The sequence below is a fragment of the Pituophis catenifer genome, unplaced genomic scaffold (assembly GCF_029215685.1).
Source record: "Pituophis catenifer annectens isolate HBS135680 unplaced genomic scaffold, rPitCat1.0.hap2 SCAF_2, whole genome shotgun sequence".
Taxonomy (NCBI): domain Eukaryota; kingdom Metazoa; phylum Chordata; class Lepidosauria; order Squamata; family Colubridae; genus Pituophis; species Pituophis catenifer.
Genome location: NW_027256882.1, coordinates 238,548,656 through 238,684,529, shown reverse-complemented (window position 1 = coordinate 238,684,529; position 135,874 = coordinate 238,548,656). Strand labels below are relative to the sequence as shown.

The 135,874-nt window shown below is 39.5% G+C and overlaps 1 protein-coding gene across 3 annotated transcripts; it reads left to right on the top strand.

Moving 5' to 3' along the window:
* Positions 1 to 32,820: 32,820 nt before the first annotated feature.
* CDC42SE2 (CDC42 small effector 2) lies at positions 32,821 to 107,929 on the top strand. 3 transcript variants are annotated; one of them, XM_070935671.1, is made up of 5 exons: positions 32,827 to 33,239; positions 75,984 to 76,296; positions 100,734 to 100,835; positions 102,870 to 102,984; positions 105,672 to 105,750. In XM_070935671.1, the coding sequence occupies exons 2-4, from the start codon at positions 76,243 to 76,245 to the stop codon at positions 102,966 to 102,968; spliced, it is 255 nt and encodes an 84-aa protein (XP_070791772.1). In that variant the 5' UTR covers positions 32,827 to 33,239; positions 75,984 to 76,242; the 3' UTR covers positions 102,969 to 102,984; positions 105,672 to 105,750. The 3 variants fall into 3 exon arrangements, with proteins under 3 accessions (XP_070791774.1, XP_070791772.1, XP_070791773.1); XM_070935672.1 differs by lacking the exon at positions 32,827 to 33,239 and adding an exon at positions 64,649 to 64,708; XM_070935673.1 differs by lacking the exon at positions 102,870 to 102,984 and having other exon boundaries at positions 32,821 to 33,239; positions 105,672 to 107,929.
* Positions 107,930 to 135,874: the final 27,945 nt, after the last annotated feature.

The following is a 135,874-nucleotide window of genomic DNA, read 5'->3' as shown; positions in this document are numbered from 1 at the left end:
ACCAATGATCTCTAGTCCAGTCTGCAACAGTACATATGTTCTGGAGTTTTTGCTTCAAAACAGGCTGTTAACCAAATAAAACAGTGCTCTGGCATGAAAGCAAAATGAATGACATGAATGAGAATGAGAACACTAATGCTCAAGAGAACAGGAAAGAAAGACCAAAACAACGGATACAAAATAAAGCATGGTCATCATGTTCCTCTTTTTTTTCCCCAAAGGATGGTTGCCCGTCTCCTGCCCTTTCCTCCTACACTGCAGAATATGAGTAATTTGATGTAAACTTCCTTTCACTTGAAATTTGTAAGTGGAAAATAGTTTCTTGTGTTCTTCAGTTGTCTATTCCTCAACAGCAGACTTGGCAAGAAGTTTTACTAGAAATGAAGTATCACTCTTAATTCTCAGAACATTTTTTCTTTACATGCTTCTTTTCCACCGCAACATTTTAAGATATTCTGGACAAGATGTTCTCTGTGTCCCCATATTCCTGACTCCCTTTTGTCCACCACTTACTTTCTTTTCAGTTGCTTTTACAGTTCCACATTCTCTTTTCGTTTGCTCCTTACCAGACATAGGACTGCTCTCCCCATCCCATTTCTCGGCTAAATTCACACAACCATATAGTATTTTCATCAAGAGCAGGTACTATTAAGGTTGCCCCAAAGCTGATGAGGTATGGATATATAGAAATTTGCCAAAGGTCTACAATCAGTGGTGAAATGCACATACCTTCGCTATCGGTTTGGAAATGTGAATGCATGCACCTCTTCTGTACATGCATGCACAGAGAGTCAAAAACAGGACGTAATGACATCCCAATGGGTTGACGGAGCCTCCCACCGTTGGCGCTACCAGTTCGTGCGAGCCAGATAGATCCAGCCAGATTTCACTGCTGTCTACAGTGCTTCATGTATATCATGGCACTATTTTAAGTTTTGTTCATTCCATTACTTATGCTTCCATCCATTCTAAAGAAGATAGAAAGGACTTCAAGGCTACGTAATGTAAGATTAGAATTAGAAAAACCATTATATTTGCTTTGCTACGGTGGACTGTGACTTATTTTTTATTTATGTCCTGCCTTTATTTTGCACACTTCAAGGTGGCAAACATAATGCTTCCTTCTCCAAATTTCCTAGAACAACAACCCTATGATATAAGTTGGGATGGGAAAGTATGATTAGGTCAAAGATGTCTGATCATTATCAAAATATATAATTAGGATGAACTTTCTATTAGATCAGTTAATCAGCAATAGAATGTGAAACCATCTGCCACTATAACTTTATCTCCACCACAAAGTGATATATGCATGCCAGGGGTGGGTTCTACTTACCTTTACTACCGGTTCGCATCGTGCACACATGCGCTCTTCTGCGCATGTGCAGATCACTTCTGATGACGTCCGGGCTAGTGGGCAGAGCCTCCCGCCGGTTTTACTACCGGTTCTTACAAACCGGTCCGAACCGGGGGCAACCCACCACTGATTCATGCCTAGCTACTTCAACAACACCAAAGAATGTTTTCTGTGGCCAGCATTGAGAGCTAGCAAGAGAAGCCAGCCGGATTCAGATTTTACATTGTTGAAATAAAGTACTTATCCATACCATAATCTCACAGAATCAACATTGATAATGAAACCTGATTTTATTGATTAAAGCTACAAAAACTATGAATGGTCTATGGTTTTTTAGAGTGTATCAAGGTGTGTTGTTCACACTCAATGCATTTGGCATATTCACCAGTGTGTATGATATGTCATATCTACACCTATCTCATTATATTTACACCTATCTCATCATATCTACACCTATCTCTACATATATATGCATACTGTCATCTTTTTTTTCAAGATACTGGAAATCACAGTGAAGTAGATAAACCTTTTAAAAGCAAGAATTCTCTGAAAGGCATTATTTATTTGTTTGTTTGTTATTAAATTTATTTGTTGCCTATCTTAAGTATGAGCCTGCAATGTGCTGCAGCTGCAAAAAAAAAAAAAGAAACCAAAAACCAGTCCTAGGCTGCATCAATAAAAGAATAGCCTTTTAATTGCCTTCATTCGTGAATAGCATCAAGATCACAAGAAATGATAGTATCACCTTATACTACATTAATTAGGCCACAATTGAAATACTGTGTTCAATTCTGGTCATCACAATATAAAAAAGATGGAGGATTATTCTCCAATGTTTTTGAGGGCAGGACAAGAAGCAATGGGTGGAAGCTTGTTAAGAGAGATCCAACCTGGAACTAAGAAATTTCCTGGCTATAAGAACAACTAACCAATGGAACAGCCTACCACCTGGAGCTGTGGGTGCTCCATCACTGGAAGTTTCAAGAAAAGATTGGACGATCATTTGTCCAGGATGAAATAAGGCCTCCTGCTATGGGCAGGGAATTGGACTAGAAGATTTTCCAGCCCTATTATTCTATTCTATTCTATTCTATTCTATTCTATTCTATTCTATTCTATTCTATTCTATTCTATTCTATTCTATTCTAAAAAATAGTAGAATGTTTCCTGAGATAGACAGAAAGTGTAGCTTTAAGATGGGAAATGAGTATCTTTGTGTTTCAATGTGTTTCTGAGAGGAGCTTTGGCTGTTCCATTCTTCTTGGTATTTTATTTAATTAACATCAAATATCTCACATGGCATTTACATTTTGATCAGTTTTTAAGCTTTTCTTTGTTTTCCCAGCAATTATTTCATCAAATTTAAAGGTATCCCTAGAACTCAAAACTTTTAAGTTCTCTGATCTATTAAATACAAAAGTGTGGCCAAGCAAAAATATGTTGCGTATGTTCAATGTTTGGGACCAGGGTTATAGCTTGACATATTTTATGCCCAGATACTCCATTCTGACCAAGTACTCTGTTTTCTCTTTTCTTCCAACTAGTTTCCACCTGATTCCCACTGAGCACATTTATTTTTTAAAAATATTGGTGAATGGATAATCCACACACCCACCCAGGAGGTTTTCCAGAAGACCCTTTCAAGCCCATTCATGCAATCTTCTTGTGGGTGAGCTGTATGATACTTAAGAATCCATAAGTTCAGAGAACAAGTTTGTTGTTCTAATACAAAACTAGCCAATGTCTAGTTTGACAGAATACCAAGAGCATTCAGAGAGATAAATATATTTAAGTATTTACTTCCTGCATGCTGAGCAACGCCAGATTTTTTTCCTTTTGTAAATGAGACTGGCCTCTGGATTTCATAAGCTGTGATAGAGATCCTTCTATAAAGAGGAACAAATATTTAGTCAATATATTCTAATCACACTGGTCAGTCTTCAGTTAGAAGGTAACAAGTCAACTTGGGCAAGCCAAATTCTTGTTTTCTGAATAAGTATGTTTTTTTTTTCTTTTGACAGAGAGCTTTCTATCATGCCTTCAGGATGTAAACTACATAACCCCAGTTTGTATAATCTGTTATGCCATCTGACCTTTCCTCACTTTTCCCAAGGTTTGTATGAGGTGAAGCTGAATTCCAGCCAACTTGGCTGATATTGAGACTGATGAAAAACCAGCTCACAGAGAAAAACAACTAAAGGAAATGGAAGAGGTTATAATTGCTCCCTGTATCTAGAGAATGCATCCACCTTTTGATTCTCAGTTAATCGGGTTTGGATGAATAGTTGGCTTGCTCTTAGGCTAGATTAAAATGGATGAAACTGGAAAGAACAAAGCAAGCTTCTGATAAATAATAGTTCCTAAAAGAGCAGTTTCTTCAATCTAACATTGTGTGTGTGTGTGTGTATACCTAATAAACTTCTCCATGGCTCTCCATAACTTCAGTGAAGTTACTGAAATGTCCATTGACTTGTTTGATTAGAGAAAAGACAAAACTTATGTTTATTGATGATTGGAAACCCAATATGGATTCTGCATAAAATAGAATAAAAATAATCTTATGATTCATGGTTTTTATTATTAGATAGGATATATAATAGAAAGAAAGAAGAGAGACATGATATAACTTTGAAGAGAGAGGTCAATTTACTTCTATTGGAAGCCACTTCTTTATAACTTTTTTCTTTCATTTGTATTTTACTGCTATTCTTTTTCTTTTGGCACTTTTTCTTTTTTTTTTTCCTTTCATCTTTCCTGTTTTATTTTTCTGTATTTTAGTTCATATTAATCTTATTCTTCTGTTTAAATTAGTCTTATTCTTCTGTTTAAAGTTTTCAATAAAATTAGATATGTATATGAACATGTACATTCCTAAGGAATCATTAAATGACTACATCTAGTCTGACTGGTATAAGTTCCAGCTTGGACAGTGGTGTGCTACAGCAGTTCATACCAGCTTCTGAGGGAGCCAATTATTAAATTTTCAGGAATTCTGAGAGCTGGTTAAAAGCAAGGTAAAATGCCCAATTTGTTATAAAATGAATCAGATGAATCAATAAGATTGGAAATATTTCCTTTATTCAAACTGGGAATATTAGTAGAAATTTAAAAAGCTTAGTGTTGTTTTTGTTTAAAAGTGGCAAAGGTTTTTAAGCAAATTTTACTTGACCGTTGCTTTAATTCCCATGTATCTAAATATACATCTCATTTCTATTATTACTGTAACCATAAACTAAGGAAGAAATTAAGGAAAAAATGAAAGATTATAGTATCTGATCTCTAGGCAACCATTATATCCTGCTATGTTACTATGTTCAGAATTTAAGGTTGTGAGGTAGCAATAGAAAGGAAACATAGGAAGAAAGAAGATAGAAAAACAGAAATGTGTAAAAAGATATATTATCAAAAAAAGAGTCTTTTTTAATGAAATGTCATTTTGACCCTGAATTAAATGAGAATTCTTTGTGCAAATTTGAGTTCATACTTACTATTCATGTATAGTAAAATAATAAAACTGTGAATATGCGTGATGCAGAAGTTTGGATATTCTTCATGTCCATTCGTTATTATTTTACTATTTTATTATTATTTAGGCCCCAAAAGTTTGGCTTACAACCAGAAAGAGGAAGATTTTTCCACAAGTGTACACATTTGCTGACCTTTCTAACATCTCTGATTGTAATCCTTTTTCTCTCTACACTCAACAATCATGTGCTTTTCCTCCCAACAGCTGCCTGAACATTCATAGGTGAAGATAATTCACACTTAGAAAACTCAGGAAGACTAAAAAAAATAAATCTTTAAACACTTCCAACTAGAAGCTTTAACTGTGAAAAACACTATTAAGAAATAGAACTGTTGAGGCAATATCTCAAGGACCCCCCCAAAAATTCTGCAATACAGAAATAACAAATCATTACAAATGACCAAGTGATAAATTTAATAAACTCACACTGGAGTGATTGTCCATAATTCCATAATACAGTGTAGTTAACAAAACAACAATCTTCAAGAGAAAATTGTCAAAAAATATCTCATCACAAAAATCATGGCTTAAAAAGTGCAAAAGAAAACTCAAGAAACACATTTGAAACAGCACTTTGTACTGATGAAACAAAAACTGAACAATTTGGCCGCCACCTTTAAAAGATATATTGGTGGGGGGGGGTGAAGGATTTGTAAAAAAAAAAAAAAAAAACCTTGCCAACTGTTAAGTACAGGAGGAATCTGTTAGAGTTTGGGTTTGTGTGGCAGCAAATGGTACACGAAATATTGTATGTAGGAGGAAGGAAGAATGGATTTCATTAATTAACAACACATCCTAGTGGTTAATATTTGAAGAAACTGAAGCTGAAAAAAGGTTGACTATTTCAGCAAGATGACATTCTAAAACAAATTTTCAATCAGGCATAAAAGGAAAGAAAGGTAAATGTTCTGGAATAGCTGCTCAGTACTCCAACTTGAATATAACTGGAAATCTGTGAATTGGAATGGAAGCGTGAAGTGCATGCAGACAGACATAAGTATGTTTTTATTTACCTGGAAGAATTCTGAAAAGAACACTGGGGAAAAGTTCTAAAAGCGAAAATTTGGAAGTTATTTTGGAATGGGGGGGAGAAAAAAAGGGATGCTGTGGCTCAATGGCTAAGACGCTGAGCTTGTCGATCGAAAGGTCGACAGTTCAGCAGTTTAATCCCTAGTGCGCGTAACGGGATGAGCTCCTATTACTTATCCCAGCTTCTGCCAACCTAGCAGTTTGAAAGCACGTAAAAAATGTAAGTAGAAAAATAGGGACTACATTTGGTGGGAAGGTAACAGCGTTCTGTGTGTCTTTGGCATTTAGTCATGCCAGCCATATGACCACGAAGACATCTTTGGACAGCACTGGCTCTTCAGCTTTGAAACAGAGATGAGCACCGCCCCCTAGAGTCGGGAACGACTAGCACATATATGCGTGGGGGAACCTTTACCTTTTTATCCACTGTTTTCTTATCTTAATCTGTAAAATAACTGCACACGACTAGTAAATATGCTTTTAAATTTCCAGAAAGATATGGCTATTGTATCAGTTTCTTTCCCCTTATAGACTGAATGAAATACAACATTTGGCAAGAGGTAGCTCTTTTGTACAATATCTGTTAGACTCTGTGCAGAGTCATCTTATAGGACAGATGGGTGGCATACAAATTAAATAAGTAAACAAATAAAGAAAATATAGAAACACCCCAAAAATTTGGTGAGGGGCTAGCAGGATATAGAATTAAGCGAATTGGCCACCTAATTGGCCCTTATATTGGTACTATTAGGTGTATGAGCTCTTTTCTCCATCTTCCACTTCTTTTTCGCCTACTGAGTTACCTAGAAAGGTGATATAGTATTATACTGTATGAGTTGATCAGTAGTCTTTTTTCAATCAGGGAATGATTATATGTAGCTTGAAGGATCTAAGTCAGCAATACTTCTTTATTTGCATTAGCCCCTGACTAAAATGTTATCCATTTTTGCTCCAAAACTATCATAGCTGCCTATTTTCAAAGACCCAACAAGAGAGCTCTAGTCTTTCTCTATCTTAAAATACAATATCAGTGGGATAAAATTGGTATGTCTTTTCAAATCCTGCTATACTCCAAATCCAACTAATCAAAATAGCCAACATCATTCAGTAGAATGGGAATTGAAATCCAAAAATATTGAGAAGATTACAGATTGCCTGCTCCGAGATTAAGTACTGGACTGTATAGCGTACTGAAGGGGCCAATTTATATTGAAGCTAGACATCAAAGATATTTTTTTCTGAACAGCAAAGGATGGAGGAGGGCCACAATTAATCTATACCCTTTATTATAATGGTAAGGAAAATACAGTATGTACTTCAGTACTAAGAGACAAATGCTGGAAAGCTTCAGACACGTATCTAATTAGCTGATTAGTTTTGATTCCTTGAAACCAACAATGCTTGGTCAGCAATTGGCAGAAATGATTTAACCTCTATGTTTCTAGATGTGGATTTATTTTTCCTAAAGTAATTCTGAATGCATGCTTATTACTAAAACATATGAGTATACTGTTAAAGTGGCTTTGTATGATTATATGTGGCAGAGAAAGTATTTTTACATAATGACAAATTGTACTGAAGGATAAGGCATAACATAAGGACGCTATCCTCTTCAAAGTCCCTATAGTTCGGCTTTCCTCAGGTAGTCAACATCCTGATCAGGGGTGGGTTCTACTTACCTTTACTATCGGTTCGCAACGGGCTAGTGCGTGCGCGATCGCTTTGCTCACGCATACGCCTTGCTTCTGCGCATGCACAGAAGCTTCTGTGCATGCACAGATCGCTGATGATGACATCTGGGGTGGTGGGCAGGGCCTCCCGCCGGTTTTACTACCGGTTCTTGCGAACCGGTCCGAACTGGAGGCAACCCACCACTGATCCTGATGTGTTGAGCATTACTCAAAGAAATCCCAGTCATTACTCCTAACATATCTGGAGAGTACTTTATGGAGAAACATTATTTGACTCAGGGTCTGCGCTCTGAAACTTTTTTTCTTTTCATCTTTATGCTCAAACTAAAAATGATGAAAGAAAGATACAATTCCCTTTTGCTGACATGAATTTAGGGTCATCTGTGTTGGTGAGGGTCTATAAGTCTTTCTGTCCACTGATTACTTCTTGCATGCCATCTGGATGAAGCCATCTATCTAGACCCGTACCAGTCGGGCTTCAGGCAGGGGTACAGCACAGAAACGGCATTGGTCGCGTTGGTGGATGATCTCTGGAGGGCTCGGGACAGGGGTTGTTCCTCTGTCCTAGTCCTATTAGATCTCTCAGCGGCTTTTGATACCATCGACCATGGTATCATGCTGCAGCGGTTGAGGGGGTTAGGAATAGGGAGCACCGTTTTGTGGTGGTTCTCCTCCTTCCTCTCCGACCGCTCGCAGTTCGTGTTGGCAGGGGGGCAGAGGTCGACCTCGAGGCGTCTCGCATGGGGAGTGCCGCAAGGGTCAGTCCTCTCGCCCCTCCTGTTCAACATTTATGTGAAGCCGCTGGGTGAGATCATCCGTGGTTTTGAGGTGAAGTGCCATCTGTACGCTGATGATACTCAGCTGTACATCTCCACCCCAGACCACCCCAACGATGCCCTTGATGTGATGTCCCGCTGCCTGGAGGCCGTGCGGGTCTGGATGGGGAGGAACAGGCTCAGACTCAACCCCTCCAAGACCGAGTGGCTGTGGCTTCCGGCACCCCGATATAGTCAGCAGGTGCCATCGCTGACTATTGGGGGTGAATCTTTGCCCCCCATGGAGAGGGCTTGCAATCTGGGTGTCCTCCTGGATGCGCGGCTGTCTTTAGAAGAGCATATGACGGCCGTGGCCAGGGGGGCCTTTTATCAGGTTCGCCTGATTCGTCAGTTGCAGCCCTTTCTGGATTGGGACGCCCTGCGCACGGTCACTCATGCCCTTGTTACTTCCCGGTTGGACTATTGTAATGCTCTCTACATGGGGCTCCCCTTGAAGAGCACTCGGAGGCTCCAGCTGGTCCAGAATGCAGCCGCGCGGGTGGTTATGGGCGCAACCCGTTATGCCCATGTGACACCCCTCCTGCGCGAGCTGCACTGGCTCCCGGTGGTCTTCCGGGTGCGATTCAAGGTGTTGGTTACCACCTTTAAAGCGCTCCATGGCATAGGACCCGGGTACCTCCGAGACCGTCTTCTGCCACCAATAGCCTCCCACCGACCAGTTCGTTCCCACAGAGAGGGTCTCCTCAGGGTGCCATCTGCCAAGCTATGTCAGCTGGCGACGCCCAGGGGGAAGGCCTTCTCTGTGGGACCCCAGCCCTGTGGAACGAACTGCCCCCGGAAATTCGTAAGATCTCCGACCTCCGGGTGTTTCGCTGCGCATTGAAGACCCTGTTGTTCCGCCAGGCCGGACTATCAACACAATAGTTTTAAATTGGGGTATTTAAATTTATTGGGGTTTTAAATTTGAGCCACTTATTTAATTATTTTAAATTTTATATCATTGTTTTGTCTGTGTTTTTAAATAGGCTGTACACCACCCTGAGTCCTTCGGGAGAAGGGCGGTATAGAAATAAAATTATTATTATTATTATTATTATTATTATTATTATTATTATTATTATTATTATTATTATGCCTCCATGTCAATGGTGAAATTCAATTTTTTTTTACTACTGGTTCTGTGGGCGTGGCTTGGTGGGCATGGTGTGGCTTGATGGGCATGGCAGGGGAAGGATATTGCAAAATCTCCATTCCCTCCCCACTCCTGGGGGAAGGATATTGCACAATCTCCATTCGCACACCACTCTGGGGCCAGTCAGAGTTGGTATTTGCCAGTTCTCCGAACTACTCAAAATTTCTGCAACCGGTTCTCCAGAACCTGTCAGAACCTGCTGGATTTTACCCCTGCTCCATGTGGACTTTGAAAACAGAGGGGAAAAAACATTAATTGAAAGGGAAGTGATAGTGAGATCTGTCTACTGAATATGATTTTCCCTCTAAATGCTTTTTTCCTTCTTTTTCCATGATTTCCAAATATGAAGTTGGAATAAAATACTGAGCCCTACCAACTTGTTGTGTTTATAAACTGGAACTAACGGTCTGGTCTGTCTAACCAGAGAGGCAGTTTGGTGTACTGTAGTGGACATGCTGAGCTAGGAAGGAGGAATCTCTGAGTTCTAGGCCTCTTCTAGCCATGAAAGTCAGTTAGGTGACTTTGGGACAGTCACTCTCTCTCAGCCCAACCCCCCTTACAGATTATTGCTGTGGGGAGATAGGAAACACGAGTATGAAGTATGTTTGCTATCCTTGCCAGGTGTCCACTATTTGAGCGGACAATCCGCTTTTTTCACATTATGTTCACTATTTTTTTTCACAAAATAGTGGACATTTTTTTTATTCAAAAGCTTTATGATGAAGTGGTACGTAATCTAAAGCTGTACAGTCTAAGAGAATAAGGATAGGAGAATCGCTTTTTGTCTTTTTTTTCATAAGTTAGAATGAGACAAAGATCGAATATCCATTGAACTCGATTCTCCGAAAAAATTAATGATGAGATTAAAATAAAAATATATTATAAAATTATGTACAGTTCACATTTTTAAAAAGTATTGTTGCTTGTGTTGACTGACCTAAAATGGCGTTGAGTGATGAGAGTGACAGCGGCGACATTTCGAATTCTTTAAAACGAAAGAGAGGAGTGTGCAAATACACCACCCAGTAGCTACCGGGAAGCTACTTTTGCATGGATTACCAACAACAAAACCGACAGAACAAATACGACGGCCTACTGTAAATTGTATCAGAAATCGTACACAATTGAATATAATGGTATAAAAGCTGTCACACAGCATGCAAGCACAAAAAATCATTTAGATAAGGAGAAAATAGCTTCCAGCAACAAGCAAATCAATTCGTTTTTCATTGTTAAAGATTCCTCTTTCAGTGAGAAAGTGACTCTAGCTGAAATGGCTGAAAGTTACCATGGGATCAAACACCATATTTCTTTCCTGGCTCAAGATTGCGGTATTAAGTTAATGAAGCAAATTTTTGATGATTCAGAAATTGTAAAAAAGATATCTTGTGGAAGAACCAAATCATCAGCTATTGTCAATGAGGTTTTGTATCCTTTTTCTATTGAGTTGGTTCTGAATGATCTTAAAATTAGAATTCCATTTTCTCTCTCCACTGACGCATCAAACAAGGGAAATCGCAAAATGTATCCCGTTGTTGCACAATATTTTACTTGTGAAGAAGGACTGTGTGTGAAAATTTTAGACTTTTATGAGGATTCTTTCGAAGATTCTACATCAATAAAAAATCAGCTGTGTCGAGTTCTTAGTGATAACGAATTGGAAATAAATAATGTTTCAGCTTACTCAGCAGATAATGCATCGGTCAATTATGGAGTGAACAAATCTGTTTACCAAAAATTATTGCTGGAAAATTACAATATTGTAGCTACTCATTGCAATAATCACATTTTACACAACAGTGCAAAAAATGCATTAAAACAGTTATCTTTTGATATCAAAAATGTAGTGCTGAAGGTTTTTGCCGAATTTTCGAATTCTGCGAAGAAACGAGAAGAGTTGAAATCATTTTTTGAGTTTTGCGAGTCAGAATTCCATGAAGTTTTGTGCCATGTTCCAACACGTTGGTTAAGTTTCTTTAAAGCAGTCGAAAGACTTCTTTTTAACTGAATACCTCTAAAATTGTATTTTATTTCTCTTGGATCTGATGAGTGCCATAAGGTTATCTGGAACCTTATTTCAGATCAGGAAAATGAACTCGCAAAGGACGATGAACCAACAATTTCAGAATTGTATTTATATTTCATGCACTTCTTCGTGTCAATAATGTAAGACACCCTACTGAAGCTGGAAAGCAAGAAAATTCTTGCACGTGATCTTCACATTATCATGTGTAAGCTGTGTGATTCTTTGCAAAAAAAATATGATGAGCAGTTTTTTGGAATGAAAGTTTTATTTGCCTTACGTAAAAAATATTTGCCTGAGAATGCCGTGCAAAAGTTCAAAAAAGAAGTCATCAACGTGTATCAAAGAGCCATTGCGTACCTAGAAAAGTGGTATAATTTCACCGATTCAGTATATGAGATGCTAAGTTGTTTCAATCTAATTGATCGCAATAATCCTCCAACTTTAGAAGAAATGACGAACATCTGGTTATTATCACCATGGCGAGAAGAACTTCCACCCAACACTCTCTTCGATGAAATTTCTGCCTTAGAAGAAGTTTATGTTTATCTGCAGGGTGATTCATCCCTTGATAAGTGGACGTACTTTTTCAAGAAAGAGCCAGCTCCGAGTTTACTGAAACTGTTCCAGTATTGTGCATCAATTCCGGTATCAAATGCAAACGTTGAACAAATTTTCAGCGTCATAGGAAATTTGTGGACTGACGAACATAACCGACTGCCTGTACCATCAGTTCGAAGTGAACTTTGTATATTTTTTAATATTTCTCAACGTTGTACTGAAATTAAAGAATTATTCCTTAAACACAAAGAATTGATCAAAGCTGCGCAGTCAAATAAAAAATACACACGACAGCAAAGTAAAATGTAATTTAATATTTTACATATTATTATAATATATTTGATGTTTTGAATTTTAAGTAAAGTTTTGAAGTGATTATTTTAATACGTGTTAAAATGTTTGTAAGAAAATATATAATTTAATTGTAATTTTTTTTAATTTTTTTACTACTTAACTTCCCCCCCCCCACACCGCTTGTCCGCTATTTTTTGGAAGCAGACCTGGCAACCCTAATGTTTGCTGCCTTGAGATATATAAAAAGGTTGGATAAAAATCTAATAGTAATGTTGAGAGTAATCCCAAACCCATTTTCTACTCTTTAGGGCAGAAAGAGTGCATGGTAAGAAATTAGTTTTTTTCAACCAAAAAGGGAAGAATAGGGTCAAAAGCTGTCTCTACTCCAAAAATAGAGACATATGACGGAAGCTTCCTTTTTTAAGATTTTTGAGCAAATACCGGTAATTTTGCTGCTTGCAAAATTGCAAAAAAAAGAAGCAGCAAGTCGCAGTCCTTGAGTATCTTTTGTGTGATCAGACTTAATCTCTATTTTAAAAGGCTTGATTGTACAGATCTGTAAGAAAACTGTTGAAATAAGCACTGGCATGTCTGTGTTGGGTTTTTCCAGTCAGAAAGGGATAAGAACGCAATCCAAAGGTTCTGGCTGCGAGTGATCCAGGATTCAGATCAGGTAGTGGAGCCTAAAGTAAAATGACTATGGTATCTTTGTTGAAATCTGACATTGCATTCTGTCTCCCTAGATATATTGGAATCACAGCCATTCCTAGCCTGATTCCTCTTGTACCTATTGTAACACTTACTAGTTTAGATCCAAGGGCTGCCTTGGATAATTCTTTTGATCTAGCGTCTTGATAGATCTAATTTACTGCTTTGGTCTTGGGTGAGCATACAGTCTCACTTTTGTAAAATAGAGAAATTAAAGCATGTGATAAAAATATTAAAATTGGTGGAATCTTATGATGATTAAAATCAAATTGGGAATACCAGAAATGATTTTTTTATTGGTTAGATCCTTTTAATATTAATAAGTGTGATAATGTAATAATCCTGGCAGCTTTCTTCCTATCTACCATTAGAAATTGTATTTGGAAAGGTGAGAATCCTATCACTTTCTTTATGAGAATTCCACTTTTTTAATTTCTTAATATATAAACACATATGCTTGGAAGTCAAACTGGAAATTTCTTAAAGTTCAGTCCTCAGGTCCTCCTGTTAAATCTAGCCTATAATCATTTTTATTCTTGCTGTTCTTGGGACACTAAAAACATGCTGATAATACCATTGAATTAATCAGGCTTATTTTCAGCTAGCTCATAAGAAATTTCAGAAATGTCTTGCTGATTAACATGGATCCCTGCGTAGTAAGATCTATCACTCACTCTTCAAATTACAAGATAATAAATTCCTAATACCCCAGTACCTGTGGTTTCAGTTTACATGTGAATGTGCTTGCTTTATCATTTTGCAAAAGGCATTTTTCTCATACTTCTAAATCTTAGTTGCATATTGCTATGGTGTTGGAAAAAAGATAAACAGTTTAGAGAGCCTGCAGACAGGATACACGACTTTTAATGGAAGAGAGAAAGAGTATTGATGGCTAGGAGGTATGAGGTGATGATCACCACAAATGAAAAATGTCTGTCCATAAATTCTGCAGAGCTTCAGCATCACAAATAAACAAGTTACCTTTTCTACAATTTGAGGTACTCAGCCGATGAGCCAGAAATAAGTTGGATCAGCTGCCAAACAGAGACTGTGTGAAATCATGTAAATGTGGAATTCCTTTTGAAATGGTACAAAGACCCCGTGAGGAAGTGTCCTTTATTATTTTAGGAGTGCAAAAGGATTACATTGGCTTACTAAAAACTCCTCTGTCTTTTCAGGAAATACTAGACTCTACACAATTGTTGCAAAATGGTAACGCTCATGGCCCAGATGGTTTTTCAGTAGAATAGTATAAGACATTTGCAGGTTTGTTGTGTTTTATACTTTTGGAAGCATATAATGAATCTTTTAAGAGTGGTAAATTGCCATCATTTTATGAGGCACATATAAGAGTGATTTTAAAACCAGATAAAGATCCAAACTTTTGTGCTAGTTGTAGACTTACTGCATCAATTAATGTTAACTACTATAGATGTTAACTACTATACTATACTGGCTAGGTGGTTGCAGGGGATCTTCTCAGACATAATTTATTCTTCCCAATTGGGGTTTGTTAAAAATCATTAAGCATCAAACAATTTACAGTTATTAACTAATATATTCAATTTAGCCAAGAACAGAATGGATTCTGTAGTACAAGAATCTTTAGATGAAGAAACCCTTTTGATTTGATTTGGATCAAATTCCTAGAGCAAGTGATTATTAGATATGACTTTCGATTGAGATTTATTACTTGCAACTCTGTGCCAGAACTATAACAAATGATATGATTTCTGACTCTTGGATTACAATGTGGCATTCGGCAGGGCTGCCCACTTTCACCCTGGCTATTTAATTTCAACCTTGAACCTTGGCCACCATGGTAGGATAGACATTAAGACAATTACATTGGCATAATGTGAATATAAATTACTATCCATGCTGATATTTTGGCAATTCTAGATCAGCAACCTATCAAGCATCCTAATTTTATAAAAGCAGTACAGTATGTTGGAAAGCATTATTTGGATAAATCTTACCTTCTTCCCTTGTCTTCTAATATATTAATACAGTTAGGCAAAGAGTTGGCTGTTCCAACTGACTATATTGAATATCTGGAGCCTTATAAAAAAGAAAGGATTGCAAAAAGAGAGAATTAAAGGGATCAAAACTGGTGGAATATAAACAGTGACTCAGAATGCTTTTTTGTTAGATAAATGAAAATGATAGACTGCCACAGAAATCAATTTTAGCCCTTCCTGCACATGGCTGAGAGCTATCAAATAGCAGAATTTGCACTGACAATTTTGGTAAAAGACAGCCTAAATGGGTAAAAGAGACATCACAATCTGCTTCTGTTCCAATAGATTTTTTTAAAAATAGTATATACAAGTGCAGTAGTCTTAAATTTGAGTAGAATTATGGAGTAAAGTGGAGATGGAATTGCTCCACACATCTTTGCTCCACACATTTTTCAATTTAAATCACTTCCCCCAGGCCTATTATGTTGTTGTTTAAATCATGAAGGAAACACAGAAGTATGAGTACATTTATGCAATGTAGGTCATGTGTACTTAATTACTGTGTTATTTTAGCAAATCAACATGTTTGTTGTTGTTGCTTTCTTTTTCTTTTTTGCAAATTCAGTATATAAGAACTTTCTATATTTTGTGGAATTAAATTCATCTGGAAAAATTTCATGCAAAGAAAACTATCTGCCAGTTCCATTTCATTCAATTGTTTTTGTTGCAGTGAAGAAAAAAAAATCTATTTCAACATTTTGATGAGTTACACATGATAGCTAAAAGCAATCCACACTTATTCCAAGATTATACTTCAGTTCCTTAGCGAACCCCCCTATTTGGCAATATTGCATCCATGAAAGTGGGAAAACTCAAGGGTCATTGGGCAAGAATGATGGAACATTGACTTCCTGGTGTTATTGTGCTTCAGAAATTATGAAAAACAATCTTTTTTCTCTCCTTAAAACACAATCAATATGTGCATAAGTCTTCAGTGAAAATACAGCATCTTGAAGTTAATTATGAGTCTAAATGTTTTGTATAATGAAGATAACTATCTTAAATTTTAGGTATGATAGTCTTTACATTCAATAGGAGAGAGATACTCTTTATATCACTTGACAGCCAAATATGAGTTAAGCAGGAAGTATATGGAATGCATCCAAAAGCATGTTCATCAAAGTATCAGAAGATATCAGGAGAACAGAGAACTGAAATACTGCTAGAGGAGGAAACCTGAGCTCCACTCTAAAGTGACAAGTTATCACAAGTACAAGAGGGAAGAGGAATATTTTTCTGCTTAAATGAATTTCTCTTGGTTTTGCAGTGTAGCTGGCAGAAATATTACAACTCTCAGTCTCCAATTTTTGCCCGCTCAAATTCTATGACTCCACAGTGATGTCTTTATATTTCTTTCTATCTACTTACAAAGATCAACTACACTGGCAATTGAATCTTATATTGACCCCAGAGACTTAAGAACTGCAACTGCAAACATTACATTGACATTGACAGCATTGTTTTCCAATGAAAGGGAATAGCCAGAGATTCAAGAGAAACAGCCAAAATGGCTAATGCTTCACTAGCACATAGTAGATGAAGTAGATACTTTCCTGGCTCTAATGATAGGACTGTTCCTATCTGCATTTATTAACTGAAGGAACAAAGTCCAGCCCAACTTTACTACAATGTGTGCAGTTGAAGTGTAAAACTTTATATGATTATTTGAATCATGGCTGAAGTCCCTCCTTCAATTCTAGATGCCTCTATTAACAAACTACAGTAATGTACACTTAGCTTTTGTCATGCCAAGAAAAAGTTCTATAGTTTTATTTTCATCATCATGGAAGAACAGAAGGAGGAAGAAACAGCAGAATGAATATAAAAATTAACGTTATAAAGTTGTATGAAATATGAACAAGCTGGAAAAATTTAACCAAATTCCAATGTATTTCCATCATTTATGCAATCCATCTAAACTATACCTTTAAATGGTATAGCAAAGTATAGCCCTTTTTCCTTTAGGTACACACGAATGTTTAGATACTATGTTCCATGGGAGCACTGCATGCTAGAAAGAAGAATAGCTTATATGGTTGTAAAAACTGTTAGAAGCCATTTATTTGCAAACGTTTCACTGATGCACCCAGCTGCCAACTACTGGTAAACATAGAAAGAAATATAAAGTATACAATATATAGCAATATAATGCATAATGTTTACTTTATACAGTATGCTGTATAAAGCAATATCAAACAACCTTGGAAATTTTCAGATATGTGGACTTCAACTCCCAGAAATCCCCAATGTCCGGCTGCTCTAGGCGTTAAAGTCGGGGTGAAATTCAGCTGGTTCTATCCGGCTTGGGCGAACCGGTAGCAGTGGCTGCGGGAGGCTCCACCCACCTGCACAGATGTCATGATGTCGCTTTTTTATGACATTTTAAGCCTCTGCGCATGCGCAGAAGGCTTTGCGCATGTACAGACAACTGCGTGCACACATTTGTGAACCGGTAGGGAAGATAACCTCATCCCTGGTTGAAGTCCATATATCTTAAAGCTGCCAAGATTGAGAAACACTATAACATACAGTGTATAGCAAATATATTAAAGATAGCAAAGAGATAGGTAGGTAGGTAGGTAGGTAAGTAGGTAGGTAGGTAGGTAGGGATAGATAGGCAGGCAGGCAGGCAGGCAGGCAGATAGATAACCCTAATCAGCACACATACACAAAACCCTTTGCAACTAATGCTTCTTGGGTAAAGAAATATACAACTTCAAATCATTAGCAACATGTAGTCTTCCAAAAGAAAAGAATCAGTATCTTCCCATTTATTTCTCCTGATAACAAAACTGGCTGTAAATCAAATTTATATCAGGATTTGCTGGTTGCTTGGTGATGAAGTAAAAGGAACACAGTACAAAGTAAAAGAATTTTTAAAAATTAAACGGGTTGCCATGGTCACAATCAAATGTCATTGAGTTTGTTAATTTATTTCATATTTCATATAAAATATTTTTCCCCTTTGGTTACATTCAGAGCCAGCTGCATGTGAAAACATATTAAATATATATTAAAATATGATTCTTCTCATGAAAACATGAAATGAATGTGAATAAGGATGTAACTTTATATATGCTTAGCTGAAAGTAGGCCCTATTGAGCTCACTAGGACTTCTGAGAAGACACACATTGGATTGCACTATCCATTCAGAGTTTAACATCTGAATCTGCTCATGTCCATCTTTCACCATTAGGTTTTCCATCAACAAATATTTTCCATTATTTTGTAATTAGTTGTTGATAATTCTAGTTGTGGAACATTATAATGTATGCATGTGTTCAATAGGACATACATTGGCATACTGTAAGAAGATCACATTTATATCACAAGATTTATTACAACCACAATTGAGCGTAAAATGTATGTTGCTAAGCAAGACAGTTGTTAAGTGAATTTTTCCCCAAAACTCACCTCAAAGAAAAGTTATGACTTTTCTTGCCTAAGTTGCTAAGTGAATCACTGCAGTTGTTAAGTTAGTAACATGGTTGTTAAGTGAACCTGACTTCCCCATTGACTTTGCTTGTCATAAATACATGCCAGTTGCCAAGCGTCCAAACTTTGATTACTTGACAATGGGGATGCTAAGTCACTTTTTTCAGTGCCTTTGTAACTTCCAATGGTCATTAAACGAATGGCTGTAAATTGAGGACTATTTTTTCAATCAGAATAGAGCTGGAAGGGACCTTTGAGGTCTTCTAGTCCAACTCAAGCAGGAGATCCTATATTATTTCTGACAAATAACTATCCAGTCTCTTCTTAAAAAGCACCCACAACTTCTGACAATCTGCTCCACTGGTTAATTGTCTTCACTGTTATGAAGTTTCTCCTCAGTTCCGAGTTGCTTCTCTCCTCAATTACCAGTACTTTCCATCCGTTGTTTCTTGTCCTGCCCTCTTGTGCTTTAGTCCCCCTCTTCTTTGTGGCAGCCTCTCAAATACTGGAATACTGCTATCATGCCCCCTCTAGACCTTCTTTTCTCTAGACTAGCCAAACCCATATCCTGTAACCTTTCTTCATATGTTTTAGTCTCCAGGCCTTCAAACATCTTAGTTGGTCTTCTTTGCAGTTTTTCCAAAGTCTCAACATCTTTTTTGTAATGTGGTAACTAAAACTGGATGCAGTAGGTGTGACCTTACTAAGGCTTTGTAAATCTATACATTTATAAATTTACCTGTAATGGATTTCACATATACTCCATCAACCAATTCTTCCCTGTGTTCAGCCATTATATCACCATGCAATCATGGTTAAAGCACATATGTGTAAAAATTTATTTACTGATTAATGTATTGATTGATTAATGAAATTTGTATGGCTACCCACCTCATAGAAGTGACTCTGAACAGATACAATAATTAAATATATTTTACTCGCTTGGTAGAAATAATTCCAGAGAATTCCACAGTATTCCTTTTATGGTTATGATTATGTTTTTTGGAAAGATTGGTTAGCAGTTAAAAAAAAAGTCGCTTAAATCAGAAGAGTTCAAAATATCTGGCCAAGATAAAACAGACCTATTTGGGAACAGGCAAACCCTAGAACAGCGCATGCGCTGGCTGAGGAAGTCTGGTAGTGAAAGTCCATAAGTCGTAAAGTTGCCAAGGTTGGAGACCCCTGCCCTAGAAAACCTTGAACTGTTTCTGATTTGAAAAACATATTTCTGCAAATTGTCAATTTTTTTCTTCAGAATGATCCATTATCCAAATCAGAGGTGGGTTTCAGCAGGTTCTGACCAGTTCTGGAGAACCGGTAGCGGAAATTTTGAACAGTTGGTAGAACCGGTAAATACCACCTCTGACTGGCCCTGCCCCCATCTATTCTCTGCCTCCTGGGTCCCAGCTGATCGGGAGGAAATGGGGATTTTGCAGTAATCTTCCTCTGGAGTGGGGAGGGAATGGAGATTTTACAGTATCCTTCCCCTGCCACGCCCACCAAGCCATACCACACCCACCAAGCCACGCCCAGAGAACCGGTAGTAAAAAAATTTGAATCCCACCACTGATCCAAACAATACATTTTGCACACCTGTAGGTAGAAGCATTAGAAAATGTCTGTTGTAAAATGCAAATATGCTATCCTTTCATCTCTACAGCTTGCAAGAGAACTTTAAATTCAGGTGAAAACCTTTTTGTCATACTAACTGCTCAGAATTCTTAACAAACTACAGATCAAATGAACCCAAAATAACAGTGAGAAACACTAGCAATCATTTTTTTTTCCTGTTGTGTGATGTTATAGTTAAGAAATTTTTTGTTGCACCAAGATCTGTTGAAGCTCACAGAATAGTGCAATGATTGGATGATTTCTTCAAAACTTTCCTAATAGTCAACTGGTAGTGAGCACTGATTTGCTTTTAGCATCCCTTGTGTGTTCTCAGAATTGTGAAATCTGTAGAAACAAAGGTAAACGCAAGTCAGCTTTGAGTTACACTGTGAGGGATTCAGTAATGGAAATGAAGAATGTAGATAAAGTATCTGAAAGACCCCGTTTTTTGTCATGTTGGTGCAGCGGAACTTGAAACTATTGTATGGGTGTAAAAATAAGGCTTGAGCTATTTGCTTTTCATAATTTCTCCTTTGATATATGGGTTATTTAAAGATAGTATTGAAAAAAACAGAGGAGAGGAATAATCGGGGTTTATGGCAGTGGTGGAATTCAATTTTTTTTACCACCGGTTCTGTGGGCGTGGCATGGTGGGTGTGGTGTTGCTTGGTGGGCATGGCTTGGTGGGCATGGCAGGGGAAGGATACTGCAAAATCTCCATTCCCACCCCACTCCAGGGGAAGGATACTGCAAAATCCCCATTCCTTTCCCACTCCTGGGATATTGCAAAATCTCCATTCCCACCCCACTCTGGGGCCAGCAAGAGGTAGTTGTTATGTATTGATACTTTTGAGCGGGAGTTTCAAACCTGCCTATGTTTCTGATTGGCTGACAGTCCCTCCAGGATTGTATATAAGGAGGGCTGCAGCCTCTGAGTTTTGGCTGAAGTCTCACTGTATATTAAAGAGCTGTTGTCACTTGCTTGGTTGTGCCTCTCGTTATTCCCGAACCATTTCATTGGCGACGAAGGTGGGATCGAGAGCACAAGAAGCGAACCAGTGAGACACGAGCTTCAGCTAGGCGACGAGGCGAACTACAGGAGGCATACCAAACATGTCTGCCTACGTTCCGCCCAAGCCTTTTGATCCGACCCGCGAAAAATGGGTCTCGTACCTAACGAGGTTCGAATGCTCGCTCGAAGCCAGCGACATGCAAGGGCTCTCCGCTAATCGGAAGAGAGCCCTCTTCCTAAGCCACTGCGGACCCGACGTGTTCGAGATGGCAGAGTCACTGTGTGAGCCGACCCCAGTCCAGACCGTCTCCTGGGACACCCTGATGGCCACGCTCCGGGCTCACTATGCTCCCGTGCCCTCCAAGTTCGTGCAACGATACCAACTCAGACAGCGCATTCAGCGAGAGGGAGAACCGGTCAGCGCTTACATGGCCAGCCTGAGAAAAGCCGCAACCCATTGCGACTATAGAGACTTGGACGATGCGTTGCTTGAGCAACTGATCTGTGGCGTTCGGGACATTAGGCTGCAACGGCGCCTACTCGCCAAGCCTGATTTGATGCTTGCTGGAGCCTTAGACGAGGCCAGGGCTCATGAAGCCTCCACAAAAGCCGCAGAAACGCTGCAGCGTCCGCTGACCAGCAAAAACAACCCCAAGTCTGCCCCGGTGCACAGAGAAGACGCCGGATCCAGCTCGGAGTCCGAGTCGGATGAGGACGTCTTCCGAACAGAGCACCAGAGAAAAGACACAGGCAGCCCGCGGCGAAGCTGTCCCAGCTGTGGAGGGCACCATGACAGACTGTCCTGCAAATACAGGGAGGCGATTTGCAGGCGTTGCGAGAAAAAGGGGCACTTGGCGCGAGTCTGTAGAGCCATTCTGCCCAGAAAACACCAACCACGTGAGCGCTGCAGCCAACCAGAATCAACGTGCCAGAAACAGCCAACGAGAGAAGGCGGCGTGAAAAAACGGCGCGAATTTGAACCTCGAGATGGCTGCAGCATTCACATAGACCAGGCCAGCGCGGAAATCGAGGACAAAGTCAGCACGGTGGTCGAAATCAACGGCAAGCCATGCTCGATGGAGATCGACACCGGATCAGCTCTCTCCATAATGTCGTGGGCGACCCTAAAGACCCTCCTGCCGTCATTCCGGAAGGACCAGCTCTCCAAACAGAGACTGCGCATCCTAGACTACCAGGGGAACCGAGTCCTCCTCGAAGGCGTGGGCACGTTCCGAGTCACCTACGGAGACTACGAAAGAAACCTGCCACTGACCATCGTCACGAAGCAGCTTCCCAGCCTTCTCGGCATGGGGTGGTTCCGAGCCCTCGGCATGGGTTTCACTGGCGTCCACCAGATGCTCAAGTCATCGTTAAAAGACAGTCTCCTGACCGAGTTCCAGGACGTTTTCGGGGACACGTTGGGCAAGTATGTGGGGACCCCTATATCCCTTAATTTAGACCCCAACGTAGCCCAAATAAGACTCAAGGCCAGACGGGTGCCTTTCGCATTGAAACCGAAGATCGATGCGGAACTGGACAAATTAATTAAACAAGGGGTGTTGGTTCCCGTTGACCATGCAAAGTGGGAAACCCCTATAGTGACCCCAGTAAAGTCTGATGGATCAATTAGGATCTGCGCCGACTACAAGTGCACGATCAACAAGGCTTTGCAGCCGAGTGCCTATCCGGTGCCGATCGTGCATCATCTACTACACTCCCTGGGCCCCGGAAAATTTTTTGCCAAGTTAGACTTGGCTCAGGCCTATCAACAATTACCAGTTGATGATGCTACGGCAGAGGCGCAAACGATTGTAACTCATAGGGGTGCATTTAAATGCACCAGGCTCCAGTTTGGGGTGAGCGTCGCACCCGGCCTATTTCAAAGCACCATGGAGCGCCTTCTGCAAGGGCTCCCCGGAGTGGTGCCCTATTTCGATGACGTTCTAGTCAGCGCCCAGGACGAACGTCAGCTAGGGGACAGAGTAAGGAACGTCCTGTCCAGATTTAGGGAAGCGGGACTTAAACTAAAAAAGAACAAATGTATGATCGCTGTCCCCTCCGTTGAATTTTTGGGGTACAGGGTGGATGGCACAGGCATCCACCCTACCGAAAGCAAGGTGAGAGCTATTAGGAGCGCACCTGCCCCCAAGACCAAAGCAGAGCTCCAAGCCTTCCTTGGACTGCTCAATTTTTATTCAATGTTCCTGAAAGACAAAGCTACCGTCGCAGATCCCCTACACAAACTATTGGGGAAGAATGTACCATGGGTCTGGGGGAAACCACAAGCAGCCGCTTTTGAGGCAGTAAAGAAACTTCTATCGGAAGACAGTTTCCTAATACGATACAATGCAGCGCTACCGCTTGTATTAGTTTGTGACGCCTCCCCCGTAGGAGTTGGTGCCGTCCTGGGCCATAGACTGCCGAACGGCCTAGAGGCGCCCATTGCGTTTTACTCTCGCACCCTGTCAAGCGCAGAGTGGAACTATAGTCAGTTGGACAGAGAGGCTCTGGCTGCAATTGCGGGGGTTAAAAAGTTCCACGAATACCTCTATGGCCGGCAATTCGAACTTGTGACTGATCACCGGCCTTTGCTAGGACTTTTGGCAGGCGACAGACCCACCCCCGCTGCCCTTTCCCCACGTTTGACTAGATGGGCTATTTTTCTTTCGGCCTATTCATATCAACATGTGCATCGACCTGGACAAACCCTGGGTCACGCGGATGCCCTCAGCCGCTGCCCCCTGCCTGACTTACTGACCAATCCAACACCAGAGGCCTCCGTCCTTCTACTGGACTCAGTAACCTTGGGACCTATCTCCTCTGCCAAAGTGGCAAAAGCCTCAGCCAGGGACCCGATCATTCGCACTGTGATGGGGTGGGTGCTTAAAGGGTGGCCGGTCAAGGTGGAGGGGGGGGGACTACCAAGGGTTTGTAAACAAACGGAACGAACTGTTTACGCAAGGTGGTTGTTTGTTGTGGGGTGACAGGGTGGTGGTGCCAACAAAGCTACGATCTAGGGTGTTAGAACTGCTGCACGAAGGGCATCCGGGCATCGTCAGAATGAAGAGTTTAGCCCGCAGCTATGTATGGTGGCCTAACATGGACCAAGTTATCTCCGAGTGGGTGGGAAAGTGCAGACCCTGCCAGGAGTCTCGCCCCGATCCCCCGGTAGCACCCATCCGAGAGTGGGAGAAACCAAAAGGGCCATGGGGGAGAATCCATATCGATTTCGCTGGCCCCTTCCAAGGGCAAACGTTTTTAATAGTAGTAGATGCCTTTTCAAAATGGCTCGAAATAATTCTAATGCCCTCTACCACAGCCGAGGCAGTTATTAAAGCCTTTCGCAAACTATTCGCCACACATGGCCTACCGGATACTCTAGTATCTGACAACGGGTAACCCTGTTCGAGGGTTACTTGGCCGGACTGGGCATCCGCCATGCCCTATCGGCCCCATTCCACCCAGCTTCTAACGGATTGGCCGAACGTTTTGTAAGAACGGCCAAAGAGGCCCTATCTAGACTTGATAACGGGGACTGGCAGGCCAGGATAGACCAATTCTTAGCTGTTCAGCATGCCACACCATGCACAGCCACAGGGAGAAGCCCAGCCGAGCTCCTCATGGGCAGGAAGCTTCGGTGCGTGTTAGATAGGCTTCACCCCAACTATTCGCATGAAAATTTCAAGGGAGAGACCTCTGGACTTAGACAGTTTCAGGTTGGGTCCCCGGTGTTCGCTCGCAACTATGCCAGCGGACCTCTATGGGTTGCAGGAACCATAGTGGGCATAACAGGCCCGAAATCGTATACGGTAGATGTGGGGGTAGACAGACTCTGGAAACGCCACATAGACCAACTGAGAAAAAGGGTAGTCGGCGAAGCAAACATCAACTTAGACATCTCCGAGCCTAACTTTAACAACTTGCCCAACACAGCTAACTCAAGCCCGGGTTCGCGAGAATACTTAGCTGACAAGCCCTGGTTCCAGCGCTGCCCCAGCGAGTCGCCACTCCCAACTGGGGATAACCACGCCCCGGACAAAATCCAGGAGGTTCCATTGGCGGAGCCGGGAGAGACAAAAAGTCCCTCCGACCAGCTCGACGCCCCACCAAACACTGAACTGCGCAGGTCAACTAGGACGAGAACTCGGCCTGGGCACCTGCGAGATTTTGTGTGTACTTATGTAAATATTTAAATGTTAGTGCCTTCTGGGAAGGGAGGGGTGTTATGTATTGATACTTTTGAGCGGGAGTTTCAAACCTGCCTATGTTTCTGATTGGCTGACAGTCCCTCCAGGATTGTATATAAGGAGGGCTGCAGCCTCTGAGTTTTGGCTGAAGTCTCACTGTATATTAAAGAGCTGTTGTCACTTGCTTGGTTGTGCCTCTCGTTATTCCCGAACCATTTCAGTAGTATTTGTTGGTTCTCTGAACTACTCAAAATTTCTGTTACAGGTTCTCCAGAACCTGTCAGAACCTGCTGAATAGCACCCCTGGTTTATGGGACTGATGCAGAATGGGTTAGGCACATGTAGTCCAAGTCTCCTTTTGTGGGTTGCTTTTTTATATTTATAGTTTGCAGAAATAATATTTCCCTTTTCCCCAACCTTTCTGAAAACTGATGGCATGATTTGCTACTTTATAGAAGTGGAAAATAGATAAAAATTATTGTCCTATTGTCCTAAAGCAGGCTTCAGATAGTAGGGCTGTGCAAACTGTTTGAAGGTTTATGTCAAACATACTGTAAATCAGCTTTCCAAAAATTACAGGGCCTTCCCCCTCTTTCCTTTTAAATAGCAGAGTTTCTGCAAAGGCTCTTTCTGGCTAAGGGAGATGATGGAAAAAGTGCTTTGCATTGACTCAGAGAGGTAAGTAGTTCTGGTGAAACAAATTGTTATTATCCTGCACTAGCTCAGAAGATCATTATGAATAAAGAAAAGAGCAAACTCTCCAAATTCTAAAGAAAAGAAAAACAGGAAATTACTAATCCAACTATTACCTCCCTCATCTCAATGTTTCAAAATCACAGATATTTTTCATCTGCAGTCTCCAAATTGCCACCCTGTATACGGCAGTCCAGAGTTTTGTGCATTGTTTGTCAATTTGCTTGCACAGAAAGGAACCCATGCATTTTGCTAAGTGGAAATTACCAAATTAAAGAACTATCCGTAGATCAAAAATGACAGCAGTGTTTCAGACCTGAGTAATCAAAAAAGCAAGTGGCAGCCAAATCATTAAAGAATTGAATAACATTAGGGCCAATATTTATTTGCCAGTCAACTTCTAGCACTATACATCCATCAACTAAATGTAACTTTGATAAATTAACCAGATTAAAGTACAGCTCTAAGAGTTAAAAAAAAAATGTGGGCAGCCTTAATTGGCTGGTGTTTACACAAGCATCCCTGTGGCTGTGACTTTAGAATTTCCAGTTTTGGATGTGCCACCCTCAAAATGACAGAAACGAGGCTGACTTTTTTGGGAACTGGGGTTATAACAGGTTTTGGGAGACCGTAAAAGTGGTGTACAGGTGGCACGCAGAGTCATATCGGTGGGCATGCAAGCGTTGCCCTAGTTTAGCTTCCGGGCCCACCGGAAGACGGGAAACAGGCTGTTTTCGGCCTCCAGTGAGGTGGGGAAGGCCCATTTTTTGCTCTCCCCAGGCATCAGAAGCTTTCTAAGAGCCTGGGGAGGGCAAAAACAGCCTTCTCCACCTCACCAGAGACCCTCCGGAGGCCAGAAACGGCCCGTAGAAAGCCTCTGGAGCCTGGGGAGAGTGAAAAACCCCACCAGAAGTCAGTAAATGGGCTGTTTCTGGCCTCCAGAGGGCCTCCGGGGGGGAGGCCGTTTTTGCCTCTGGAGCCTGGGGAGGGCGAAAAAACGGGCCTGCTGGGCCCAGCATGCCATCACGTGCCAAAAGCGGGGGGAGCGCGGGGGGTCACGCGCACATGTGTGGGGAGGTGGGGCGCATTGAATTATGGGTGTGGGCACGCACGTGACCCCTCCACGCAACCTCCGCTTTTGGCACGCGACGGCAAAAAGGTTAGCCATCACTGCTATAGAAGTTCATTGATGTTCTATATTTCTATACGGGGAATGCATCAGGAAGCCACACTGAGTGATGCCACAATAATATCAGTGCAGCTCTCGCTCTTGCTCTCTTTCTCTCTCTCTCACACACACAATGCCCTCTCTCTTGAGGTTCCAAAAATCCCTTATAACCTGCCTTTGTTCCCAGGCCTGAGGTTAGTGTGTTGCAAGGTTGGGGAAGGGTTCTGGTGCTTTGTTTAAGCAATATTTTTAATGTGGGCTGTTTGTGTACATTTTTAGCTTTTTAGTATTACATTTTGTAATACACCCAGAAACTACTGGATTGGGTGGATATAATAAATTTATGGTAATTAAATAATAAAAATAAAATTGACATTGTAACTCAAACAGTGATGATAAATAACCCCAGGGGATGGGCTGTCGTAGATCCATGTATTTATCTTCAGAATATATAGATCCTATTCTTTAATCAATGTAATTTACAAATGTCACTTAATTCCTTAGTTCAAGATAATGCACTAACTCACAAAAAAAAAGGTTCTGGAGAAAGAGGGGAAACCAACTAAAGGACTAGTTCTTGATGTTAAGTTTGTTTCAAATGAATTTAATACACTAGTTTAGGCAAAGATGAGGAACTGCTGCTGGCTACTTCACAGTTGAGAAAAATTAAAAAATAAACGTAAATAAAATATTTTACATAATTAGTGTAGTTTCCAACCATAGCACCTGTGGGTACTTGGCATTTGTAAAGTTCCATATCCTACTTGATGATTTTTATATTATATTTTTAATAAAACATTAAATTGAAAGATAGCACCTCGCAAAGCATTCATTTTCATTTGCAAGAATGCCTAGGGATCCCAGAGGAACAAAAGTGTCCCATCTGTGCAGAAAAAAGGGCACAAAAAGTTAGTTGAGACATTAGGTGATGCTGAATGTATGACAAACAACCACTTTATATTGCATTCTAGCAATTGAGTATTTTATGACAAACCACCTTCTTCCTCATATCAAAGCCCCTCCCCTTTTTAATGTGTTTTCATTTTGCAGTTACCATCTTGACTTTTTGAGCCCCAACCTAATTGTTAAAGAAATTATTAATCCAGCAGTTTGTTTTTAGCAATTTAACAATTTAAAATTTATTTTAGAAATACATATAAAGTACATGACTATTTCTCCTACCTCTAATGCTTATCTCTATTTAGTCTTTTAATTCCAGTTTAGGAACGAAGCCTGAGGTTCTATTCGCGTGACAGATGGCCGACAGACCTAGGAGTGGATATTTGCCCCAATTCACTATGAGATGTAAGAGATCCTGTGGGTCGTATTAAAAGGTCAAGACCAGACCGCTACCACCGATATTGAAGTGACGCTTCATTATCCTCGGCGCAGCAGCACACACTCAGAATCATTAAGGCGGGCTGGGTAGGAAGCGTAGCCGAAGGCATTCGGGCATATAGGAGATTCAAGTGAATTACACTGCAGGCGGACGTGGAGAATTCAGATTGGCGACCGAAACATGAACCCACCTATTCTAAATATTTGTGCTCTGTGCGTATTTGTTCAAATGAGTTTGGATCATAAATGCTTCCTGTATGTTTGAAAGAAGGTGCTTGTCTACATATGTTATATTTTTCACATGTGATGATTCAGCAATTTTTATTTTCCTTCTAAAGAGGGTCAAACTGACACTCAAAATGTAGGTATTTGGAGGTATGGGGTTGTAATTTTAAAAAACTTCCCATTTTGGGGGTTGGCGCTTTGTGTTAAGCCATGATTTTCTTAATTGTTGAATAAACCACAGTTCTTTTTCATTCAGTACACCAAGAGTAAACTATGCATCATAGTTTGCAAACTTCAGAAGCCACGTTTTCCGAAAATGCTGTGGTTTACTGAAAGCTGACTACATTTGCACAATACAGTAAACTGAACAATAAACTCAACTAACCACATAGAATTCAAACAATGCATGGAGAAGCGAACTGGACAATTAATTCACAAAAATAATATCATAATCAAGTGTGTTGCTTAGGTTTACCTTTTAGGCCTACTAAAATGAGATAGGGTGATGTGTGAAATCACGTCTTAGCATGTATGAAATAGGCCATTCACATTTAGATATAATATTTGGGCATGGTGTGTTATGTGAAAATTACTGGGGATAGGATTAAACATGTGAACACAGTTAATTATGGCTTTCTGTGATATGTAAACCAGTTTTGGTATTATATGTGAAAATATTATATGTGAAATAGGGCAAAGAAAACAAAACTTATTACTCCCTCATTTTGGTCCATAATGTGTAATATATAAGCTATTTTATTCTGTTTATTTTAATATAGACATTGCCTTCTGTGAGGCCCACTTCTTCAAAATTCTGCCCCCTTTTGTCTTGGAAAAGAGCGATGTCATGTTTTGATATATGAAAAAAATCACTTCATTCTGACTATTATATCTCGACCTGTTTTTTGTATACATATCAATTAGCTAGAATAATACAACTTTCTAAGCTGTAAACTATAATCAAATTGTGCAGTTCCATGCCATAAAAACATCCTTTCTGTGGCCTTTGAAACTTCCTCTCATCATGATTGCTTCATACTGGCAGTAGAGTTCAGTTGCTCAAGAGGAGTTTGCACTCATTTGTGTATGAAAAGAGAAATTTGTCTGATTGGTTTGTGTAAAGGTTTGCAACAGGAATAGGTTTGCAACAGTGTCTGCAGAAAACTCTGCAAAGATTAATGAAGATCTGGATCCAATGGCATAACTCTAGAATGAAGGATGCATAGGTACAGAATAGGTCAGGAGTGTCAAACTCGCAGCCCGCAGGCCGGATGCGTAACACACTGGCCATGCCCACGCCCAGTTTAGTGAAGAGGAAAAAAAGTCACAATACGTTACGTGATGACGTTGTGACGACATGAGTTTGACACCCCTGGAATAGGGCGTACCTGGCTCAACAATAATAACTATAAGAGAGATCTAAGTGTCATGTTGGACCACCACTTAAGTATCAGTCAGCACTGTGCTACAGTTGCCAAAAAAGCCAACCCAATCAACAGAGGGATAACATCAAGAACACAAAAGTGGTAATACCGCTTTATACTGCATAATGAGTCCACACTTGGAATACTATGTGCAGTTCTGGTCACTGTGATACAAGAAAGATACTGAGATTCTAGAAAGTGTGTAGCGAAGAGCAACAAAGATAAGAGGTCTAGAAGCTATATTGTATGATAAACGATTGAGGGAGCTAATAATGTGTAGCCTATTGAAGATAAGGATTGGGGGAACGGGACATGATAACTGTCCTTCAGTACTTGAGGAACTGTCACAGAGGGGATTGTCTTATTCTCCAAAGCATCAGGGGACAAGACAAGAAGTAATGTGGAAGCTTGTTAATGAGAGATGTAAGCTAGAAGTACAAAGAAATTTCCTAAGAGTTGGAACAATTAATTTAATAGCTTGCCTCTCGAAATTGTGGGTGCTCCATCACTGGAGGTTTTCAAAAATAAACTGAGCAACCATTTGACCGGGATGGTATAAGGTCTCCTGCCTTAAGCATAAGGTTGGACTAGAAGACCAAGGTTCCTTCCAGTGTTGTGATTCTATGTTCTACTCTGTCCTCTCTTTTAGCAATCCATGCACTCCTTGTCTAAGAGATTGCTCAGCTGTCACTTCCGTTTGCTTTTTCTTCCAGGCACACACACACATCGAAACTACATGCTGATTCCCCTGGCAAGATGTAATTAGCTAGTGTTAGGCTTTACCTATTACAGTCTCATATTTTCTGTAAATAAATAATCCCTCAGTTCTAGTTACAAAACCTGCTTCACTAATTGTTGTTGAGGTCAGACTACACATTCGGTATTATAAACAAGTATGTATTGCTATTTGCATGAGATCATGCATGCTACATAATTTGCCCCCTCCCAAAACTCCTCTACAGAGACCCAGGATGGGTTGACTATGTACTGGGAAGAGAGTTCAGGAAGGGGAAGTAAAAAAGAGCCAGCCTAAAAGTAGAGAAGACAGTGGAATTTGAGGATAGTTGCACATTCCCAGACTCAATATACTGTTATCTTTTATATTTTTATATAAGCACTGGGATCTACCTGAAGGCTCCCAACCAGGGATGAAATCCAGCAGGTTCTGACAGGTTCTGGAGAACAGGTAGCAGAAATTTTGAGCAGTTTGGAGAACCGATAGTGGAAATTTTGAGTAGTTTGGAGAACCCGCAAATACCATCTCTGGCTGGCCCCAGAGTGGGGTGGAAATGGAGATTTTGCAATATCCTTCTCCCAGAAGTGGGGAGGGAATGGGTATTTTGCAGTATCCTTCCCCTGGAGTGGGGTGGGGATGGAGATTTTGCAGTATCCTTCCCCTGCCATGCCCACCAAGCCATGCCCACAGAACTGGTAATAAAAATTTTTGGATTTCATCACTGCCCCCAACCTCTTAGGAAGAACAGGATTAGACTAGACAATACTTGACATTATCGACCAGTTGTTTGGTGGCAGTTTCAGAGAAGGGACAGATAATGTTTGATTTGCATCACTGGAAAACCCTACATTTAATCATAATTAAAGAGTTGCTACTTTCCATAGCAAAACTGTCCTATACAAGGTCTACCCTTGTAAGCTTTGATTAGCATTCCTTGCCAGGATTCCCTCTTCGAACTACAATTCCCAGAATTCCTTTGGGAGAGGGGAAAACTATGACAACCATAAACCCATTGAAGTTTGTCAGGCAGACGTCATCTAACTTCCTCTGAGCTCGCTGTCATTGAACAGCTCTCCGCGTGCTGATTTACCCCGCGTGCCTCCGTCTCCTGAGACCACCACGGTTGATCGCGCGCACCAAGATTTTTTTCCCCCCCTTCTTGCTTTATAATACAGCAACTGTGGCAAAACGGGCTTCATTTGGTCGCAAGTGACGGCCGCGTTTCTTGGAGGCGGGTGGAAGGAGTAGTCTTTACAACTTCACTGCCGTCAAACGAACACGATAGGTTTAGCTTCTCGCATTGAAACTATCACTGCGCCCCGGGTCTCTTGCACCGAAGTCTAGTAGACGAAGCGTGGGAAAACGGGTTTATGACGGTCAAGCTCTCATTGGCCGAAAGGACCAGTCGTTTAAAAAGATTAAAACTTTTTAACATTGTACTGACGGATAGTGTTATACCTACTTTCTCTTTAAGCGTCCAAACAACCATTGTATAAACAGATAGATGAATGTTTCTTTGCAAACGTTCAGATCTTGTTTACTGGCTTGGCTTTTTCAAGCAAGCTGTCTCCCACGTCATCTGAAAGATACCGTAGTAGAGTGTGTGTGTGTGTGTGTGTCTATCTCTCTCTCTCTCCGTTTGTTAACTGGCTTTCTCCTCGCAACCCCAATGCTTGTTCCCTTCGCTTTTTGCCCCGCCTTCCTCATAAGGAAATCTAAAGTTAACCCTTTATTTGCACAACTCTGAAGCCGCCCTCTCCTACCGCATCCCGGAGCACTCGCTCTGTGGCACCGGTCGGACTAAGGAGGTTCCTCCGTCCTCCTGTCTGGCCTGAGCGCTCCAAGGAGAGCCAGCCAGCCAGCCAGCGCTACTTGCACCCATCCCTTCGCCGTGCTTTGTCCGGGATTCGCCGCCTTCTCTCGCAGCAGCCCGAGTCGAACCGGTGAAGGGCAGCGAAGCGGGAAACGGCGCTGCACCGCCAAAGCGACAGGAAGAAGCGGAGGGCGGTACGGCGGCGGAGTCGCCTCCCCTTACTCCCCGCGCCTGCCTTCCAAGCCTCGCGTAGAGACTCCTCGTAGAAGCCGCCTCTTCGCCATCCACCGGAGCCAGGAGGAAGACTCGCTCTTCCGAGCTGCAGAAGGCAGAGAAACTGCGAGGCGGCGCCGCCGGTGCCGACAGCAAAGCGGCGAAAGAGGAAGCGAGACAAAAGAGGGCGAGAGCGAGAGAGGAGGTGAGTGGCAGGCGGAGAGCGGGCTGGAAGCTCAGCTTTTCTGCGGCTCGGGCTTCACTGCTCCGTGAGGGGCGCGGGAAGGGGGCGGTGAGACCAGGTAAACGTGTTCTACTCTCCCCGATATCCCCGCCTCAGCTTGCAGCCCTCAAGAAGCCACTGATGGACGGGCGCACTCGCGGTCCTTCCAGCTAAAGGCGACCGGGGACAGCGCCGGGTGGTAAACGAAAGGGGGTGGCGGCGGCAGCGGCGGCGGCGTGGCTTTGAGGCTCGGCACGTGAAAACAGAAAGTGCTGTGAGGAGGAGGAGGAGGAGGAAGAAAACCAGCCCTGGCTGATCGCCGCATGATAAAGTGCGAAGGCCTTCCTGGATGTCTGTAATATGTAACTGCACCCGTGTGTGTATGTGTGTATATAACTTACGCCTCTAGGATCCACGCTGGGGCCGATTTATGTTTTCCCGTGTGTTTCAATTGATTTAATAAATGCGGGTATTTTTTTTTTTTTTTTTTTGCCCCGTGGCTCTGTTCTCCTTTTCAAAGGAAAAGGAGCGGCGCTGAATGAGAAATACGGTAGCCTGTCGCGAAAAAGCATCGAACCAGGGAAAACACTAGAAATAATAATAATTTTAAAAAGGGTTTGGTTGATGGAGATGAGGGATTGGGGGGGGGATGCACTGCTGCTCAACTAGCCAGCCATAGGGATGGAAGCAAGAGGAGGTGGGGAGGGGGGTGTCTCGCAGTGGCAAAGAAGAGGAAATATTTCCCTTTCTCTGCCATTTTTGCAGAAAGCAAAGCCTCATGAATAGGTGGTTAAAAATGTAAACCTTTGAACGTTTAACTAAGGACGAAGAGTGGCCTGTGTGGTTTCCTAATGATGAGTTCAAGGACTGAGAAGCTTTTCTCGTTGCTGTCCTACATTGTTATTCATCATCAGCATAGGAACTAAATTAAATATTTTGGCATTTTCATATGGATTTAAAGCAAGGGAGAACACAGGGCAGGCTTCTCCCCCGTTATATATGGGTACTGTGTGATGGCATCGATGCTCTTAATAGGGATTTCAGTCTGGTAAATTGGAAGAAAGTGAGAATCTTTGGATACTGTGATGTTTGTATTTGGTGGGAAGGTACATCCACCCTTCTTGATACTTTTCGGAGGATATTTTAAAAATTGCTTCTTCTGCCCTGGTGTAATAGCAGAGAGGAAAAGCTTAGCTAGATGGTGCTTTAACAGGTTGTTCAGCACAACAGTAGTATTTTTTGGCCTCAAGGACCAATGGTAGCTTTACTTTTTTTTCCCCCTCATGTTGTAAGAGAGGGTGCGGTACCTGCTCTGTAATGCCGCACTGCTAGCAGCAGATAGCAACCAAGGCTTCTATGCATGGACGGAATAATATTTCTGCCCTCTTTCAGAGTCTTATCAGAAGAACAGATAAATGTTGTTTTCGGCATAATACTTTAAATTTCCTAAGAATTTTTTTTTATAAACCTCTGCATGAAATTCAATGCTGAATTAGGCCATAATGTGCAATATGGTTTTTTTTGTTCAAGTATAATTTTTTATAATTGTTTTTCTGGTCAAGTTTAATCCTCTTCGGCCATCCATATTTGTAATAGTCTAGTACTTAAATACCTTTATCAGTGTTAAAATTTATTAAAACTAATAAACTTTAGTTTTACCGTATACTGCCTTTCTATGATAGGTTTTACCTAATACTGTTGATTTCATTGTGATATAGTCAATTTTAGTTTGCTAGAAAGTTTTGAGATTTATATGGCCCGTTTGCTAGAAGGTTTTGAGATTTATATGGTTTTAAATCAGTGTTCTCATTTAAAAATAAGCATATTTATGTCATGATAGAGAGACACTGCTGCAGGTCCGCCCTTGGCCATGGAAGCATGCTGAGTGACTATGGGTTAGTTTCTCTTTCTCAGTTCAACCTACCTTCTCCAGCATGGTTGTATGGAAAAATTGGAAGAATTGCCTTGAGTTTCTGAAGTAAAGTGGATTATAAATCCAATAAATAAATAAATAAATTTATTTATTTGTATTAAAGATAGTTAAACTCTTGTTCCATATCAAAGAATCATTTTTTTGCCTGACTGTATATAGTATGCATATCTCATATATAAATGCAATGTATTTGTCATCCAATTTCTAAGCAAAGACTGAGAATAAAATATCCCAATCAATATAATGGACAGAAAAATAAGCATGCACCATGCTGTGATATAGTCAACATTTCTTCCTAACTAAGTGCTCATAACTATTTAATCAATATATAATCAGTACTCAATAAATCCTGAAATCAATCATCCACATTTTTCCATAATTAAAAAATCCCTTCATTAAAATATACATTTACCATTTAGAAATAATTTGAGTTTAAAATACCACACCTGCTATTTGTTTTAACTAAAGCAATGACTGCATCTTATTTTGGGTGGATTACTCTAGTTTTATGTTGGAATATATCACAATGGAAGAAGGCAGTGGTGTTTTCATACTGCTCTCTTCACCCCCAAACATGAATATTTCTGTGAAATCACCATGAATTGAACTTGTGTCTTTACTGTTTTTACGGTAAAGATAACAGGACCTAATCTTCTCGTAATAAGAATAATGATGATTCTTCAAATTAATATTTTTCCAGGAGAGATAGAATGCTGGAGAATGCTAGATAAATTCTTAATATGGCCTAAGTCCTGAGGAAGAACATTGGAGATATAAAAGCCTTCTCTGTTAATTGCAATCCAACAAAGTTGCCTTTAAATGTTAATAATGCATTATACATTTGTTGGTAAATGGAGGTAGGGACATCCTCAGCTTTTTATGTTGTTGAGTCATTTCTCATTGTGTCCTCATTTTACCTTTTGGCCCTATGTTAGGCATATAATTCCTTGATGTGTCTATTGTTGGCAGTGTAAAAGTAACTCATGCTGTTTTTCAGGGATGCCATGTTCTGGTTTATCTCTAAGCCCAGCACAAGATCCCACATGGGTAGAACATTTATTCCCAACTTGGTAGCTTTGTTAGTATGGTTCTCCGGGTAGCTCAGCTAGTATATTAGAAATGCAAACATTAACCTTAATCTTGGTTTAATTTCAACTCAAAGGACATGATGTACTACCCCTACGTTTTCACTTTTGAGCCCTCTCACCTTTATTCTGATCTGTTCCATTGAAACCATTCATCTCAATAATATTTAATCTCTAACTGAGCTTTCTACATCTAGTATTACCACCATAAAGTCTTTACTTATGCCAGCTACTACACAATAAAAGTCATTTCTGTTTTTACTTCCTCTCTCTCTTCTAGCAGATTTTTTATTTGAACTGACTTCGCACCATTGTTTCTCTGCAAAATGCCATAATGGTACTATATATTAATAACCAAACTAGAATTTCATCATAGATTTGATTTACTAATATAGTTCTCATCTATGGAATGGCGATTGATACGTTAATGACCATTTCTTTATAAATGCCTCTACAAACGTTTATATTTTGTTTACATTTTTGTAATTGTAAACTAAGACACTTTTGCTAGCTTCAGTTTAATTTCCATGATTTACTAAGTTTGAACATTACTAATAGGGTTGATATTTTTCAGAACTTGCAGTATTTCTTGTACTTTTTTCCCCCTTTAATCTGTGTCTGCCTTTTTAAAAAACTTACATCGCCACTTCCTCTTTGCTAGAACATGCAAAGTTTAAGTGTTATAAATCTCAAATTGTGAAATACTTGCATATGAATTGTTCTATTAATAATCAGTTTAATAGAAATATTTTACTCTTTAAAAACATTTAAATAAATCATTACAAGACTGGGTTCATACAATACAGTTTTAAAGTGGTGTGCATATGCATATACAGATACACATACACCCATAGATACATGCAAAACATTTTATGCTTTAAAAATATCATTACCAATCTTTCAGTTTTATTCAGGAGTAAATTCTACTGTGCGTAGTTGTGCTTTACAAGGACTATAAGCAGTATAAGGATCAGAATTGCTCAAATGCCCCTCCCCCCAACTATTTTCTCTTGTGAGGTATGAAATCAAAAGTACTGTGTAGATCTTAAAGAACAATTGTTGATCCCTATATTATATTTTCCACATGTACTGCTACAACTAATGAAAAAATTCTGGGATTTCCAGATTTTCATTTTCAGTCTGAAACTCTGTAACCCTAAAGTGCAATGAGATTTACCAACAAACCTGTGGCTGGATATGAAATTCTGAAAAAGTAGTTTATAGACTGCTTTATTAGGACATACGTAAGCAAAGATGGTGTCTTGTCGTGACAGAAAGGCAGCAAAAGAGAATTTTCAGCATTTTGTTGTGATATTTTTACCTGGTAACAGGAGAAGAATAGCCCTTTGACCTCAGTCAGAGAGAGAGAGAAAAGTGGACTAAACAGTCAATAGAAAAACAGGAAGTAGATTCAAAATTATTTGTATGTGTGCTTGTAAATTGTTATGCCTTTTAGCTGCTAGTTTTTTAGCTAAATTATTTGGTAACAGGGCTGTGAACACAGTTTATGTGTTACAGCTACTTAACATTTTTAAAAATAAATGTCCTGTTAGGTCTAAGAATTCTATAATGAAAAACAGATTGTGGAGATCAGTCAATTAATCTCTGTCTTGTACATGAAAGTCTGATTGTGATAGAGATTACCAATTACTGTATTCTTTACATCATTTTTAAAGATGTGAGTTTTGCTCCCTCCCCCTTTTCATTATTTCCTTCTTGATTTGTTGTTAAAATGAATTCCCAATCATTTGGAAACTAAATCAGTAATATGACATCTTCATTTATTTATATTAGAATTTTAAACAAGATCTGTAATAACGTTTCAAGTAATTATGGCTTGCTTTTTAATAAAAGGATTTATGATTGGAAATGAGTTATGAAGTTGAAAGGTCATTAAGAAAGAAATAATGTTTCACTTCTGTATAAGTATTCTCAGTAATTATTTTTGGCAGCCTGATTTTTTTTAGATTTTTTTTTTCTTTCCACGATATAGTACTTATTCTGAATTTGTTTCAACTAATCACGTGACAATAAAGCAAAGTACCTTCTTGTTTGTTCTACTATGTCAATCAGCTTTCAGTTTTACCTTCAGCAAAGGTACTTTCATTCTGTCTAACAAAACCTTTAAAAACTTCTAAATTCTATTTGATGCTTCACCAGATTTGTATATCTGGACAACTTGTGAAAGAATCCAGAATGGATCGATATGGAAAGATAGGTGCATGCTAATCTATATCTAGCATCATATACTTTGCTCTTTAGCTTAAGCATAGTTTAAGAAGAATAAAACCAGATGGTTGCTGCCTACAGGGCTTGTAATCTTAAAAATATAATACAGGTAGTCCTCAATTTATGACCACAGTTGAGCCCAAAATTTATGTTCTTAAGTGAGACATTTGTTAAGTGAGTTTTGCCCCATTTTACAATATTTCTAGCTACAGTTGTTAAGCGAATCATTGCAGTTTTAAGTTAGTAACATGGGTTGTTAAGTGAATCTGGTTTCCCATTGACTTTATTTGTCAGAAGGTCACAAAAGCTGTTCACATGACCCCAGGGACACTGCAACCATCATAAATATGAACCATCCGAATTTTGATCATGTGACCATGGGGATGCTGCAACGGTCATAAGTGTGAAAAATGGCCATAAGTCACTTTTTCAGTGCTGTTTTAACTTTTGAATGGTCACTAAACGAACTGTTGTAAATCGAGGACTATCTGTAGATAAGGGACATCGAAAGAAGGGGAAGGGACAACCAAACAAGAAGAATAAAAAGGGAACTCATCCTTAATACTTCATGGTTCTTTACTAGAAAGGTATGATGGAAATGGCGCTGTACAGGAAGACTTTGGAGATACTGTCATCCCCAGGAACAGACTGTGCTCCTTTTTCATCACACAGTAGTTGATTGTAAAGAGACAAAGATGCTGAGCCAAACAAAACACCTGCAGCCAGCAAGATAATAACATTTCATTGTCTGCTGCTTCTCTTCCTCAGATGGCTTTTGGTTCTGATAGCCTCTGTGAGAAATGAATGGACGTGTTACTTTTGTTTGTAGAGTTGTAGGATGATTAGCAGTAGAAGGCAACTGCAACTAGTCTCTCTCTCAGTGGCAATATAAAGTCTTTAAACTGAGCCTTATTTCTGGTGACCATGTTTTTCACTGGCATCTTCTGGGGTTTTTTTTCCCTCTCCAGCTTTCAAAACTACCACTCTTGGATTTTCCAGTGGTCTTCCATCCATCCAAGTATTTACACAGGTACAACTTGCTTAGTTTTTTCCAAGGGTTAGCTAAGTACAGTACTTGTCTGGGATTTTTGCTGGGAAATTTGGTGTCATTTACAAATGGCAGGTATGTTCAAATGAACTGTAACTAGGGTACATCTAGAAGGAGACTCCTTTTGTCTTCAAGGCATGGCTGGGTAATTATCTTTTTTAAGGCAGTTGCTGCTGTATAAATTCTTGATAATCTACTGTGCTTCCAACATGATGAAACAGCATTTGTTGGTGCATTGTCTTATAATCGCAGGAGTGGAAGGAGTTTGAAAGGCTGAGTGTGATCCATTTGTGTTTATAGGTCAAAGTAGAAATATAATGCTCTGATTGAGGAAGAAGGGGGGGGTCTGATAAATTTATGTACAGGCAGTCCTTGACTTACGACCCCAATTGAGCCAAAAAAATATGTTGCAAAGTGAGAAATTTGTTAAGTGAGTTTTACTCCATTTTACAATTTTTCTTGCCACATTTGTTAAATGAATCACTGCAGTTGTTAAATTAGTAACACGGTTGTTAAATGAATCTGGCCCATTGACTTTGTTTGTCAGAAAGCTACAAAAGGGGATCATATGACCCCGGGACAGTGTGACTACTATGAGCCAGTTAGTCAAGCATCCAAATATAAATCACCTGACCATGGGGAGGCTGCAATGGTCATAAGTGTGAAAAAGGTTACAAAGTGCCATTGTAACTTTGAACGGTCACTAAATGAACTGTTGTAAGTAAAGGACTACCTGTATTATTATTATTCAGGACTTTAAATATCAAAAGGACTTTGTTGTTATTTAAGATTGTTTATCTTGAAAATTGGGCTTACGATGCTGTTAATATTAAAACAGAACAGTTATGAATTTCCAGTCTTCAAATGCCTTCTCCTGTCCGAGGTCAAAGATGAAAATTGAGGAAAAATGTTACAAAACTAGTTTTATAGCTTAACAGGTTATTTAACTTGCATGTTAAATGGCTACAGTGGAGCGTAAAAATTCAGAACAGTACAGAAACTGTGATCACGAAAACAGAAAGTTGTAAAATGCATTTTGAAAGAGAACTATACCATATTCTCATGACTTGCATGTGATTGGATAGCTTTTTCCATCTATGTGGCTTAAAACAGCTGCTACTTAGTTTGTTAAAGGTTCTGGTTTCATCTGCCTACAACTTTTCATCTTCCCACTAACCAATGAAGGAAACATAAGAGTTTTCTTGAAAGACAATGGTCAATAGATAAGGCTACTAAGTTCTGCCCAGGGGTGGGTTTCTACCAGTATTACCACCGGTATTACCACCAGTTCGCTTCATGCACGTGCAGTGTATTATGGAACAGCTGAGACGCGGCAGTCGGCTCTGCCGCGTCTTTCAGCTGGGCTAAAAACTTCAACTTGTTAAGGGGTGTCAAACTGTCCGCCCGCGGGCTGGATGCGTCACGTGCAGGCCACGCCCACCCCAGCTCCGCAAAGGGGAAAAACAGTCGTGAAATGTCACTTGACGGCAACATGACACGGCGAATTTGATACCCGTGAGCTGGGCTATCGTTCAAGGCACCCTTCTGCATTCCTACCTGCTAGGAGTACAGATAATCCTTGCCTTTCAACAGTTAATTTAGCAAAGGTTCAAAGACACTGAAAAAAATGACTTATGACCATTTCCCACACTTATGACCGTTGTAGCATCCCCATGCTCATGTGACCAAAATTCAGATGCTGGTCCATATTTATGACGGTTGCAATGTTCCAGGGTCATGTGATCCCCTTTTACGACTGTCTGACAAGCAAAGTCAATGGTAAAGCCAGATTCACTTAACAACCATCTATACTAACTTAACAACTACAGTAATTCACTTAAGAACTGTGGCAAGAAAGCTCGTAAAGTGGGGCAAAATTCACTTAACCGTCTCGCTTAGCAGCAGGAATTTTGGTCTCAATTGTGGCCATAAATTGAGGACTATCTATATGTGCACTCTAAGACTTCTGTATGATGGAATAATGTTTTTGACTTGACACTTTTTAGATTCAAAAGACAATAATACTCCACTAATTTGGGTTATGATCTTCTGCTAATTTCTTTTACATTTTTCTTCATCTCAGGAATAGAACACTGGCTTTTTCAATTTGTAGGTCAATAAGTTCTTCATATAGTGAATTAATGTGTTGGTGCTCAGACAGTCCCCTTTTTTTCCTATAAAACCCTAATTTACTGGCATTGGAGAGGAGGGTATTTAGCTTGCAGTTCAAGATCTGGCCAATTTTTTTCACTCAATCCTTTGTTTAGAATAACAGAGTTGGAAGGGACCTTGTAGGTCATCTAGTCCAACCACTCTCTTCTTTAAAGCTTCCAGTGATGAAGCACCCACAACCTCCGAAGCTGTTCCATTGGTTGATTGTTCTCACTGTCAGAAAATTTCTCATTTCTAGGTTAAAACTTTCCTTGATCAGTTTCCATCCATTGTTGAGAGAAGTTTATGGGATCCAGGAATCCAATATTCTTCTGCAGGATAACTATGAGATGGTCTTTGAGTCTTTTTCCACTGTTTGTCAAAACAATATCAGCTAATGTGCTTGCTTCTATACCTAAAACACTTCTTTGCCTTCAGGTACAATAGCCCTAATAACCTGTAGTATGGATTGATATCAGGAAGAGAAGATCATAACTTAACTCCGTGATGGTGAACCTATGGCATGCGTGCCAGAGGTGGTACGCAAGCGCCTCTCTGATGGCACGCGAGCCATTGTCCCAGTTCAGTTGCACATGTGTGCGCGCCTCCCGCCGGCCAGCTGGTCTTCGGGTCTCTGCCGCGCATGCACACAGTGGTGGGGTGTGTGCGGGGGGCACGTGCATGCGGGGGGCATGTGCGGGGGGAGTGCGCATTGTATTTTAGGGGTTCGCGCACGTGCATGCATGCTTTCAGCACTCGGCCTAGAAAAGGTTAGCCATCCCTGACTTAACTACAGAAGTTTCAGAAGAGAGTTGCTATATAGATGCTCCATGTTTCGAATGTGGGAACAGTAGTGATATATAAAACAGAACAGTTATATATTAAAAGGGAATTGATATGAGATGGCTTTGCTCCTTATTAATTTTGAGCCAATTATTATTGGCTGGTGGTTTTTTTGTACAAGTTCTGTATACATTTTACAATTAGTGTTTTATCAAATAGGTCATTTTTGGATTCTTTCTCTGCTGATTTGATTCAGTCTACCCATGTTTATTTACTACTTTTTCTATCTCTGTGCATCTAATGAAACAAGCTCTTGTCCTACAAAAATTCTGTCCGCGCTAAACTGAGTAGCCTCTATGGTACACTGGTATTTATAGCTCTGTTGTTGACCACTGGCTTCCATGAACTAATGTTATTTTTCTGGAGGGATACCTCACTTAGAATTACCACTTAGTACTTGTACTGAATGTTATGGTATGTATCTTCACAATAGAGTAATTGCAATAGTACTTTAAGACACAAGTAGGCAAAATATTTAATTCTCTGCAGCTATTTTACAGCAGAACAATAACTTACTTGTTTAAAACAGGATTCAAAAACAGCAAGTCATTTGTTTGCCGAATAACTGAAGGTCACACATGGATTCTAAACATACTAAAGCATTATATGTTTACCATTTAAAAATATTTTTTCTTGGAGGATAAATTTATTTTCTCTCAAGCTTCACCCCAGATTCAGTTTCTGTAGCAAACTAAATCCATAAAGCTAAAATCTTCAGAAAGAAAGTAGGCGGTGATATATATGTGACATAAGTTAACATTCTAATGAATCCATTTTAATATGTGTATACGGTGATTTAGATATATATTAAATGAGATAATAAAACATATTCCCAGATATCCATTAATATTTTAGATACTGTTGTAGTAGAGAAATGTTGTCATGGGGCCATTGGGTTTTAAAAGTTTGAGCTTGGAACTTTTTAGTAGAGTTGTACCAAGCTTTCAGAAGAGTCTAGTGCCCCTCCTGAGAGTTTTAAGGCAGTCATGCCTTTCAAAATGCTGCCCATGTGCATCTGTTGGAAGAAATGTTCATCTGGGTTCAGTTTCAAGTGGGAAGAAAGACACTGGAAACATGGAGACTGCCTGGAAAGATGGTTTAATGGTGGACAGGACCAATAGTTTGAGGTCCTGGGCAAAAAGAGCACATGGGTGAGATAGGGAGAGAGATTTATACCCTCTCTTGGGCCCCGCCTTGGAGCTTCCTGTTCCTGTGTAAGAAATGTACTCTGATTGGTTGTCAGACACCCATGGGGCCATGCAGGGGTAACTTTGTAGGTTGCAGGTTGCAGGTTGTCTTGAGTCCCAGGCCTGGTTGAATCTTGCTGGGTGATGATGTAATGCAGGGGCTTAAGGCTTAATGGCTTTGTCCTGGTTTGGATCTTGAGTGAGGGCTAATCCTATCATGTCCTGAGGGCCATGTCTTTTGTTTTGTAGATAAGCTGGCCCAGCCTTTGTCTTGTAGATAGGTTGGCACCAAAATATCAGCTGCGGGGGCAGGGAGCTGAGGCTCTGAGTTTGTCTTTAGAAACATGTTTCTCCTTTAGGGAAAATATAATATTCTGCCTTTTTAATATTTCCTAGAATATTTCATTTTCCTAGGAGAGGGGCGGATGCTAACTTCCTACATATCCATAGGCTCTTTGTTTCACCAGCAGTCCCAGTAAAGGAACTCTCTACAAAGGACCCAAGAAGGCTCCTTAAGCAGCAACATTTAGCTTTCTGAAGGACATTATAGCCTCGTGGCTTTGAACAGGAGCTCTTCACAGGATAATTCATCGGATGTTCTGCACATCTGTCCTTAATATTGTCCTTAATATTTACTCTAATAAAAGCTACTTTGTTCATAATGTCACTGATAGTGCTACACCAATAACTAGAATATCAATTTATTGTAGAACTTTCTGTTGTACAGATAGTCCTCGAGTTACAACCACAATTGAGCTCAAAAGTTATGTCGCTAAGGGGAACATTTGTGGACTTTTGCCCCATTTTACAACCTTTCTTGCCACTGTTGTTAAGTGAACCACTGTAGTTGTTAAGTTAGCAACAAGGTTAAGTGAATCTGGCTTCTCCATTGACTTTGCTTGTCAGAAGGTGACAAAAGCTGATCACATGACCCCAGGATATCGCTTGTCAGACGGTCGGAAAAGAGGATCACATGACCCCAAGACACTGTAACCATCATAAATATGAACCAGTTGCCAAGCGACTGAATTTTGATCATGTGACTATGGAGATGCTGCAACAGTTATGTCACTTTTTTCAGTGCTGTCGTAACTTTCAGTGGTAGGTTGCCCCTGGTTCGGACCGGTTCACAGGAACTGGTACTAAAACCAGCAGGAGGCCCCGCCCAACAATGACCAATGTTGTCATTGTCGTTCTGCGCATACACAGAAGCAAGGTGAGCGAAGCGAGCGTGCGCACGCAATCCCGCTGCGAACCAGTAGTAAAGGTAACTACTGGTAGTTAAGGTTACCCCTGGTAACTTTGTATGGTCACTAAACAAACTTGTAACTCGAGAACTATCTGTATTTGTGACAAAGAAGACAGCATTTGATCCATAAGCCTTCATTTTCTACTGATAATGTCAGTACTATTTATCAGAATATTAGTCTTATCCCCTAATTTGATTTCTATATCCTGAGTGTTAAATTCTATTCTATTGTTTTCAGGATGTTTCTCTAATCTATCTAGATTATTTTTATTTTATTTCTGGCAGAGTGTTAAATGTCTCACCCAATCATTATCATCTTCAGATTTCCTAAGCATTGCCTCTACCTCATATATAACTAATTGATAAAAATGTTGATGAGTAGAACTCCAGGACTGAACCTGAACCTTTTATGTTACTCCCACTGTTACCCCATTTCTGTTTGATGAGAAATCATTGATAAACACTTGTTGAATATAATTTGCAAGCTATCTGTAAGCAGACTATCCTCAGCTTCTACACGGTTTAGGAAAGATGCATTTAGTTAGAGGTGCAGGCATGTGCCAGTTTCATATCAATGTGTACTTTGATTTCTTTGAAAATGAAATGCTGTACAACTCTACTTAACGTACCTACCAAGTTGTCATTTCATCCAGCCTATAATTAAATTTCTTAAGAGCCAGAACGTTATGGACTACTTTGCCAAATGCTTTGCTTAAATCAAGACATATTTATTGAATTTCCATAATTCACTAAAGAAGTATGAGATAAGTCTGGAAAGGTTGAAAAATGCCTGCTGGTTTCTGATAATTGTTCCCAATTTATTTAATCTCTTTACAGTATAACCTGCTTTACAATCTTTCTAGATATCAGTATCAAAATGACTCATCTGAATTTCCTGAGACCCTTTTTTCCCTATGATTGGAAATTATGGACATTCGTTTCCTGTTCATCTGATAGTTCACCAGGTCTCCAGATTTTTTAAAAAATGATGAATATAAGTCTAGCCACGACATCATCAAATTCATTAGGGTGCAGTTCATCTAGAACCAGATATTTAAATTTGTCCAAAGGTAATCAATATTTATTTATAGATATTCATCATATTTCTGTCATTGTTAAATTTCAAGACTTCCTTTTTATTCTGGTCTTCATATTGGCTTTTTATTAATTTTATTAAAGCTTATAAATTAATTTTATTAAAGCTTATAAATACAAAGATAAAACAGTGAATACAAATTAAAGAAAATAGAAACAGAAAAGAAAAAAAAAAGTGAAAGGTACCCTGTTTCCCCCAAAATAAGACATCCACTGATAATAAGCTCAATTTGAGCGCATGGCAATAAGGCCAAGCACTTATTTCAGGGTTCAAAAAAATATAAGATAGGGTCTTATTTTCAGGGAAACACGGTAGAAAAAATGAAGAAAAAAAAAAAAAGATACATGAGATGACTTCCTCCATCCCCCAGGAGAAGTATGAACAATTTAGATAACATTTCACCAAAACTTCAATTTAAAAATTGCTTCTTCCCTTATCTCATCCCTTAGCAATAATCAAATTGCAAAAACACATCATTCAGACCTAATCATCTAAAAGTTCACTAAGAACTACCCCCAAATATTAACATAATTTAATCTTAATTTTAAAAAATCAATTTTATAATCTAAATTTACCACTTTTTCTAAAAAAAAAAAAATAGACCAAAAGAATGTCTTTCTCGCCTTCATAATGACTTAATTGAATCCATACCTTTCTGTTTGAGGAGATTGAGCCAAATAAGACTGAATTAACTATATCTTAAGTATACTTAATGGACAACTAATCTGATTTTGTAGTGTTTTGTCATTAGTAGATTCTATAATGCTTTCATGGCTGAGTTTGAATTACTAAATGTGAAAGTGTGTAACTTCCACAAAAACTTGTGCTTGTGCTTTCTCATCTTTCTTTGGAAGACAGAGAAACAATAAAAGAAAATTGAGCCCTATTTTTGCATATGTTAACTTGTCACATGTTAACTGCGAAATGTGTTTTAAAAACAACTTAGTTCAGTCTTTAAAAAAAGTCCCGAATAGCTTAATTGGAATATATGAACATATTTTTATTGTTATTTTAGAATCTCAAAGAAGATCTTACTTATTTCCAGGCCCTTTTTATTTGTACTTACTTGTTAAATTCATGCCTGTCCTACACCCAGACATTTAAGATAAGATATTCACTACTCAACAGTCCTATGATTGAGAAAGAGGATTGGCCAAATTACCATTTGATGAGTTTCTGTGATTTAGCTTGAAATTGGTCCTATGCCTTTCTGATCATAATCCAAGCACCTGACTTTCCTTAATTTCATTTTCTGAAATAGGCAGATAAAACTCAAAATATTTTGTAATCCATTTTTTTAACACTGTCATTTTCAGAGTTATTTGGATCTCTATCTGAAAAGCTCTCCTAATTATGTACCTGTGTCGAAAACATCTGTTGGTTCTTGTCTGCAGCATTTCTCCTTTAATAAATCCCCACTCCAAAAGCATATAACCCATTATCTGAGCTCCTTTTCTTTCCCTCCCCTGTGAGGAGTACAAGTCACTATGGGCAGCCTTATCTATGCTTTGCAGATTACAGGTTCTAGAGGTAAGTGCTCTGTTGTGCAATGAAAGCATGTGTAAGTGCTTGATTTATTAAATAACACACAATCCCCTTGCTGAGTGATGAGACTGCTCAGCTAACATTTGCAGTGTTTGCCAAAACTTTTTCAAACTGACATTTAAAAGTTAGAAACTTTTATGGTATCAGCTTCTCTAGGAGAGCTCCATAAAAGAGCTGAGTATCCATAAAATGTTCGCCCCAGCTAGTCTTCCAGTCTGAACATGTACAGAATCTGTGATACAGTCTGCACGAAAGAGATTATTTTGGCCAGCAGTATTTAATTTATTCAAGCATGGTGTTTCACATGAATAGTATCAGACTATTCTTTTACTGGTTATGGTCTTTCCTGATAATCCCTGTACAATGATTTGATGCTTATGTCCAAGGCCAGTCAAAGATTTTTTGCTATGTTCTGCCTGAAGTGCGCAGCGGTCCTTCGTAGTGTTACAGGGCATGCTTGAATAAAGATCGCATGTCATATATGAGCACACATTTTGAGATTTCAATTCTAGTTAGTATCATTGCAAGGCTTCTCAAGCGAACCTTAGACTCCTAAATTAATTGCCATGCAAGCAATTTTTTTTTTTTTTTTGCACATTTGGCCCCACCAGTTGTGTAGGAAGGCATGCTATACAATTTTCAGTGGGCACTGGGTGGGATGCAGATTATATTTTTATTATTGTAAAGACATGATCATTGAGACAATATTCAAGAACTTAGTTTGGATCTCATTGGTTTCTTTAATATAGTCTAACCCTGGATTTTTAAAACATAGTTTATTAAATAAGCCACAGTGACTGAATTTACACAATACCGAAATATAATCCCTGAATAAAATGCCGCAATATCTGGGTGCCTTGTTCTTCTATTATATTAAACCATTATATGGTTAATTTTATTTGGGAGTGTATAGAGCAGCATTCCCTAACCTTTCTGGCTTGGCAGACCAGCGGAAGTGGTGTGGGAGGAGAGGGGATAATTTCACGCATGTGTCTACACCACTTTTACAAATGCAGCTTCTTACATGCGCATGCATGCCACTTCCACAGCCCAGTTTTCCAGTGCGCTGCTCCCACAATCCATAGATGGGTTCTATTCCACTTGTCCTGACAGTTAGAGTGAAAAAAAAAAAAATTTCTCCTTCGTGCTATGACCACACCCACCTTTCCCAAGAACCTCCAGTCTTTTTTTTCACTCTGTCCCTGGCAGGACTGCAGTGTTTCCTCGTGCTATTTCTAATTGCGGTGATTAGTTGCTTTTAGGTGATTTCTTTTATTTTTGATTGATTTTGTGATCGGTTTGAGAGCAGAAGATCTCTGGCCGCTGCGGAGGCGCGCGTGGCGGCTCTGGGGCTCCAGGCCGCCTCACGCCTCTCTCGTTCCATCGGATCGCAGCTTTCGGCACTCTGACTCTACGGGGCGGAGCCGAAGGGCCTAATTAGCCGCCGGTGCCGAGGGGAGGCAGCTGGTGAGCTGGCTTGCCTTTCCGCACCTTACCTTAAGCTCTCAATTTAGCGGGCGGCTCCGGAGCGACTGCACGGGATCGAGCAGGCTCCGACGTTTTCCCCTCCGCTGATCACCTGCTGGGCGCAGTTTCCGTCTCGAGCGGCTTCACAGCTGCCGTTAAGACCGCCATTCCGCAGCTTGGAATCCACGACAGCCCTTGCCGCCCAGCAGTTGCGGTCGCCATTTTGTAATCGCGGCGACCGCCATTTTCCTCCGGCACGTTCGCTACTCCATAGCTCGCCTACAATAATTCATCAGGGAGGCGGCTGAGAGCTTTTCAGCGGAGAGGGGAGGCCCGCCTATCAGGACTTGACTGCTCACCAGATAAGTCATCTTCGCCTTTTGGCGTTTTGGCGGGTTGTGGCCTCTTTGAAGTGGCCGTGGAATAGAAAGGGGGTGAGGCGAGTTCCCTGTTCACTTGGCGGGACAGCGCCATCTGGAGGCATTATCCAAGGTGCCCGGTAGCACTTATAATAATTATGGCTGACACACCCCTGTCATCAGACTCAGAGACTGAGGTCAGCCCGCCTATGCCTTCCACCTCTCACAGGCAGAAGACCGGCAAGGGGACAGTTTCAGCTGGCCATTCCTCATCTCAAGCCAGGTCTTCTGCGGCCCAAGATAAGGACGCTTTGCGGCGCCACAGGGCATTGGAAAAACAATACGATAAGGCTAGGAGGGCTAGCCAAGCCTCAACGGTGTTGGGTGACCAGACCTCCCTGCAAAGGTCGGCTAGTCCGGGCATCAACACGCAAGATCAGCCTTCCGCGCCTCCCCAGTCTCAGTTGCGGGGCGTTCAGGCTACTAAAGCTATGCCGTGGGGCCTAACCAGGGGGGTCTCCATGTCCTTGCCGGACGTGTCATCAATCGGTGGAGCGACATCTGCATACCCGCTTCACCGCCAGCCAGAGGCAACCTTCACGCCCACAGCTGCTGGCATGCGTACAACCGACGGCAGTCTGATGGGGAATCAAATTGACCTCCAGTCATTTTTCTCGTCGGCCCTGTCATCGCTATGGGCTGCGAGTATGCAACAAGGGATTGTCCCTCCCCAGCAACAACTTCCCGTCCCGCCACCACCTCCCCCTGCGAGGGCCCAGGCATTTCACAAAGACAGTGTCTCTCCATCCGAATCTGAACAGGAGGAGGAGCTGCCTGAAGATGTGGAATTGTCCGAGGACGAGGACCTCCCCCCGGATACCCCGGCTTTCACTGGACTTTTTAAGCCGTCGATGTTTAAATCTCTACTGCACAAAGCCCGTTTAGCCACTAAATTTGAGCAAACATCATCGTCCGCTTCCGAGTCCCAGGCTGCAGCGGGTCCTCATGACGCACTTTTTCGCATTTCTACTCCAAACAAGGATTTCATCCCTTGCCCTCAGTTGTTTACGGAGGTCGTTCGTTCTCCGTGGGTCCAGCCTGGCTCCCTAACAGCGCCCAGTAACCAGGACAAAAAGCTGTTTTGTGCGGCACCCGAACTGGAGGCTCTTCTGGAGTTGCCGACTATAGATACCCCGGTAGCAAGCCTTTCGTCTTCCTCGGCTGTTTCTACAGACCCTTTAGATAGCCTCAAGTCGGAGGATCGCAAGACTGAACTATCCTTTCGGAAAGCTCACCAGGCGGCCGCCTGGGCAATTAAAACCGCCACAGCGACGTCGTTTTTTAACAGGGCGACTCTGATCTGGCTAAGACAGCTTCAAGAGCGTCTGCCTCCGGAAGAAACCAGGTGGCACCAAGATATCAATAAAATAGTGGCGGCCGTCGAATATTCTGCGGACGCTTCCTTGTCTTCGGCGAAATTCGCCTCCCGTATGATGGCCTCGACGGTTACATCACGCCGCTTGTTTTGGCTCCGCAACTGGAAAGCGGAGGCCAAGGCAAAGTGGAAACTGGCGGCTGCCCCTTATGAAAGTGCCAAGCTGTTCGGGACATCTTTGGATCCGCTGTTAATAGAGGATAAGGACAAGAGAAAAGTCCTCCCTTCTTCCTTTCGGCGTCCTGAACGCCGGTACGCCCTGTACCCCCAACGACAGCCCTTTCGGGCATATTCGGGATCAGGGGGATCTTCTTCTCAACGTTTCTCATCCTTTGGAGGGGACAGATACCCGGATCGACAGCAGTCCAGAGATCGGGGGAGGTACCAGCCCCCAGCTAGGAAACCTGGCCGAGGATCCGGGTACAAGCCTTTTCGCAGAGGCAAGTGACGCCCTGACACCCGCCCCCATCGGCGGTCGACTCCAGCGGTTTTATCGTCAATGGGAGGCGTCAACTGCGGACAATTGGGTGCTCCGAACCATTGCCCACGGACTGCGGATAGAATTCACCGGACAACCTCCACATCGTTTCCTGCGTTGTCCAATTCCATCTTCTCCGGTCAGGAGGGCGCTGATGGAAGAAGAGATCCAACATTTACTGTCCATCAGGGCCATAGAACCGGTCCCAGCGGAGCACCAGGGGCTCGGCTTCTACTCAGGTCTGTTTTTGGTCCCCAAAACATCGGGGGGCTGGAGGGGCATACTCAATCTGAAAACCTTGAACCTGTCGGTGCTCTATCGAAGGTTCAAGATGCACTCCCTCCGCTCAATCCTTGGCTGCGTCAGACAAGGGGACTTCCTACAGTCCGTGGACCTCCGGGAGGCGTACCTTCATGTCCCGGTGCATCCCGCCCACCGTCGCTTCCTCCGATTCGAATATTCGGGCTGCCACTACCAGTATTGTGCAATGCCCTTTGGGCTTTCCTCTGCCCCCAGGACGTTCACAAAATTGGTAGCGGTGGTGGCGGCCTCCCTACGAACCGTCCCTGTTCGAGTCTTGTGTTACCTGGACGACATCCTGGTTCTGTCCAGTTCAGCTACAGCGGCCCGCAACGACATTACCTGTGTGATCGATACCTTCCAACGACATGGGTTCACCATCAACGTTGCAAAGAGTCATCTCGTCCCGTCCACGCGTATCTTACACCTTGGGGCGGTGATAGACTCGGCTGTTGGGCAAGTTGCCTTATCTCCCGACAGAATCAAAAGTATCCGGGAGTCCATCAATCAAAGCTTGAGCCAACGCCGAGTTCCCCTGATCTCGCTGTCACAGATTTTGGGGAAGATGGTGTCGGCTTTCGACATTGTACCGTGGGCACGAAGCCATTATCGCCCCCTGCAGTGGTACCTCCTCCCCTTTCAGAGGTCGGGGCGCAGCACATCGGCCCGCAAGGTGGTTTTGCCACCAAAGATTCGGCTCTCCCTGAGGTGGTGGATCTCTCCAGCGGTCACTCGAGGCTCCTACTTCCTAGAGCCAGATCGACTGGTCCTTACCTCGGACGCCAGTCTCCAGGGTTGGGGCGCCCATCTCTTACACCTAGTGACACAGGGCCAGTGGTCTCCGACGGAGAGACAGAAGAACATCAACCTGTTGGAGCTCCGGGCGATTCGGCTGGCTCTCCTACAATTCCAGTCCACGCTCGAAGGCGCCCACGTGCTGATCCTAACAGACAACGTATCCGCCAAAGCGCATGTCAACCGACAGGGGGGTACGAGATCGAAGGCGCTCATGGTCGAGTCGGAAAGATTGTTCCAGTGGGCAGAACGTCACCTGTCCTCCATCAGAGCGGACCACATATCGGGGGTGGACAATGTACAGGCGGACTGGCTCAGCAGGGAGCGGATAGACCCTGCCGAATGGCAGTTGCACCCCCACCTGTTCCTAGAGCTCACCGCGCGATTCGGAACACCGGTCGTAGATCTGTTCGCCTCCCACCTGAACTCCCACCTCCCACGCTTCTTTTCCAGGTATCCGCACCCGAGAGCGGAGGACTGCGACGCCCTCAGATGCCCGTGGCCGGAGGGCCTTCTGTATGCGTTTCCACCAATACCTCTGATCTCCAGAGTAATCCGAAAACTGTTAGCCGAAAACGCAGAGCTCCTTCTGGTGGCGCCCAACTGGCCTCGGAGACAGTGGTACGCGGATCTGGTGGCCCTGTCGGCTTCCCCCGCGTGGGTGATTCCTCCTCATCGGCTCTCTCTGTGCCAGGGTGCCATCCGTCATCCGGACCCTCAGTGGCTCAAGTTGACCGTCTGGCACTTGAGAGGGCCATCATGAGGAGAGATTGTCTATCAGATGAGGTGATCGGAGTCATTCAGGCATCTCGCCGACCATCGACATCCAGAATTTATCAGGCAACTTGGAAAGCGTTCTGCATTTGGTGTGGCGAGCGGCACTTGGATCCGGCGTCAGCGGATGTTCCTTCAATCCTGGAATTTCTTCAAGCTGGCCTGAAGAAGGGTCTCGCACCTTCCACACTGCGCAGACAGACCGCCGCATTATCTACTGTGCTCACTTGTGCGCCCTATCCGACGTTGGCCCATCACCCTCGAGTTAAGAGTTTCTTGCATGGGGCTTCTAATATTTCTCCTCCCATAGTGCACCGATTTCCTTCCTGGGACCTTCCCTTTGTATTACAGACACTTGTGGAGCCACCGTTTGAACCGCTGGACTCCATTTCTCTTAAACATCTATCTTTTAAGGTGGCATTCCTACTCGCCATTACATCTGCGAGGCGGGTGTCAGAGTTGGCAGCTTTGTCAATACGGAAGGACCTTTGTATCTTCCACAGCAACACAGTCGTCTTGAGGTTGGATCCAACCTTTACACCCAAGGTGAACTCTCTGTTTCACCGGTCTCAAGAACTGGTGTTACCGGATTTTTGCCCATCACCTCGGCATCGTCAAGAGCGGCGCTGGCATCGTCTGGACGTTAGACGGGCTCTGAAGCACTATATTCGTCGCACTGCCTCCTTCCGTCGTACGGAGGCCATGTTGGTGTCGTTTCACCCGACTTCTATGGGGTTGAAGGTCTCGGCCCCTACAGTGGGGCGTTGGATTAAAGCCTGTATCTCCATGTCTTATGAGATCAAGGCCAAGCCTGTACCTGGCAAGATCCTACCACACTCTACTCGCAGTGCTGCCGCAACAGCTGCTTGGTCTTCCCAGGCTTCAGTACTGGATATTTGCAGAGCGGCCACGTGGACATCTGCATCACCCTTTATTAGACATTATAAGATCGATACGTATGCCTCGGCGGAGGCCTCTTTTGGCCGCAGGGTGTTGCAAAATGTGGTGTCTGACCCGGGACACGGGAGCAGTAAGCCTCCCGCCCAGGGACCGTGAACTTGGGTATATCCCATCTATGGATTGTGGGAGCAGCGCACTGGAAAACGGACGTTGTCTGGTCTGAACGTCCATTTTCTGGGCGCTGCGACCACAATCCATCCCCACCCTTTTTGTTGGGGCTTCCTGCTCATTTGTTGGATTTGACTTTGATCGTTGTCCGAGTTGTTGTTTCTTACTGTTCATGGTCTGGTTCCAGTGTCCTCGTGACAAAAAAGACTGGAGGTTCTTGGGAAAGGTGGGTGTGGTCATAGCACGAAGGAGAAATTTTTTTTTTTTTTTCACTCTAACTGTCAGGACAAGTGGAATAGAACCCATCTATGGATTGTGGTCGCAGCGCCCAGAAAATGGACGTTCAGACCAGACAACGTCCGTTTCCGAACAGGTGTGGTCCAGCAATGGGCCACGGACTAGGAATTGGGGATCCCTGGTATAGAGGTTTAAATCATGGTTTATGTAAACTTGATCTGTGAACCATTGGTTATTCAAACCATGACATAACCACAACCTAACCATGTGTTTGCAGGTTTTGGAAACCAGAATGGAAATATGTTATATGTATTTGATATTTTTTTTCTTGATTTTTCTTAAACTGCTCCTTTTACAATATTTATTATAGAGCTCAATCACAGTTGTAATAATTAGCATAGACTACTGTGTCTCATTGGAAGTTCCTTTTCCCCTTTCTTTAAAATTTTTCTGTGTAGCAAATGATGATATTAGCATATTACCGCAACTTTTTGAGGAATCGTCTGACATTCTGCATAGGCACTGTATTCTTTGTGCTGCTAAGTAATGTTAAAATAATGTTCAGATTCTTTTAGTTTATCTAACAGAAAGTTAGATAAACTTTATCTAAACTATCTAACTGAAAGTTAGGAAGTGTGTCTTTTTGCTAATCCTGGAGCGTAACATCCTTAATAACATATTGAATTGTCCATATATCATTATTTATCTTTCTCATTCGGATTACTTTGAATGAAATATTGTGAACGTATCTAACTTTTGCATAATGCAAAGGTGTTGGGTGTTTTATCAACTATGATTCATCTGTGGCTCGGAATGTGACCGCTTCTTGGTAGTTTATTGTACTTTAGCTTTTGAAAGAATAAGCCAGTATTACAGTTTGATCAGTGTTCAAGAAGGTAGATCTCATTGGGACATGACAACATAGGTTGCCTGGTCAGGATAGTGGCTTCAAATAGGTTTGATAGCTGGACAGAAATATATATATATATATATATATATATATATATATATATATATATATGGATGGATTGATGGATGTAAAGATAACACAGCTTGCATTATATGTGTATGTCTATAAGAATATGTGTGTTTAAATAATTGCCATAGGAGGCCTCAGTCATATGTGAAATATTAAGACCGATACAGTCTTTTTCTCACAAATCCAATTTCTGATATTCCCTATCTGCTAAAGACAAAATCCTGAAAGGGAAGCTGCTCACAACACAGCCTGTAATCTCCTTTCCTTCATATTTAAATATTAATATCACTGTGATTCAAATTATGATAAAATCTTATGACAGAACATAAATCATTAATAGTGAATTACTGTAGTTAATAATAGTTAACAGTGAATATAACATGATTAATATTAATTATATAATTACATTAATGACTGAGCATGCTGTTGCTTTACTATAAGGCCAGATAATCCACTGCTGTGTCCCAGTGGTTCTATTAGTGCTAAAAATAAACCAGTTAATTTACTTAAATATTACTGGCTAATACATCAGATGTAAATACCAGAAGGTGCCATATTTGCTAATGATTTGATTTTATCCATTTATTTCCAGTATTTCTATCCTGTGTTTCATCTGGAAAGGCTAAACCAATAATTACAGGTAGTCCTCGATTTAGAACAGTTCATTTAGTGAACCGTTCAAAGTTACAACAGCACTGAAAAAAAGTGACTTATGACCGTTTTTCACACTTATGACCATTGTAGCATCCTCATGGTCATGTGGTCAAAATTCAGAGGGTTGGCAACTGACTCATATTTATGTCGGCTGCAGTGTCCTGGGGGGTCATGTGATCCCCTTTTGCGACCTTCTGACAAGCAATGTCAACGGGGAAGCCAGACTCACTTACCAATCATATTACTAAGCTATCAATTGCAGTGATTCACTTAACAACTGTGGCAAGAAAGCTTGTAAAATGGGACAAACAAACTTTGGGCTCAATTGTGGTCATAAACTGAGGACTATGGCCCTATACAACCCTCATATTTAAAATCTAAAAAGGCAAGACATAATGAAAAATGAGGTTGGGAATGAAAAGGAAAACAAAAATCAGGCCCGACTTATTGATGTTACACAGTTTTCATTGTAATTTGATATACCCTGTTTCCCCCAAAATAAGACATCCCCTGATAATAAGCCCAATCGGGCTTTTGAGCGCATGGCAATAAGGCCAAGCGCTTATTTCAGGGTTCAAAAAAATATAAGACAGGGTCTTATTTTCAGGGAAACACAGTAATACAACTGAAATGCTATGATACTGTTGGCTACTCTTGGTTTCTTTTCATGGCCAGTGAGAGCAAAGCAACTCATGGAGTAGAACAGAACAATATCACTGTCTCAGATGATATGGCTCACTTTTCTCCCCTTCACCTCTTGTCATACTACAGACTGATAATATGGCTACTGAATAATCTACTGAAGGCCTATTTCATAAGCATATCCTTATGAAATAGGCCTATTTTATCAGCAGGATTTATGGTAACTTGATTTTTCTCTTACTCTGGTGCAGTCTGGTGGAATAGCTGCTGAACTTTCTTTCTCAGTAAACTAGTAGTCTTATACCATAAACATACTAATTTTATTTCCTAAATCAAATCATTATCAGTAAGCAAGCACAGAGAGAAGATGAAAAAGCCCACCTTTTCACCACTTTGATCTCTATTATTGGCTTGAAAGATACTTAATCTGAAGAGATTTGTGAAGCAACAAAATTACTAAATCATGTAGGATTCTTTTGCAATTTCTATCAGGCAGAGTAATTAGATAATAGGTCTTAATCAATTCTCCATGAAATATTTGGATTGGATTGGAATACAAATATTGGAATAGCCAATGTCAAGAAAAGTGTAATTCTTAGAGCTGGTAAATGTTTTTGTTCAGTTACACAGGTTCACAGAAGTATGCCCCAGAGTTAATTAGTTTTGTATCACTTCTTAAATTTTCAGTTTTTCAGAATTAGTCTTATTGCTTATAATAATTATTAGTCTTTTACTCTGTTCTGTAATTTGCTCTATTGAGAAAGAGAGCAAATTGTTTTGTGGTTTTGAATGTGTGTAATAAAAGTAAAATTAAATGGGTGTGTAATTACATTTTATTTAGAATGGTTACAATGACCAAGAAGTGGATAAGAAATAGGAAAAGTCCACTGCAGCCACCTGAGTCTGATTCAGCAGCTAACAAACAGCTTCAGTTAGCTTGCAAGATGCTAGCCTGAGAGAGTATTAATCCTAGTACAGATAGTCCTCAAATTATGATTACAATGGATCTTGGAATCTTGATTGTAAGTTGTTGCTGTCATGGCACAAAATGTGACACGACTTGATTTTATGATCATCTTTACAATGATTGTAAAGTAGATCATTGTGGCCATTAAGCGAATCCAATGGGCATTTTTTTTGGCATTCTGCTAGAAAGCAGCAAAAAAAATTGCAAATCATGGACACATGATTGCAGAATTCTACAACTCGTCATAAATGTAATCGCCCAAAATGCCATTACGTGACTGGGGAAGTAGGATAGCAGTCATAACTTCAAGGAGTGGTCATAAGTTTGTCATATCTTCATTAAGTGACCGGTTGTAAGTTGAGGACTATCTGTATGCAGTTTGTTCTGTAAAATTCATTGTGGATTATTCACTCAATTTTATTTTCAAGATGCTAATAAGGGCAACGACTGACCACCAAACGATAGCTGTACCACTCTCCCACTGTGGATCTTCTATGAATAATGATGTGCAAGGATCTTACTGGAGTCAGTCGTCCTCTGTATATAAAAATTTTGCATATTGCATTCCTACATTGAAAATGAACAATGTAAACTAGGTATTTATTCAGTGGCTTGTTGTGATGTTAGTCATCTTTTAACAAAACATCTAATTATTTCATTAGAACCTAAGAAGATAAAATTATACCCCGCCTTCATTTTTTTGTTTTCCATATAAATTCACTAAACATGCTAGTTGACATTATTTAAGTTTCCTTGACTATTTTGACATCTGTCTGTACATTTGTCACTCAAGCCCTAGTTATCTCCCATATGGACTACTGTAATGCTCTCTACATGGGGCTCCCCTTGAAAAGCACCCGGAGGCTCCAACTGGTCCAGAACGTAGCCGCACGGGTGATTATGGGCGCAGCTCGTTACGCCCATGTAACACCTCTCCTATGCGAGCTGCACTGGCTCTCGGTGGTCTTCCGGGTGCGATTCAAGGTGTTAGTTATCACCTTTAAAGCGGTCCATGGCTTAGGACCTGGGTACCTACGAGACCGTCTTTGGCCACCAATAGCCTCCCACCGATCAGTTCGTTCTCACAGGGAGGGACTACTCAGGGTACCGTCAGTCAAATTATGTCGACTGGCGACTCCCAGGGGGAGGGCCTTCTCTGTGGGGGCTCCAACCCTTTGGAATGAACTGCCCCCGGAGATACGGAATATCCCTGATCTCCATGCTTTCTGCCGTGCCCTCAAGACCCTGATGTTCCAACAGGCAGGGCTAAACATACAAACATGTGAATGATTTTTTAAATGTTATCTAATTCTGGGTTTTATTTAATTGACCAAACTAAGTAATAATTTTAATTAGCAATTTTATGATGTTTGTGTGTCTATATTTTTCTTGACTGTACACCGCCTTGAGTCCTATGGGAGAAAGGCGGTATAGAAATATAATAAATAAATAAATAAATAAATTTGGCATTTCTCTTTCCAAATATGGTCCCATTTTTCTAAGTAGCATATTAAACATAACTTTAGGTGAGAATTAGGTTGAGTATTTTGCACATTCTCTTTTTAATACAGATTTATTCACCCATCTTTTCCAACCACAGTTTTGGTTGTACATCTTTGTTGATTACAACCATTAGCACATTAATTGCCTCTTCAGCAGTTCTAAGGAGGATAGCAGTTTGCCATCTGTGCTTGATATTTTCCCGTTTGATCCCTGAATCCAACTTATTAGACAAATTTGTCACTCTCAACATCCATTAGTAGCTTCCTGAGGTGCTTCTTTCGATATTGCTAAGTGTTTTATATTCCTGTCCTTTCTAAAGAGGCACGATCAATGTTGCTTGTTCTGAAGTTATTACAGGTAGCCCTTGCTTACTGACCATTCATTTAGCAACCTTTCAAGGTTGTTACAATGCTTAAAAAGAACTTTATGGCCCCTTTATAACCAATTAACAATATTTGCAGCATTCCTCCGTCACGTGATTGTCATTATAGTCAGTATATCTCCTGTACCTGACCTGTGATATTTTTCTTTTTTTCCCTTCTTGCAGAACAAATATATTGAAGAAGGAATTGCAAGATAGTAAACTATTTGCTATTCTTGAAAGAAGCGAGATCATGCTGGCAACCTGGGGCAGCCAGGGATTGAGAACCACAGGCATGCTACACAAACAGCTGACAGTATTCTTTTGAAATCTCATTCTCTTCAATCTCTTCCCTCTGTGGGGTGAAGGGTAGGAGGAAAGCAAGCAATTTCTGTAGGCATCTCTCCTTTGCCTAACCTTTTCCCCCCAACAGAGCAGAGAGATTGAGGAGAAAGAGATTTAAAGAGAACAAACTGTTTGGTCTTAGCAATGCGATTATACCAACAGCTGGGAAGGTTAATTGAGAGCTTATAACATCATGTTATACAGCTAGCTTCTTTCCCATAGTGAATGTACTTTACAGCTACTTTGAGTACTTCATTCTTTATATGTATATTTGGCTAATCCATTCATTTTCACTTTCCCATTTTCATAATATTTAAATATAAATAAGTATTTGTTCACAAATATATTTGTATATTTTAAAATATACTTTAAAATACTTTTAAATGAAACATTTAAAAATATAAATTCTTTTTTTATATTATAAATTACATGAGCAATTTAGTTTGATAAATGAATAAAAAATGGAAGAATCTAGGCTATGTAGTTTTTAGTCTAGAGAAGACTAGATTATAAAGATCTGCCCAGAAGACAATGTGACATATACCTAAGGAGGAATCAATTGAGCTTTAAAAGTACCTGAAGATAAAGTAGATTATTATATTATTGGGGGTTGGGGAAACGTTATTTTATTTATTTAAAAGACTTGTATGACAGCCCATCTCAGAACCCATCTTTTATATGAGAGACCTTGATAACTGGTGTAGAATATATTTTAAATAAATAAAATAAAAATAATCATTGTATTTCCCTTTGAATGTAAATATTAATAGTTTTTATGGTAATGCTCCACTTTAAAATTAGGTGGAAAATCCTTTGTTTTTGAACTTCCTTTTGTCTGTAAAATATGAGAATGTTTTTCTTCACAAAATATTGAAGTCATTGGGTCTTCTGTGGAAAAGGGTCAGAGTATAAGGATTTGAGAATCACAAACTTCATCATCTAAACCTGAAGCATTTCCTAGAAGGCTACTTGGATCTAATTAAGTTCACTTGGACATTTGCTTCCCATTGATTTACTGGTGGGAATATGAATATGCAGGATTGAAATAATTTAAATCTTAAATTCATGTTCCCCGACAAACTTCATCATCTTCTATCTAAGATGTTATTACCTGCAACTTGATAGACTTCACGCAAATGGGATTATTTTTTGTTCTAGCCTTTTCTTCAATCTCTTTCACACAATACAATTTCACAGATTTTTGTTTTTGTAGCTTTTCAAAGCAGTATTTTGTACATTTTTTTAAAAAAATTGATTTATATGCTGCCCTTCTTCGGAGACTCAGAGCGGCTTACAATGCGTTAAGCAATAATTAGTTAGTTAATTAGTTTATTATATTTGTATATCGCCCTTCTCCCGAGGGACTCAGGGCGGTGAACAGCCATGGTAAAAAATGTACAACAAAAATTAAAAGCTTATTAAAATAATTCAATCATTCGGCCAAATTTAAAACATCCAACTAAGATCATTTTAAAACCCCTATCAAAACCCAATTTAAAAAACCTTTATCCTGTCAGTCCAGCTTGCTGGAATAATAGGGTCTTCAGAGCACGATGGAAGGCACGGAGGTCGGGGATCCTTTGTATGTCCGGGGGCAGTTCATTCCATAGGGCCGGGGCCCCCACAGAGAAGGCTCTCCTCCTGGGGGTCGCCAGCCTACATTGTTTGGCTGACGGCACCCTGAGGAGGCCCTCTCTGTGGGAGCATATTGGTCGGTGGGAGGCAATTGGTGGCAGAATGCGGTCCTGTAGATAACCAAGTCCTAAGCCATGGAGCGCTTTAAAGGTGGTAACCAACACCTTGAAGCGCACCTGGAAGACCACCAGAAGCCAGTGCAGCTCACGCAAGATGGATGTTACATGGGAGCGACGAGTCTCCCCCATTATTACTCACGTGGCTGCATTCTGGACCAGCTGGAGCCTCCGGGGAGCCCCATGTAGAGAGCATTACAATAGTCCAGCCGGGGACGACTGACGAGGGCGTGAGTGACTGTGCGCAGGGCGTCCCAATGAATAGCCTTCATACTTTTGTATATTTATACAAAGTCAACTCATTGCCCCCACAAACTGGGTCCTCAATTTACCTACCTTAACAAGGATGGAAGGCTGAGTCAACCTTGAGCCTGGTGAGATTCGAACTTACAGTAATTGCAGACAGCTGGTGTTAATCACAATGGTATCTGTCTGCTGAGCCACCAGGCTCAATACATTGATGTATTAATGCATTTTTTTTTCTGCAGTGTTTCCTCAGTGTAGACTTTTTAATCAAAGAGAAGAGGGTCTGATTATTACTAAACTTTGCTGTATGCATTCGTTGATTGAAGAACTATTTGCTTTTAATGCTTCATATTATTCAATTATATAGCAAGAACAGATGGGAAAGTACATTTATCATGGTACTGTGCTCATCAAAACATGGCAAGGAATTTAACCTTAAATAGATTGGATTTGGTTCCATGACATTCTTTCATGAATTTCTAAATAGTGCTTCAAGTATCCCTTAGGTAATGAACCTCTCAAAAGCACTATGTTGGAATTATGATATGCAAAATATCTTCTCTTTCTACAATAAAAACATCCTTATTAATATTCATATATAATATAAACTAAAATTAACAGAAGGTCCAAGTGCTTCATGACCTTCAGTTAATTGAATGAATTACTTTTGACAGTAATTAATTCTTCTGTTTCCCCACTAGCATTATTTATAGTATCCTGCCCTAAAATGTAGAAACATATATGATTCTAGGTTTGTGCTGCTTGTTTTTTTGGAATGAGAGGAGCAATTCAATTGTCTATAGAAGATTGAAGCTCATCGCATATCTCAATATTTCTTTTAAAAAGGAACTCTTCCGTGATAACTTATTTTATGTTGTAACAAATGTAATTTAATATCAGGAATAAGGAAGAGACTAAAGAATTATTACTTTTAATATAAAAGTGTTATTTTTGACTTGGTTGTTACCAACTTTATCTTTTAGAAAATTGGCTTCATATCTAAGTTTTTTTTCTTTTTCCTTATTTCTGCCTATGTAATGTAGAAAATATGAGAGAAAAGGACTATTTTGTCAAAATAATAAAAAGTAGGTCTCCTCCTGCCTTAATATCCAGCTAGTAAATGAAAGTTATTGTCCCAATCAGTGCATAAATGGCTGTCTAGGACAAAACCAACAATAGCTTTGTTAGTTTGACAGAGTTGGAGAAAAACTAGGAGATCATGAGATCTGAACTGGTAGTCATAACTGAAATGAGGCTTCCAAACAATCGTCAAAATTATTCACTCTCTGACATCTTGCTCTGATGTGTTTGCAAGTTGACTTTAGAATCGATTATTTAAATGTACTTCATGGACAATCTTGCCTTCCAGCTATGGCTAGGCAGATTGATTAACAATGCATGTTTTTCCTGATGTATAACTTTAGCCTTAATGCTAACTCTAAAGAATAACTGCTTTTTCTTTAGCTATGATTATTTATTCAGTGTTGTTTCTTCATAAAATTCTGGTGCTAAAAAAAGTCTGATATTTGCAAATTATATTTCAAATATATAGAAATAGAACATGCACTATCTGCATCACAATGTCCTGTGAGCATAAATAATATTCTAAAAGAAACAAATTTTTGTTGCAAAAATTCGGTCATCTATCATTTTTCTCATTTTATATCTAAAGCATTTGTTCATTTGCAAAGTTGTGGCACATCTTCCAAGTGTGCTACATGGATGAACTTCCATTTTTCTTTTTACTTCCCCTACTGTCATAATAACTTTTAAAATGACTAACAGTTGTCTTCATTGCCACTATTAAGGAAACACCAAGAATACTGGATGAACAAGCCAGCCCTCCCACTAGTTATCCAATTAAAAATGAGGCGCTATATTTTCCCTCCCAAAAAATCTGAGCATCCCAACAGTTTCAGATCGTCATCCTTAGTTTGTGTTACTTTTCTTCTTGGCCAATTTAAAATTAAATTTAATTTTGGCAAAATTATTATTTTTAAAAAACAAAACAAAATTAGTTCCTAAGATTGAGGTACAAACCCTTCAGCTGCTCAGTGTTAAAAGAAGGCACAAAGATCAAACAGTGTCTTAGCAACTAATAAAAAAAAAACAACATAAGAAATCAGGACATAACTGGAAGGTGAAATGCAACAGAATTTCTTTTCAGTAGGAACCTGCTTACTTTGAATGTTCAATTGCAAAGTTATATTTGTAGCAATTTTTTGTACTTTAGGAGAGCTGGAATTTAATCAAATTTGTTGCTCTGAGGAGGAAACTGCAAGTGATCATATGGGCAGGGCATCTCCACTTACCACTCCACTTGATGAGATGATAGGGACCGTTTGATTGTGAACAAAAGCTTAAATTCTATTTTACACTAATTGGCCTTATTTTACAAATGCTAAGAAACCACCATACATAGAATGCAGATAGGCCTACATACCCCTAAAATAATGAAATAAAATTCATTGTGTATACATCTTTAAGATTTTCTATGTCCAGAAAAGGGACTTGGTCCAAATTCCTAGATGTCTGTACATTTATTTAACAGGAAAGTATATATGCAGTAATCATATGTAGCCCAGAACTATAACCATTGAAATTCTTCTTGGTTACAGCTTGGCTGTAATGTGCAATGGACATAGGATGAATTTAAAGAAGCCTCTGAATTCAAACATCTGTTTGATTTTATCACAAGACAACTCGTGTGATATCATTCCCAAGGTGATAGCAAAATTAAAAACTCTTGAGAGAAAATGTTTAAGGAAAATAATTAATTAGAGATGCAATAAATGCAAATATTTGTGGTCATTTATTTAAAGTCTGCTTAATAGATTAATTGATTTTTTTGTTGTTGTTAGAGGTCCATTAGAGTGCTAATAAGATACAACCATCTGTAACAACATAATCTGCAGGGATGTTCACAGCCATCTGTACTTGTGTTTTAACAGGAATGTTGCATCTATCAATCAATCATTAGTTATTTATATATCTAATAGATTACCTGGAGATGTGTATATCAGTATATGTTAAAATTAAAAAATATGAATGATAACAATGATAAACATGTTTAGATTTTAACCCATCTATAATTTGGTGAATTATTAAAAAACAGAGCAGATCTGTGATTAGAAATTGGATCAGATAGAGATTTAGACACATGTTAGTGGCTTTTAGTAGAAGCAGACTCACTTATTTTTCTTTCCCTGGATGAATTTTAGTATGGGAAGAGAGACTCTCAAATTCAGATGAAAACATCTTTTGCTACCATTAATGGAAACCTTTGAAACTTCACTTAAGTTATACCTTACTATAATAGAAATTATAATTCCTGTCATGAGGTGGGATTCAATCAAGCTTGTCCATTTGTGATTTACATAATAAACAATTTCTCAGATATATTTGGAGCTTGATAGACTGCCATATATTTTTCAATAGTCTCTTAAGCAATTGTTTCTACTAAAGTTTAGTTTTGTTAGTGGTTTAAATACACCTGGAACCTAATAATATTTGTCAATTTTGATATTACTGAATAGCGATAAAGAAAAACCAAGCTTCAAGAGTTTTACAACCCATATGGATTTTGGAAAGGCTGAAATATGACTTCTTAAATTCCTGATCAAAGGCAAATAACTAAGAAGATTCTCCATAGTTATTCCTGTGTTGTCCAAATCAGGACTTTCATGGCGTTTAACTTAACATTAATTTGGACATTCTCTAATCTGATAGGCATTAATTTGTGGTATGTGTATTTTAATTTATTATTTTACTGTTTTTAAAATGGTGACAAAAAAGAAATGAAAAACCCTTGCGAAGATAAAAAAATACATACATTGTAATAGATACTAATTTGTGTGTTTAACAACATCATTTTTTAATTTTTTTTGAAGATTTCAGAATTTTAGTATTCTAAAATGTTAGAAGAAAACACCCATAATGTCCAATACAAGCTTTTTTCTTCAAAAGGCAACTGGGCTTTGCTTTTTTCCTTGAAGACTTTCGCTTCTCATCCCAACAACTTCTTCAACGAAAGTTACCTTTTGAAAAAAAAATCCTATTTTTGAGACAACCATGACCTGAATGACTGAGAATATCCATAGACAAAACACCCATAAATACTTTAATAGTTAAAAGAAGCTCAGGCTGGACTTTGAAGATAATTTACTCACATTTTAAGTAGTCTTCCCAAATTATGATTAAGATAACTCAACTAGTGTTTTAAAAATACATTTTAAGTCTGCCACATACTAAAATTCTTGCTTTGAACCAATTATTGAAACAAGTTACAGTATTATTGATGATAATTCTAAGTTGTTAAGCTTGTCATTTCCAATCAGCTGTTTCAGTGAAGAAAAAAGCATATAATTTCTATTTCATTGGTCCTAATTTTTATTAGTTTTCCTCCAAATTACATACTTTCTACACTTATCTCTCTTGAAAAATGGTCCTTTCCCTTTGCATTGTAGACTTACCACTTATCACAAGTGAAAATTAACTGGAATTATAAGTGGTTAATATCTCTGATACCGTTATCTCTTCTGTTAGTTTATTTTTTTATTTTTAACACACATTTTCTGTAGTACTCTTTGAAACCAATTAAACATTCTGTAAAAGTCTATTTTTGTCACTAATTTCTCTATTGTTCTTCAGCTGTTTTTTTTTTTTTAAATTAATGTGTGGGTTTGCCTGGTAAATTGTTTTCAAACATTTCTGCAAACTATTTTAAGTGCCATCTTATGGATGAAAATCTTCATGCCATTATTAGGTGTCTGGCTTTAAGAGTAGCATTATTGACAAATGTATCTTTTTATTATAACCTTTTAGAAATTATTTAACTATGCGTCAAGGTTGACAATGTTAAAGTTATTGGGTTCTGAAGGCATGGACCTGAAGAGTGCTTTGATTTCTGAGAATAACGTCTAGCAGAGACACAGGGTATAACTTCTGAAACTTGCTCAGGTTGGATTCTTTCCCTTCCATGGCTCTTCATATGTAAATGGGCATGATTGAGTGGTTGGAATTATTCAAGAGAGAGGGGGCCAGCAAGAGCTTCATTCTCTCCATGTGAGTGCTCTGAGAAAAGATAATGAAGCCCTTTGTACCCCCTTGAAAGATCTGCGTTTCAGCTGGAATTGGCTGAGCAGCTGGCACCTTAGCAACCAGGCCTAGCAGAAAAGAATTAGAGCTGTCTTCCAAAGTGCTAGGCAGACAATGTGGTCACAATTTGAGATGTTAAGCTTTATAGATAAGCAAGACCACAGTCTTCTGAAGAGGATAGATGTTGGGATTTTATAAAATCTGTTTTAGACAAATGAAACCATTTCTGATGACAGCTATTAGTGCCTTTAAAAATATTTATCAACTTGTAAGACTGAAATGGAGCCTGGGGCGTTTGCGACAGCAGGATTTGAATTTATACTCCTATAAAAGTTGGAGATCCTTGGTTGATTTCAGGCATTTTGTTTTGCTTTTTGCTTTTACGTTTCAGCAGCATTTAGGGCCATAGTCATTTGAAGAAATTGACTAAAAATATTTCAGTGGGAATAAGATGTGTGTCTTCACCCATGTGATTTGCTGTTTGCATAAGCTCTGATTTAATCAAATAATGGTGCTGATGTGAATACAATAGACTTCATTAATCACCCAGCTGTTTGGAATGATTCAACTAGCTCCAGCACAGTCTTGCTAAGGGGAGTGAGGAAAGAGGAGAGTGAATACAGTTTTTTTCCTTAGCCAGAGTCACACATTTAGTAATGTGTGTCAAATTTTTTTGTGATAGATTGGCACACAGGTAGATTTTTGGATGGTCGGTGGGAAGGGAGTCATGTATATGAAGTAGTATGTGAAATGCCCTCCAAAATAATTCCTTATGTTGTCCTTTCTTCTGACAAGCAGGAAATTGTGAATATAATAGCATAGATAACCAAATTCCGTCGAAGACCACATAAAGTAACCTGTGGAGGATTCTAGTCACATCCTAATGGTGGATAGGCCTGAAGAAAATGGAGGATGGAATCACCATTCTTTCTATTCCTAGAACCGATTATCTTTGTCAGAGGATTTTTAAATTAAGCTGAAAATTGTATACAAGCCTGGGATCATAGGCTGTATACTATCATCTAAATATAAACTTAAACCTTGTGAAATAGATCTTTGGATATTAGATAAATGATCATTCTTGGGTTATTTTTCACAGCATCTGTTCAAAACAACACAGTGCTGATCAACAACTGCCATTAATATTCACATTCTTCCTCTTGATGGTAAAAATATCTTATGCTTAATGCTGTGAATATTGGTACAAAAGACAGCAATAGGAGCCTTTTCCAAGACCTTTGGGACTAGAAAAATTGGGATGCATTTCTATAAATTTGGGGGTATTAGAGCGGCATGTGAACATTATTTGGCTTGTGTGATCCACTCATGTTTCATCGTCAGGCACAGAGCAGCTTGTATAAATCATTACTGTAAATTGTACAGTTTGCCTTAATCTTATTTGACTATTATTAAAACATTTCATTTTAATGAGGCTGGCACCTCCCCTCCCTTCCAAATATAGTTAGTCTTAAGCTGTGGCCTTAGATCAGGTTCTAAAATTTGGGAATTCAGAGCAATATTGAATTAGATGTGTTTAGCTGCCATATCTCTTTAGTGAAATCATTAATAAGATTTATGATAGATAATTTTTACCGAATATGGCAGCTTCTTTTGCACATTTCTGTACTGCAGCCGAAAATTAGAATAATTTCCTTTAAAAATGGGCTGTAGATTCATAGTTAATGTATTCTAAATAACACTGTAGACAAAATTTGTATCATTTTCAGGAACTGGTGAGTGGCATTATGGATGATTCTAGGATATATTTAGTTCTTGACAGACACAGAAGTTCAGAATTAGTGTGGTACAAGGGGAAAAAGCTGAGGTAATTACTCCAAAGGGTAGCAGTGAGGGCTGTAATTTTAGACAAAACTAGTTTGTTTTTTTAAAAAAAGACATTTGGTATTTATACAATGGATAGCGTAAATGAATTTTTGTTGAAAAATTAATATTAAGAATATAAAAAATAATCTCTTAAAGTTCCATGTTGTATATATTGCAGTGGTTTCGTGTGATCCTTTTTACATTCTCAAAATAAGTAGTGAATATAATCAACTTCATGAAGTCAAAACATGCTTGTAATTACAGAGTTTAAATGACAGATTCCTGTAAGTCAGTAAGATACTTTTGTCGGCTGCTTCTTTCTCTTATAATAAGGCTACTTTTAATTATTGTGTAGTTTCTCTTAAAATACTGTAAAGCTACCTACAATTAGTCATCCTACAGAAAGTCTGCACTATACTATTCACAAGCATTGTGCCTATCATTATTTGAAACCTTTCAGTATTTAATCACAGAAATGACTAAAAACAGACTTGGTCAGCATAACAGCATAATCTCTTGCTGATGAAGCTGCATCCATTACTGAGCTTTAGGAAATTTCCTCTACCTATGGGGAAGGGAGGGAGAGTTTGTTTCATGACCAGTCCATTTGCATTCCCTTTACATAGCCCAGAAATAGAAATGAGAATGGCAGCAAATGGGATAAAATGAACCACATTTGCATTAATAGAAAATAAAAAATAAAAAAACCTTGTTTTCCAAGATAATCAGGAACCAATATTTTTTTGCTTGCTGTAGCACTATAAAAGAGCAACAGATACCTCCAGCAGCAAAAATTGACTTTTCCCTATGTATAGACTAAACGTCTGTAGAGTCATCCAGGTCATGGTTGTCCCAAAGGTGCTTTTTCAGGAGGCAACTGCATTGTGTATAGACTGTTTTATTTTGATTAAAATAATACTTAATATGCAATGGAAAATGAACTTCCCTCTTGTGCTAAATTAGCAGTAAAAGGGCAATATCTATAGTCTTCAACTTACAGCCACAATTGAGCTCAAAATTTCTATTGTTAAGTGAAACATTTGTTAAGCGAGTTTTGCTTTATATTACGACCTTTCTTGCCATAGTTGTTAAGTGAATCACTGTAGTTGATAACTTAGTAACCTGGTTGTTAAGCAAATCTGTTTGTCAGAAGGTTGCAAAAGGGGATCATATGACCTTGGGACATAGCAACGGTCATAAGTATGAAGATTCTGAATTTTGATCTTGACATGATCGTGGGGATGCTGCAAAGGTTGTAATTGTGAAAAACAGTCATAAATCACTTTTTTCAGTGCTGTTGTAACTTTTAACGGTCACTAAATGAACTGTTGCAAGTCGAAGACTACCTGCACTTGAAGTAAAGTGTATCTCAGTAAATTAAATTGAAAGTAATATTTTCTCCTACTGTTCATTTTAGTTCTATTATAACTTTGTCCCTTTAATTGAATATATTTTCTTCCTACCCCAATGTTAATTTCATTTACACAGATATTTTGTAGATCACTCGTGGGAATATTTGCTAAATCAGAAGGTGTATTCTGTGTGGGGCAGCAGTATAAAGAATACTTATGCACAGAGATGCTTAAATAAAATACAGAAGTGCACGTAAAATGCACAAGGTAAACTGTATTTGAAGTGTCTCCAATGTTTTTCATACGATGGACATAATCTTACTTTGAATGTCTGACTAGTAAGTGTTCTAATTACTCTATCTTCTAAGATTTGGAACCTGGAGGTACTGAACTGCAAGACCCAAGCTCAGATGTGAATAGTGAAGGATATTGGGTCTTTTAGTTTGGTAATAACATGAGGATCATAGACTTCTGACCCCTGCTTTTTCATACATTATTGGTAACACCTCTATGTTTCTATAAATTGTGTACAATAAGAAGTAAGGGGAAATATTTTAAGCAGATAATATGGTATAATAGTTGGGGGTTAAAAATCCAACTCAGAAATGAATGCTTTGATCTTCAAAGCATCAATCTAATTTGAAATGTTTATCTGTTAAACATTTTTATTTAATTACTAGATCAGTATCATAAACTCTATTCTGGCCCAAACAGTTTGCATCACTCTAAAACAAAGATAAAGAAGAGAGGGGAAACCCATTTTTAAAAATTTTGTGCATATCACAAAATCTCTTTATAGTCAGGCTGAAAGCTGAAAATGTTCACAAAGCAAAAGAAATCCAAAAATAACCACATGCCTTACAAGGCCTTAAATAGTCATAGGCTTGTTAGCTGCAAAGGAAATTGCGTGGGAGTAACTGAGCATGATGTGTTTTCTGAAGGAGAGAGGTCTTTAATTTGTAACTTTAAAATATATTAACTGCTAAATGATTTTAATGAGAAGAATTGCATTTATTATGCATAAGGAGGAGCCGTGCTTATCTAGTAATAATGAAAAAACACCGATTCAACCTTGCCTTATATTCTAGTGGTACAAAGATCTATTTATAGCTAGCTTTATGCGATATAGCAGCTCAAGAATTCTGCATTTTGTTGTGGTTTATTTAGCAGCATGTTTATGCCATCGAGCAAAAACTTGCTGTCTGATGCCTTATTATGCATAGGTTATGCCAAGTATTTCATGGATATCAAATTAGGTTATGTGATCCTAATAGGGAGCAGGAGTGGAAAGTGGGGAAATAAGCGCAATTCAACTATGATAGTTAAAATAAATTGCATGACCCATTAACACTAGTTCCATCTGACTCCAGGGGAAAAAATACTGTGTGATATTACAATGGGAAATCCTAAAATTTGTTATCTGCCAGAATGTCAACAGAACAAATGAACTAAGTTATCTACTATCTGTCCTTACTAGCCTCTTGCTGGTAAAGCAGTACCGTCCTCAGATAATGCTGGTTTTACATGACTTCAATGCAGCTGTTATATATCAAACAGAAAGTAGATTTCCTATATGTAGAGCAGATGGCTTAAGAAATTATCAATATTAAATGCTTATGGTAAAAACTCATAACATACATAACATGATCAAGACATTAGGATGGTAAAATTTCTTAAAACATTCATCATTTTCAGATACCTCCTATGTAAACTTTTTATAAGAAATACAAGAAAACACATGTTAATTTCAATCCCAATCAAAACTTCATAGGGAAGAATTGATTGCTTCATATTTTTTTTAGCAATGCAACATGTGTTGACAGCATTGCAAAGGAAACAAGTATAGATAATGATGTCATCTCAAGAGACCATTAAATTCTTGTATAAGAATACCCCTCCAAATGCAATCACCTGCATTCCATATTTTTCTGTGAGAAAATAAAAACTCAACCAGTTACAAATTTAATTACGGAAAGAGAAACGTGTGTACCAAATGGATCATCTGAATTAAAGATTTCAAATGATTTAAACATCAGACAGCCTTCCTTATCTCAGGAATTCCCTAGCTTCTTTGAGCTACAGTCTCTACCATCCTCAAGTCTACAGTTGCTGATAATGCTAAAAATACCATATTTAAATTGTAGACAGACTGCCACTTTTATTTTTGTTAAATAATAGATACTTCCAATTACCCCTAGCCCTCACAGTTAGGACAGTGATGACACACAGTACCTTTGCAACCAATTCTCACATTTATGACCTCCTCAGGTCTGTGAAGCAAAGGAAAAATGAAGTAACATGACTGCATTGCTCAGCAATACAATCCCAGCACTCCCTTCTGCTCCGGTTAGTGTGGATTGCAATTTGTTAAGCAAGACCTAGATGGCTTGCAAGCAGGCTGGCACGCAGATAAGAGGTTGCTGCCAGGCAGGGAAGGGTGTACAGATGACCGGCAGGCACAATAGCATTAAGAGTAGCTGCTCCTGGGTGGGGGAGGGTAGGTGGCCCTTGAGGAACAAGTGCAGTGGGGCTGGGGGGGGGTGGCTACTTCCAGATGGGGGAGAGTGCAAGCGACTTAGCAGAGTGACTTGCAACCTTCCCTGCTGATTTCCCCATTGATTTTGCTTGTGGGAAGCTAGCAGGGAAGGTCACAGAAGGTGAATGCTGCAGTCATAAGTGTGAGTCATAGAATCACAGGGCTGAAAGGAACCTTGTAGGCAGTGGTGGGTTCCTCCCGGTTTGGTCCGGTTCGGAAGAGCCGGTAGCAGTGACGATATGACGTCACCGAACCGGTTCTCCCCCCCGCCCTCCCCCCCACCCCTCCACCCACGTTATTCTTACCTTTTATTTGGTCCCACCCACAATCTATTGCTGCCTCCTTAGTCCCAGCTGATGACTAGAGGGAAAAAAAATGTTTAAACTCTTGCCACGGGGCTTCAAAGGGCCATCCTACAGCTGATCAGTGTTAAAAGCAAACAAATGAGTCAGGTCGTAAGTGCGAGGACTGGTTGTAAGTGTGAGGACCTTCCAGAAATGACTCTGACCAGCTAGCCATGCCCACCTAGTCACATGACCTCCAAGCCACACCCACAAAATAAGCCACACCCACAGAACCAGTAGTAAAAAAAATTAGAACCCACCCCTGATTGTAGGTCTTCTAGTCCAACCATTTGCCCAAAGCAGGAGTCTTTATACCATGCTGGACAAATTGTTGTCCAGTTTTTTCTTGAAAACCTCTAGCAACGGAGCACCCATTATTCCAGAAGGCAAGCCATTGATTGATCATTCCAGAAGGCCATTGATTGATCATTCCCACTGTCAGGAAATTCCTGTCAGAACACTTGGCAGAACAAGGTACAATATTCTTCTGATTATTCCCGGGAGTTTTCTGCATTCACCCTTCCATAGTGGGTCCAAAGTGTATGTATGTGTAATAAGGGTGGGTTCTACTTTCCTTTACTAGTGGTTCTCAATGGGAGCTCGGACGTTTCTACGCATGCGCAGATCATCAATTATGATGACAGGGCGGGTGGGCGGAACCTCCCGCTGCTTTTATTACCGGTTCTAAAGAACCAGACAGAACCGGGAGCAACCTACCACTGATATGTAAGGATAACAATACACAAATAAAAGATAAAGATCTAATATGGCTTTGTTTTTGTTTTAGCATGATCTGTGATCAAACCTATTATAAATTAGCATGTATGAACCTGGCCATTACAAGTACAATAAACCAAACATCTTGGTTTAATGTTATAAGTGAAGCACAATTCTTCTAAACTTCTTGCATTGTGAAATTGTGCCTTATTAGCTTCATTTTTATAGGAAACTAAATAATATTATCAGACATTTGTCTTTGGTTTTCTTTACCAAAGAAGACTTTTATTTGTGATAAAATAAAGATCATGCTTGCATCATATATTTTGTTTTTCACATATCAGAAAAATATTGGGAGAATGGAATAGCACCTGTCATTGTGATTAGCTTCATCTGGATGCCAGTCAGATGGAATGCTAGGTATCATTTCTCATTTCAGAAGTAGCTCCTGCAAATCACCAAGACCTACCTTGATTATGTTATAACTGCAGTATGTTATGTTTTGACATATAGCTTCTGTATTACTATAGCTTGGAGGAAAGAGAAGGAGATCCTATCTTAACTTTAAGATAGGAATCCCTTAGGTTTGAAAATTGTATTGTACTGTATATTTACCCTAGATAGATAGATAGATTAGATAGATAGATAGATAGATAGATAGATAGATAGATAGATAGATAGAAAACTTCTTCCCATTCTTAATATATGGAATTAATACTCCAAATTCTTAGCCACTTTTACTCAAAATATGTTAGGGGAAAGGGGGGGGGGCTAAGAGAATGAAGAGAGATTTTTTCAAAATGAAAAAAAAATGTGAATTATCAGTAAATATAGGATTTCTTTTTTAAACAAAAACCACACTAACATTCAGAATGTATATAGGATTTGTTTTGATTGCATAATCCATATCTTTTCTATAAAACAGTACTGGGGGTTTAATGATAATTATTTTCATTTCTATAATTTTAGGCTACCTACTGTAACCCTCAACAACTTTGGGCAGCTTACACTTAAATATAAAAAAAAAAATGGAAATGATAAAAAGAAATAACAAATGCCCTGAAACAGCATACAGCGTAAGCAACCCACATACACACAAGCCAGCCCAAAGCTTTCATTCAAGAGACTCACTATTCACCTTCCCCAAAAACCTAGGCGAAGAGCTAGGTCTTTACTAGGTTCCTGCATATCAATACGATGGGTGTAAACTTTCCTAATTTAAATCTCAGGAGACTGTAAATTGGCCACACATAACAGTTTAAGAGACTTTTAATCATACATTTGGATACTGTGCGGTTTTTTGTAATATATTTTGACCATAGCATAAAAGAATATGGGAGAATATGCCAAACAGCTAAATAAAAGCAGTAGAATACCTCATTAACTTTTCAAAAAAAAAAAAATCATCTAGGTTAGAGATTAACTACCCCTTCAGTCTCACAAAAGTATGGATGGAATCTTGTGTGTTTCAATTTTTCCACTATAGAAGCTTATCACCTTTTAAGGTAGCAGTTCAAAAATAGTCTATATTTTGAAAACTCCCTTTCTTTCAGCAGTAGGTTAGCAGTAGACAATTTATGTTCATCTAATAGCATGTCAGTAAGAACACAACCAGGTTGCTTAAACACACTTAAATGAACTAGGATTATTTAGCAGGCCAGTGACATAAACAAATACTACAGAGACAGAGGATATTCTAACAGAAACTTACCGTAATTACAATAATAAATAAAGAATCAGGAGGACTATTACTGTGTCATTTTATGATATGCAGAAAATGTTCACATGGAATATTTAATGTGGCCTTTTTTGGCGTTCTTTGAGATGAGTCCTTCGGGAGAAGGGCGGTATAGAAATTAAATAAATAAATAAGTAAGTAAGTAAGTAAGTAAGTAAGTAAGTAAGTAAGTATGGAAGAGGAGTGAAGGCAAGATAAAGTACATGTTCTGAATCTCTGCATATTTGAGATTTATTCCTTATGGGTCTTACTGTATAAAAAGCAATTTTATATTCAGTTCCATATAGCGTATAACTTTGTAGAATATGGAATGTTTGGCAATTAAAACCTCACTATGTACCAAGCAATATATCACATTTCTTTAATTTTCTCTTTTTTGCTTTTCTTTCAGGCTTTTACTAAAACGCTAATAAATGAAGGAAACTATTGGTTTGGTGATGCTGCAATCAATACCTTGAGAGATAAAGAAGAGAATTACGTGAACGCCAACTTGGTTCATTTTGTAGACAAAGAAGCTTAAAGGACGAATTTTATTTAGCTACTGTGGGACCACATGCACACTGATTATTAGGGCAAGATACCTTTCAGATTTGAAGTGTTGTGTCTTGCTCCTAACTTTTAAGATTTGCACTTTGAACTGTTAAAAAAAAATGAGTGAGTTCTGGTTGTGTTTCAACTGCTGTATTGCAGAACAGCCTCAGCCTGTAAGTATAGATTTTAGATTACTTTTCCATGGTTGAATAATGTTCCTTACATTTTATTTAATTTTATTTCTTTTCTTTATTTTTAATCATTTTAATGATCAACATATTCCTACTGAGTTATAAGAGCAATTAGTTTGAAGCCATTTTGTGGTATATGCCTTTAATTGATCATTTCTAAATTCTGCTAAATCTGATGAAAGGAACAGCAATTGACACTTCACCTCATAAGATCATTTTCTATCAGTGGTATTCTTTAAATTTGAAAAAGTAGTAAATGTGGTTAGAGGTGTTCTCTTACAACCACAATTGAGCCTGGAATATTGGTCATTGAAATGAAGCAGCCATTAAGCAAGATGCTGTGTGACCACCTCATTCAATAACCACAATCCTGGCTCACCCAGTCAGTCATTAAAGAGTTTCCTGAGCGGAACACCGGGAAAGGGCTCAGGCCTCCTGGGCATGGTGAGACAGAGCACATGGGGCTCCCACTATACTTGGAAGGCATAGGCCCTCTCTTCAGCCGAAAAGGTTGTAGAAAAAATGCTTTTAAAAGTAAAAAAAAAGTCTCTGATGATCGCGTGGCATGGGAGGGGCAGGGATTTTTGCTACCGGTTCTCCGAACCACCCGCCACCATCGCTACCAGATCGGGCGATCCGGTCACAACCGGGAGCATTTCACCCTCGGACTAGCAGTGTTCCAGTATCTAAGGGGTTGTCACAAAGAAGAGGGGGTTGACCTATTCTCCAAAGCACCTGAAGGCAGAACAAAAAGCACTGATGGAAAATAATCAAGGAGAGAACCAGCTTCGAACTAAGAAATTTCCTGACAGTTAGAACAATTAGTCACTGGAAAGACTTGCCTCCAGAAGTTGTAGGTTCTCCAACACTGGAGATTTTTAAGAAGAGATTGGACAACTGTTTGTTGTGAAATGGTGTAGAGTTTCCTGCTGGAGCAGGGGGTTGGATTAGAAGATCTCCAAGGTCCTCTCCAATTCTGTATTCTGTTATTCATTCTGGAAGGCTCAGATTAAATAATCAAGAGATTATTGTCTCCTGATAATAATCCTTGAAATAATCTTTATAGTGTGATTGAAAGGATTGGACTATCAGGAGCAAAGATGAGAAGCACTTAAGTTAAATAAACAGGCAAAAAAGTCTGAGGTAATCAGACTCAAGTTTTAAGTTACACATAAACTGTAAAACTACTTTTAAGGTCAGAGTATTATGAGGAACCCCCCAAAGCATTTTGAAGCTATTTTTAAATTAAGCTTTTCTCATGTTCATGAGTGAAAATGTCAAAATAATGCCTGTCACCCAGTTACAAACACATTTTTGTAAGATTAACCAGTAGAGTAAAACAGATGCTCCAATATGAAAATCTCCACAAAATAAATGACTAACTTTCAAGTTAAATAGAGAAGAACTAAATCCTGTGTCTGCTTGAACTTGTGACCAAAGTTGAAATATATACTTAATTAAACCCACCATTACCAAGAAGTAATCATAATTTTTAGTTTGAAAATATCAGTAGATATTTGTATTAGTAAAAGTTGGTGATGGTGATGATGTTATCTGTTCAGTCAAGTTTGACACTTGACGATTCCATGGGTAGTAAAAGTTAGCAATATTTTTGTTGTTGTTGAAATATGATAGAATGAAAACAAAAATATATGAAGCAGTAAACATTCATCTATTTCCATAAAAAGGCACTCGCATGGTATCAGACAGAAGCAGGAAATAGTTAATGGCAATCTCTGCAAAAGCATTTCCCAACCTATATAACCTGTCTGATCTAAAGATAACCTGAGCTGGGTTGAAATATTTGGCCTATGTCAGATGAAAACAGATTATCAGAGGATATATTAAATAGGTTCACTGAAAGTTTGAACAGCATATATCCTTTCTGCTCCTGAAGGTGAGATGGATCTGGCGAAGGTGAAATGAGATCTGGTAGGATAATTGATCTACAAGATAAATAATCGCACAGTAAATGTCTATGAAAAATAGCTTTGCATTAATTTAATAATTTCTCAAATATTTGTAGAAATTAAAGTTTAGATGCACTGCTGTGATTGGCAAAGAAAATAAGTTTAGGAATGCTAACATAATTCTAAAAATGTGAATAATTTTTATTAATTATGGACAGGCTACTCCTCCACTCTTTAAACTGAAAATGTGACCAGATGCTCACTTTAATAAGCAAACTTTGGGAGGGTTTCATATTTTGGATGCCTGAATAGGGAGTAAATACCCTCTTAAAAGTCAAGTGAAGGTTTCAAAATGTTAGGACTGATCTATATACAAAAAAAAAAAAAGTGCAGTCTTCTTAGAACTGTGTTGCTCCATATTATAGTTGAGAATTTCATAGACATACACAACATAAACTTTTGCAACATTAAATAATCCACTGGAGTTCCACATTCACTTTTTCATTTTGAAAGTACAAAACAAGTGTTAAGTGTTAAGAAAAATAAGTGTCTTCACTTGTGTTAATCTTCAAAGTTCCATTTTTGTAGTTTAGATGTTCAATTATTTAAAGTATTTGTAAAGAATTTTTAACAAATGGTAAATTTGTAATTTGTAAAATTACAAATTTACAAATATGTAAATTTGTAATTTAAAGCGTTTGGTCATGAAGACATGTTTTTGTACAAGTTCTTCAAAATATTAGCAATGTTTTTAAAACAATAAAAATGCCAAATCCAGTCTAAACATCTAACTGTGAGACAAACCATAATACTAAATTGTAATAACAAACACCAATAAGAACTTAGCAAAAAGTTTAGTTTTACACCATTAGGCTAGCAAAAGCCAAAAGGTTTTTCAAAGTTCTACGTAATTCATGCAGACTTATCGAGATCTGTCAAAAACAAGTTGGAACATAAAGCCTGAGCAATGAGGCAAAGACTAGTAACCCAAGATGTTATGATAGAGCATGATAATAAGTAACCAGCGGTAATTTTGGAATAGCAAGAACTTCATAGAGCTATATTTTAGATGGTCTCTTTCCGTGCCTCACAGACGTAAAATTCTCCCACGTAAAATTGGAAGTGTCTTGGCGACGTTTCGACGAAGTCTCATTCGTCATCTTCAGGCTGGTGTTCTCGGCTTCGTGCTTCCAGGAGCAATGTGAGATCGCAGCTGTCTCTTCCTTTTAACTGCTAGTGGGGGTGTGAGCTGATTGGGTGGGAACTTGGCTGTTCACACAAACACGAAGCCAAACAACAAACACGAAGCCAAACAACAACAACGCAGCTCACCAGCTCAAATCCCCCTGCAACTCAGACTAAGCTGAGCACAACCAAGCCCCCACCCAAACAGAACACATCCCCAGCCAATCAGAGCACAACCAACCCCCCATCCAATCAGAGCACAGCCAAGTTCCCACCCAATCAGCTCACACCCCCACTAGCAGTTAAAAGGAAGAGACAGCTGCGATCTCACATTGCTCCTGGAAGCACGAAGCCGAGAACACCAGCCTGAAGATGACGAATGAGACTTCGTCGAAACGTCGCCAAGACACTTCCAATTTTACGTGGGAGAAGACCCGAATAACCAAAGACCTACATACACACACACACACACACACACACACACACACACACACACACATATATATATATATATATAATAAGGCTGGTAAAGACACATCTTTCTCTGCAATTTGTACAATGTTTTATTCTCTATTCTAAGTAATCTTTAGATAAATATACTTTACATTAGATGTTAGTTTTATTTTTTTTTAAATAATATAATGATCCTGACCCTGTGATTATTCTTGTAGCCTGATAATGATATCAGAATAATGCGCATCCTGTTAAATACATATATTATGTAGCATCCTCAAATGAAATATATTTCCAATTCACATAAATAAAAAGGACAATTCTATGATCTTAGTGTTTTCTTCTAAAGTTTACAAGTTTTTAATATGATATCTCAATATTCCCAGGAGTAAAAAAAACTGATTGTTGCAGGTTTTTTTTAAATGAGACAACATTGAATAATCTTTTTTCTCTAAGGCCTCAATGAGAGCATTGGAGAAAAGTTTCCATTGGTAATGCTAATCTTTTTTAGCATCAATTCACTCCCAATACCTAGTAAAAAAAATCTGAAAGCAATGCATACAAACTTGCAAACATCTTTTTTTTTTTAATTTGCAGACATCTTGGATTTTTTGTTTGTTTTATGTCATTATATTTAAACATTTGAGCCTGCCCTGGCTCATTTCATGAGGTCCCTTGTAAATATGCACACTCAAATTACACAGTAAAAGAAGGATGTGGGTTGATTATTTAAACAATCTTCTTCAGATCAGGGAAAGTTATAATCAGGGAATTAGAACTCTGTATATTCTTTTTAACTGTGATTATGAATGTTACAATTTACAACCATAATGGGCAGACTCCATTTGGTTATAAGGACTATCTGTGCTGCATGGCTGGAACTTCAAGGACTGTTGTTACAAGTACACTTATTCAACACTTTCATAACTTTAAACAATTGATCAAAGAGTGATTGTTAGGACTAGCTGTAATAGGGAAGGAAAATAGAAGTAACTGAAATATTGAGAGAACTTGACCATGTAATTATTATTTCTTGATTTTAGGAGAAATTAAAACTGTCATTTCCCCCCCAAAATCAAGAAATGTTAATTAAATTTCTCTCAATATTTCAGACATTTCTATTTCCTAGTGAGTAGATAAATAAGTACCACTTTGGTGGGAAGGTAATTGCATTCTTCATGCCTTGGCGTATAGTCAGGCTGTCTACAGGATCACAGAAAGGCAACACTGGCTCCCTCCGCTAAGAAATAAAGATGAGCACTGCCCCCTAAAATCAGATACAACTGGATAGGAGAAACCTTTACCTTTTTTAAAAACTGTCATTGTACACTTATATTGGAGTTTGAAAAACGTAAATAGAATAAACTGAAAACAACTATAGTCCGTGCAAGGAGATGGTAATAGGAAAAGATGCTCAAATTAGGTGAGTTCTTGAAAAAAGATAATAATATCATAATTGCAAATAATTACAATAAGAAAAAAAAGAAAAGAAAAGACAGCAGGAGAAGCCAATGTGTTTACACAAAGTTTAGTGAAGATCTGAAAATAAAGGAAGTAAGAAAGAGAAAAAATCACTATGGAAGAATACAATAGAGTAGTCTGGAGTTGTTGAGATTATAATAAAGATTAAACATCAAAATGAACAGAGTTTCATGAAGAATGCAAGGACAATAAAGACAACATTTTAAGGTGCAGTATTCTTCAAGTATGTAAAAATTTGTAAGGAAAATAGTATGATTATCTGCTAAGTGAAGATTTCAAATTCTGAAAGGGAACAAAAGACAGAATTACTCTTGAGTCTATACCTTTCATCATGCAATTGTGAAAAGCATAAAAGAGAGGCCAAATTGAAACTTGAGATTGATAGAAACATGGTTAAGAAATCCCAATTTATTTTGAATGAGTTGAGTAAGTTTCCAATAGCCACTCCAGTTTCATTTTAAGGTACTGAGAGACCATGATGATAGTCTTGACAAATATCTTTTCATTATCTTTGAGAAATACTGGGAAAGAGAAGAAACCTGGATAATAGGAAGAGGACAAATGCTACCCAGCATAGAAAAGCCTACAAATGCTTCTTTTATATTCTATAAAAAGCATAATTGTAGTGGGTTAGAAAAAAAACCAACTTTCTCCTGGTGTTTTATTAAAAAAGCTTCTGGAAGAGTTTGTGGAAAATGCCATTTCTTCCTATGTAGTAAATTTATTATTGTTCTTGATAAGCATTTTTAGTAACAATGTTTATATTCTTTTTTATCATTCTTTTATTATCATTATTACTTTCCTTTGTGTTGATAAGAATCCACTGAGTATAGTATCTAGTTCATGGCATCATGAAAGAGTTTTTAATAAATACAACAGCAAAGAACACGTTGTGGGCTAGAAACTAAGGCAACCTATTGGTATTGCCTCCTTATAAAAGTCATAGGGCTTTTGTTGATTTGTAGAAGTTGAGCCAATTAACTCTCGGCTTAACTCACTCTCCAGAGGAATCACTGTAGAAATGTGTGCACATTTCCCATTATTTGGTACTTGACTTGACATATTTTCTTATTAATCCCTGTCATATCTCAGCTTTCTTCAAATGACTAAAGAGGTCAAAAACTTTCCTATTCTGGTATAATCTATGCAGTTCATCATCTAGGTGATTTTTTTCCTTTGATGTTCAAAATGAAAATCCAAACAAACTAATATCATTAGCACAGGGACCAAAAGTAATATCTCTGAGCAGATGCAGTTATTGTGTAGGTGTTATAGGAAACTGGACTGTCCTTTTTGTTTCACATTATAGAGATGTTCCATAGTCAGTGTAGGTGGATGGGGTGGATTTTTAGACAGATAACAGCTTCTTCTTTATCTCCCTGCTGTCCAGGGGTGGACTTCAAAAATTTTAGCAAGGGGTTCTCTGCCCGGTTGCTGGGTGGGTGTGGCCAAGGTAGGCATGTCCTAGTCGGGCTCCTGCATCACGGTGGGGAGGGGGGCGTTTTTGCCATCCCCATGCTCCGGAGTCTTTTCTCAAGCCAAGTGGGATTTGGGGGTTCTCTGAACTGCATAGAATCTTAGCTAGAGGTTCTCCCGAATCCCTGCGAACCCCCAGCAGCCCATCCCTGCTGCTGTCCTGTTAAAAGTATATGTCTATACCATCTATCTAATCACTTTGAGCAAATCATACTCTGTTGCACTCCTTTTCTAGTTGATGAATTAAACCAATTGAATTCCTTGTCTGTCAAGCTGATAATTGAAATTCCCTCTAGAGCAGAGGTGGGCAAATGTGGCTCTTTTACAACCTGTGGATTTCAACTCCCAGAATTCCTGAGACAGCCAAGCTGGCTCAGGAATTCTGGGAGTTTATTTATTTATTTATTTATTTATTTATTTATTTATTTATTTATTTGATTTATATGCCGCCCTTCTCCGGAGACTCAAGGCGGCTTACAATGCGTTAAGCAATAGCCTTCATACTTTTGTATATTTATACAAAGTCAGCTTATTGCCCCCACAATCCGGGTCCTCATTTTACCTACCTTAGAAAGGATGGAAGGCTGAGTCAACCTTGAGCCTGGTGAGATTTGAACTTGCAGTAATTGTAGGCAGCTGATGTTAGTAACAGTGCTTTAGTCTGCTGCGCCACCAGGGCTCATGGTTGAAGTCCACAGGTTGTAAAAGAGCCACATTTACCCACCCCTGCTCTAGAGCAAATAAATGTTTGAAAATGGCCTAAATATGCTGCAGTTCTTGAGTTGTATTCATCTGTTGACACCAATTATGGGACAGAATAAATATTAAATATTCACTGTATATCAGGAATTATTAATATATTGTATTAGTTCACCTTTTTGTGCTCGGGTCGGCTTGAATTGAATTGTTGGGGAACTTCATCTGAATAAAGTAAGAATAAAGAATAAAGTTCTGTTTATAATTGAATTATATATCAGTTTGGCAGAGTAGCATAGCAAAGTATTAAGTGATGCTGTTGCTGAAATTAGTCCTTTGATGTTAGAAGGCCACACTCAAGAGATCTTTACTTGTAAGATTTTATTAACTCTTTTCACATTTCTTGCAATATTGTGCTAGGAATCTTAGGAATTCAAAGTTTTGTGAGAAACATGCTAACTAGACCACAACAGTTTGTATGGTAAATTTTCTATCAGCTGAGAGGGAAAAGTGTTTCAGCAAGTGTTATTAATCAAGTTTGAAGCAACAGACACATTTCAGGCCATTTTTGTCCCAAACTTAATTTTTTTCCACTAGGCTGAAATTCATTTTTCTAGCTGAAAATCCTAAAAGCAATTGCATCTGAAGATTTAAGGGCTAAAAAATAGATTAACTATTGTTTCCAGTTCCTATAATTTGCTGACCCTTATAGGAAAAGCATTTCAGATTCATGACACCTTAGATATTAATTATCTTATATTAGAACAGGAGTTTAAAGAAACTAAATGTTTAACAACAATGAGGGCTCTGTCAAGGTTTCTTGCCTGGACAAATGGACAAATAGAGCATAAGGAGAGAAGACCTGTAGTCTATTATACAGTATGTGGAAACTCTTACAAACAGAATCTGAAATTCTGTTTGTAAGAAAATGGAAAAGTCAGGCTGATAAAAATGAAAGAGACAGTGCTACCTCTGTCATAATTTACTCTATGGCTGCAAAAATCTGGATTACCACAAGATCATTGCAAAGAGGGTGAGTACCTTGTATGTCTTTGCTTCTATCTCATGATAATCTGGACTGTTGCAGTCCAGGTCTGATGCTCCTAGCTTCCCTTTATCCTGTCTATAATTTTTAACAGTTTTACATCTACAATGTGACTGAAATTAAGATTAGGAAAACTGTCATATATAATTTAAATCACATACACAATCTTATTTTAAATAATTACATAAAGCTTTGTGTTTTATAATTCCTAACGAGTCTGTCGTATCTGGCTGCTCTAACATTGAAAATTTTGGTTTGCAACTAAATATAGTATTTGTACTATCTAAAAACCGTAATCTAAAACATCTGCCAATGTAGTAGCCAACATGCTTATTTTTTGTACTGTATAATTTATATCTGCTCAAAAATGGGAGAAGGTTAAACTATGCAATTAATGGATTTCTGTTTGGCTCCTTGTACACATGAGGAACATATATGTGAAGATGAACAACAGTCAAATAGAGAATTAGTGTACTAGGCTGTGCCAGAACTTTATTAGTTCAAGGATGACATTTATGAAGCAAAACAGTATTTACTCATAAATGGCAAGTAAACGTCCATGTTATTTGATAGTCAAATATACTTAATTGCAATAATAAGATGGCTGCTTGGCACACATTTATGATCCTTGCCTCAGAAGTCACATGACTTTTTCTTTTTTTCTTTATATAGAAGAAATCATCTTAATTTCAAAAGTCTTAGAGAACTGTTGAAAATTAAATGCATTTCTATTCAAGTTTCATTTGAAACCATTTTCAAAACCATTTTAAATTTGTTTGGTTTTTTTTCTTATATAAAAATAGGCAACTGAAAGAAATATTCAGAAAGGATCTTAAAATATGCTGAAGCTCAAAATTACCACTTTCTATGCATAATTGTTATGGAAACAGTTCCTTAATGAAGCATATGTATATAGGTCAGTGATGGGTTTATACCAGTTCGCCCAGGTTGGGCAAGCCGGTAGCGGTGATGGTGAGCTGAGAGTGAACCGGTTCGCTCTGACCCTCAGCTGGGCCCGCCTGCCCGCCCCTGCACTATACCTACCTATATTCATTCATTTTTAGCCCAACTGATAGGCGCGGCAGAGCGGATTGCTGCACCTCAGGTGTTCTGAAATGCAATGCGCTTGCGCGGAGCGAACCAGTTATAACACTGGTTGAAACCCACCACTGATTCAGGTAGTATCAGATGCAGGTAGTCTAGTATCAATGTAATTAGGACTAGCGCAAAGCAACACAGTCGCAAAGTGTAGCATCCCATGACCACATCAACTTGCAGTTCTGTCATCCCCATTGTTGTTGCTGGCAAATCCCATAGCCGCAGCCCACAGTTACATGATCAGTATTTGTGACTTTCTGCTGGCTTCCCCCATGACTTTGCTTGTCAAAGCCAGCAGTGAAGATCACAAACTGCAGCTACAAGGACCCATCATAAGTACTCCTCATTCGGCACCATCACAACTTTGAACAGTCGCTAAATAAGTAGACATTACATGAGGTCTACCTTTATTGGTTGACATCTAAGTAAATGAAAAAGCCTTATGTAAAAGTAGGGACTTAGTGGCTAAGACGCTGAGCTTGTCGATTGAAAGGTCGGCAGTTCAGTAGTTCAAATCCCTAGTGCCACATAATGAGGTGAGTTCCCATTACTTGTCCCAGCTTCTGCCAACCTAGCAGTTAGAAAGAATGTAAAAAATGCAAGTAGAAAAATAGGGACCATCTTTGGTGGGAAGGTAACAGTGTTCCGTGCACCTTTGGCATTTAGTAATGCCGGCCACATGACTACAGAAACGTCTTTGGACATCGCTGGCTCTTCGGCTTTGAAACGGACATGAGTACCACCTCCTGGAGTAGGGAACAACTAGCACATATGTGCAAGGGGAACCTTTACCTTTACCTTTAAAAGCAAAATATTAACATATAAGAAACAAAAACACCTTTAACTATACTACAACTTAACTCCACCTTTTCAAAACATTGTTACTTAAGAATAAATGTTTTAAATACAAAAAAAAATTAATTGCCAAATTTCAGTGACCAGTCCTACTGCTAATGGGTTCAAGGGTCTGGCTGTGATAGCTGACCACCTGAAGATCTTGGTTTGCCCAGCTTCACTCGTCTGTTGTTCATTCAACAGACATTTTTAGCACTTTTTAGGCTTTGAACTGCAGTGAAAAGCAGTTCAAGAAGAGAGCTTGTTTAAGTAATATCTCCACTGGTGGTGGGGGAGGGCGAGACGGTGGGAATCTGAAAGGCACAGAGTAGTGTATACTTACTGATTATAATGGTGAATATGTGACTGAGAGAAAGATGTAAAGGTCATAAATATGACCATTGATCACAAGCTTACTTTTTTTTTATCACCATCATAATTGCAAATGGTCACTGTCCAAGACAATCATTAAACAAGGACTACCTGTATATATTTCTTTTAGCAACTTGTAATTAGTTCTAGTATAACTAGCATCACATACAGAAAGCTAATTTTCAACCTTCAGCACAATGAAGTGCTTTTTTTTTTTCTCCCAGTGCTTTTGTCAAATGAAACAACTCTAGAGAGTTTCTTATTCTGGACTTAGTAACTTGTGAAATCAAAATTTGCAATCAAAATTGATAGGATTATGAGTGCCTGTCTGAAAATAATATATTTTGATGATTGTAGAGAACACCCGAGTTTCATAGGCATTATCTGAGCCTATTGGGCATCTGGGTATTCTCTAATAAATGTTACATGGTGTTTTACCTGTTAAACGTGACTACTGTGCAATACTACTCTTACGTTATCAAGTGAGAAGATTAGACTGATCAGTTATTTAAAGAGGTTCAAAGCAAAGGGCCTTAAATGAGGCTTTCTGAATCTAATACTCTAATGCATCTCTAAACATTTGAAGGCAAACTGATCAAATATTGGCTGATACTATCCCAAGTTACCTTGGGATATATCCAGTATAGTATCCATTTTGTGAACGTAGCCACATTATGCTTTCAAATCCTCAATGTGAACACTGATAGAAATCCCTGATATGCTATATCTGCTTGAATTGTGTAGATCATAAATAATGTGTCTCAGCAAGATTGTTTGTGGCTAATACAAGGTGGGCAAGAATTAACATTCCACAGCTCTATTTGTGCATCTAAAAGTGACTTTTACCATTAGCTAAGTGATTCTCTTTAAAAGCTTATTGCATACATGGAGAAGAAGTATGGAGAGGCAGTTTCTGGGTTAGATTAAATTTTAGCCATAAATTTCCTGTGAATGCAAGGCCAGCTCTTTGCTTCTTTTTCCCCTTCGCAATTGGAAGTGACATTTATTTAGCTGAATAGGAAGGGCTTCACATTGTAAGTACTGACACATATCCTGTCATGGAGTTGTAACATTTCATCATGTTAGTTGACCTCTCTCCAAATATTTCCTGTGTTACTTCCAAGAAAGACAGCAAGTGAAAAACAGGGTTTGCTATCTCTCCTGTACCTATATCATGTTTAGAGACAGCTGCCATTGAACAACAGCCAAAATTACTTACAAATTACCATATTTTACCTAAAGGTAACATTTCTAATCATTTAGACACTTAAGACTGTTTTTCTAACATTAGAGCATTTCTCATTTGGTCCGAGACTGCTCTCAAATAACTTGAGTTGCAGTGTCAATCCTTAAGCATTGGGTTCCCTCAATTCTATTATTTTTTACATCGTTTTGAAGAATAACACCATGCAAGCACTTAAGGATTTTGTAACAAGCAGCCTAGATGGGCTGAGAAATGACTATAATTCCATGCTAAGCAGTTCCCAGTCTGTATCTTTTACAACAGAATTCCCCAAGCTTTCCGGCTTTGTGGACCAGTGGGGGGAGGGAAAGGGGATAGTTCTGTGTGCGCGCAGTTCCATTTGTGTGAGCGGCGAGCACCGCACTGCTGCATAAATGGAGCACATGCACACATGCTAAGCCGCTGCTCTGGGATATGAGTGCACACTCGCTCACTTCTTTTGCAACCTGGTTCCGAATGACTCAAGGCCCCGTAATGGGCCACAGCCCAGGGGTCGGGGACTCCTCTTTTACAAACATCAATTTGGGTGGGAAGGTTTGCTACAGCATGGGTAGTTTATGTTTGTTTATGTTTTATTTGATTTGTATACCGCCCTACTCCCGAAGGACTCAGGGTGGTGAACAGCCAAGCAATAAGATACATAAATACAAAAATTTAAAAAACCAGTTAAAATCGAATTAAATCATTTTTTGGCCCAGACAAATTAAAACACCCCAATAATTTAAGAACAGATTTAAAATTTATATATTAAAAGAGGGAGGAGATTAGGCCAAGCCTGCTTGATGGAATAAAAGAGTTTTCACAGCGCGGCGGAAGGTGCGCAGATCCGGGATCCTCCGTATCTCTGTGGGGAGCTCATTCCAGACGGTAGGTGCCCCCACAGAGAAGGCTCTCCCCCTAGGGGTCGCCAACCGACATTGTTTGGCTGACGGCACCCGGAGGAGTCCCTCTCTATGAGAGCGTACTGGCCGGCGGGAGGCTATTGGTGGTAGTAGGCGGTTCCGTAAATAACCAGGTCCTAAGCCATGGAGCGCTTTAAAGGTGGTAACCAAAACCTTGAAGCGCACCCGGAAGACCACCGGGAGCCAGTGCAGCTCGCGCAGGAGAGGTGTCACATGGGAGCGCCATGACGCTCCCATTACCACCCGTGCGGCCGCACTCTGCGCCAGTTGGAGCCTCCAGGTGCTCCTCAAGGGGAGCCCCATGTAGAGAGCTTCAGATTTAAATTACGTTTCCAGGAACACCAACCAACATGGTTAGTTGTCACAGTTTACATGAATTACAGTCCAAAATATCTGTAAACCACCAGACTACCTACTGGTGCCTCATAATACTAATTTTACAATAATCAAAAACTACAATATTTTGGCTTGAAATTGTTAGTATTATGTGATGAGTAAAATAACATATATATCATATCATATCATATCATATCATGTAATGGTACATTAGAAACATAGTTTACAGATTGCATTATTTACTTTAAAAGATTGCTAAGATGATGGTCTGCTGAGCTAGCTAAAAAGAAAGAAATTATGTGGTTTAGATAAACGATATCCATTTCTGAGGTCCGGTTCAGCATCACTTACCAAGGTCAATATAACTCAAAATAGATTTGTAATGAATATTCTTTCTATATTTACTATCACTGAGTGTTTCAGGACAATACAAGGGAAAGTCTTCTTGAGATATATTGTAAACCTAGAGCAGAAAAGAGGATTTCTGTGCAACACATTCCCTCCAAATGTGTTTCCTACTTGAATATTCCAGTGAGGATGTGGCATTGGTAAGCAATTCTTGTGGATGGAGTTAATGCTGTATCCTGCTTTTGTACCGGATAAGTAATGATAGAATACTACGAAAGGTCACTGAAGAAAGTTGAAGGTTTAACTGTAAAATAGAGAATGGATTCACAGATCTAAGATGGGAAAAGTAGGGATAAGGTCATGTGAAAACATCTATACGGGTAATCCTCAATTTATGACCACAGCTGAGCCCAACATTTCTGTTGTTAAGTGAGACATTTGTGAAGTGAGTTTTGCCCCAGTTTACAACTTTTCTTGCCATAGTTGTTAAGTGAATCACTGCAGTTGATAAGTTAGTAACCCCGTTCTTAAGTGAATCTGGGCTTTCCCATTGACTGCTTGTCAGAAAGGTTGCACAATGACCTTGGGACACAGCAATGGTCATAAGTATAAGTCAGTTGCCAAGCATCTGAATTTTGATCACATGATCATGGGGCTGCTACAAAGGTCATAAGTGTGAAAAATGGTCATAAATCACTTTTTTCAGTGCAGTTGTAATTTTGAACATCATAAATGAATTGTTCTAAGTGAAGGACTATTTGTATTGCTAATAAAAATAACCTTAATTAGGAGTATGTACATAGATTTTAGAGAAATGATAAAATAAGAACACAAATAATTTTTAATTGATTGAAAAATGTTTATGTGACATGGAAAAGAAGGGAAAAATGTGTGGGAGCAGAAGAGGATACAAATACTTGGAAAAGATCAAACCGAATGAGCGGCCTGTATATATTCTGGCAATGCTCTGTGTGGGTGTAAAGTTTTGTACTTAGTAGTGTTGAAACTTCTGCTAATTTTTCTGTTGTCATAGAAACTAGAGCATCCAGTTTCAAAGGTTCAATTTATTTTACTGTTTAGGAGAATTGTAAACATGGAGAATTTTTTAAAAAATCAAAGTGGAAGACTTAGTTATTTTCCATTTTTTGTCCCATATAATTCATCTAATTAATCCTCCAAATACCCTCAGAGCAGTGCTGAAATCTACTTACCTTCCCTATCAGTTCGGAACTGCGTGTACGTGTCACGTGAGATTTTGGGACCCTCTGCACATGGGCAAATCTTTCTGTGCATGCGCAGAGGGTCAAAAATGATGTCTGGGTGGGTGGGTGGCGCCTCACCCTGCCACCGCTACCAGTTCACTGAACCACCCGCCACCACTGCTACAGGTTTGCCCGAACCGGTGCGAACTGGTAGCATTCTCCAGTCAGGGTGGTCACGGCAGTCAGGATGGGAGGCGACACGGGTGCGAGTTGTTTAGGACCGAGTCTGCAGAGGAAACGAAGCCCCGCCTCCCTGCTCTACGCGTCAGTTTTTTCGACTCGGTAGAGTAGGACAGGCGTGTCTCGTGTTTCCTCTGTAGGCCCGGCCTTGCTAAACTCAATCCCAGCGTGAACTGAGGGATTCCGCTGAAGACCGCTTGACGGTAGGGCTGTCGGCTGACAGACCCTTCGGCGCGCACGAGCGGTTTCTGCTCTGCCGCGCGGCAGCATTTCGGCCCATTTTCCTTCTGACGGTAGCTGCGACTCGGGCTCAGCCCTGCAGCTGGGACGCGCGACGCCCATTCCGCGCCACCTTCCTGCCCTCCTTGGACCGCGCGCCGCTGCGACCCTCTCTTCACGATCGGATCGCCGATTTCGGCGCAGAGAGCCCCGTCTGCATTAAAGAGGTCGGTTTTGCCCTCATTTGAGTTTCGCGTGCTTTTGGGCTAGTTTCAAGATGGCGGACGCCAGTTTGAGCACGGCTTCCCGCTCGAAGAAGGCCAGGGGAAAGCGGACCCATGAGCCCGATCCAGGGGAGGGGACCTCCGGGGGCCATAGGGCCAAGAAGAGCAGGCACCAAGATGTCCCTAGACCATCAGGGATCCGCTCCTCTTCTTCCTCGAAATCTACGAAGGATGAGGAGCGTCGTCATAAGGCTATGGAGAAAGCCTTTAACAGGGCCTCCTCTTCCTCAACGGCCCGGGACAAGGCCCTTCCTGCAGCATCGGCGTCGAGGGAGATTCGCCCTCCTGGGCTCTCGTCTTGCGCTCCTGAGGCCCTCCCTCCTCCTCTCTCCCCTGACCATTCCAACCAGGAAGACAATGTCTCCATTTCTGAGGCGGTGGCCGTTTTCCAAGGGGATCACGGGGTATCTATTGGAGCCTCAGGTCCTGATCCCTCTCCTCAGGCCGATGTCTCTCTGCCTCAAGGTCAGGCTGTTTCTCTGGTCTCTGCTTTTAATACTCAAGGGCAGAATATTTCTCCTGATTTGGCAAATTTGATAGCTCTTTCCATAAGACAAGGCATTGCCCAAGGTCTGCAAGAGAGAGCCTCGTCTCGTGTCTCTGACTATTTGGATGAGCAGGCCCTTTCCCTGCGCTCAGTTCCCATGAACACAAGCCATCTTCCTCCGGAACGGGCAGGGTCACCTTCCAAGATCAGTCAGGGTTCCATGTCTGAGGAAGAAGAGGGTGAAATTTTGGTCGACCAAGACTTATCTGAAGACGAGGGTTTGGAACCCGACCAACCCTCCTTTGTGGGTCTCTTCAGACCACAGATGTTCCGGTCTCTTTTATTTAAGGCCCAGACTACCACCCGCTTGGGCATTCCCGGAGCTAAGTCTTCCGGTCAAGCTTTGTCTTCTGATCCTGCCTCGGCCTTGTTTGAAGAGCCATCGGTTATGACTGAGACTATACCGGCTCCCAAATTGTTCTCGGACGTCTTACAACGGCAATGGAAATTCCCGAGCTCGGGTCCTGCTCCTAATTCTTTGGATCGAAGATTTTACCATCTAGCGTCAGAATATGCAGATTTGTTACAGGTCCCGACAGTGGACCCTCCAATAGTCGCTCTTGCTTCTCCAACCCCCTTGTCAGGTCCCTCGGAGGAATCTCTGCGACCAGAGGATCGGAAAGCGGAAAGGTCTTTGATTAAAGCCCATCAGTCAGCGGCCTGGTCTGCTCAAGCCTCCTCGGCGGCTTCTTTTTTTAATAGAGCCTCTATCCTCTGGCTGAAGCAGTTGCAAAAACGCATTCCTAGCTCGGATGTCCGCTCGCACCAGGACATAACCAAGATTCTGGCGGCGGTTGAATTCTCGGCCGACGCCACCTTGAACGCCTCACGCTTTTCGGCCAAATCCATTGGTTCGACGATTACTTCCCGAAGGTTGCTTTGGTTGAAAAATTGGCAGGCCGACATCCGCCACAAATAGCGCCTGGCGTCCTCCCCCTATGCTGGCTCGAGCTTGTTCGGGGCTCCTCTGGAACCACTTCTTATTGAAACCCGGGACCATCGCAAGGTGCTACCAGCCCTTTCGCGTAGATCTGAGTATCGTCAGACGAATTCCTTTCGCCGGTCCTCCTTTCGTTCCTCGGATTCCACTCCTTCCTACCAGCGTTACCAACGTCCTTTCCAGGCCAGGGGAGCTCCTTTCCAGGATCACCAGGTCAGACAGGGGCCCCGATTCCCCTCCAGGCGAAACCAACGTGGGGGGCGTGGCAGGCCCTTTCGCAGATCTCGTTAACTGGCCCCAGACCTCGGGGATCGGAGGTCGTTTAGCCCTTTTTGCCTCCAAATGGGAGTCCACAGTCTCAGACAATTGGGTCAAGAATGTGGTTAAATTCGGCCTTCCCCTAGAGTTTAGGTCTACCCCTCCTCAGTTGTTTTTGCGTTGCCCTGTTTCCCTTATTGGGGCTAAAAGAGCCCGGGTGGAGGCCGCCATTAAACATCTGCTGGCCTCCAGGTCCATTCAGCCCGTTCCGTCCTCGGAATTTGGGAAGGGGTTTTATTCCCGTTTATTTCTTGTTCAAAAGTCCTCCGGGGATTGGCGCCCCATTCTCGACCTTAAGGCCTTGAACCGGCATATAACATATCACCGGTTCAAGATGCAATCCCTTCAGACGATTTTGCTTTCCCTGCAAGTTGGAGATTTCATGTCATCTATTGACTTGACAGAGGCCTACCTTCATGTCCCTATCCTCCCCGAGCACCGTAGGTACCTTCGTTTTTGTTATAATGGGAAACATTATCAATACCGTGCCCTTCCCTTTGGCCTTTCCTCAGCCCCCAGGGTTTTCACCAAAATTATGGCGGCCCTCATGGCCTTTGTCTCTAACCTCCCTGTGAGGGTTCTCTTTTATCTCGATGATATTTTAGTTTTATCTCGTTCCTCTGAGCAGGCACATCGAGATTTAGCCTTGACCCTTAGGATTTTACAAGAACACGGCTTTTCCATTAATTGGAGGAAGAGCCACTTAGTCCCTGCCACTAGGCTTCAACACCTGGGAGCTATTATAGACACGGTCTCCTCGGAGGTTTTCCTTTCTCCGGACCGTATCTTGAGTTTGAGATCTCTGGCAGCCAAGGTACAGCGACAACGCTCAACCTCTCTCCTCACCTTGTCTTGTCTCCTCGGCAAAATGGTGTCTTCGTTTGGGATCGTCCCTTGGTCCAGACTACACAGCAGGGACCTCCAGTGGTTCCTGCTGCCGTTCCAGCGGACCCGCAGGGCTTCATCCCCCGTACGAGTGATAGTTCCCCAGCACGTGCTGCAGTCTCTGGATTGGTGGATCTCCGACAACATCACCAAGGGAAGCTCCTTCCGCGAGCCTCAACGCTTACTCGTCACAACGGACGCCAGCTTAACCGGTTGGGGCGCTCATCTGGGGAGTCACCTGACTCAAGGACTGTGGTCCTCCCAGGAGTCGGAGTTGAGCATCAACGTCCTGGAGCTTCGGGCCATCTTCCTCGCTCTGCAACATTTCCAGACCCTAGTTCAGGGCCGGGACGTCCTCGTCCTAACGGACAACGTCTCGGCGAAAGCCCATGTCAACAGGCAAGTGGGGACGCGGTCCCGAGCTCTCATGCGCGAAGCTCACAGGCTGGGCTCCTGGTCGGAAACCAATCTGTCTTCCATCAAAGCGGCTCACATCTCCGGGATCGAGAATCGGACAGCGGATGCCCTCAGCCGGTCTACGATCGACCCAGCGGAGTGGAGTCTCCACCCGGATCTCTTTCAGGAACTGGTGGTTCGATTCGGTCTTCCGGCCATCGACCTATTTGCCTCGGTGGCCAACCATCAAACACCTCGGTTCTTCTCCAGGTTCCCAACTCCAGGAGCGGAAGCAATAGACGCTCTCCGCTGCACTTGGCCGTCGAATCTCCTCCTGTATGCATTTCCTCCGCTTCCCCTCATTCCTCTAGTCATCAGGAAGCTCCTTCAGGACCGGGCAGAGCTCGTCCTGATTGCACCCTTTTGGAGCCGTCGACCTTGGTTCGCGGATCTACGAGCTCTCTCGGTTCAACCACCTTGGCAGATTCCAGACGATCGCATGGTTCTCCTGCAGGGATCCCTGTCTCATCCGGATCCACACTGGCTTCGCTTAACCGCGTGGAGACTGAGCGGCTCATTATGAGGGACATTCCCCTTTCGTCGGGGGTCATCGACCTCATACAAGCTTCTAGGAGGGGCTCGACTACCAGGATTTACGAGGCTACCTGGCGGTCTTTCTCTACATGGTGTCAAAAGCGTCAAATATTACCTCCTTCAGCCTCAGTGGAACATGTCTTAGAGTTTCTTCATGAAGGGTTTCTAGCGGAACTCTCACCTAACACCCTACGACGTCAAGTGGCGGCACTTTCTTCGGTCCTTTCCTGCGGCTCGACGCACCCAATATCTCGTCACCCGCTCGTTCGCCAGTTCTTACGAGGTGCCACCAATGTCCGCCCACCTCCGGTACGTCGTTTCCCTACATGGGACCTTCCTCGAGTCCTTTCAGCTCTGACGAAAGCTCCCTTCGAGCCCTTGAGGGAGGTATCCCTTCGACTTCTCTCTCTGAAGGTGGCCTTTCTAGTGGCGGTCACCTCCGCTCGAAGAATCTCTGAGATGACTTCTCTATCGGTCCGCAGAGAACTCTGTATCCTCTACCCGGACAGGGTGGTCCTCAGGCTGGACCCTTCCTTCGTCCCGAAGGTAAACTCCTTGTTCCACAGGTCCCAAGAGTTAGTCTTACCAAACTTTTGTCCCCAACCGCGTCATCGTTTGGAAGAAAACTGGCATAAGTTAGATGTTCGCCGTGCTGTCAAGGTCTATCTGGCTCGTACGTCATCAATCAGACGGACGGATGCTTTCTTCGTTTCCTTTCTTCCTTCTTCATTGGGGACCAAGATCTCATCAGCGACCTTGGGCCGATGGATTCGGGCATGCATCTCTACAGCCTACATTTCACTTTCTCTGCCGGTTCCCCGGGGCATTATGGCCCACTCAACGAGAAGCGCCGCAACTTCGGCAGCCTGGTCGACCAGGGCCCCGGTAGAGGAGATCTGCCGGGCGGCCACGTGGGCCTCTCCTAACGCCTTCATCAGACACTATCGTCTGGATGCTTATGCCTCTTCGGATGCAGCCTTTGGCAGGAGAGTGCTCCAGCAGGTCCATCAGGCATCCTAGGACCGGGGCCGGCCTTCTCCCTCCCGACAGGACACAGGACTTGGGTATGTCCCATCCTGACTGCCGTGACCACCCTGACTGGAGAATGAGCGTTGGTACCTACCTGATACGCTCCTTCTCGGGCTGGTGGTCACGGCAGTCAGCCCCTCCCTTTGGCCGTCCCGGGCTGGCAGTAACCTCTAAAGGGAAGGCTGGGGGGGGAGGGTTTACTTACCTCTCTTCATGTTTTTTTCCTCTAGACACGCCAGTCTGCACAGAATTCCTCGTCTCAAAACTGACGCGTAGAGCAGGGAGGCGGGGCTTCGTTTCCTCTGCAGACTCGGTCCTAAACAACTCGCACCCGTGTCGCCTCCCATCCTGACTGCCGTGACCACCAGCCCGAGAAGGAGCGTATCAGGTAGGTACCAACGCTCATTTCACCCCTGCCTCAGAGGACAAGAGTTAAAAGGAAACCAAACCTGGTTGGTGGCTCTACAAAATTGCTCCAGGTGAACCAAAAGCAATTTTTCAAAGTTGTCACCAGCAGCTTCCTAAATAACAAAGAATGAAACCAAAATGGTTATTGAATATGGCAGCCTTTTTCAACTGTTCCCTATCAGATGTACTGTGACTAAAATTATGAACCAACATTGCCAAAGCAAGAAACTGGAAATTTAGCCTAGTTTGTAGTAAACTTGTTGGCTATTTATGTTTTAAACACATTAAAATTTTGCACCAGAAATATTAAAAAAATAGCATATCTTTCATTTTTTTTACTAGAAGATGATATTAGTCATAATTGCCAGATCCAATGAAGTACAATAGATAAGACTGCTGGGAGAATCTAACTCTCTATTCTCCCAGCCTTCTCCTGTCTTCTCTGAGGATTAGAAGACTGCTGGCATTGGCTACTACTAGTATGTCTGAGAAAGGAAGGAAGAAATCTCAAAATCAGGCAAGATGACCTTCACAGAAAATACCACTGCACCCCCATTGAATAGATTTTTCCATTTATTTTCCAACAAACAAAAGTTGAAAATACTTTAAAATTTTAATATTCAGTGCAGAAAGCTGACTCTGAGAGACAAGGAGCAAGTTTTGTGTACATCTGGCTTCCCCTGATCAGCATTTTATATACTTCTGAATATATTGATGGAAGAGAATATTTGTAGCTCGAGGTTGAACTGTGGGGTCCTTGGTGCTTTCTAGCTTGGTTGTTTTCTTGCAGATGTTTCACTACCAAACAAAATAACATCATCAGTACTAGAAGGGTATGGAGTTTGCTCTCATTTTATATATTAGTGGTTTCCCCTGTCAGTGTTGGTGGGTGTGGTCTTGGTGATTCCTTGATCTGCTTGTTGTTTATTGTTAGGTTGTTTGAACCTGAGTTGATAGTTTCTTGATTAGGGTATTGTTTACTTCTTGATTATTGGTCCAGTGCTAAATTACAATAGCACTGAAAAAGTGACTTATGGTCATTTTTCACATGATCATTGCAGCATCTTGATGGTTGTGCAATTAAAATTCAGATGCTTGGCAACTGGCATATATTTATGATGGTTGCAGTAACTCAGGATCTCACAAACAAAGTCTATGTTATTAACTTAACACCTGCAGTGATTCACTAAAGAATTGGCAATAAAGGTTGTAAAATGTGGCAAAACTCACTTAACAACTGTCTTATTTAGCAACAGAAAATTGGGACTCAGTTGCGGTTGCAGCCAAATCTAGACACACATGGTTCTAAGCCATAATTATCATTTATAAACCCCAATCAGGGAGTTCATACAAAATACATGATCATTTTGCACAATATAGCCTTTGTATTTATTTTCAACCATCTGATATTATGATGTTGATAAGACACATATTTGAAGCAAGCAAAGATGCCTGAAAAATCTCACCAGTCAGTTTATTATGTTTGTCTTTTTCAATTGAACTCAGTAAGGGAAAGGGAAAGGTTCCCCACACACATATGTACTAGTCGTTCCCGACTCTAAGGGGCGGTACTCATCTCCGTTTCAAAGCTGAAGAGCCAGCACTGTCCGAAGACGTCTCCGTAGTCATGTGCCCTGCATGACTAAACGCCAAAGGCGCACGGAACACAGTTACCTTTCCACCAAAGGTGGTCTCGATTTTTCTACTTGCATTTTTTACGTGCTTTCGAACTGCTAGATTAGCAGAAGCTGGGACAAGTAACGGGAGCTCACTCCGTTACGTGGCACTAGGGATTCAAACTGCTGAACTGCCAACCTTTCGTTCGACAAGCTCAGTGTCTTAGCCACTGAGTCACCGTGTCCCCGTTTTGAATTCAGTACATTGGGTTAATGGTCTAATATATACCGTATTTTTCGGAGTATAAGACGCACTGCTTGGGGATAAAAAACAGCTTCTAAGGCACAGCTGAGAGGAAGCAGCAATGAGAAAAGCAGGCAAAACACGGCAAAACACGGTGGGAGATCGCTTCACTTGGCTAGCGCTAGTTAGGGCTGAAAAAAGGCTTCTAAAGAACAGCTAAGAGTTGGAGCAAAGCATGGAGATCGCTTCACTCGCTAGCACCTAGTTAAAGCACAGCGGAGAGTCGAGGGAGCAGGCAAAGCTGGGAAGATCGCTCACTAGTGCCTCGTTAATGCCTCGTTAGGGCTGAAAAAAAGCTTCGAAAAAGCTACATTCGGAGTACAAGATGCACCCAAATTTTCAGTCTCTTTTGGGGGGGGGGAAAGTGTGTATTATACTCAGAAAAATACGGTACATGCTTGGTTGGTAGGAACCAGAGTTGATCATTCATAGACAACAGCAATTTCTTGATAACATTTTATTATAAAGTTCAAAATGGTTCGCAGTATTGGCTAGGTACCTTTAAGCATGTAAGAATTGCATTCCATTGGAATCAATGGAATGCGCATACATTTGTTTAGGATTTTGTGCTAGCACTTTCTTCTGCAGATTTGGCATATTTTTTAAGATGCTTATTATTTGTGAAAAAAGTTCAACTGTCCTGGTGTGTTTGTTATTCAGAAAAAGTGGGGAGTCTATAGCATGGGCATGTCTGTTGTGGGCTTGAGATCATTCTAAACAGATCTTGCTTTTATGGGCTATAGACCATGATGTATTCTCAGCTGTGGCTTTGATTTGTAGTGACTCAACTAGGGCAGTGTTTGGACAGCAGATATCCTGCTGATGAGATGAGTAAACTTCCACCCAAAACTCTAGGTGGTCTTACCATCTCTTCACATACCATATGTAGGAGGATGCTGATTCCTTAAAATATGTGATGGAGAAAATGCTTATAGGGATAGTGCTGATGGGGTCAAAGAACCTTTTCAGAGTAATGGAATAACTTGTAAAGTCCTTTTAGTAATCACTTTAAAAAAATCACTCTGTTATTTAAGACTGCGATTTCTGCTTGTAGGTCAGGGAAAAACTTTTATTAGATAATAGGAAGAATTCTTAGGGGACCAATTACTTCTTGGGGGACCAAAACTATGAAGAAGAGAAGCTTAATTTTTTTTTAAAAAAAGTCTAGTTCTCTTCTATCTTTTAAATCAGAAAGCTGATTTCTGTTCAAGGTAGTTGATCTTGTGGGGTTAGTATCAGCTTTATCTTAGAAAAATGAAATAGCACATCCTTTTGAAAACTCCCTAACTGACATTCCCAATTGGATTCCCTTCCTATATATGAGAACCAAACTGAAAAAAAATAAATAGCTTGGCTGCTTAAGAATTACATCAGTAGGGAAACAAAGAATATAGTGGTGTTGCAAAAAAACCCAAAGCTTGAAACCTGATTTTTTTTTTTGCTAAAACTTACGGATAGTCAATTAGAAAAAACTCATGGATGATTGTTTTTATATATGGCAACTGCAATGAGGCTATGATACTCAGAAAGCTAGAAGTACACAGAATACCCATAATGGAAGAATGGATCATTAAAATATTAGAGCTTGCAAAATGGTGCAATGGCATATTTGATTAAAGAAGGAACAACAATTAAGATATAGAAGACTGGAAACCATTTATGGACTTTTTGCCGAAAATGGATTGAAATGAATTTATGCTTTTGGGATTCATTAATTTAAAAAGGTTGTTTATGGGAAGAAAAAAACCATGATATGTAACTTGGAAGGGTAGAAATGTTTATAACTGCTGTAAAAGACGATCAGAGGTTGCTTCTGTAGATGTCTTTCTTTTTCCTTTCCTTTTGTTGTCTTTCACTTTTTCTTTTATTTTTTAATATTGATCTTTTTTTTAAACTTTTTGTGTTTCTGTAGTTTTTTCAATCTTATGTAAAATGTTCTTTTAATAAAAATTACATATAACAAATCCAAAGCCTCTAATGGAAACATCCATACATACGTTTAAATGTTGTTTCCTTCTGAGTAGCACACAATGAGTTGTGTTTTGCTCCCTTTTCAGAAAAGGCGGCGGCGGATCGATCGGAGTATGATTGGTGAGCCAACAAACTTCGTTCATACTGCTCATGTTGGTTCAGGAGATCTCTTTAGTGGAATGAATTCGGTAAGTGCATTTGCCAGGAATTCAGCAAGGTTAGAGACCTTATTCTTGAACATTATATTTTGAAATAATATTTCTGTCCTGCTGCTGTGCAGATATGTTGGATTTCAATCTCTGTAATTTCCAGATAGCTTTGGTTATACTTTCTGGAAATCATCAGTATTAAATTCCTACATCCAGATGGCTTCATGATGGAAAAGGATATATTATATCTTTTAGATTTATAACTATATCTAAAAGAAAAAAAAATGAAATAATTTGCAAATGGGACAGGAATTATTAGTAAAGAAAAGGAAAGAGGAATTTTCAGCACATCATAGGAAACCATTTACTAAGGGATAATATGTTTCTAATCAAGAAATGCTTCTCCAGAGGCAACTAAAAATATATCCATGATGTAATTGCATTTCAGTTTTTTCCTTTTGTTTACTCTGTAGACATCATTGAGATCAGTGCAGCTTACCCCAAGGAATTCTGCATCTGTGTGTGGTGCATTAAAATGGTTGTAAAAATATCTGATAATAAATACGTATGTCAAAATTAGGGTATGGTACTATATAGAGTAGCCTTCACATACAGCAAAATCTTTAAAAGATAAATTTCAATCATCATTTTTAATGGCATTATAAGCATGTTGAAAACAAGCTACAGCAAGTGAGTCTTTTTGCTTACCTTCTTTCATGTAATATTGCCACAAGGAAGAATTTGAAAAGATACCTGCTTGCTTGCCTAAAAATGTTTCATTTTTTTTGTTAGCCATATTTTTTAAAAGTATGATTAATGTCATTTGGGATGTTTAAAGTAAAGTAAAAAGCATGTAGTTGGGAGCCCAGCATATTTAAGCAAAATATCAATACATTAATCATAGTTTAGTGTTTGGACAATGCACTAAACATTCTAGGATTCAAGAAATACATAAAATCTGTAGAATGCTATCTGTCTAATGTAACAGAAAAAGTGTTTTACAGTGCTATATCTGTTGTTTTTGTTCACACGTGTAGTCTCCGGTTTCATTATCAGGGAATAAGCTGTTTGTGTTGGTGATAGGTCACAGCCAATAAGTGTGTGTGTGTGTATGTGTGTGTGTGTGTACACACACATTATATATATGTATATGTGTGTGTATACACACACACACACACACAAAATCATCACTTCTTGATTACAGCACTTACATACATGAATTCAAATGTTATGAAAAAGCACATCTAGTCATCTTTCTGGTGCCATCTTCTAAAGTCATGCAGCTTCCTGGCTTAGAACTCCATATGTCACCTCTGGGTGAGACTGGTGGCATATAAAAAAATATTAAATAAAAATAAATAAATAAATAAATAAATATGTCCAATGTGGCTATAAATAGGTTTTTGTGCAGTATCCTAGCCCATGGAAGCTATAAGAAAATTTATGTTACTTGTTGAGTTGTTAAGCTCTCCCTCAGTATTAACATGTGCCTGACATATAGACATTTAAGAAAGGAAACAAAGAAAACCCACATGATCTTGCATGCTTAGCCACCAGTCTGTCCCTTGACTGTCTGAATACAACAGCATACAAATAGCATGCAAATGAGCTTCGGTCATAAAATAATGTACATGCATCTGTTGGGTGAAATTGAAGAGAAATTGAAATAGTAAGAGATTCCTTTGGAGCTAATTAAATTTTGGGACAGCAAAAAACTTAAGTTGAATATTGCATGAAAAAGAAAAGCACAGAATTCTGTAATATCCTTTTCTTATATGTTTGGCTGTATATATTAATGAGTAATATGATTGACTTTGTACAAATTTTCTACTGATCAAATAGAATAGAATAGAATGAATAGAATAGAATGAAATAGAATAATAATGTTATTGTCACTTTGAATGTATACTAATCGGCATACATTGAAATGAAATTTCGTTGCATACAGCACTCAAAGGGTCACCACCTCCAATATAGAATTCAAAAAAAGAAAGAAAGAATTCAAGAAATATCACATTATAGTTGACCATACTTTCTATAACAAACAAAACCATCATGGTTTTGTTTCTTTAGGTGAGCTCAATTCAAAACCAAATGCAGTCCAAAGGAGGCTATGGAGGAGGCATGAATGCAAATGTTCAAATGCAGCTCGTGGATACAAAGGCAGGATAACTGGGGCATCTTTCCAGTAAGTATTTCACACTTTCCACATTTTAACATCTTTCTCTTCTGACTTCCAGAGACACAAATGTATGGGACAGCAAAGTCATTCATAATTGCTACCTCAAAACTATATGCCCGTGATGGCAAACCTATCGTACATATTGGTGAGCACTTGAGTGTTGCCCTAGTTCAGCTGCAGTGCACATGTGCATGTTGGCCAGCTGATTTTCAGGCCTTCTGGGCCCACAGGAAGTCAGGAAACAGGCTGTTTCCGGCCTCCGGAAGACCTCCGGGGGTGGTGGCGGGAAAGGCCCATTTTTGCTCTCCCCAGGCTCCAGAGGCTTTTTAGGAGCCTGGGGAGGTTGAAAACCACCTTCCCCACCCCCCGGAGGCTTTCCAGAGACTAGAAACAGCCCGTTTGCTGACTTCCGGTGGGACCGGAAGGCCTGTTTTTTTGTCTCCCCAGGTTCCAGAGGCTTACTAGGAGCCTGGGGAGGGTGAAAACGGCCTTCCCCACCCTCCAGAGGCCCTTTTTGGCCTCCGGAGGGCCTCGGGGGGGGGAGGCTGTTTTCGCCCTCTCCGGGCACCAAGAAAGCCTCTGTAGCCTGGGGAAGGCAAAAAACAGGCCTACCGGGCCCACTGTGCCATCATGTGCCAAAAGCGGGGGTCACATGGGGGGGTTGCGCACGCATGCATGGAACACATTGAATTATGGGTGTGGGCATGCACACACGCGACACACAGCCCCACGCTCCCCCACGCTTTTGGCACGCGATGGCAAAAAGGTTAGCCATCACTGCTATATGCAATGTACATTCTGGTGTATTTCATACTGATTTCACACATACATTTATCAAAACTGGCCTTAGCTATTTGAGCCTCTTAATTATTATTTCATTAATTAATTATATCTTCTTCAATATTTGTCTCATACCAAAATCAGAATTAACAATGGAGGAAGTTGGAGGAGGGCACTGTAGTAAAACAGTATCATGTTGCAGACCTCCATCGCTTTCTACATCATAATAGCAAACTTTCAAACGTTTTGGTGGTGGCTTGCAGTGAAGTGCTTAAGGCTGTGGATAGGAACTATTGCTTCCTAGAAGCTTCTTGCTCCTCTTCCCATTCTACCTTATCTTTCCCCCTCCCCCCAAATGCTGCAAAGAAGACTCAAAAATTCACTGCTGCTGTTTCCAGTAATGACATATTATCACCAGATGAATTTCTGCAGTCTCCAGCAAATCAGGAGATGAAGTTGCAGTCCCTAACCACTCAATACAGGTAGTCCTTGATTTACAACAGTTCATTTAGTGACCGTTCAGAGTTACAACATCACTGAAAAAAGTGACTTATGATCATTTTTCACATTTGCGACCATTGCAGCAGCCCCATGATCACGTGGATCAAAATTCAAGATGCTTGGCGACTGACACATATTTATGACGGTTGCAGTGTCACGGGGTCATGTGATCCCCTTTTGCAACCTTCTGACAAGCAAAGTCAATGGGGAAGCCAGATTCATTTAACAACAGTGCTACTAACTTAGCAACTGCATTGATTCACCTAACAACTGTGGCAAGAAAGGGGGCAAAATTCACTTAACAAATGTCTCAAGAATAGAAATGTTGGGCTCAATTATTATTATTATTATTATTATTATTATTATTTATTAGATTTCTATACCGCCCTCAATTGTGATTATAAATCAAGGACTATCTGTACTGTCCACTGCTGTCCCTTACATTATAGCATAAAGAGAACACAAAGGTATTTATACTTTCAGATAATAGAGTCACATGATCATGTACCATGACAATATGCTAAACACTTTTTCCTTTATATTGGGGATGGAAGATGTTCAGCCTATAGATTACTCCAGGGGTGGGCAACTGTGGCCCTTTTACAACCTGTGGACTTCAACTTCCAGAATTCCTGAGACAGCCAAGCTGTCTTAGGAATTCTGGGAGTTGAAGTCCACAGGTTGTAAAAGGGCCACAGTTGCCCATCCCTGGATTACTCCTATCTAGTTTAATCAAGCCAAGATGCAGGTCTCTCCAACTCCCTTTCTCAGATACAATCTGTTGCATTTCTTCTCTGTGAATAGAGAAAAGGACTGTTTCATCACGGATACACAGAAGAATCAGGTCCTTACCTTGTCTTCCTCTGGCTTCTGTATGCACATCCCTGTTTGGAGAAAGGGACTACCATTTTCTGCACATATAAATATAATATCCAGCAATATTTTTGAACTGTGCCTGTAACATAGAAAACCAAAGTGATATTGGACTCTAGCTCTGTCTGCTGCTAGTACTTGGCCACTGATGCTCTTTATGGATGCCATCATAACCATATTAGCAAACCATCTGCCCAACCCATTCTCAATATATATTGCTGAGTTACCTACTTAGAGTGGGGAAATAGAAATTGTATAATATCGTTGCAATGTGGGATAGGTCACAAATGGTACGACGAGGGGAAAACCCAAGCTATCCTTGATGAACTTGAGGACTGTTAAATAGTGTCATTGGTGCAATGAACATAAGTTCATTGCACCAATGGGTAAACTCCAGGAGACAGTGGAGAATGGGAAGGCCTGGTGTGTTGTGGACAATGGGGTCATGAAGGGTTGGGCATGACTTAGTGACCAAACAACTACTATAGTTCTGCCCTACTTAAAATTGTTTTATTCATTCTTTGCTCTATTTTTCACAGGTACCTGCAAATTTCTATACTTTGTTCCTGTGTCCCTCTCCTTTATGCCTTGGTGACTGCTTCCTGTGCTCATGATAAGAGAAGTTGATGGCCCATCATCCACCCTTCATGATTATTATGCCATTCAGACATTCCTGTTCTGCTGTGAGGCTGACATTTATCAGACTGGTTGTGCCTTTAAAGTGGCAAGCTTTCATTTCACTACCAAAACATCTGTGGACATTGTACTAGTTGACCTGTTTTTTGAGCTTCTAAAACTTTTACTCTCAGTATTTTGAAACAATATTTTGAGCAATCTAAATTCTAAACAGACAGGTTTGGTGTTGGGTTGACCCTCGTTTTGTACTTCCTCTGCAAACCCTTGATTATACCATTCTCATCCTTTCATTGTTGTTTATTACTTCTTTCTTTGTAATTAGAAGCAAGCAAGTTTCTGTTAATATCTTGTGTCTGTCATTGTTGATATAGATCTATTTTTTTTAAAGGTCTGGGACCTGCAAGCACAACAAACATTTCACACAGTCAGAAATCAGGAGTATATGAGTGTATGACCGCATGCTATGTGAATTTGCTTGGTATGGTGGCCTGTTGGATGCCAAAAACATTATTTTTATTTTTAATGCTTGTTCTTGGAGATGGATGATGCTAAAGTTGGTGGAAAAAATGCAGTGGTACCAGACTATGCCAATCTCTCTAGGAAAAAATGGACTTGTAACTCTTAGCTGCTTTGGAAATACGTCTTAGATTTTTAATCCAATTCATCTTGAAATAATAAAGAGAGAGTCTGCATTCAGAAGACATTTTGGTGTAAATGTTCAATATATTTATTTTGGAAGAGCTGACCTCAAGATTGTAAACCAGTGTGGTAACGTACAAAGTAAATATTGTGGTGGCGCTTTTGTCTAGTTAAGAGGCATTGTTATGTTGGCTGCTTTTTCTTTTTTCTTTTACAGTGCTTAATTTTAGGCTGTTCCAGCATTACCAGTAGCAGCATGATGAACTGCCTGCAATATTATAGCTGGAATTTAGTTGAACTCTCTAAATAGTTGGCAGTTTCCACATACTAAATATTTAGGGGCCCATGTAAGTTGCTAAGAGCAACATAGTAACCTAGCAGGAATGGATATCAGTGAAAACAACATACAGGGTGGCTTTTTGCTATATTGGTGAAGAAGCCTTTTGCTCAGGTTCCAAAGCATGTTTCTTTCACAAAGTGTGAAAACTGTGTTTTAATATTGCACTGTTTTTTTATGTTATTTTATATTTTGTTAAGTGGTCTATTTTTGTCTTCCCCATACTCATGCCTCCTTTGTCATATTAAATTAAAACAGTTGATTGAGTATTAACAACATAATTTTAAGACACATTTAGAATCCTCCGCATCATTTTTTAATATCTTAACTGGCAAATAGAGTAACTGAGCCTAATTGGAGAAATTCTTAATGTTACAAGTATTTGCTGCATATTTGGGGAAACAAGACAATGCAAGAACTTTAAGCAGTTGTCCCCAAAACAAAAGATTATATAGTAGCATTGCTTTGTAGTTAATGCTTATTGCTACTTTCTCCACTGCCATTTATAATTTGTAAGGGGAGACTAGAGAATGAGGGAATATCATACTTACAGCTTTTTAAAAAATAAATGAATTCCCTAACAGTTTTGAAATTATTAACAATTGTTCATTGGAAATAGAATATCTTTATCTACAACCACTTTTGAGCCCATATTCACTGAGGAAGTAATCTATGTAAATATCTCTTAGTCAAAGCAGTAGTTGAACAAATATATGAAGACTGCTGCTGCACAAAAATCCATATTTATGGGCTGTGTCCAGAAGACATTCCTGGTAGAGGCAGCCAAATAATACAGATGAAAATATAATTTTGTTGGGGAAATTTTCATTTCAGGGAGTCCAGGGAGATGCCTTTTACTGTTGGGGCCAAATACACAGGCAGCTTAGTAGTTGCCAAGATCAGGATGTCAAATGCATACATTTTCAAAAGTGCTCTTCAAAGTACTCTATGATATCTTTCCATATGATAGCTGTCTAAATATATTGGACTGCACATTATCCCTGAAATCATAAACATTAACTTCTAGTCAAGGGAACTGTAGTTCAAAAGAGAGCATCAGGTTGGGGAAGACTATCCTGGGGTTTCAGACTAAATTTCACTTTATTCTGAACTGATAGAAAAGAATTCTGGGAAGAATTTTTGATCAAAAAATAGTCATCATCTTCAGCTCAGTCGCCAGAAAAGAGAGACATATTTTTATAACAAACATACATTTTTGTACATTATGTTCATTCTTAGATAATGTAAGTTCAATGTTGTCTTGTAGATATTAAAAGGAAAATATTGACCTTTGATTCAATAAATGTTTTCTTTCAGTTATTGGTTTTCCTATTTCTTTACCATAATCAGTACCTATTTGCTGGGACAAAGAGATCTGAAAAACAATGTCGTTGTTTCAGATTTTTCTGAACTGATGGTATGGTAAAGGTGAAAGAAAGGTATTGCGATATAGCTGTTCTCTTTTCACATATCTGTACACGGTACAAATTTTATATGACCCTTAAAAGGAAGGAAGTTCAATAAACAGCAGTCAGTTTCTTGAACATAAATTCTTAATCTGCCTTTTCTATATGTATCAAATCCAGTGAATATTTACAGGTAGTACTTGATTTACAACAGTTTGTTTAGTGACCATTCGAAGTTACAACAACATTTAAAAAAATGACTTATGACCATTTTTCACACTTATTCCATTGCAGCATCCCCATGGTCATATGATTTACATTCAGATGCTTGAAAACTGACTCACATTTATGACGGTTGCAGTGTCCCAGGGTCATGTGCTCACTTTTTACAACATTCTGACTAGCAAAGTCAATGGAGGAGCCAGATTCACTTAACAACCGTGAGACTAATTTAACAACTGCAGTGATTCACTTTACAAATGTGGCAAGAAAGGCTGTAAATGGAGCAAAACTCATGTAACAAATTTCTCACTTAGCACCATAATTGTGGTCGTAAATCGAGGACTGTGTATATGCCACTTCTTGCTATAAAAATATCAAAGAGTTTGACAGAAATACCAACAGAAAATTAATACATGTTAAAATTAGCTCATTAAATAAGAGAAGTGTGAAGACCAACTTTCCTTGAGAGCTCCAAGCCTTTTTCAGACTATATAGGAAATATTAGATTTGCCTGTCACTGGAAGTGGTCTTAGTATCTGTAGGATTTTTGTTTCCAAATAAAACCAGTTGAAGATCTGTTATAAACATGATAAAGCACTATATATTTCAAGCTCACAATCTTTTAGTTACTTGGAAATGACTCCCAAGGATTTCCAGAGATTTGTTTGTGAAAAAATAAGTACACTGTGCAAGCTTCTTATATTCAGTTTCTTCTGCCTTTTCTCCAACAGTGTAAAGACTTGCTTTAAATTGAAATGCAGACTTGTTGCATAGCTGCGATACAAATGAACTGTATAGTGTTAGATATGATATTAAACATGTTAAATTATTTGAATAGCTCGACTTCACAAAATCTATTCCTCCACAAATATTATTATTGTTATGTATTTAGAAAAATTTCAATTCCTGAAATCTCATGATAGTTTCTAATAAAACAAATGTTGGTTTTTAATTACTGTTAACTAAAGCAAATGATAATGAGGAAAAAAAGAAAGAAAAGAAACAATAAAAAAATTCGTTCAGGGCAAATGAATAATAAATATCATGTTGGTTTGATTAACCTTAGATACAGTATATTTTGTTTCCAGTTATCAAAGCTGTTCAAGAAGTATTTTGTTGCTAATGTGGCCAACAGGTATATGTATTAATGACAAGTCCAGTTAATAATTACTGTACTCTTAACTAAGAAATATAAATCACAAGTCGGAGCAAAACTCTGGTTGCAAAACAGGTATCTCTTTAAATAGATAAATCTCCTGTTATTGTTTCAATCATTTTACTTAGTGATTTATAGTATTTTTATATCAGTTTTCATTTAAAAAATGAAGCACATTATAGTTTAAAAGTCATTGTAATAATTGCAATGAATAGTTTAAAATAATAAAAACAGTAACTATACCAACAAAAATAGAGAAGTTTATTTTTTAAAAAATAGGGAGATAAACGATTTAGGCAAGCAAGAAAGAGGTAAAGAGATAACATCCTCCTGATTTCAGCAAAATCCTTCCATTCAATGAGTTTGCCTAATTGTTTTTTGGAAAGTGGTTCATAAAAGAGTTGATAATGCTGCTTAATCATTAAAACAACTGACAGCTATCAATGTCAGCACAGGAGGATTTCAATTCAATAGAATATCTTGTTTTCAAGGATATCTATAAACAGACTGGAATTATGTATGTTATACACATCTTGAGATAAACATCTTAAGATTTAAACTAAACAACAGACCTTTGGGAATTTTTGTATTAATGCCAATTTGCAGAGACCTATTGTCTTATTCAGCAGTCTCACAGTTTATAATCTAGCATCCTTCTGTTTTGGGGAATTATTATCCAGCTAAGAAAGCAACTTTAATTTTTCTGTTGCCAGTCTAGTCCTAAAAGAATTTGAAACTCACGAGTGTTCTTTAGCTAGCTCAACTTTATACATATATATTCAAAGAAAACTGATACTTAGTCTTAGTATATCTAGGTGAACCTTTCACCCCACCCCACCCCCAATTGTTAGGTTACTTTTTTTTTTTTTCAGAAGCTAATCTTTTGGAAAATCTTTACAATTTGTGATTCTTTAAAATAAAGGATTTGTTATCATTATCACCAATCCTGAGAATAAAAACTATTGCTTTCAAAGATAAATGGAACAATGGAGACAGCCTCTAAAATCTGCTATTTTTCACTCATCAGTCTTCCACGTGCTATCAAAAGTCACAAACTGAATGCTCAATAAACTCTACTCAGTTCTCATTAAGCTCAGTGATAAGATTCACAACTCACTATAAATCACAATGTGCTTAGTTTGGATTAGTTGCATGGGAATCCAGATATGATGGCTTGTAAATACAGCCTGCTAGACTGATGCCAGCATTGGTTTTGTACCGTATATTGTATACCTGTACTCAGAATTTAAAACAGACTATAATAGGAAGTACTCTTAAGATCAATGAATAAAAGCTCCAACTTTAGAATGGAGGAAAGATATACAAGCTAAGATACATGCATAATATTACAGTGGCTTCTATGATAAGAGAAATGAAAATTACACTGCAAGGATTTATAAATGTAAAATAATGTCGATTAGAAATAACATATATTAATCAGTACTTAGAGCAGATGTTCCAAAAGATAGGTTATCACAAAACATAACACAGAAATGTTAATACCATATATCTGGCAGTCTCTTTTTAAAGATGTGCTGATAAGGAGAATTTATATGTGCTGATAACAGCTGTTTAGTGCAAAACAGAAAATTGTGCTGTTTCATTCCAGTGTAACAGTAGGAGCTCCTCTGCTTGAGTTCATAGCAAACACAGGCATATTTCTGGCCTACTTTTCATGAATTTTGACCTACTTGTGACAACTCCTATAAAGTACCGCCAGAGAAACAACACAGTTAACTTGTGCAGTCCAGAGATACCTTGGGCGGTTCTTTTGAGACATATTTACAACCTCTTAGAAATTGAGAATATGCTTTGGTCCCGGAGGATCTAAGCCAGGGTTTTCCATCTATATAAAATATAAGCTATATAAATGGGAGCTAATAATTTATTCTTGCATTTACATCCCATCTTTTCTATGAGAGCTGACCCACCCACTCGCATGATTTGTTCTCTTTCCTTCCATCCACCCCAGATAAACTTGTATAGTAGAATGAGTTGAGGGTAGGTGATCGATGCCGAGCCGGCGGAACGAAGGGGGCTGGCGTTGGGGGAGAGCAACGGGCAGCGGCAGAGAACCGAGCTTCGGAGGAAGGGAATTCACCAGCAGAGGAGCCTGGAAAGAAAAAAAGGGGGGAAAGTAGGGACGGGGAAAAGGAAACGGTTAGCGACAGAAAGGAGCCGAGGGAGAGCCAAAGAATGGCGGGAAGGCGCGCAGACAGAAAAAGAGGAAAGGCGGCGGGGGGGGGGGAAGGGACTTGTTGAAGGAGCGCGAGGGTGCTCTGGTTTGGGAATGAATGAATAAATGAATGAGCAATCCCGGCCAGATCACCTTTTTTTAATTATTATTATTCCCAGACGGACGAGGTATTCAGAAGCTACAATCAGGTGTCTCTGGGAAATAACCAAGCTTCAAGTCTTTTGAATATGCAGTGATAATTAAGGAATCACGCAGCCAATTAATGAAGAAAAACATGCACGTGTTCGCGAAGCCTTGCCTAAGGATAGAACAGGAATGTCGTTCCATAGCTGGCCCGGGGCAAGGATACCTCTGATAGGGCACTTAAGGAATTGAATTGTTTCAGCGGTGAAACAAACAAACAAACAAACAAACAAACAAACACAGTTCAACTATCTAAGCTTGTCCTGATATTATTTAAGTAAGGAGTCCTTTAAAAAAAAAAAGATTTTTACCCTACTTTTTTTTCATATAGCACTCAAAGCAGCAAAATATATCAATAAACTTTCCTGCTATGAGTTAGAAATCAGCATTCCAACATGAGTTACTCATCAATGTTTTTAAGGTAAGTGTATTGACCTGAATTTGTTTATAAAGACTTACAGGTTTCAAATTCTGAGTGAGCAACCTGCAATAAAGCTATGAGGAGCTCTTGACATTTTAACTCTGAGCCAATAACAGTGCTGAAGTCTTGAGAGAGGCAGTGCTCCCAGCAGAACAATAAATTTCATAGACTGGGGAGATGTGGAAGAAAATACAGGAAACCTGTATATTTTTTACTAGGATTGACAGGAGCCATAATAATTTAAAAAACGTAGGCTTTATGAAAGCATTGATTATTGCGAATCTGCATTTCACAGCTGCCTTTTTCTTGTTTTAATGAGAAAATTTCTCTTTTTAAAAAAATCACTAATTTCTGCTGACATGCTGTGTTATCTGTTTCTAACAACCCCCCCCCTTTTTTTTTTTTTAAATCCTTTGTGATGGCTTTGAGCTTGAAAAGCAACAGGGAGGGAGATTTTTCTCAAAAGTTCAATGCCAATGTATTTTCCACCTGAGGTTACTCTAATCCTTTCAAACTGAATGGCATCAGCATACTATCCGCAAGGGATTATACAGAATAAGCAGTGGGAACTAATGAACTTAAAATACCAGGATCTCTTTTAATGCAAATGAGCTTAGCCGTAAAGAATGTGGGAGAAGAAGTAAAACCTAGCATTAAAATGTACATTTTTTTCCCAGTTAGGACTCAAGTTTGTTCTTCATTAATTCATTCAACCAGGTCAAGTTTATTAAAAAGTTATTTATGTTAAGCGCTTATGGTAAAACAATACTTTACTTTAGTACTGTTTTGCTAAATTCAATGTATTGAATTTATAGTTCTATTGAATTTGTGCCTGAATAAATGCATTTCAGAATTCAGCCCTTTAATGAAATACGTTATAACTAAATATAATATAATATACAATATAAGGGTTCTGATTTGGAAACCATAGTATTCAATAAAAGCTCAAGAAATTTTACACGAGACAACTATCCTTTAATTCCTATTTTTTTCACCACATCTCATTTCACTTATCAAGACAGTGGAGTTATAATGTAATCTGAATTTATATGCTTAGTCCTATAGAAGTCTACTTGTTTGGCTTAGTGAGTGATTTACATTATTATTTTTTTCATGCTAAAGCTATTTGACAAATTATTATTCATTTTCCCTTTATTAATAGTAGAACCAAATTAAACTTGATCTATAGTAGCTTTTTCCAATGCGTACTCAACTTGGCTAAACTTGAAAATTCCTGATGGCAGTTCATGTTGGTAAATCTCTATGCTGGGGGTGTCAAACTCGCGGCCTGCGGGCCGGATGGATCACACACTGGCCACCCCCACCCCTGTTTTAGTGAAGGGGAAAAAAGTCACGATACATCACATGAAGAAAACATGGCGCCACAAGTTTGACACCACAGCTCTATGCAATAAAAAGAAGACATCCAATGAACACAGTACATGTTGCAGCCCATATCTGGGGAAGCTTTCACACAAAAATTATTACAAATATGATCATTATATTGTACTAGGTCTGTTTTGTGATGTAGTGATCTGTCTCCCAGGCTGAATAATAGAAGAATACTATTTTTAGTATTTTCTGTGCATCCAAGGGTCTTCACTGAAAGAATACTTAGACCATGCACAGATAGTCCTCAACCTACAACCATTTGTTTAGTGACCGAAGTTATAATGGCACTGAAAAAAATGACCATTTTTCACACTTATGACCATTGTAGCATCCCTGTGGTCAGTTGATCAAAATTCAGATGCTTGGCAACTGTATTTATGACAGTTGCAGTGTCATGGGGGTCAAGCAAAGTTAATGAGAAAACATGTTCACTTAACAACCATGTTACTAACTTAACAATGGCAGTGATTCATTTAACAGCTGTGGAAAGAAAGGTCATAAAATGGGACAAATCTCACAGGTCGTAAAATGGGACTGAACTGTCTTACGAATGGAAATTTTGGGGTCACCTATGATCATAAATTGAGGACTATGTGTGCTAGTTTTTTCACTTGCAACATTTCCTGCCAGCATAATCTGTAAATCTGAAAAAAGGACAAAAAGATTCAGTCCTATTCCTATAGTGATAACACAGCATCAGTAAACAGACTCCTGTAACTCTCCAGAAAGGCAGTAGCGTAGCTCATCCATCAATACAATCAAGGCTGAGTCAACTCCAAAGTCATGTTTGTTCTAAAATAGACTTAATTAATTAATTACTTTTCTCCAAGAATCTCTGCTGTGATCCTTTCTGATATCTTCCCCAAATGTTGCTTTCAGATAATTAGCCTGGCTTCCTTTTAAGATACTAAGGTATTGCCACTTCACACACCGACATATCCACACAATTGGGTCAGCCCTTTGGGCTATTTCTAATTAGAGAGAGGTTCAAAAGACCACCTACTTAGCCTTGTCCCTTAGTGCTTCAGATATTGTCTATATTCAGATCCTATTCAAAAGGCCAGATGGTGTATTGAACCCTATCTGAATCTGTTTTATAATAACCAACTTATTGTTGAACTGGTCAGCACACATCCGCAGTGGATTATTGAGGGCTCTAGACCTCAATTATCCAGTCAGATGTCAGTAAACCCAACTCACAGGAAATGTTTCATTAGCTACCCAGTTGCGCTACCGTAAAGTTCACTGCTATGAGTAGCCATTATTTCCAGCAGCCATTTGGTTATTTTTGTAGCAAGATCTTATCAGTTATGCCTTTGCTATTGTTCAGCCTGTTCCATTGTGCACAATTGTCTACTAAAGAAAAGTCACATAAGGCAATCCCAGTAGCATCTGCAGTGGGGGCAGGGGTGGTGGTGGAAATTACAAAAGCAGTATTGCAACACAAGCGACAATTTTTTATATGTGTGTTGTGACATCGCATACAATAAAGCAGCAGAGCTTGCAGTTGATGCTGCTTTTGGCATTTGGCAAAAGCAATGAGATCCTGTGGATATTTGTGTTCCTGAGGAATGACTTCGAGAGACAAATTTTGCTGGTAAAATATTTTATTTTTTATTTTTCAGAGGAAGATTTTCGTTCCTTACATCTGTTCCATCCTACCTTTTTATTTCACTTTTTACCATGCTTCCTACAATTATAGCATTGGAAAGAATGTTAATTGTATAGTCTTTGCCTTAATTGGCATTTAGTTTCTTGCTTTGTTTGTCTCAGGCATATAGAGTGATGAACTTATGCAGAGCTTGCTTTTTGCTAAATTCTCCCAAGATTGTTTGTCAGGGCTTTCTGGCACTATTCCACAGCTTGGGGGGTATTCTTTTTATAAGAAATGCAGTAAGACATTCAGAAAGTATCAGGCACTTATCCCATTCCTTGATCCACAAAAAGGTTAAGAACATTTCAATTGGTTTGGGAGTTTTGAAAGTATTTAAACTTCTAAATGGCCTGAGAGCTCCAGCATGGCTGATAGTGTACCAGTTCCAGAACAGGCTGTTCCAATACTGGAATGTTCCATCACAGAATATTTTGCATATTCTACATTGGAGTATTTGTAGAAGAAATGAAAGTAAAATTAACCAGGAAGTAGCTGAGCAAGCTAGGATCATTTTTTTTTGCAAGACTAACATTGTTTTGTCATCAAACCATGATTAAAATAATTTCTATTTTATTACATACAAATACAATGACATATTACGTTGACTTTTGAATACATATGATTTTTATTAATTATTTGTTCCCATACATATTTTTGGGAGATTAAACCAGAAGTTGAATAATTTCCAACAAATTTAGAATAAATTCTACTACTACATTTAATAACAACAGCTGGCTCTTTAAATATAAACATTCTTAGGCCAAATGTTTGCTAGCCACACTGAAAAAGATAAGGATGATTGGGTATGTATGTATGAAGAAGCTTCATTTCTTCTAGAAATGATAAAATATGAAGTAAACCAATTTCTGGAACTATTAGTTCCTTTGGGTTGTCTTTTGATTTGTAACATACTTTACTATAGAAAGAAAACAGCTATTCCATACCTTTTTATTAGATGCAATGTACTCAAAATTTGAAACTCATCGAATTTGGTAGTCAACACATTTTGACATGAAAATTTTGTCCCAGTATTCATTGTTTGCTTGGTACTCAATGCACAGGCTAAAATTTGTCAGTTTTGGCTACCTTGTGACTCACTACATTATTCCTTATGAGAAAATGTTGGTAAATCATTGTTTATGGTACTCATTGCACCTCCTGGAACAAAATTAATGATGAGTACTGAGGTACCACTGTACATTTTTTTCTTAAGACAGCATAGTGATGTCCTAACGAATGTAGGATATACATGTTCAAAGAATAAAATTGGTTCCAATAATCTTATTTATGCTAGTAATGTAAAAAACTCCAATGAATCTCAATTATGTTTCAGTTATGTTTGTATTGGATTTTACAAACAAATCTAGACCCAACAATACAATAAACAGCAAGTCACAGAAACAATTTCTTTAACATGGTATTCTTCCAGTTGGGCTCCAGTAAACTTAGTCAGCATTCCCAAATTAATCCTTAAAGATTTTTGGGAAAAGGATTCTGGAAGCTGAAGTCAAATAACATTAGAGAGCACCAGATTTAGTGATAGTGGTTTAATCAAGTAATAAATGAACTATTGAATTTTTACTTCACAACTATATAGCAAGCCAGCTTTTTAGTTTGATTACAAATTACAAACTGTAGTTTGATTTTGAAGGCTCAGCTTTATATATATATTTTGAAACAGTGGTTTTTCTGTTCTGCTTCTTATTGTTATATTTTATTCTTGCTATTTTTATAATTTGAATACCTTTAAAATTCATCCAGAGAGCTTGTCAGTGGATAAATTCATAACATAATACAATCAGATATATATGGCTGAAGGCTGAAGGGTAGAAAAGCTTTTCTATATTGGAAGAGGAAACAAAGGAAACTAGATTTGCCTCCTTTTGTTAATTTACAAAATAAATTCAAAATAAAGCCTTGTTAATATATATAGTGATATTGATTACATAATAAAACTAGAAATACTTGAAGAAGGCAGGAATCTTTCCAGAAAATCAAGTGCTTGAGATCAGTGGAAGAGATGTTTATAATGTTTCACATCTTCACATATACACATATATACAGTACACTTCTTCCTTCCTCTCCCTTATCTTTTAACCTGCAAGACACATACAATTCTGGCAGCAGATTTAAGAGACAAGTTAGCCCAAGGAGCAGAAGTTAGCATGGAATTTGGCACAGGAAATGGAAAGCTGGTGACTCCTTATTCATTTAAAACTCTGATTGTTTTGTCCTGCCTGAAGCTTTATATCTGAATCAGATCAGAGGGAACCCTCTCTAATTAGCATTGTAGCAATATCAAAATACTACATCTTAAAATACCAAAATAAAGATACTGAAACCAAGCAGAATGTTACATATACTGTAACATGGTATACATTTATCTGTAATTACTTCCTTTGTTTATGTTTATACCTATACCTGCTATCTTGTACATGTTAGACAGACAAACAAACAAACAAATAAATAAATATTACAGATTCTGGTTATGCTGTAGAGTGACAGTGATATCCAGCACTATTTCATATCCAAGCCCTGAGACATTAAAAATTTCTGTAGTGGGCAGTGAGGAATCCAGTACCTCCATCTGGCATGATATTCAGTGATAACTAAACTAAACTAACTAAACTAAACTTAAACTAAACCTTGGCATTTCAAAAAACTAGGATGCTAAACTCTTGTTTTTGTTATGAAGCCTATCAAGCCCATGTTCAGAAAATATTGAAAATATCTAAATTTTAGTAATGTTTAGTGTGAGGGAGGTCCCTTGTACATAGCTTGGGCTCCCTGCATAAATGCAGATTTAATAAACATGCAATAAAATAAACTTAATAGATTTTTTAAAAATGTGTTTTCCCTTCAGTAAAGATCTCCCTGCTTATTATTATTATTATTATTATTATTATTATTATTATTATTATTATTATTATTATTATTTATGGTGCCGTTGACGTAACCTTGACAGGCCATGTAAATCTTGCACGTGTTATAGCTCTTGCAGTATCACATCTATTCTGAGGCCCTATCGTGAACATCTTGGGTGCCTAGCAGGGTTGAAATCCAGCAGGTTCTGACAGGTTCTGAAGAACTGGTAGCGGAAATTTTGAGTAGTTCGGAGAAATGGCAAATGGCAAATGGCTGGAGCCAGAGTCGGGTGGGAATGGAGATTTTGCAGTATCCTTCCCCTGCCATGCCCACCAAGCCACACCACACCCACCAAGCCACGTCCACAGAACCGGTAGTAAAAAAAAAAATGGATTTCACCACTGGTGCCCAGTGAATGTGCTTAATATTCTTTTAAAAAGAGAATGAAATATATTTCTAAAAGAAAGAATTTTATAAATGTCAGGGGCTGAGAGAAAACAAGATGAGACACCAAAACATCAGGATGCTACCAATTTCAAATGAAATTGTTTTCAGCCCCCAGGATCCTAGTTTTTTTTACAGAGAGATAATAAATTTCTAAAAGCTAAACACTTCCTGTGATCTGTTGACAGATCTGAAACAATTCAGTAATGTTTCCATAAGTCCTTTCGACTTTCTGACCTCTGCATACTTCTGGCTTCCAAATGCAAATCTGTGTGATAGCAGTGCTGTAAAGTTTGGCCAGTCACAAATTATCTGTTAAGTTTCTGACCAACACTTGCAGATAGAGGGTAGTGCAGATCAGATAACAGAATCTTTCCCTACAAACAGCTTGTGAGTTATCTTGTGAAGCTACTCATTTGGATCACAGATATTCATCTCCTCTTCAATGTATAAATAGATCAAAAGCTTAGACTTACACATCCATGTTTTAAGTAAAGTTTAAACCTCAGGGGGGATTTCTAGCTCAAAAGTAATAGTACAATATTTGATGCAGGGTTGTGAATTTTATGAACGATAATCATAGGCATTATATAATTACATGTGGTAGGAAACACTTGCCAAATTGATTCATATTATCTTGTGGTCAACCTTATTTTTGCAGCAAAGATATAGTAACTGTAGTTGAGGGACTTATGGGTCACTGCCACATTACTATCATAATATGGAAGCTACAACAGGGCAAGACTTTCCTTGAAATTGCACTATTCTCACTCAGAATGTCCTAATGTCTTTAGATCTCCCTCTACTGGTAATCTAGAATGCTACAGATGGAATACCTTGCACATTCATATACAAATACATGACTGGATCTGGCATAGTTGATTCACAGGAAAAAAATAAAATAAATGAGAAAAGGAGTTGAATTATTTTTCCTTTGGGTTATACATTTGCTGAGGGCATTTTTGTTGAGAAAGTAGATGAGCAAGGAGTTTATAAACCTATAAATGTTGTACAACCTGGATAGATACTTTATGTGTGAAATATGGGATTTCCCAGTGAAACATTACAGGGAGATTCAAAATGGAAAAATAAAACCAATTCTTTTCCCATTAGTGATATATGACATTTAGATGGATTTTAAATGAGATTATGCAAATGTATTGAGAACAACTTAATAAATTCAGAGGAGTGATAAGCTAAATAACTAAGAAACCTAATGATGGTCAATCTTGGAAACAGATTATTGGACTAGATAACGGATCTCTGATTTAAGCAGCAAGTTTATATATGTTAACATTCACTACTTCTTGTTGTGAAGCCAACCTTCATTCACTGTACTTCAAACTGCCAAATTCATGCTAGGCAGAATGCAAATAGTATTGATTTACTCACCTCAATGTACTTCTTTATGCTTTGGGTCACTTTTTAGTTCATCTGAGCTGCTTCCTTTTTTGCTAAACATGAAAGAAGTTGGAACTTCTTTCAAACAAAGAAGGAAGCTACTGGGTTGACAGTGGCAAAAATGTGAGATTTAGCATTTCCCCACAACCTTAGAATTGGTGGATTAGAATTTCCCAGAAAGGGGAAGCAGGGAAATACCACTTGAAGAACTGTGTTTATATCTAATGGTGACCATTTAGCTAGGAATCTACTATTAAGATTTTTTAATATATTTTGATGTGTTTGTACAGATAGTTATATCATGACTCTGGATAAAACTGTTGAGTAGCATGTAATTTCCACAGTTATATATTTTGAATTGTGTTTATGAATTTGGCTATACAGGCGTTAAGACATCATTTTTCCTTGATAAACCGAAGTTCTATAAATCTAAAGTATGCAATGATCAGTAAAACAAGCAAATGATAGTGGAATAGCACTATCTAGTGATTTAAATATTTATTACACTGCACTTTACTTTTTCCTTTATTCTTTTTAATAAGCTTATTGGTTAAACAGCTTATCAGTTGCTGTTTTTCCATGAATTAGTTTTCTTTTTAACAAGCACCTGCATTTTGATTTTTTAAAACAAATGTAGCCTTTACACTTGATCTTTCTTTCTACTTACTTTTAATAAAGTTTTGTTTTGTTTATCTCTTGCGAAGTTCTCCAGAGGAGAAAGGAAGGAATCATTCTCCCATAGCTGCACCTCGTTAGTCATACTACAGAATTTCATTTAATTTTTTTCTAACTTTTTTCTTTTTAATTTGCCAATAAAGAAAGATAGGTTATATAATTTTTTATCTCTGTCACATTCTGGGATTAGAGGAAGTACACCAGATGAAATAGCTCTTTGGAAAATAGGTGATAGTAGCAATAAATACCAGGACACCAGGGGTGAAATGCTACTGGTTTGTCCGAACCGGTATTTCCGACGATCACCTCTGCCGCGCAATTTATATTCACTAGAAAGCAGGAAATCCTGCTTTCTAGTGAATTTAAATCACACGGCATAGCTGATTCCCCCCCTCGCTGTTCTACTTACCTTCTTAAGCCTCCTTTTTCCGTGCGAAACACACGTTTGGTGTGCACTGTGCACTGGTGCGCATGCACAACGTGCATTTGGCACACATTGCGCATGTGTGTGCAGCATGCATTTGACATGCACTGTGCATGCACATGCACAGCATGCATTTGGCATGCACCGCACATGTGCGGGCAGCAAACTGGTGGCAAACCGCGGAGGATTTCTCCACTGCAAGACACTTATACAAGGCTTGCACAACTTGTAAGGTGAAAGGGCCACATTAGGAAATTAAAAATCATCACTGACTACAAGGCATGTCCCATTAGCTGACAGGCAGACCTGGCATGCTCATTAGCTGTTCAATAGTTAGCAGACTGGCCATGGTATTAAGACTTAGAGGAACTTGGAACATATTTTTCAAGGTGGCAACAGTGCTGGCAGTGGTAAATTTATTATTGCTTTTTAAAAAGCAGATGGGCCACACAAAGCTACTTGATGGGCTGCATTTGAGCCATGAACTGTATGTTGTGCATGTCTGCATGTACCAGTGCAGGAGGCCAAAGTAGGTATGGGAAAGAAAGTTTAAAACCTACCTTTTACCCTATGGCTCAGCTGTGCCATTACATCACTATATTTTAAAATTGTCTAATATATTTTATCTTTGTTAAATTCTCGGACAGAATTTGATTAATTTGATTAATTTAATCAAAGTATTCTTTTTGGAAAATATTACAGGATCATATATACAGATGTACAGATACTTACAGATGTTAAATTGTCCTTTTACATTATGAACATTCATCTTTAATTTTTTTTTTTACTAATTATAGTTTGTTGTTTCATTGGATCAGCAATATGAATCATTTTATCTATGAACTTTCCAACAAACCAATAGCAGAAACCATGTTATAGCCTGAATATCCTCATTCAACATGAGCCCAGTTTTTGTTTTGGCTGGATAAAATAATAAAGGCCTGATCCACATACTGTACAACAATAAGCCAACATCTATATTCACACATTATTCTAAGCTGAAAGCAAACTATATTATAGCTTTGCATAAACCCAGCCAATGTATTCTTAATTGAAAATTGAACAAGATGCTTATTGTTTAAACAATGAAAGGGGGAAGAGGAATGTCAGAAGTCTGTTATTTGTTCATGCTATATCCAAACATTGTCTGTACTTCAATTGGCTTATCCTTTACTTAAATTATTTCTTATTTTATGTGTTTTTTCTTCACCATAAATTAAATAAAATTACAATGTTATAGTATATTTTGAAAATTTTGTAGTTTGGCATGATGTAAGATGTATCTATCTTAGTTTTTTCTCATTATGAATTAGCATTTTTACTTTTGCTTGCTTTAATTATTAAAAATTGCATCCATACGTATAAACTTGTACTGTAAATGCATCAAAATGCATTTACCACAAATCTATGAATCTACAAATCTTTTTCCTACATGGAATGTGTCAGTAAAAGAAAAGCAATTGTGTATCTTTCCTTTAAAGGCTATGAATATGAAGAATGAATTATGAATAATTTATTATAGTATATGTTAGAAACTAGCAAATGCACAGCATGACTTTGATTTTTTACCAGTTGAAAGAACATTTTAATTAATAGTGTGGGGAATAATAACCTGAAGTATCAAAGGACTCTGAAACTAAATATTAATGAGTGCAAACACATTTTCTTGCATGCAGCCAAAAGACCCAATGCAAAACTACTCCTTCCTTGCTATCTTCTTCCAGCCTCTTTGTGGAAGTTCCATCGCCAAGTTCATCATCTCAGACTGATTGTCTCTAAATTGTCTGTCTTACTTTCAAAGATACTTTTAGACTAAGGAACACCCCTTTCTGCTACCATGGCACACAACCACCATAGTCAATTTATAGTTAATTAAGGAAACATTATTTTCCCTTTTAGGTTAGCAGCCTGAAAATGAAGGAGACGTTGAATACTATGTACTCTGAGAAAACCTAACATTAAAATATTTCCTTAATTACAAGTATATACAAAATTATTGATTGGATGCCAAAAATATTTTGAGGGGTATATCCAGCATAGGTTTTGCATGTACAATTTACATTGCACTATGCACATTAAAAATATGAATCCCTTTTCTCTTGCTTGAGTTTACTTACAAGCCCACCTCAAAAATATATATGCAGAACATGAAGAAAAGGGCACAAAATATATTAACATGTCCCTAATGTACAACTGCAAAACAACAGATCATTAAGCAAAGTAAGATAAATCATGACTAGGGTATTGCAGCTTTCTAGAAATAAGCATAGGCAAGTAAAATGTTCAGTCCCTGCACTGCATTAGCCTGGAATCCTGCATTCAAGGATTAATTTGAGACAAAGAAATGCATACAGCTCACCAAGTGATGGGAGCAAAAATTAATGGCCAGCTGGCTTGTGTTTTTTGGACATAAAGTATAACAGAAAGGTCTTATTCATTGCCAGGTGTTTAGGTTCTACCCATTTAAATTCCTAAATGTCCTCTAAACCATACCCCATTTCAGGTCCTGCCGCAGAGAATAACAATAGCACTATAGCACTAGCACTTAAATGTATATACTGTCCCAAAGTGCTTTACAACACTCTCTGAGTGGTTTACAATGTCAGCATATTGCATCCAACAATCTGGCCCCTCATTTTATTCACCTCAGAAAGATGGAAGTCTGAGTCTACCTTGAGTTGGTCAGGATCAAACTCCTGGCAGTGAAGCCATCAGGCACTGCCCACCACAACTATTTTGGCTGAAGCTGCAGTAGAAACAAGAAACCTGGCTTCTACTGAAATAGTTGTCTATAACCAGAGCTTTCACAAGTTTATGTCAGGGTTAAAGGTATTAAGAATTGAAATCATGTTAGAGCTACAGACTGATTTTTGTTGTTGTTGAACAAGTACTAATTCTGTGAGGCATAAAGACCAATTTAGACCACGAAAAAGCCAGGTTCCACCACTTGTGTATTATTGATTCCACCACAAATGAGTGCATTATAGCAGGAGTCTCCAACCTTGGCAACTTTAAAACTTGTGAACTTCAACTCCCAGAGTTGAAGTCCACAAGTCTAAAAGTTGCCAAGGTTGGAGACCCCTGCATTATAGAATCCCCACCATTTCTGACAAGGAACTTTGCATGGGCCTGCTGCTTTTATTATTTTATTTGGGAGCAGGGATACATTTTTGCTTACTTTCACAAAAATTTGCCTAATCATTGGGCTACTTGGTATACTGCTGACCATGGCCACCCACAAACACCATTGCCATGCTTTTGTAGTACTAGCTGAGGACAAAATTTGCTCATCCTTCCTCCATACTTGCTAACTTAACTTGCAATTTAGAGGGGCAGAGGAGGGGCAGAGGGTGACGTAGAATAGAACACCTTCATATCTACAATTCATCAGTTGCACAGCTGGAAAGGTGGTTAAATCCTCCATTCCAGCAGTACCTACACCAGGGGTCAGCAACCTGCAGCTCTGGAGCCGCATGTGGCTCTTTCGCCCCTCTGCTGCAGCTCCGGCACTCAAAAGTACAAAATACACATCACAACCGCCAATGTGTGTCACCCGCCAGCACGTGATTTATTGAGCTTTTCAATCCCCAGTAGGCCAACCATGGATAAATCCAAGAAAAGAAAAGTTTCAGAAGAAAACAGAACGTTTAATTCAACTACTCCAAAACTATCCTAGTTCAAAACTCCTCCTCCTACTTCAAAACTATCCTAGTTTTGTGGCCACTCAAGAAATAGTCAGGCACAGGAAGGGTTTTGTGGCTCCCGGTGTTTTCTTTTCTGTGGGAAATGGGTCCAAATGGCTCGTTGAGTGTTTAAGTTTGCAGACCCCTGACCTACACCAACACCTTAGAGAGTGATTGGTAATGTTTCTCTTGCTGCATTGAGAACTGACATATAAGAATACAGTTGCCAGGCTACACTACACACTACTGATCAAATGCACTCTGGGCCTCAAATGACAGAGATAGATATCAAAAATGAAGACAAATATGGAGATGGATCTGTTCAAGGTTGGATCTCTTATGGACACTTTCCTACAAAGGGAAAGCAATTTTAGTCAAAATACCTTTCAAATTCCTTTTAAATAATCGGTCTTCACTATTATCCTACTGAGCCATTGCCTTCACCATTCAACGGAACTCCACTAGATGGCACTTAAATATATAAAATAAGCCATTTTTCCTTCTTCACTGCTACATAATAGGCATTCCCATTTTTGCTGAATGGTACTTGTCTTTAGGTATGAATAATGCCATTCTAATCTTACTGCTTATTCCCTTATTCAAACTCGACACACAATTTAAACTATTGATTCTTCGGTTTAAAGTCCTTTGGCACAAACTCTGTGGTAGTCAGTGGTGGGATTCTACTGGTTCAAACTGGTTCGGGCAAACCGTTAGCTCTGACTTTCAGCCGTGAGCAAATCAGTTCTTTCTTTGAAATGGGCCCGCCCACCCTTGCGTTATACTCACCTATATTTCTGCTTCCAAAGTCCATCTGATCAGAGAGTCAGAGTGGATTGCCGCTCCTCAGCTGTTTTCCTTGCTCTCAGCAACATGGAAGTTCAATTTTCTGCAAACTGCGCACTCGTGCATAGCGAACCGGTTGTTAAATTGGTAGGATCCCACCACTGGTGGTAGTTGTCAGCACTTATTTCTTCACAATCCTGTTCGTTCTATTCCTCTGACGAAAGCCTTCTTTTGGCTCTTCATTTCAGGATCTCCTTCTGCAGGCTTTTTGGGAACTGATCCCATGACTCAAGAGTCAGCTGACTTCCTCCTATCAGCTCTCTAGAACTTTGATGGCCTTTTAAAATAATTTAAATCCTTTTTTTATTTAAGCATTAAATATTTTATTTTATTTTTACTTAGTAGTATGTAAGTATAAGTATAAGGTTGTTTCATCTTATTATTTAGCTGTCATTTCCAGGTTAACCTGTTTTAAACTGTTATCAGTGTCGATACACACAGGCACCATTTTAAAGGTACTGTTTTGTTGATTGTTTTAGTCTTAATGGTTCTTTACTGGTTTCTGAGGAAATATAAATGGATTGATTTGAAATTATTGGGCCAATGGTGGTTTTTGTTTCATTTTATACCACACTTTAGTTAAAGTGCATAATAAATAAGTATTATTGCTATCACTGTACAAAGATATGTTGAAGATCCACAGTGAGCCCCGTTTCCTTGTTGGAAATAACTATTTGATTTTCTGTGTCATTGATTCCTGCTTGTGTAAGAAGTCTTAAAACTCTGACTTTTGGACTGGCTGATGAATCTTGCTTGGCTGAATCCCAGACTGAATATTGACTACTCTGATTTATGTCCTTTGCTCGTCTGCTCAGCCTGGACTAAATTTCTTACTATTACCTAGCAACTGTGTGTTTGTGTGTGTTTGAAATCTGTAACAGGACAGCTATGAAGTCTTGATCTGGCCGTATTAGGTAGACACCGACATAGATATTGAAGTTTTCCCACAAGCCTGGAATCCTCTTCCCATTCACTTTACTGAATCTCTGTTCTAGCTCTGTGGCTTGAAAGCAGATACATGCCCTAAAACCTGGTGTGACAACAGAGTTTCCTCATGAGATGGAGGTTCTAGAAAGACCTCAAGTTTATCCATCTCTTAAAATTTTGTCCTGGATTTTTAACTCCACTGTAGGCAAGTTTTGACAATGGTCTCACTTTTTGTGATTCTGATCATCTCTAAATAAAAGTTGTTAGAGCCCTCCAAATTGCTTATGAACAAAAGCTAGGGTGTGTGTGTGTGTGTGTTGCTGCCTATAGTTTGAGAATCTCTGTGTTCATAAATAACATGTTAACTTTTCTTCATTTAAGGTAATGTCAAGTGGTAGAGAAATCAAGAAATCCAGGCAGTTCAAATGGGTATAAAGATTTATTGCAAGCTTAAGCTCTCTACAAGAATTTGAACTATTAAGGGTCAAAGCAATGTGGCGATAGAAATTCAAGGTGGACTGGACTTAGATCTCTTGTGGGCGCAAAGAGACTCCTGACTGATGACATGTTTGACCTCTCCCTCGGGTTCAACCTGGTCATTTTCTACAAGTTAACTCCTCTAGGAAATGATATACAGGTGAAACTCAAAAAATTAGAATATTGTGCAAAAGTTCATTTATTTCAGTAATGCAATTTAAAAGGTGAAACTAATATATGAGATAGACTCATTACATGCAAAGTGAGATAGTTCAAGTCTTGATTTGGCATAATTGTGCTGATTATGGCTTATAGCTCATGAAAACCCCAAATTCACAATCTCAGAAAATTAGAATATTGTGAAAAGGTTCAATATTCTAAGCTTAGTGTCCCACTCTAATCAGCTAATTAAGCCATAACACCTGCAAAAGGTTCCTAAGCCTTTAAATGGTCTCTCAGTCTGGTTCAGTAGGAATCACAATCATGGGAAAGACTGCTGACTTGACAGTTGTGCAGAAAACCATCATTGACACCCTCCATAAGAAGGGAAAGCCTCAAAAGGTAATTGCAAAAGAAGTTAGATGTTTCCAAAGTGCTGTATCAAAGCACATTAATAGAAAGTTATGTGGAAGGGAAAAGTGTGGAAGAAAAAGGTGCACAAGCAGCAGGGATGACCGCAGCTTGGAGAGGATTGTCAGGAAAAGGCCATTCAAAAGTGTTGGGGACTTTCACAAGGAGTGGACTGAGGCTGGAGTCAGTGCATCAAGAGCCACCACACACAGGCAGATCCTGGACATGGGCTTCAAATGTCGTATTCCTCTTGTCAAGCCGCTCCTGAACAACAAACGTCAGAAGCGTCTTATCTGGGCTAAAGAAAAAAAGAACTGGTCTGTTGCTCAGTGGTCCAAAGTCCTCTTTTCTGATGAGAGCAACTTTTGCATCTCATTTGGAAATCAAGGACCCAGAGTCTGGAGGAAAAATGGAGAGGCACACACTGCAAGATGCTTGAAGTCCAGTGTGAAGTTTCCACAGTCTGTGTTGATTTGGAGAGCCATGTCATCTGCTGGTGTTGGTCCACTGTGCTTCATTGAGTCCAGGGTCAACACAGCCATCTACCAGGAGATTTTGGAGCACTTCATGCTTCCTTCCACAGACAAGCTTTATGACTTCATTTTCCAGTAGGACTTGGCACCTGCCCACACTGCCAAAAGTACCAAAACCTGGTTCAATGACCATGGGATTACTGTGCTTGATTGGCCAGCAAACTCACCTGACCTGAACCCCATAGACAATCTATGGGGCATTGCCAAGAGAAAGATGAGAGACATGAGACCGAACAATGCAGAAGAGCTGAAGGCCGCTATTGAAGCATCCTGATCTTCCATAACACCTCAGCAGTGCCACAGGCTGATAGCATCCATGCCATACTGCATTGAGGCAGTAATTGATGCAAAAGGGGCCCAAACCAAGTACTGAGTACATATGCATGCTTATACTTTTCTGAGGTCCGATATTGTTCTATGTACAATCCTTGTTTTATTGATTTCATATAATATTCTAATTTTCTGAGATTGTGAATTTGGGGTTTTCATGAGCTGTATGGCTGTAAGCCATAATCATCACAATTATGCCAAATCAAGGCTTGAACTATTTCGCTTTGCATGTAATAAGTCTATCTCATATATTAGTTTCACCTTTTAAGTTGCATTACTGAAATAAATGAACTTTTGCACGATATTCTAATTTTTTGAGTTTCACCTGTAAATGTACATTGCTCAAAATTACATATACTGTTGATAGGAGGGCTGATTTACCACCAGTTTACCAGGTACTGAGGAGCCTAGGGTGCAGCAACACAAGGAAACAACAACCAACAATTTAGTAGCCAGCCATCAAAACTCCAATTAACAACTAAAAAGCTACACACAACCAGGCACCACCTAAACATTATGCACAGAACAGTCCAATGCACATATATATAGAGAAGTTCCCTGAGGATGGGCTCCAGCCCAAGCGTGAAAGCTTGGAAGACTAAATCTCTGATCCCGGTAACTGACTCAGATGGGATCCTGCAACATTATCCCAGGTCATATATTTGTCTTCATTGTTTAAATATAAGCATCTTTGGTTTTCGAGAACACACCCCAAACTATCATTCATGATAAATGATCTGTCTTCTGTTCCTCCCTTTGCTTCTGTTCTAGCTGTTAGTTAACTTCTGATAAAGAAAATTTGTACCACCAATAGAGGATTAGATTAATGATTTGTGATCTGAGAGATAAAAACTGCCAAAGAACGATTCACTAAACCTTTTCCATCTCATTTTCTTCCACCGAAGTCTGGATAACAGATGTGCCTAGATGACTACAAGAGGAGACCTAACCATTTATTTGACGATATTGTTTGCCAGGTTAGCTCATTTTCCTCCTAGAAAAATCAGCACTTTTTCTAAACACAAGTGTCAGACTGCTTCCAGACAGAAGGAAAAAACTGGATTACCCCTCATCGCCAAAGGTTACATTGGTGTCCAAAAGTTATACAAAAGATGAACATTTGTTTCAGTTGGTTGTAGCATTTCTTCGTCTTTTTGATAATGTTCCAACATGGGTCTTCATCTTCCATAGTGTTTTGGAATAATCCCAAACTTTTTCTGGCAAGATTTTTTTCTTCATTATTGGATGATTTTTTTTTTCAGTAAACACAATTGCACTGAGATGTAAAGATTTTTGGACCATTTTCCATAGTATTTGATATAGCAGAGCCATCTGAATATTACAAGTAGCCCTCAACTTACAACCACAATTGAGCCCCAAATTTATGTTAAGTGAGAAATTTATTAAGTGAGTTTTGCCCCATTTTATGACTTTTCTCGCCATGTTTGTTAAGTGAATCACTGCAATTCTTAAATTAGTAATACGGTTGTTAAGTGAATCTGGTTTCCCCATTGATTTTGCTTGTCAGAAGGTTACAAAATGGGATCAGATCAGGGGTGGGTTCTACCTACCTTTACTACTGGTTTGCAACAGGGCCGCGTGCACGCGCTCACTTCGCTTGCGTGCACGCTCTTCTGCGCAAACGCAGAAGCGTTTTGACGTTGGGTTCAGTGGGCAGAGCCTCCCGTTGGTTTTACTACCGGTTCTATAGAACCGGTGCGAACCGGGGGCAACCCACCACTGGATCAGATGACCCTTGGACATTGCAACCGCCATAAATGTGAGTCCGTTGTCAAGCATCTGAATGTAAATCATGTGACCATGGGGACGCTGCAACAATCATAAGTGTGAAAAATGGTCATAAATCACTTTTTTCAGTGCTGTTGTAACTTTGAACAGTCACTAAATGAACTGTTGTAAGTTGAGGACTACCTGTACACAGAGAGCAAAGGTGTTTAAAAATAAATAATACATAACAGTGATAGACAGGTAGAATATTTTGCACCCTAGCTATGTACATCTAGGCTTGGATATTGAAATGTAATATTCTGATTTCATTCAAGCACATCTGCCCAGGAAACACAGAAGAATTACAGACAGACAATTACAATAACTGGACTATCAACCATAAAATTATATGAAGTAAAAAGAATGATTGTGTTATGCATGCCTTGTTTGGAACAGTTTGGCATGGGATCCAAATAATGTTAATATCCAACTGCAATCCTCCTGTGGTTTCCCAGACCTGCTTCTATCTTTTTACTGGAGAGAGTTCAACTTATTTTTAGAAGAATGGAGAAGCACACACAGCAGAACTAAAGGTAAGAGCAGATAGCACTCAGGTATATTGATGTTTTGTAGCCATTCTAAACAAATGGGAAGGTCCCCTCTCAGCAGATATTTTGTAATATCTCCAACATGTTCTCAAAAAGTAAAGCTGCCTTTTGCAATTGACTGATGGTGATTTTGTCAGGGCCAATGGTGTTGAAGTGATGCTCTGGGTATTTTCGGTTTGCACCAAAACAGCTTATTACTATTGGTGCTACCTTTGCTTTCTTTTGCCACAATCGTTCTACTTCTAGGCTTTCTTTTTTGTTATTTTCTCCAGTTCTTTCTCTTGTCTTCTGCTGACTCCAGATTCTACAATGTCCATTATCCAGACTTTTTTTTTTACTTCCTTATCAACAATTAAAAAATACTTATACTTCATTATAGCCCTATGGAGTTGTAATACCATACCCATCTCTATCATTTAAAGGCATTTCATGTACACATTTTAGAACATCTTTAGCAAAAGAATATGTTCAAGATGATAAAATGGTGCCCAGTGCAAGGGACAAGGTGATAGGTGCTCATTGGTATTAAGCTCAGCTGTCTCATACGTCACTTTGCATGTTTAAACCACATTCCTTAAAAAAAACATTTTAAGACTTCAGAATGGACAAAAATGGAAGATAAATTGTAATTCTTATCATTTAAAGCAGGATAGCACCTCTTTATTAGCACTAGGAGCTATGATTCCTGGAAGCGACATATGTTTTATGAACAGGAATAGAAAATGGGTCCATGTAGTGAATTTGGGAGCATGTCAAGAGGTTCAGATACAGAAAGACTTAAAATAGCTGACCTTCCCATCCAGTTAATGAAAGAGAAAACAAGGGCACTTGTGTCTTAATTATGTATCGCTAGGAATACTGTAACACAGGGGTGTCAAACTCAAGGCCCGGGGGCTGGATCCGGCCCACAGCTTAGATCTGGCCCACGGGGCCACACTGGAAACAGCGAAGGACTGGCCCGTGGTGCCTCTGCCAGTGAAAACAGAGCTCGGGAGAGCTGTTTTCTCTGGCAGAGCACTCGGGCCACCACAGGCGCACATGACAGGAGTGATGGCGAGTTGGCCACGCCCACCCTGGCCATGCCCACTCCAGCCCTCTCAGGCCAAACACAACCCTGATGCGGCCCTCAATGAAATTGAGTTTGACACCCCTGCTCTAATACCTTCTACATGAAGCTGTCTCTGAAAACTACATCTGCTCCAGGAAACCATAGCTTGAATAGATATGGATGCATCTCAATGTGCCTATATAATTTCACTACTCTGAGAGCTAGTTGCTAATTTGCTTTTAAGGGAAATTCAAGCTGTTGGCTAATGTTCAAACCTTACAAGGCTCAAGACCTGGGTATCAGTGGGGGAACCTACTTCCTATTAATCTGCCTAGCCAATAAAACGGGGTGAAATGCTACTGATTTGCCCCTGTTTGAGCAAACCGGTAGTGATAAAAGCTACCGGTTTGGGCAATCCAGTAGTTTAAAAAAAAAGCTACCAGTTTGTCCGAACCGGTATTTCCGACGATCAGCTGTGCCATGTGATTTATATTTGCTAGAAAGCAGGAAATCCTGCTTTCTAGAGAATCTAAATTGCGCAGTACAGCTGTTCTATCCCCCACTGTTCTACTTAACTTGTTAAGCCTCCTTTTTCCATGCAAAACGTGTGTTTGACATGCACTGTGCATGTACGTGCGTATTATTTTGGTGTGCACTGTGCATGCACGCACAGCGTGATTTTGATGTGCACTGCGCATGCATAGCACCCACCACACATGCGTGGGCAGCGAACTGGTGGCAATCTGTGGAGGATTTCACCACTGCAATAAGATCTGGTAGTATAAGCTCTCTCCCATTCTCAGGGGTCATCTACAGACATGGCATCAAACCCTATGAATTACCCTTCTGTCAGTATTCCTCTGGAAATTGAAATGATCCTGCCCTATTGGGTTTTAGGGAAACTATTAAAACTAGGCTACTTTAGCAGGCCCTTGGGAGTTGGGATTTTTTTAATGCTGATCCCTTACGCCATGGGTGTCAAACTCGCCGCGTCATGTTGCCGTCACGTGACGTATCGCAACAATTTTCCCCTTCACGGAGCTGCGTTGGGCATGGTCTGTGGATGACGCATCTGGCCCCCGGGCTGCCAGTTTGACACCTCTGCCTTATGGCTTTGAAGCAATTGACTATGATAACTGATATTCTCTGTATGTGTGGGTTTATCCAATTTTCTGATTATGTTACTTTTTTACTCTGATTTACAGAGATGCAGGGTCCCTTATATTGACAGCATTTGGAGTAGCATATAAATCCAATAAATATAATTTTAAAAAATTAAAGGGCACACAGGGAAATCAAGCACTGAAGAGCCAGGATAAAATACATTTTGTATTTATTACTGTTTTTCCTTCAAGTCTGGTTGTGAGATATTTTTTTATTTTATTTTATTTTATTTTGAATTTGTATACCGCCCTTCTCCCTGAGGACTCAGGGCGGTGAACAGCCAAGTAAAAACATCAAATACAAATATTAAAATACAGTTAAAATATACATATATAAATTTGGCCCCATTAATTAAAAACAATAAACAAAACACTTAAAAACACTTAAAAAATTAGGCCAGCCCGGCTTGCTGGAAAAGGAAAGTTTTAAGGGCACGGCGGAAGGCACCGAGGTCTTGGATTCTCCTTATCTCTGGAGGCAATTGATTCCAGAGGGTAGGTGCCCCCACAGAGAAGGCCCTCCCCCTGGGGGTCACCAGCCTGCACTGTTTGGCTGATGGCACCCCGAGGAGGCCCTCTCTGTGGGAGCGCACGGGTCGATGGGAGATCGTCGGTGGCAGCAGGCGGTCTCGAAGATAGCTAGGCCCTATGCCATGGGCAAAGCTCCAGCCAACAACAACAACTTGAGGGAAATGTAAAGAATTCAGTCAGCAAGCCAATTCTGGTACATATTCTATTTTATTTTATGAATTGAGAACTGGGCTACCTGTTTTTGTTCTGGTGCTTGACTGAGAACCTTTTCTAGAGGACAGTAGACTAAGATCACTCACTTTGAAAAGCAATGTTTGCTCCCTTTTTCTGCTTCAGTTTCTTCTAAGGCTTCTGTCATATGCTAGATCCACCTCCCAGAATGAGCTCCACTGGTTCATCAAGAATACTAAATCTTCATTTGTTATCTGCAGCAGGCTGGGGAATGAATGAATGCTTGATGCTTGTTTACTGGGTTGGGCTGGGGAAGAAACGAATGCTTGCTGGCACTTGCTAAGTTGGGTTGGAGAGCCATACGGAGTTGAGAAGAGAAGGCAACTGAGCAAATGAATGCTTGCTGGAGCAGGCTGGGGCTTCCTGAGGTGTAATTAGCAGCTCCAGAGTTGCACCGTTCTAGAGCTGCTTGTTCCCTACAAGATAGGGCAGCAGGGGGCCAAAACGACATAGATGGGAAACAGATAGGCAGGTGGGAAGAGCTTAACTGCCCCTGCAGTCATAAATAGATGTGGGCTTCCAAGTACATGCATTTTGATCATGTGACCGCAGAAGTGCTACAACAGCCAAAACCTTCAAGTACAGCTGTAAATGTGACTCAGCCTTCCAACCTTCCGAGGTCAGTAAAATGAGGACCCAGATTGTTGGGGGCAATATGCCGACTCTGTAAACTGCTTAGTGCTGTATAGCACTATGAAGCAGTATATGAGTTTAAGTGCTACTGCTTAATCCATTTTTTCAGCACTGTTAAGATTTTATCGCATAATTACCTTCTAGATTCTATCGCTATTCAACTTGCCAATGAAAAGGGGGGAGGGTGTGGAATGTGTAGGGAGGAACTGGGAAGGCAAGAGGCCATTCACAGACCATGAGAGCCTGCAAAATGCCAAGGTTACTGCTGCAGGTGCTCGATGGAGAAGTGGAATGTTCCCATAACAAAAAGAAGTTTTACAATTGGACAATATGAACACTTGAGGGGTGGGAGAAAGAGAACCTATTGTTTAACTAACCAAGCATTCGCACAGAAAAAACAGAGCAGGTTCTGCTTCTTCAGTTCCGAGATGGTGTATTCAATAAAGTTTTACTTTGTTGGATTCAAAGATTCTGAGAGTTCCTGTTTTTGGGTTCGCTAATTGGACCATTGACAACACTTTCATAACTTCAAACAGAATGAATTATTGTAAATTGAGCACTACTTGTAATGCCTATGAGATCATCAGTAACAACACCAAATAGCTCCTTAGATGTTTGATTTCATTCTCCTTGCAATGTGTGTCCTTCACTGTATAAAATATAGAAGTATACAGTTCAACTTCTTTGCTTACATTCCATTTTCTTTCCAGAAGAACAAGAAGGCTAAATGATTCTTTATTCCTTTGCATTCCATTCTCACCCGGTGAGATAGGGAAAGTCACAAAAAACAAAATGCAGCCAGATGGAAACAGAAGAGTCTGATTTCCATTCACTTAACATCTCCCCCCCCTCCACTTTCCTGAGAGAAAAGAATACTGCATAAGAAGCAGTGAAAACATATAAGGGAGATGGAAGGCATCATCATCCGGACCCTGTAAAATTCCATGGGTGAGTCAGGAGAATTGCACAATTAAAAACTTGATCTGGAAGTTCTCGGATCTCAGTCTCTGCAGAGTCTTCTGGCTTGCTGACTGGAAATTCTGGAATTTGTTAATCCCAGCACATCTGGAGAGTACCAGGTTGAGGAGGGCTTGTGTAAACAGTTCTTAATGCAAATACAACCAAGAGACCTGCGGCTTTTTACAGACTAACAGTTATTATGATAGAAGTTTTTGTGGGCCAGAAACCATATCATTATAGGCATGGATATCATTCTCAGGGGCAGATTATATACAGTATGTACAGATGGGTATAAAGAAAAGTAGAAGAAAATGATGGGTTGAAGGGAAATGAAATGCAAGAAGTTCAAACTTTACAATCACATTAAAATGTAGATCCATATGAAATATTTATAGAGACCAAGTAGGTATTGTTGAAAAACA

What these genes read in the sequence shown, in the direction of transcription:
- CDC42SE2 (XM_070935671.1), top strand. Translation starts at nt 76,243, where the DNA reads ATGAGTGAGTTCTGGTTGTGTTTCAACTGCTGTATTGCAGAACAGCCT. An exon ending in TTGCAGAACAGCCTCAGCCT is followed by an intron (nt 76,297 to 100,733) that starts GTAAGTATAGAT and finishes CTCCCTTTTCAG; the next exon opens with AAAAGGCGGCGGCGGATCGA. An exon ending in TCTTTAGTGGAATGAATTCG is followed by an intron (nt 100,836 to 102,869) that starts GTAAGTGCATTT and finishes TTGTTTCTTTAG; the next exon opens with GTGAGCTCAATTCAAAACCA.